This window comes from Sylvia atricapilla, chromosome 1 (genome assembly GCF_009819655.1).
Source record: "Sylvia atricapilla isolate bSylAtr1 chromosome 1, bSylAtr1.pri, whole genome shotgun sequence".
NCBI lineage: Eukaryota > Metazoa > Chordata > Aves > Passeriformes > Sylviidae > Sylvia > Sylvia atricapilla.
This window is the reverse complement of record NC_089140.1, coordinates 45439376-45551766: the sequence shown is the minus strand read 5'-3', so window position 1 is coordinate 45551766 and position 112391 is coordinate 45439376. Positions and strand designations below refer to the sequence as shown.

Below are 112391 nucleotides of genomic sequence, written 5' to 3'. Positions count from 1 at the left end.
AGCACACATCCCTAATCTCACAGGACATCTGCAAGAACATCTGAACCACCAATGTTCTCAGCAGACGGAGCATCACTCATCATTCAGCACCAGACAATGCGCTGGCAACTACATATTTCACTATTGACAAAAACACTGCAGCCCTGATTTATCTTTCCATGTTGCTTTTATTCTGCATTTCCTTCCTCCTCGAGAGTGGAAGACTTTTGTAATTTTTGTTTAGAAGCAGTATGGGATCAAGTAATGTATACACGGAATATCGGTAAAACAACATAACCAGTAATGCACGTAATCTGAACATTTATGATGTATCTTACTGATTTCCACCTAACTGCAGCAAAAGTAATCCACATCAGTTGAAGTCACTGACAGTAGCCTCCTAATCCAGTCTCAACCTGTTTTATACATCATTCTATGCTTGGTTGGAGGCATCTTAAATTGTGTTGACAAAATAGTCCTGCAGCAAAATTACAGACTTTTGCAAACAGGAACAGATTTATGTTGGTAACACTTTGCTTTTGAAAAGAAATTTTCTAGATGTGTGCTGGAGGATGAGCAAGGGAAGCAGGGCATGTAGGCACCAGGAACAGTCATACTTCCACTCCTGTGGAGCTTGCAAAACCTTGATTTCAACAGTGTATGTATGTCCTAACCCTTGCTTTAAACCCCAGAGTTCGAGGAAAGATTGTAAAAATTAACATGGGTGTGGGTTCTGCCCTGCCATGAACCTACTCCATCTTGGAAGGTGGCTGACCTTTTTAGTGGTGGTGGGGGGCGGGTTGGCCACTGGGGCATGGTTTCAGTTCTCCTTTTGCTTTGTGCAGCTGCTGATCTAGCCTGTTCCCAGTATCTTTCTCTACACACTGGTACTATCTCAATTCAACAAAACTAAACTGGTCACGGTACCAACATGGTACCATGCTCCCAACAAAACCCCTTCTGCCCCTGGCTCGTACAAGCTTGCCCTGCCAGGGAAGGCCATTGAACTCTAATGCTCTCCAAGAGTTGCCGGCTAGGTCTGAGACGAGGAATTTCAGCCTGAACTACAACCCAGGACACTACAGGAATGTTTTTAAAAGACATGGTTTCAAATTTTTTCATGTTGTCAGCAGGTGATCTCTGTCCTTTTACAGGCAAACCTCCTTCTGCCTTTGCCAGTCAGAGAGGCTGGCTATGGTTCAGCACCATGGCTTTTTTCTTCTTGGTGAAGCAATGAAAAATACCAGCCCATTTTAATTTCATTTTTTTTACCCCCAAACAGTTATAACAGTTAACCACGACAAATTGTCTCATTAAACTATACTCTTTTAATTAATATTAGCAGGAGATTTTTTTTTTCCACAGGAAATCTTCCTATTCCAAATAATTTCAGCAACTTACTTCCCAGCTTGCAAAATAAGACAACAGAGGTGGTCAGCCTTATCTGCATCTGTCTGTTGCAAGGTCACCTAATTAGCTGGCACAAGAGGGTAATAAAATACAAACAAATAAAATAAAATTCCCCAGTGGCTGCTCCCCTATTTACAAGCTTGCCCTTTGTCTCAGGTTTTGTTTGTTTTGTGTATCAAAAATGACAAAACAAGTCAAACTTCCAGAGCATGACCACAAGTATTGATGCCAAGCAGGAAAGACAAATCCTTAGCTTTACATTTTCATTCATTTGCAACCCCATGAGAAGCTGCCTTTTATAAAAGCAATTTACTGAGCTGCATTTTTTATAAACACCTGAGGCTTCCAGTTGCTTTTGTTTTGTCGGGTTTGTTTTTTCTATGTCTAGTCAGAGTTACACTCAAAATAAATAACAGATGAAAAGCAGCACAGGTTTCCTTTTCAGTGCTCTGGAAAGGTGAACTCATCCTCTCAGCTTTGCCATGGGGTTGCTCTGAGGTGTCAGAGGGTGAGCAGTGCTTCTGGTATAGTGCACATGGGCACAGCCCCTGTCTGGGTCCTGAGGGGCACCGCAGTGAGATGTCCTCCACTGACCACAGCAGGACTGCTCCCACGTGCACCACCTAGTAGGTGTTGAGTCCTGCCTGAATCGCAGCCTAGGGAATGATAAGTAGTAAGAAATCTTGAAGGTGTCAAAGACAAAAAAAGCACAGATGGAGAACAGCTGAGGATCTGGTCCATCTCTTTTGAGCTGGATTTGAGGTGCTGTGTTGGTCCTGCTCTCACAATTTCATCAAGCTATACCTCAGTCTTTAGGAATGTCCTAGTATTGAGACACATCACATCCACACAATGATCCTGACATGCCAGTGCTGCTGTTGCTCTGAAAGGAACATTGATTTGGTCACTTCTCACTCACTCACTTCTACCACGGACCATGACAGTGGTCTGTGCCCACAAGGCATCCCGTGTATCCAGCAGGCAAATTCACTTCTCATCCAACATGAGCCAACTTGTGGTAGGCATTAGGACGTCAGGGGTTGATGCAAGATGGCCAAGCCCAGATCTTAACTGATTCCAAGTCATCTGGCCCCAGATACCTGGTAATGAGTTTCACAGAGGCAAATACCAGAGAAGTGATTGATGCCACTATAATTATAATGGAAATTCCACTGTTTCATAGTATCGTGAAATCACAGAATATCCTGAGTTGTAAGGGACCCTCAAGGGTCATGGAAGCCTAACTCCTTTTCCAACTAAACACTGAAAGAGGATTTTTGGACCTAAGTTAAGGATAGGCCAGTTAGGGACTGGCTTTGGGCATTCACCTGCAGAAAGAAAGAAAACTGTATCACTCTGTGCCCAACGCAGCACAACACAAGGGCTCTGCTCCTGAAGAAGGCAAAGACAGAGATCAAACAGCAAACATATTTCCACATGCATCAAACACAGACTTATGGCTACTCAAGCAAAACACCCTCCCAGCCCTGAAGGAGAAGTTCTGTGCGCCCAAAAACTGAGGTTTTAGGCCATTGACAAAAGAGAGAGCTACTTTAAGAGCAAGCCAAAATGCTATGATGTTAAAATATTTTTTAAGATCTTTTTCCTGGCTAAGGTGCAAAAGGCAAAATTGCAATATCCGTCTAGATATATGGAGCAACAACATGTGAAAGTTGAACCTGGAATTTCAGTACTACGACTTCTTGACCCTCAGTTCTAGTACAACTGTTGCACTGGAAACACTAAAATATGCATGCTCCAGTGCCGAGATATTGTGTAGTAGTCTAAAACAACTCAGCATGAGGTACTTCTGCTTCTCGGCAAAATACTTTAGAATTTTGTGCAATAAATTGCAAAGAAAGATCTCCATCATGTCACCTTTTCCATACAGTAGCTTTTTAAAAAATATTTGCCCACTTTTTGAACTTGATGAGCCAGCTAGCCTCTGCTGCTTCCTGCAGGAAGGGTTCCCCAGCCAAATGACCCACTGTAAAAACAGGAAGCTTTTCTGGTTTTGATGCTTGCTGGCTTCTCTTGTGGGCCCCATCCTCATGGCAGAGACAATTGACAGTTTACTTTCTCCATTATTCCAGCTTACTTTCTCCATGCAACTCAAGGCCTTCTCAGCCCCTGTTACAAAGCACCACAGTCTCTTTTGCAGTCTGAATGGCACTAGCCTGCTCACTCCCTCCCCACACCTTCATCCCATCCAGAGACCTAAAATGGGGAGAAGGACCCCCCGCACCACGCCATCCCATAACCTACAGTGTGTGTTTGGAAAGGGTCCAGCAAGGTGGGTGTAGTTATTCCAGGGCTGTATCCACCCTACTGCCACTGACCCATGAACTTGCTTGCATGTATGACCACACTGACTGATTGCAGTGTGAACACATACCCACAGCCTACACCTAAAGCAAACAATATGAAAAGGTACGAGGAAAAATAAAGCAAAAGAGGGCTGCAAAAATAAATGGTAAGGGCAAGGAAATCAACAGCACAAATATTGAATCAGGGATAAAATAGTTTATCCATGTATTAAAAACAGCTCCAGCGAACAAGGAAAATACTGAAAGAATACCTTCCCACCTACAGGATATGTGTTTGGTTGCAAATGTCTAAGTGAGAAAACAGAAACTTGCATGCCAGTGTCTTCGAGTAACATTTCTTTCTGCAGGGGAGGTGTAACAGCTTCTCCCACCTGTCTGTGTGGGTGTGTGTCTATATACATCGAGATGTACATGGTCTGCAGACTACAGGTCACACTGAGCCACACCACATTCCCGCCAGCCAGCACTGCAACTGGCAGAAATTGTCACGTGGTGAGAAGGGAGAAACTTCCTAGACCAAGGTTTGCAGCACAGTGCTGGGGATCTGGCTCATGTGCTGCACCAGAGCAGACCAAAACCACAGCAGGTGCAAATGTTTTGTCCCACTCCTGAATGCATCTGCCAAGTGGCAGTCTCCAGGTATGGTGGGACTGACTGAGCCCAGGGATCTGTGGATATTTGCCCTAAAAAACAACCAAGCCAGTGTACTCCCACCCAGCCCTCGTCACAGCATCCAGGCTATTGTCCTTCACAGCAGCACATGATGCTCCACTCCATGACCACCAGGGTTTTCTAGGAAGCATTTTCATGCAACACTGGTTCCTGGCAGAATTGTGCCTCTAATTGCCTAACTCTGGAGTCCTGAAGGGGACAAGTCACTTAAATTATCTCCTATCTGGATGAGGAAACAGTCAACTGGCACCGGAAAATGTACTTAAAATGCCTCATCCTTTCCTGGGGCACTGCTCATTTCTCCCTAAATGTTGCCTTAATTTACTGAAAGCAATTAGGGTTGAAGCCCTGGCTGCTGTTCAGACATTGCATGCTGCAGGTCACAGTGCTAAGCAGAGCTGTCCAGCTGTCACCTCTCGTTGCAAAACCAGAGATGCTCTGCTTGTCCCAAGGGAGGACCCGAGCTGCTCACACGGCCAAGCCCCAGCCCCGACTCTCACAGGCTCATAGTGACCTCTGAGCCAAGCCAGACTGAGCAACAAGTCCAAAATGTACAAAAAGTGGTAGCACCGTCTACAGAGCCCCACCTACTACCACTCTGTGCAGCCCTTCCTCTCTCTTACTTCCATTGTCATGGATTCATCCCCTCAGGGCGCAGTGGAGCCTCTGTGTTGTGCAAAACTTGTGCAGGGCTAAGCAGGGTGTGCATCATCTCCCCCCAGCAAAATGGGAGTGGGAGGCCCCACCCAAGAGTTCCCCAGGCTTTAACCCAGCACCACAAATACCTCAGGACTTCAAGGGCATGAAGGGAGCTGCTTAGGAAATCTTGGCAATTAGTACAGCCAGGCACAGACACACTTCCTTAAATCTCAAGGGAAAATTGAAACAAGTAATAATGTTATTAAACAGTCAGGAATCAAAAAACTTCATTGGAGAGTGAATAGCATGGCTGGCTGGTTGGCTGCTCCCAGGGGTAAACAGCCTCAAGTGCTGCTACTGGCCATGGGTCACTGTGGTGCTACATGCAGCCACGGCATGGAGTAACACAAGGTCCAGCTTCCCAGTCATCCCTCTGGACATCCCGTTCTGGGGTGCTGCAGCTGGTCAGCACTGCCCAGCCCTGGAAACCATCACTAACATTGCACTCACCTGACTATCCCCTCAACCAGCAAAGGCTCAGATCCACAAACCACTTTGCTATTGTGTAGTCCTGCTCTGATAAATTTGTTTTCAGGCTATGAATGCACATGCAAGCATCCATTATGGTTTCTGTGGTTAGAGTACAAGCCTCTGGCAGCCTAGGTCTGCATGGTGCCTCAAGGAGGAACCTCCTTTCTGTGGCACAGCAGGATTTAATGGGAACTGCTAAACATGGAGGCAGAAGGTCAAATCAGTTTCCAGTTATAGACGGTGATGATCGTGAAATTGGCCCCTAGTCACAGGAAATCCATCTGTCTCCCCAGACGGGATGGTCACCAAAACTAGATTGAGTCACTTGAGGCTTTGTCTAGCTGAGTCTGGAAACCTCCATGGGCTTCTGCTTCCCGTATAGGCAACTAACCTCCCAGTGACATTTTTTCCCCTGATTGCCAGTTTGAAAGTCTTAAGGCAGAAGCTGTGCCTGTTGCCTTGTTTAGTACTGGCCATTTCTATGCTGCCTCTGTAACTCCTTTCCAAGGCTAATTGGGTCAACCTGAGCATTCCTTGTCTCCAGCATGCCCACATCCCCCAGCCTCTCCTCCTAGGCCCCTGCCATCTTGGAATGCTTGAGCCAGACCAGTTTCCTACACCTCTCTTGAATTTGGGATTCCACCACTGGAAAAAAACACTCCTGGCAGAACCACTGACTATGTCAGAACTCAGAGAGCACCTCTGGGATTGGCTGCCCCTCCCCAACCCACAGGCCCAGGATCCCATTTCAGATTTTACAAGCAAGTTGCTGACCTTTGTTTTTTGGTGGTAAAGTATCTAGAAAGAGACTTGCCTCAGAAAGGGCACTGAAATATCCAGCCCAATAACCATCTGCTTAAAAATACAAGGTGTTGTTTTACAGTCTGAAGTACTTTGTTCTGTCCTCAGGAAGAACAACAACAACAGGATTGTTGTCTTCTTTAATCTGTTCCATTAAAAAGTCACGTGGTACAACACACCACACACTTGATTTTCAGGGGTAAAGTCCTAGTTCTCCTGGGAAGGCTCTTACCACTGACCTTAGCTCATCCTATATTTTTCTCCAAGACCAGGTGAGCTGTAGACACCACACCACTTGCTGTGGATAAGTGCCCATATTCCCTCTGCACCTCTCAGATCCCCAAAATGAAGGTTTGCTGCTGCTCTTCTGCAGAAGAGCACCCCGAACATGTCAGGATTAGTATCCACTTATTCCTAATTTCATGTTTTTTCTGTGCCAGACAAGGTCAGAGCCACTTTTCAGGTATGCTGTGTATGTTGTGTCACAGGACTTCCTTCTTCGAAAACACCCCACTGCCTGCAAGATCATGTAATTATGTGTGCGTGTGGGACACTCTTGCAATGTGATCATTTAAGGCCTCTGAAGGATCAACAGAGGGCACTGAGTCAAATTCCTGGAAATTTTTGAATATATCAAACTCAGCAGAACAATCCACCAAACTTATTTATTGTATCTACTTCAAATAATTATACCCTGGGGAAACATACCATCCTTCAAGTGATTTCAATATATGCTGTATCTGAGATGCTGTACAAACTTTCAGCAACTCCTTGTCAATGGCAACAGGGACATTTAAAAGTTTTTATGCAAATTTCCTTATCTAATCAGTCAAATTATGGTCTAAGGTTCAACTGAAACTATTATTTCATTTGGCTTTGTTCCTTGTAAAGGTATGAGAGACACTGTTTACCTTAGAATACAATACTCCTGGACTTTGTTTATACAACAGATTTTTCTAATGCTTCCCACCATTAATTCAAGTATTCTTATTTGAATCTTCCTGAACATCATTGTGAGCTTTCCTGTTAACTATGCATCTGCTTCTTCTACTTTTTACTGACATGGTATGGCCATGCCTGATGATGAACATGATGCTGATAAACTAAGTGTTGTGTTTGAGAATGAGAGGTAGGTGCAGGAAAGACCAAGTACAGCCAGCACTTGGGAGGTGACAGAATCATGAAATAGTTTGTGTTGAAAGGGACCTTAAAGATCATCTAGTTCCAAACACCCTGCCAGGAGCAGAGATACCTTCCACTAGAGCAGGCTGCTCAGAGCTCCATCCAACCTGGCCTTGAATAGCACCAGGGATGGGGCATCCACAGCTTCTCTGGGCAGCCTATTCCAGAAAGGATTTCTTTCCATTTATCTAACCTAAATTTCCCTTCTTACGGTTTGTACCCATTATTCCTCATCCTATCACTGCAGTTCCTGATGAGGAGTCCCTCTCTGGCTTCCCTGCAGGCCCCTTTCAGATGCTGGAAGGTTGCTATGAGGTCTCCATTCAACTTTCACTTCTCTAGGCTGAACAGCCCCAGTGCTCTCAGTCTGCTTTCCATAGGGCCAGTGCTTCAGTCCTCTTACCAATTTTGTGGCCTGGACTTGCTCCAACAGTTACATGTTCTTCCTGTGTCAGGGGCACCAGAGCTGGATGCACCACAGGTGGGGTCTCATGAGAGCAGAGTGGCCATGCTCCTTTAGGTGCAGCCCAGGATTTGTTTGGCTTTCTGGGCTGGCAGCCCACACTGCTGGCTCATGTTGAGTTTCTGGTCAGCCACCACCCATTAAGTCCTTCTCCGCAAGGTTGCTGTCAGTCATGTCTCTGCCCAACTTGTAGGTGTGCCAGGGATCAAATCCATGTCTCCAATTCAGAGGCAAGGATGTTGTGCAGGACAGTGTCTAATGCTTTGCACAAGCCCAGGCAGACAATGTCCATGGCTTTGCCTCTATCTACCACTGCTGTAGGTACAGCACTGTCTCTGTGAGATGTGCACACAGAAGCGTATTTTGCTGGAATCTGAGCGGAAACATATGCCCAAGACTCTTCTCTAGTAATGCCTTGTCTCAACTGAGCAAAAAATCCATGCAAGCACAGTACTGTAGTTCCCACATAAAAGTAACCCACCTTCTGCCCCACTAAACCAAAGTGTTGGAGTTGGCCATGATCTTTAGCCACCTTACAAGGTCCACCACATCTAAACCACTGACTTGTCAAACACAGTTCATTAGTCTCACATTGTGGTGGTGGTTTGTTTTTTGGGTTTTTTTTTTTTTTTTTTTGGTGTGTGTGGTCTAAAATATCTGTAAATAAAAAAAAAAATCAGCTATTGAGCTTTGGACAGTTTTATTTTGGAAATCCACTCCCATGTTTTTTATTATCTTCAGCCACATTTTGGATGATTCCACATGGATGTTTTATGAGAAGTACCACTGCTTTGCCACACAGCGATTCCAGTTTTTCTTGTAGCCCTGGCCTCACTGGCAGACATGGCCAAACTCTGTGTACACACTACAGGTGGGATTCTGCCATAAAATGAACCTTGCTTGGCAATCTTTTCTTCCCATGGGAACTGAGGAAAACTTACTTCTGTTCCCACCTTCAAGTATTTATGAGAGAATTTACAGCCCTGAATTATATTCATCTGCCCTAAAGCAGGCATCACCAAGCAAAGTGCTGCTCACACCTTCTGCATACCTTCCACTTCCGAACAAATACCTCCTAAACCTTGACCTCCAATAATGACCGTAATAAAGAAATGTCAGTTTTGAGATAGTCCAGGTTAAAAAGTTTTCCAAATGGTTTATTAGGAAATGGGACAACAGCCAAATTCACCAGAGAGCCCAGTCCTTCTACTGCTATTTGCACAAAGGCAGCCATGGCTTACAGCTGACTGAGGGTTAATTACAAGGGCAAATAAATCCGGCTTCATTAATTTTCCATCATGTATGAAGATCTAAAGGGACCTATGCATGGTTCCTGGCTGTCAGGTCTGCAGACCTATGAGAGGTGCTGGGTCCCTGTGTCAGGTCTCAGCTTCCCAGGCAACTGGATGTGTTCCAGCCTCCCACTGCTGCCACCCAGAGCACTCTGTCCTCTCCCCGACCACATATGCAGCTCCCCCCTTTGATGGGAAGACCTGAGAGCACACTGAGGGGAGAGGAAAAGGCTTTGCCCCTCTTGGGACACAGCTGCCAGATGTGGGGAGCTAGAATGGCAGGGAATGGAGCAAAAGGCTCTTGGCCTCTTCTGTGAGACAGTGACTCTTCTGAGTCAAGGAAGAAAAAGGCACAAACCCAACTCCAGTGGCATCTCAATCCACAAGTCTATTTTACTCTTGAGACAGCGCAGATCTACCAGTCATGACAGACCTGACAGGTTCTGATACAGACACTCACAGAAATGTGTCCTTAGGTTTTCTGCACATGCCACAACCGTGACTCACCTTTTGTCGTTACAAGATGACATACACAACCTGGCAAGCCCAGAGCAAACAAGTGGTATCACCAGCATGATGCATACATTTACAGGCATCATTACTATTTCTTACTTAGGATTTCAACCAAAGAATTTGCAAGGAATAAAAAAATGGAGGGGGGCAGGGGAATGAAGGTGATACCTTATAAATGGTGATTCGTGACACATTAATCAAACTGACACCTGAACATGACACATGAACATGATGGAGTAATCACTGATGCAAAATTGAACAGATGTCTGGATACCAGTGATCTGTTTGATCACATCACATGAATGGGAATAAGTCAGGTGAAAATACAGAGAATTGGAACAAGCATCATCCAGAGGTGTAGAAAAAACATGGCTTGAGAAACTCCCTTTTACCAAATATTAAAGCAATTGTCAGCTTGAGTGGGGACAGGGGATGTGTTGAACATGGACATTCCAAGTGAAAGCAGGTTGCCTGCTGAACTGTCCCAAAATGAGTTTGACCCACACAAAGCAGGAATGGTGATCAGAACCTTATTCTAAGTAAGGGTTTAAAGGAAAGAGCAGCAACCTCACTGTGGGCAACATGACAGGAATGGGTAAGTGAAAATTATAAATGTCAGATACAAATGGCAAGTTAAAAGGTGTATGTAACTGATAGAGGAAGTTGAAGGAATTAATGAAAGTCTCCACAACCTTACAGGTAGCAGCAGGAAGGGAACCATTTCAAGAGACAGAAGGTCAGGAATAGCAGAGCAGAAATTCTGCATCAGCATCTAATTGTTATTGCTTTTCTATTTTGGGATAGGTCCTTCCATGGAAAAAATCTGATGCATAAGCACCTTCCACAGCCACCATGTTTACTTTCAGCATTCCCCAAACTGGGAAAGCTCCACAGCCACAGGGTGTGAAAAGGAGGAGTGGCTGATGGCCTCTGGCCCTGATTTTCACAGTACTGACTCAGAGTTGACCAGCTCCCTCTGATGCTGTCACTGCCACCACACCACCACCAGGAAAGATGTGACCAACGTGATTTTGCAAGTCAGCAGATGAGCAGTGGGCAGGGGTCAGCAGCTCAGTGGCTGATGTCTTCAGAGGCCAGTGGGGATTGGGGATGCTGTCCTGAGCCAGGCTGGAGAGGGGTGGCATGGCACTGGGACCCCTCCAGCAGCTGTCATTCCTTCTTCTCCGCTGGGACCTGCACCAGCTGGGGTGCAGCCGTGTGCAGCAGCATGAGCCCGCAGACTGTCACGGTGAGGCCGACCCACCACAGAGGTGTCCACGTCTCTCCGAAGAGCAATTTTCCCAGGAGAGCCTGAAGGAAAAGAGAGACACAAAGCTTTGCTGGGCCAAGCTGCCCCAAGGCTTCTCGTGCTGCCAGAGCTGTGAGGACTTCTGGTAGAGACAGCCCTGGAAAAAACCCAGTTGAAGAAACTCCTACTGGGATGACCAATGGAATGGCTGCTGAAGCTGATGCTGGAGATGACCAATTCCACCATCAGCCTGGAAGCACAGCCATATTGTGGTCCCAAAGCAGGATTTGGCAGATGCATAATGTGCTTTGCTGCTCTCCCAGCACTTCTCAGGTGCCAAATCTCCCACTGACTGGGAATTTATTATTACTGTTGATTATTGGAGACCACCATGAGCTGTCTGCCAGCTAGAGCACAGAAACAAGGTGGACTGCTGCCAAGAGTGAAAAGCAAGTGGAAAAAACCCATGGGTCAAAGACTCTTGCTGTCACTAGAGCTGATGCATCTTCATACCCAGCTAGGGTGACTCTGGCTTGTCACAAGCGAGGTACTGCAAAAGAAAAAGAAAATGAAGCAAAGCTCTCAGCTCCAGCTTCCACTGGCAATTACAAAAGTTCAGTAGCCTGTGTTGCTGCTGCAAGGCATCGTGCTGGGCAGTAGCACCTTTCCTCCTGCATCACCCAGGAAAGTTCCACCACCTGTGCCGTGAACAACTATCAGAGCAGCTGAGGGCTGACACAATCACTTCACATCTGCCTGTAACTCTCCCTTTGTGGCCAGCAATGCTGGTTGCACTGGGAGATAAGCTACAACCAGCGTGGGCATTCCCACCTTGCTGTGCTCCTCCAGCTTCAGCATCTGGGGAAGGGGTCTACTCACCGAAGAGATGAAGTTGGAGGCTGTCGTTGTCACGGAGGCAGCAGCTGAGGAGGAGGAGAGTCGTAAGGCCTTTGTGAAGACTGTCCACATCACTGCATTGCACACAAACACCAGGCCAACACAGCTGAGGCGAAGCAACACTGGCAGCTGAAGGACAAAACGGAAAACTCTGTATTTTCACCCTCCATTTATTCAATCTCAATAATTCATGGGCACTTTGGAGCCATAGCTAATGCTACGGGCTTTTAAAACTGAATTACAGCTGGTATTACATGAAGATGAATATATTAAATCACAGAAGGAAATGGAAATTTGGAAACAGCTCTGGACAGACTGTGAGCCTGCCATGTCCTGCTGCAAGTCCAGCCTCACACTACAAGCTGAGAATTGCTGGGATAATGTGCAGCAGCTACCATGCCAGATACCAATCTGCAGAAAGCTCTCCAGCTCATGTGGTGCCACACAAAATGCCCAAAAATGCCCTTCGCTTATCACATGATGTATGGAAAAGGGTCAAATTCAGTCAGACAAACACCAGAGATGTACCTGCTGGCATTGTGTGTACTCCAGAACTCAACTTTTGTGAATGTGAACCAAGACCTGGGTGGTCCCAAAGAGCTCTTTAAGAGCTCCCAGGACCTGGCCTGCCCTACTGCTTCAGTGACGGTGGAGCAGGATCTCTGGGAGGAAAAGAAGAGCTGAGTGGCTTCATGTCTTGTTTTGCACACTCACTGGAAAGTAGTGAGGTTTACTGAGGGGTCTCTGCTCTAGCACTTAGTAGCTTTTACAACCAATTCTTAATTCAAGGGCCTCATGAAAGATCTCTTTCCCTAGACAACCTGACCACATGTATAACTGCCTCAGTCTGAAAAAAAGGCGCAGTTGCACCTAAAAAGCCAGCACCATTCACAGTGCGCCCCACCCCTCCCTACTTTAAGCAGCTGAGGCCATCTCCCCAGCACAGGGTACCATGCAGCTGACGTGAAGACACCAAGGGAGATCACAGGCAGACAGATCACAACTCTCACAAACAGTGACAAGTGAAAGCAAAGCTTTGTCTAAGCCCATAACAATTGCAGCTTCATAGCCTGTCACCTTCCAGTCCTTGGTGGGATCCATCTTGAGGCAGACAGAAATGCAGGTTTGAAGCCACCACCAAGTACAGCTCAGAGGAGGCGCCTGCCCTGTGGGAGCAGCTGCAGTGTCCTCCCGCCAGCTGCCCAAATCAATGGGGTCCACCAACTCTGTCCTGCTTCCACTCAGAAGAAGAAATTACTAATTGCAAGCAGTGGGACAGCTCACAGTTTTCTGAAGCAAGTGATATGGCAAGTACAAAGTTAAAAGGAAAACAATGCAAAGCAAACCCATGCTTGATGGCTGGCACAAGCTCTCCAAGGCCAACCCCACTCCAGTGAGGGATGGTGCAGGTGCGTGGCCCCACTTTTTTTGCCCCACTTGTGGCAAAGGTCTCCAACTTTTGCAATTGATCAGGGCAACAGTAAAGATCACTTTGAATCACTTTGTCTTCCCACTAACACCCTGGCAAACCCTTAAGAGGGACAACCATGTCCAGCCACTACCACTCCCCTGAGGAAGAAAACTGTGGTGTTAGGGCTCACCACAGGATGGAGTTTGTCTCCCAGTTTCACCCTCTGCCTGTATGAGCTGGCAGTTTTACTCGGGAAGTTAAGTACAACCAGACACTTCTAGTGAGTAAGCAGACTTCGGAGTAGGGATGAGAGGGGAAAACAATTCTGTTTCACCAAACTTGAGTGTATTTCTGGAGCAGGAGACCAGGCTGCTGAGGTAAAAAAAAAAAAAAAAAAAAAAAAAAAAAGCCTTAAGAAATCTTGTTACTGCCTTCAACCATTGACCCGAGGGTGTAGATGGATGGAGCCCAGGCTCCATGGTCCATTTGGATATGACAAGAGGCAACAAGTAAAGTTTGGAACAAATGAAATCTGTTATGAGGAAAAGCAAAGGTGATCAAGCACCGGAACAGAGGTCATGAGCTCTCCGACCTTTGAAGTACTTAAAATTTAACTGGAGAAGGTCATGTATAAGCAGAGATTGGACTAGAGACCTCCAGATCTTGCCAGACTTGAGCTAGTCTGAGACTGCCAGTGGTGAAGTAAAGCTGGCTCCTCCCACCATCACAGCAACCATGTCACCTTCAAAACCGACCCGGAACCCATGGCTTCTTCTGATCCCCTAACACAGAGCCAGGGAAATCAGCTGCAGGTGGCACATGCCCAGAAGGAAGGTCTGTCAGAGAAAGGTCAAGTTCCTCTGTGTCCAGGGCAGCAGAGTGGTCATTGTAATGGTACGCAGACAGAGAGACAGGAACATCCCCACATGTTCCCCACAAGGAAGGAGGGAGATAAATTCCTCCCCTGCTAAGGGCTCAGCTGAGCCACCCCAATGAGTCAAGGATTACTGTTCTGATTGCTTTTCTAAGCAAAGATTAATTTCAGTGTACATTTCAGATAATCCAGAATCACTCCTGAAGTGGCAGAAGTAATTTTAGATGACGACTGGCAGAGGAGCGGAGAAAGCAAAGAACTTTTGTTCAAGTGCAATGACCCTTCCTAGTCAGGTTGCTCTCAGGCTGGGCCACTATAACACATCCTTCTGGCCAGGAAATCCACCCCTGTGGTGCCATGGAATATCCTGCATCATCAGCTCTTAGGAACTTCAATACGCTTTTTGCTGCCATGTGCCATGCTGCACAAGTGATGGCTGCTATTACACATATTGTGGGATTTCTGTAGCTCTTCCTCCAACACAAAACCCCTTGAATTTCTGTCCCCTCACAGGTGCTTTGCAGAAATGCCTTTGCCACATGTGTGCAGGATTCAAAGGGAGCCCTCTGAAACACTTAGGCATCTACAACCCTGTGTAATCTAAGCTACTAGAAACATTATGGCCTTTACACAAAACTTGGCTACTTTTACAGCTAAGCTGATCAATTTGATTAATAACTGTCACCTAGAATGGATTTGAAAACTGAAAGAAACCAATCTGCTCAGAAAAAAACCAGTCACAGAATCACAGAATGGCTGAGGTTGAAAGGGACCTCTGGAGCTCATCTGGGCCAACCTCATCCCTCCAGCAGATTGCCCAGGTCCATGTCCGGACAGTATTTGAGTGTCTCCAAGGATGGAGACTCTACTAAATCCCAAGGCAACCTGGGCAAGTGCCTGGTCACCCTCACAGTGAAAAGGTGCTTCTGGATGTCCAGAGGGAACCACCTGCATTTCAGCATGTGCTTATTGCCTCTGGTCCTGTTACTGAGCACCACTGGAATGAGCCTGGCTTCATCCTTTTGTGAGCCTTCCCTGCAATTATTTGTACATGTTGAAAAGATCCCCCTGAATCTTATCTTCTCCAGGATGAACAGTCCCAGCTCTTTCAGTCTCTCCTCAGGAAAGAGATGCTCTGGTCCCTTCATCATCTTTATGACTCTTTGCTGGACTCTCCAGTAGTTCCATCTCTTTTCTGCAGTGGAGAGCTCAGAACTGGACCCAAAACTCCAGGTGTGGCCTCATCAGGGCTAAGTAGAGGGGAAGGATCATCATCCTTGACCTTCCGGTAACACTCCACATCCAATGACATGACAATTTGTCACAGCACTTCAAAAAAAAAAAAAAAAAAAAAGGTCCCCTTAAACAAATGGGAAATACTATTTAAATAAATTTCAACAAAGCAAAATACTCAGAAAAGATGCTGTCAGCATTTTCAGTGATTCCATGCTCTGCCATTTTATCAGTATAGAGCATAGTTTGGGTATTTTTGGAGTGGGGGGGTATCAGAGTATCAGGATTCAAATTTTTTTTTTTTTATTCTCCTTTCTACCACCCTTTCTGAGATACCAGAAAGGATCAACAGGATTGGCAGGTACTGAGCTTTTGCCTTTTTAACCTTCTCTAATAATCACACAGGTCACTTATTTTTTTTTCCTGGTGCAAGGCTGGATTTGTTTCAGATCTAGTTTCCCTTGTGGGTTCCCTTTTGGATTTCAAATCCAAATGTACATTTGCCACGTGAGTAACAACCTATTCCTAAAAGAATCTCTCCAAAGGCCTTTTAGAATACATGTATGCTGCCTTCCTCCTCTCCCCACTCACACACAACCTGGTGCCCATGTCCACCTCTGCCGTGACTGTGCCAGAGGTCACTCCTGGAGGTAAGGACACTATCTCTGAGGTGAAGGGCCAGCAGCCCCATGTAACCTCAGGCATGGATGTTTGTGAAACACGACCGAGATAAAGATCATTACCAACGAACACGCGAAGAGAAGCACAGTGGGAATGGAGGGCTCCACCTCTCTCTGGTCTGGTCAGGGCCGAACAGAGATGAATAGAACAGAATATCGCTGCTATCAGCAAAACAGTGGGCTGAGAATAAGCATCCGATGCTCAGTCATACTAACATCCTGCTTTAAATTAACACTGACGCAGAGGGACTGCAGAAGGGCTCCCAGAGTTGGGCTTGGTTCGGGGCATTCCCGAGCCACGCTCGCTCCCCGCACACCCGCCCGCCTCGCCGCGCTCCCCCCGCCGTTCACGTCGGCACCGCGCATTACTCAGCCCTTGTAAGGCTGGGCTCCCCCAGGGTGAGTCACGGCTCCGCTCTCCCACACCGCCCCCCTCTCCCTGCAAATCCAGGGCGGCCTCCGGGAGCGCCGCAGGAAAACCAGCGCGCTCCTTCCCCTCCACGCCGCGATGAGCAGCGCAAGCCCTGGTGCCGAGGGCGGCCCGCGGGACGGCCGCACGGCAACGCGGAGCGCCCAGCACCGCCCGCCTCCTTCCTTACCGAGCCGCCGGCCGCCTCCCCGCCCGGGCCCAGCGCCAGCTTCGCCAGGGCCGCGGCCGCCGCCCCCAGGCCCCCCGCGGCCGCCGCCGCCGCCCCGGCCCGCATGGCCCCGGCCCTCACGGCCCCTCAGAGCCCCGCGCAGCGCCAGCGCCGCCCCGCGCACGGGCGGGACCCGCCGCCCAGCCAGGGAACGGCACACGGGCAGCCGCGGCTTAGGGACAAAGGCTTTATTGAAAACAGGGGAGCACGGAGCAGGGCAACGCCTGCTGTGGACACATACAACACAGAAAAAGGGCAGAAGCCTCTGCCGACATGACAACAGTGCAGGAACAGACAGGAAAAGAACAGTTGTAAACCTAGAACATGGCAGTCACAAATGGAAGCGCCCTTGATGAGTCCCTCTTGGCCCCGTGTGCTCCGCCGTCCGGGCTCGTTCTGACCTCGACTCATACCTCTACGCCTCTTTCCTTTAAGGTCAGGTTTTCGTTTTTGTACTTCACAGGCCAAGTGGGAACAAATCTGCAACTTAAGGTTCATCGATAAGGTTCTGGAAATTATTCTTGCCCTCAGCCAAGTAATGTAGAAAGTCATTAGGTATATGCTGCCCTTTACCAGACACATCTGTCCTTTTTATTCGCTTTTGCCCTAGTGCTTGTGGTCAAAACCAGTGTTGTATGAATTAACCAGAAAATACAAGGATAGGATTAGTGGCAGTAAAAAAACCTCCTAGTTTGATGTTGCTGTAGAAATCAACATTTTTTTTCCAGTAAAAAAAATTTCAGTTATTTGCAAGAAATATTTAAGTGTGATTAAATGAACTTAACGCTGTACTCCTAAAATGTTCTGCATATTTTCACATCTTCTTTCCTAACATTTTTCACTTCCTTGATAAGAAAATGGTTGCAAAATACATAGAATTTCCTACAGTGCTAATATAGAACTCTAAGTCTATACTAACAGAAAAAAGGTTTGAAAAGCATTTTATTTGCAAACAAAGAAAGAACAGAAACAAAAAAGTATTTATAGTACTATTTACAATCCTGTCACTAAATTCACATTTACGCTTTATTGAACAAAGTTCAATATGAAAATTATTCTTAAGCAACCCAGGGATATCATCCTATGTTTTACTGAAGAAATAAACACAAAGAAATTGTGCTTTTTGAATTTTGGCTCTGATGGAAAATGTGGCATTTCAGAAGAGGTAGGAACCTGAATAAAAGCACAAAAGGAGACAAAAATCCAGGTGTGTTCCCAGTGAGAAAGCTTTTCCTTGGCAAGATACAGAAGTTTCAAGGAAGTATCTACCCAGCACCTATAAAAAATCAGTTTTTTAAATTGAAAAAAATTACAAAAAGATGTTAAAATGTTATTGAAAGCTGCCCAAAGAGCTGGAATAACAGTCTTCACTTAGAGTTATTACCAGCAAAAATAAAAATCTACAAACTAAAAGAATTTGATTATTCCAGAACCACAGCGAAAGTCAAATTTAACAACTGACTTTTGCTTATTCTGTACACTTTAAAAATATGGCTCTGTAGTTTTACTTGGGTCATTACAGCCGATCATAATGCCTACAGTTGTCACATTTTTTTGATTCTTTCAGAAAAGCATTTTCAACTCGTAGTTTTTCAGTCTCCTGTAAAACAGAGAAAAAAAACCATGGGTATATTATGAAAATGATCCTCAAATTTTTTTTTTTTTTTAAACACAAGCAATATCTAGAGTTATTCAAGTGTTTTATTCACTATATACTTGAGGAAATAAAATGGAGATCCTTGTCTGGGGCCTGTGATGAGACACCAGCCATGATGTACTCAGCTGCATCAAATCAAGGTATCTTGGCTCCTCTCCAACAGAAGAACAGGAATTTTAGTTTTCATTCTCAAAGCTTAGCTCTTTCCTATGTCAGGCCATTGCTTCATCTGTAATCTACTCTGCAACTTACCTCTGTAAGTTTAGCATTATCTTTCTTCAGTTTCACAAGATACTGAATCTTCTGGTTTAGGTTTTGATGACCAAGTAATTTCCCATTTTCCTCAGCAAGCGAGTCAACTTGCTTCCTCAGCAATTCTATTTCCTGTAATAACAAATACATTGTGTACCTCTTAGCAGTAGCCTCTCCTTCTCTTTTCAGAAATAATAGCTCCTTAGAGCTATTAACATACTAACATTTAAGTTTGTTGTAACATATGATGCAAGAGTTGGTTCATTCAGGAAATACATATTTGCTTTATGTCTCCTTAGATGCTATGCCCTTTAGATCCCTCTAAAGGGCAAAAAAAAAGAGCACCATTTGATTTGTACTACTAAGTGATTTCTGTATCCAGATTTTCACTAGTGCAGAGAACATCACAAATACAACTAAACTGCAAAACAAAGCAGCTAAACAAGATTCTCCAGTGAAGATGACCAAAAAAAATTACATATATATAACCTTTTCAATCCTGTCTCTTTCTTCATATGCTTCCTCCAGTTTTGATCTAATTTCTTCTTTCTCATTAAATGCTTTGAGCTCCAAAGTCCTTGTTCGCTCCATCTCCAGAGTCATTTCATGACAGGTATTCTCTTGGATTCTGAGGATATTTTTGGTCTCTTCCAATCTGCCAATATAAAAGGATCATAAAACATTAAAAACCAACATAAAGGTCATACAACTGAATTCCTAAGTCAGTCTTGGACATGGAGGGAGGCTCCTTTAAAAGCATTATTTGGAGATATTTGCCTTAGAATTTAGTGCTAAAGAAAGGAAAAATTTCATTCTTCTTCAGAGTTCTTATGTTTGATACTATCAACTCAGCAGTGGTTTTGAGCTGCTCTTCTCTTTGGGAACTGTGCTGTTTGCAATGCAGGATAGACAGATCCACTCACGACTGAAAACAGAAGCTTCACCTACAAGAACACTTTGATTTAATTCACCTAAGGAGTGTAAAAATTCCAGCTAAACTCAGCTGCTCTTCAGGTTTCCCCCTAAAATGCTTGTTTGTCTGAGGCTTTTCCCCCAATAGCCTTGTTGCTCAAAAACATCTCTAAGCAGTTCAGATGGTCTGAGCCTGTTTGGTTGGCCTGGTAACAGAATGAGTACCACTTTGGATAGAATTAAAACATTTTCAGCAGATGAGGTCACAGGATATTAAACTACGCCTGTCTACTGTTTTTATGAACTTGAGCATTTTTGAAGATCAGTTCAAATACTGCATAATTAAAATTTTGTCATCAGTTTTGTTTTACTGAAGTGTGGTGTTTAAGACCTGCTCTGTGAACAGTATTTATTTGCTGCATTTGTCAGTTTTTTTTTTTTTTATTAAAAAAGACTGTTTTCCCTCTTTGTCCATTAGTTGCTTGTATGACACATTGTAGCATTTCTATAAAGTGTGTTTTGGAGACCAGACAGGAATGCAAAATCAGTGCATCAAATAGCAAAATAATCTCTGATTTCCAGGCTAGGATTTCTGGAATATTTAATATAAGTTTACTTTTGAAATGACTGTGTGCGTAAGAATTATCTTCCTCCTTAAAAAACGTTACTTACATAGAAATACATTCCATCAAATGTAAATAACTCACATGTTAGGAAGTTCAGCCACAATAAATCCTGAAGCAATACAGATTAGGAAAAGAACAGCAGGACAAACATTTTCAAACTAAGTTTTATCTACTAATTCAGTGTTTTCTTTCTTTGCTATTATCCATCCAAGGTACAAAACACTTGAATTTTGAGGACTACTTGCCCTATAGTGCAAACAAAATTTAGAAATCCTCTAATAATTTTTTTTTTATTTTTTTCAAGCTGAACCACAGAAAATTAAACAAATGGCATAAAACCCAAATAATTACATTATGTTAAAGATTATAAAACATTTATAATAGTAATAAAGAAGTGAACAGTATTTCAATTTAATTTGGAAAGGAATGCAATTATAATTCAGTATATAAATAACTTTAAGCAATTTAAAACATCTCTTCCAATTTAAGTTTTTAGGGTTCTACCCATTAAATATTGTCCTGATATAATGCTGTGTAGCAATAGGTGCTACTACCACCTACTGATGAGAAAGAGTAAGAACTCAAGGTATCTTGCAGAAGTGAAAACACTTCCAAATTATGTCTTTTGTCATTTCAGATCTTGGACTTCTATTGCTTAAATACATTTTTTCTGGCATTAATTAGTTTGATACTAGTTACCAGTTCAAGGAACAATAGTTAGACTTACTCCGCTTTGATTTTCAGCATTTCTTCCACTGCTTTGTTCTGTAAAAGTTCAAAAATATTAGATGCAGTCTTAATGTTTAATATATACACATACGTACATATGTTTAAAAATATGTCACTTAATTGATGCTACATATCTCATTCCAGATCATCCTACCACCTGGTAGTTCACATCTCTAATATTCACTTTAAGTTCATCTCTTTGCTGTAGGCAGTCATGTATCATTTCATGCCAGCACAGCTGACCCAAAGCAGTGTCTCTCTGCCCACTCACACATGGCAGAGCTCTAACAGGGGGCTCTTCTGTCTGGAACATCCATGGAAACCTCTGCTGTGACATTAACTTCCCTCTGACAGAGCCCTGACCTTAGAAAGTGACACAATCTTCACTTTCCAACTCTGGGGATGAGTCAGATTTGGCAATCTGAATCTGTTTTTGCTAATTGTGCAATCTGACACCCAGTTCACTGGTGTTAGGCCAAGATAGAAATCCAAAGTGTCAGGCTGTGCCTGTTAGAATTCACTAGAAATTTGTGTTTGTTTTGCTGCCATGAAAACAAATCAAACCAAACCAACAACAACAAAAAAAATCACATTAATACTTCACAGCAGGTCAACAGCAACTGACACGAGAAAGATAATATACCTTGGCAAGTCGCTCTTCAGCAATCTCTTCCTCTTTCTCTTTAAGGTACTGAACATCAGGATGTTTCTGATCACTAGGAAATTCAAGAATGAGAAAAAAGGTTTCTCACAAGCAGAGGAAACTGGTTGTAAAAACACGTTATCCAGATTAAACCAGTAAATGCGTGCAGTTGTCTTCACACATGTTCATATTCAAAATACTGAACATCATGAAACAACTCTGGAAGGGTTTAAACTTCTAAACACATTTTCTTTCATCAGAATATAGAGAAATTAATGTTTTAATGGAAACAATTACAAATGTAATAAATATGCAACCATTTGTTAGACACCTGTGCTGGTTTTGGCTGGGGTAGAATTAATCATCTTCACAGCAGCCATTAGGAGGCTGTGTTTTGAATTTGTGCTGAACACAGGGTTGATAAGGTAGAGATATTTTTGTTGTTGCTGCGCAGGGCTTACACAGAGCCAAGGCCTTTTCTGCTTTCCATGCTGCCACACTGCCTGGGAAGTTTGGGAACGTGGGAGGTTGGGAGGAGACACAGCCAGGACAGGTGACCCAAACTGACTAAAGGGACATTCCAACCATACAGCATCATGCTCAGTGTACGATGAAATAGTGGGAAAGGAGGAAGAAGGGATGTTTGGAGTGATGGTGTTTGTCTGTGATGGGGCCCTGCTCTCCTGGAGATGGCTGAACAGCTGCATGCCCATTTCTCAACCCACAAGTTTTCTGGATTTTGTGTTCCTGATTCTCCCCCACTGGTGGGGGGGTGAGTGAGTGGCTGTGTGGGGCTTGGCTGCTGGCTGGGGTTAAACCACAAGAGCAGCTTTGGGATGGAGGTACATATTTTATTAGTTCACAGTGTTCATATGTATGGGGACTGCAGAAAGACTTCCTACAAGATCACTGCTCAGTGGTCTTGCCAAGTTAACAAGGTAAAAATATTCTTGTATTCAAAGGACTTCACTAATTTGTATTTTGTAAGTTTTTAATTGACATGACATTGGATGGAAAAAAGAAAACACATACAATTAAAGTAACTCGCAAACCGACTTCATCCTTGTAGTGTGCCATATGGGACAGACTTAATTGGTTTAAGAGTTTAATAATTGCATCAAATTACAATAAAACCACTGTTTTGAGTAACTTAAAAATCTTGTGAACAGATCATGTAGGTTACTGAACAATGATGCTGTTCCTAAGGCTTTCTGCTTAGTTTGCAACAGATATTTGAAATGCAAATCACAGGCAAACAACAATGGTTACATTGCCATCGAACAGAGGATTCTTTGTTTTTCACAGTGGCTTTGTTTTTCACAGTTTAGGTAGGTTTTCTAGACCAAATTTTTCCACAAAAAATATTACTTTTATGTTCCTCACTTGTTGGATTCCTGACTTGGGACTTTGGGATATAATTTGAATATGCACTAAGAATTTCCTACTCCTTTTAGTTGATAGGAGTTGTGGTTTGAATAGACCAAAGGTTAATTGTATATTGGAGGCTTTAAAATTTCATTTATGTCTGTACTGAAACTTGCATTGCATTCATTTGGACATTCCTTATCTACTGGATCCATAACTACACAAGTGACATGGCAATATATAATACCCAGGAATTACTATGCAGATAATACCGAGGAATTACTATGCAAATAATACCGAGGAATTACTATGCAAATAATACCCAGGAATTACTATGCAAATAATACCCAGGAATTGCTACTCAGATAATGATCTTACAGTCTGTTTCCATTTCCTTTATAAAACTTTGTTGCATTTAAGAACTTGTGATTCAAGGGCCATAAAGTTTACAACCCAGTAAATAATCTCCATAGAGAAGTTTGAGTCAATCTCTAAATAGGCAAACAATGTAAGACTGCATTTTGAATAAAAATGTGTGAACTCTCTTAATTATTTCAAGGTAAAAGAGTTTTCTCATGTTTTATTTTACTTTACCTGTTCTTGCTTGGTCTCTGAGCTTCTACAAGACTCTGTAAACTCCTGTTGTTCTCCACCAATATCTGCATTTCCAGACGCATGTTCGCCAACTCATTTAATTGTTCCTAAGCAAGTGAAATTTGAAACATTTTATCTGAAGACCAAATTGCACTTCGTGCTTTTATTTTCAGTTGAACATATTTTTGAGTAAAACAGAAGACAAAAATTATTTATCAGAAAACAAGCATGGTTCTCTGGCAAATATCTGCATTACCCTTCCATCTATGGTTGCTTTAGAAACTTTATAGAGAATAGCTTCAGCAGCAAATATTGAGAACTGTTTCGGCAGCAAAAATGATGTTACCATTTGACATTCATGAACTGAAAACAGTACAGTCCTTGGGAAAATGAGATTTACAGACATCGCATGCAAGTTGTCACCACTTGTTCCCAGCCTAGGTAAAACGAAAACCAAAAACTGCCTTCCTGCTTTAATGGACATACCACTAAGCAGAGCTCATTGAAAAACCGAACTCTGCAGTCTGTCTTATTTTGACCTTACAAATTGCCAGCAGAGATTAACTCACAGTACCTTCAGCCTCAGAATTTCATCATTTTTTGCTCTTCGTTCTTCATTCAGTTCATGCACAAGGTGCTCCAGGTTTATTGCTGAGGCCCTTCGATCAGCTATTTCTTGCTCATGAGTTTCCAAAAGCTTGGCCAAATTCACATCAAAGTTGGGAGGAGTTTTTGGACACTGGCAAGTCAAAAAACCCAAACCACACCAACAATTAGTAAAGGACTGTTTTTCCTATGTATTGATTACATGTTCTAATACTTCACTGGAGATGTAAATTAATAAATTCCTGATTAATAAATCATCAATAATTACAAACTATGTGAAAATGTTTCTCTCAAATGCCATACCTGAGGAAATGTTACGGAAGATGAGTCCACAAAGCAATCTATTTGCTTCATTTTCAGTTCATATTCATTCTTCCTGTTCTCCAATTCCTCTGTCATTTTGTCCAACTATTAGAAACACAGTAAGAATTAAAGAAGGTCATAATAACACAACATAGGAAACAAAATAGCACTCAGATCTCTATTTTGAGCAAGTTTAAGTATACCACAAGCTATTTTATTACCACAAGCTATATTAACAAAGACTTCACTATTCTATACTTAGTTCATCATGCTAAACTTTCAATAGTTGTATGCAACAAGCGTTTTTGGAAGCCTCTATGCATCTAATTACTTTGTCATTCATCTGAATTTTGTTCTTGCTAGTATTTGATTTTCTTGCCTTGCTAACACAATCTGCCTTTCAAAGAACATGCTAACACAGGAAAAAAAAAGCTGTTGTGAACTTGATTGAACAAACATTACTGGTCAAAATATGACTTCATACAAAGATTTTAGTGGTATAGATTTGATCAGTTTCCCCAAGAGGATATGCTAACTTGACAAAAGAACTCCTCTTTCAAAAAACTCATTAGAGTCTTTGCCAACACAAATATTTTACTTAGCACTATGATAGTTGTGGCAACTAGAGCTAAAATCTGAACAAACGTTTAACATAGCTATTTAGTCTGCAGCAGCTCCAAGCCACTGCATATTTTACAGAGCTCAACAATTATCTCTATTGCATAATGATACTGTTCATGGATAAGTGTTGAGCAGAGGAAAAAATAATCTCCTGGGTTACACTGCTGATAACCTGAGGCTGCTCTGCTCTTGTAGGTACTGATAATTTTACTCTGCTATCAGAGTAAATATTTTTGTGATCTCTAGACAACTTTTCCCAAACATTAAAAGTTACCTAATCTTTGTTCAGAAATTTTTGAACTACTTTCCTTTTCCAAGAAAGAGAATTTCTCTTCACAAGAGTACTATGTACCAGATACTCTAAAATGACGAGTGAAATCTTTTTCAGAAGCTACAATTGACCACAGCTCCCTCTCAAAGAGCTAACTGTGAAAATTTCTTTGTTTTACCTGTTCCCTGAGTTCCTGGATTACAGCTTCTTTCTTTGCTATGTCTTCCTGTGCACACTGGAGCAGTGCATCATGTTTCTTAGAGGCCTCTGTCAGACTTATCAGCTGATCAGCAGTATGACGCAACTCTTCACACAGAAGGTCCCTCTGTTTCAAGTCATTGGGTAAGTAAAAAAAAAATGTTAAAGTTATTGCTCTAAGTCAGTTTTTTCACGATGTTTTGTCATTGGTGCTGAGATTAATAACAGCTACAAGCATCTCCCTTTTCCTTCTACTTTTTCATCATGAATTGCAGCAAGCATTCATATAAATTTACTTTGGCATGTTTTCATATCCTTGGTCTTGGTTGCAGAACAGAACTGAGAACTTTTCCCCAGTATAGTGACAATTAAATTCTAGTGGAAGATCTTTGGAATTAATCACTATTTTAAAATACAATATGTATTATGAAAGATATACAGTTCTCTAAATAAGAAACCAAAAAAGAATGTATAGATTTTAATCCATGCTGAAGTGATTACAGCTCTTTTATTGCTCTGATATTCTACAGACACCTTTGGATTTATTCTAGGATCTGCACTCCCACCCTGTTTGATGGGGCATCATAACTAAAGAAGATGTGTTAAAACATAAGAAGAAACTTCATTTAGTATTTTAAATGCCACCCGTGATTAGTTCTTGTCCAGTTAAGAAAACACGAAGAGATTAGTAACTGAAGTGTAAAGTAAAGGAGAAACACTGTAATTTTATGAGGAGCCAGATATACCCAAGGATAACATTGAAACAGGAACTGGCACTTAGGTTAAAAAAAGCCAAAATTCCCAAAGTGATTAATTTACCAGACAACTCAGCTTTGAGTTTCAGAATGTCACTTTTAGATATGATTATTAACATAGTCTGTTTATTTTAAAACACATTTTTATTATGTTTAATGTTCTTTAAGAAACACACACTTCCCTGGAAGACTTTATTGGTGCTATATGATTGCTAGCAAATCTAATCACAGATGATCTTGTAGAAATTACATGTAAGGAGGTGCTAGTGTTTTGACTGATGGAAATGTTCAGCAAAATAATGGTGACAGCAGTAAGAGAAAAGGCAGAGTTAAAGAATGATACAGTATTAAAAAGCAAAACACCATTTGAATCAAATGTGTGCCCTAGATCTGTTTCCAGCAGGTGGAGCTTTTAGTTAAAATTATGAGTAAAGAAAAGATAATGCTGAATATAGTGCAGTGGAGGAAGAGACACTGTAGAACATAATATATTCTTCTACCTGTTCTAATTTCTCAGCTGCATCATCTAAAGCTGCCATTAAATTCAGCTGATGATTCTTTTGTGGCCTTAACAAAATTAAACCAGGCTCTTAGCATAGGCTTTTATGAAGTAGCTTATAAAATATTTATGTCAAGTAACATGGTAATTTAACAGAATGTGTCAGGTATCTCATGAAAAATTCTTTTAAGAACAGCTTAACTAGCTATGGTTTGAACTAAAATGAGGTTAAATTTTACATGAATATTATAAGCAAAACCACATCCAATTGGTGTGGTTGAACAAATAATCATAATACACCAACATTAAGGTTTTTTACCTCAATGTTATCCGCTATTTCTCTTCCTTCCAAGGCTTCCTTCAGTTCCTCAATCTTCATTTCCTGATCTTCCATGATTCTCTTGCTTTCTTCTTTTGCAGCCAGAACAATATTATACTTGTACTACAAAAAGCATTCAATTAAATTTAAACTATTTTAGAAAAACATAAACGTAAAGTTGGCAAACAGACGACAAATAAATGTATATCACAAATCTTATTATGACAAGTACTTTTAGAAATTAGTTTCAGTGACTGAAACCAGAATAATATATTTAACTTTCTAAATTATACAAACTGTTTGTAGAAAGTAGTTGTCAGAATGATACAAAAAATTATTAATGTGAATTAGCCACTACAATACATATTTCCCACTAAAACCATTATTAAAGAGATAGCCATAATTAGACTATTATTTTCTGTAGAACCTTTGGAATTCATGGTTGACACATATTATGTAAAGCATTCTGTTGGTTGCTCTATCAGTTTTCAAGCCAGACCTACTCTAATAAAGCAGAAGCATCATATTTATTCATAGCTATTCAAATACACAGTTTTAGTTCTTTATACTTGTTTCCAGATGTAGAATATAGTAATACCAGCAACATAAAAATTCACTCCATCAAAAATGAATTTACAATTCAGCTCCAATTGTTGAGATCTTAAATTGCCAATTTCTGAGAAAATCTAAATGTGACTGTCAGCTGAGTGGAGTTTACAGGATGTGAATAGGTCCCTTCAGAGACAGCTTTTTACCCACCACGTGGAGAGGGTTCAGTTTTTGAGACAGCCTTAGGCATAAAATGTTCAGAAGATTTCAACATGTCAAAACAAAGAAGTTTCCTTCTAAAACACCACAGCAAGTTATACTATTTGAGACCTGTGATAAGACATGTCACAGCCTCCTATTTCTAAAGAGCGATACCATGTCCTTCAAAATGACAGAACATACATTTATATCCTCGAGCTCTCTTGTCAGCCCATCTATGGACTCAGTTTTATGATTAATTGAAGACCTCAGCTCCTGGATCTGTCTCATCAAGTCAGTTACAACTTCCTGCAACATAAAAAAAAAAAAAATTAATCCTGATAAAATCCATATAAAATCCACATAATGTATTACTGGAGGTTTTTTGGTATATAATTTGTCAACCCCAAACTTCAATCAATCAGGTGAAAATAAGTTATCAAATGGCACATGTAAAGAATAAACAGAAAATGTGTTGCTAAATCCCTGGCTCTTGTTCTATGCACATAAACTAAGAACTAAATAACCTGCAGTGTTCATTAGAAGAGTAGACTGGCCTGCTGACTTAGTCTTAGACTGTAATAGGTTACTAATAGGAGAACAGAATTACTATAATTTAAAGGTACATTTGTTTGTAATGGAAAAAGGCACATTGAAGAAACACCACTGCACTGACAGTACCAGGTGATTCTGACCTTATGCATGTGAGATTTTTGGGTTTATGATGGAAAAAACAACACTTACCACTGCATTATGCCAGGTAGTAAATGCACCGTGTGATTTCTTACGCCTGTTTTACAGACAGCACATATGCTTGCACTAGGGAAACTCAGGCTATTTAAGCTTTCACACTGCAAGTCTTTAGAAAAAGAAGTGCTTTCATTTTATTAATAAAGATAATGTGACACACAGTCACATTATTAAAACACCTTTCTTACCTTTTCCATCTGCCCATTACAACACAGCCCTGACTGGAAGGCTCTATTAATCATCTGGGGAATTATGCAGTGTTTAGGCATTGAATGTTTTGTCCAGTAGACAGTTGTTTTTTTTGTTTGTTTAACCTTCAGTCAACTTGTCTTCTCTCTGAATGCATACCAGTTTCTTACCTCTCTGCAAACTCCATGCTAGGAAAAGGTAGGATTTATTTTACCTGGCTATATAGCCAGGATTGCCTAAAAGCACAAAATTACTAAGCAGTACAGGAAGGCTCTGGTCTTTCATCTCTACTACAAGACATAGTTACCCACAAGACAGTGTATCAGTAAAAGAAATAAGCCCACACCTTATCTGTATCATTTGTCTTCTTCAAAGATGCAATAGTCTCTTCAGCAGCAGCCAGCTCCTGTTCCAATGTCCTCAGTTTTGTTTCCTGGGGGAAATAATATTTATGAAGGAGAGTCTTCACGACCTTGGGTGTGGTTTATAAAGCACCAAGTAATGAAAAAAAAAACAAAACCCCAAAAAGGAAATTGTTAACCTGACCTAAAAAATTCACCAGTAGCTTAACATAACAGTATGTAGCCTAGGCACTCTACATTTATTTTGCTGGTAATCAACCTAACAGTCAGTACACCAATAAAATTGTTATTAATGCCCAAGAAAAGCCATGAACACAGAATTCACATATTCAAATCTGCCACTGTACCTGCTGCTCACACCTTGTCACCATTTCTGAAAATGGTTTCTCCACCTGTGCTTTTTCAAGTACTTTCAAGAGTTCCCTGGTGAATAAAAACATGTTTTAATTATATTTCTCACTAGAAATGTAAGAGGACTTTAACAAGAATTAAATGATACGAGTTTATTCTATTTGCACTTAATTTTTTTAAGAGTTCTTCAGTTATCACATTCTCAGTGCTATGCAAAAGACTAATACTTTAGTTACTAGCCTTACACTGCTATCAGTGGCAGAATTTTATCTTGAACATGAAAAACTATAAAATGAAATTACTTTAAATGAATTGCTGTTCTGATTTCAATAAAAAGCCCATCTAGAGAAAAACACCTCTACAAATGGGATCCCCATCTGAATACAACATATAGCTGAAAATCATATTTTCAGATGAAAATAAACTCCACTGCTAATTAAAACTTACTTTGAATTGTTTTCTTTGTCTTCTTGTAATTGTAATGTTAGTTTTTCATTATGTTCTTTTTCTGTTTTCAGAAGCTGCAAAAGGTTCTAGAATATCAAAATATATGTTTGCTATAAGAAGTTAGAATATAAGGTTTCTAGAGAAATCTAAAACAAAATAAAAATTTAAACAAATCCTTAGGATAACTGAAAAAAAACCAACCACCCCACAAAACCTTAACTGGAAACTGGAAGATCTTTAGTTTGTCCTGAAGAAGTTCAGAAGTAAACCCTTTTTATGTCAGATAATTGCAACTTTTCACCTGATATGAATAATAATTTCATATAGCTATTATGTTCTTCAATGTCCAAGGCTGTAAACGGAAAAATCAGAATTTTCAATTATAAATTGATTTGGGGGCATTTAACATTCCATATTTGTTCAAAATACTGAAATATACGGAATTTAAGCCAATAATATTCAATTTGTCAGTATTCTCTTAACCACTAATAAGGAAAATTTATATCAAACTTGCTGAGCAGGCACTGTGTACCCTGCAGAAATGCAGGCAAAATTATTTGCAAAAGCCCTTGAGCAACCTTGCTGCTGTTTTGCAGTCACTGCAGTCTGACAGGCTTTCAAGGACAGCATCAACTAAACTGCAGGACAGTGATCCACCACAAGCCATAGATCATTTTAACAAGATCACATCCACTATGAAAATTTTTAAGAAACTGCTTTGTAAAGATAGAATAATTAGGCTAGTCTTGGCTAGCCCTGAGATAAAAGCATTTCAACGTCAGGATTCTTTTCCAAAGAGGCCTCTTATTCCTTTACTAATTAACCCATTTCCCTCAACATTTCCAGAGCAATTTCTTCAGCCTAAAAACTTACTATTCATGATGCTATTGGATATTTCTGATAGCCTGTGGTTGCAAAAATCTTGCACTAAGTTTTGAAAAAGAATTTGGGTACATCTTCCAAATAAAATCACCAAGAAACCTATTACTACTGTGGAATGTTATCAGTGATATAATAATTGGAATTAAGCAATCCGGGTTCTGTATAATCAAGTCCTTTAAAATCCTTGACTGTCTTACACAAAGCTCAGTTTTCATTGCTTCTGCTTCTTGCTTCCTGTCCTCAAGTTGTTGCTTCAGCTGGTCCGTCTCAAACTTGGCTACCTCCTGCAAATTGTCGTAGTCATCCTGCAGGCTTGCCTTTTCTTCAAGAATCTTTTCATGTTCTAGCCTTCATAAAAAACCCAGACCAAATAATCTAGTAAGGGTTTGTGTCCTTATAAAAATATTCCAATCAACTGTATTTTAAAATATCGAGAAAGAATACTCTCCAAACAGTATTTCTGCTAACACGGAATGCACCAATACAACCACAGCATTTAATTTCAGTTCCAGGTTCCTGGTCTTACAATGTCTCACTCAAAAGGTTAATTTAGCTAAGACATAACCTGCTCTAATGCAAAATGTAGTTGATTTTTCCAGGAACAAAAATCAAAACCAAAACATAATACCAAAGCACAACAAAACAAATGAAACAAAACAACACCAAAACCTATTATAACTAAATTACATTAGTAATTAAAAACTATACTGATTATCATCTGATACTATTGGAAATTATTGCAGACAAGGCAATGAGCTTTTGTGGCTTTGATACTTAAACTTCAATTATTTTTTATGATTTCTTTCTGCTTGTATTTTTAGAACAGCATCATTATGTCACCTGCTTCATGTGACCAGACTGACAAACTGTTCATTTAACTTTTTGAGAGCAACAAGTTTACAGATAAATCCTATTTAATGAGAAAATGATATAGGAAAGCTAAATTAAGGCAGACACATTTTGTTTTCTTTTTAATAATCCAACCATATTTCCTGAAAAAGGCATGAAAGAACAGAGGAAAAAAAAAAAACAATTAAACAACTCAAACAAACACCCTCCCCCAAACAAAGAAGCAAAGGACAAACACAAAACAACACTAAAGGAAACATATAAAGTGTAAGTTCACATACAGGAGAGGACTAAATCACTGGATGCATCCTGAAGGGATGACAAAGCATTGCACCAAACTGCCAACATACCTGACACTGTCCAGCTGGAACTGTACATCCATATGTCTACCAGAGAGCTGACTTACTTCTTTCTCTTGCTTTTCCCTAAAGGCATTATATTCCAATTTTACAGCAGACAGCTCCTTGTCTGCAGACTGCAGGACAATGCGCAAGTCATGGACTTCACTTTTTAATACTGTCAAAAAACCCCAAAATAATTTACATGTTATTTGGAAAACTGTGCTAGATATAGGACATGCAATGCTACAGAACATGCTGGGAAACTGCACATTTTCAGTGGAAATAATCTCAAAAGTCACACACAAAAATACTTTCTGAATGAAAAAGGTCAACAAAACACTGACTTTAAAGAGGCAAAAGTGAATCAAACATTCCAGACAGTATCACTGTAATTTCTGTAGACAACAGAGGCTTTATCCTTTATTTTTATTTAACATTGTCATTTAAATACTGTATCTTGCACCTCCTTCACATTCAGAGCAAAGACAGAACCATTTTGAATATTGTATATAGTACAAGACTAGGCAAAGATGATCTGCAAGTATTAAAGATTGCTTTCTTTATAAAAAAAAAAAAAAATCAAAGCAGTATGTCTAACAACCCAAATAGTTACTCAGCACATGCTACTGTTGATTTAAAATAGTAAGATGCCTCAAAACTTATAATGAAATTTTAGTATTACAAAGACTTACTATCAGCCTTATTTTGACTTTCTTGAAGATGCTTTTCAAGTGATTTTATCTGTTCAAGGAGCTCGTGGCGCTCTTTACTCCAGTCATTCCTTTCAGATGAAAGAAGCTTGAAAAGAAAAGTTAAGTTTTTAAAACAGAAGGAAGTGTAGGAGTGGGTAAGTCACACACTGTAACAATAATGTAATGATATGTTAAAGCATTTAATCAACTGATTATAAACATATTTTTCTTTAAATTCAATATTTGGCGACTCTGAAATCCCTCAAATTCAAAGGAAAAACATAATTTATATAACTGAAGACACTACCTTATCTAAAAAGTTCCTTTAAAAGGAACCCACAGCTTATGAGCTGACATTATAGCGATCAGAAGTGAGACTGATCTGGAAAGAATACAAGCCTTATTTCTTTTTCTATGATAAATAAACCGTAACAGTTAAGGGAGACTTGCAAATATTTGATAGGTAGTTCCAACTGAAGTATTTTTGGCAATCCAAAGTTTAAAATTTCCTTGTTACTATAGTTGTTTTCCAGAAATCATGAAGTTGGCCAAACCCAACCACAACTATGCCACACACAACAGTGTTTATTTGCTTATATTTAATCTCAAGCAGGCTTGGATTCACAAGATTTAAAACAACAAAACCAAACTCAAAACTGCAGTGTTATGTTAAATGAACCTTCTCTGCTCACTCCAACTCTGGGGGGGTTGGATTAGTTGACCTTTAAGCCAAACCAAACTATTCCATGGTTTTAAGTCCTTGTCTTCATGCACAGCCCTGAGCTATGGATGTCATGTATATTTGTCAAACTGCAAGTAACATTGCAAGACCTCACCAGACAACACAGCAGTATGACTGTATGATAGTTACATGAGACCTATATTACATGGTTCTCTCACCTCCTGTATTTGAGCAGAGTGATGCTCCAGTTTATTAATATGCTGCTGGAGTTTTATATTCTTGCTTTCCTCTTCATCCAGCTTTGTCTGCATTATGCTCAGTTGCTCCTGTGACACAACAGACACTCAAAATTAGAGCACCAATCTTACACTTTTTTTTTCCGCATGCTGTATGGCAGTCTGTGCATATTAAAAAGTCAACAAGTTTCTATTTTTATGACCTGAACCAACAGAAAACAGAACACTCAAAAAGAAACCAGCATCTTAAGTAGCTGATTTCTCCTATTTCTAACTCAACCAACAAAACACAATCAAATCCAGTAAATACAAGGCCTGAATTCAATAAACACTTTGTTTTCAGACACGTTTATCTTGGAAAAATAAGGCTTTAAAAAGAAGCTACTCAAAACATATACTCAATTAACTCCTATAGGATCTCTGCACTACAGTAAGCATCAAGGAGGGGTTTTGGCTGTTGTGCCAGGGTTTTACATGCACTGAAGTTAGTTCCAGCTTCCAGAGAGTAGTTCAGATAACTCTGTAGTGCTCTTCTGTGTGACAAAAAGACCTTCCCTGCCCACTAGGAAAGATACAAGACAATGTATAATGATGGACAAGTATTATTTGGCAGCTTTCTTCAAATAATGCAGTATTATACATTAAGCTTGTGTACTGTTCCAAATGTAGCTGTCAACTTAAAAAGAGGACTCATCAGAGACAAATTATCAGGTTTAAATAGAAGAAAGTATGAACATCTTGCAATAAAAATATTCAACCCCCAAATCACTTTCAGTATTTTTTTTGTAAATCCTCTTTCAAGTACAATGTATAGAGAACTGTTAAGTGTGAAGGATTAATGAGGGGCTTCAGTTTCCCATGCAAATTAAAATACACTTGGTGCAGGGGAAGTACTTCATGGCAAAGCCCACTTTATAATAAAGTTTCACATACACTTCACTTTTTATTCAGAACATTCACCTGTGCTACTCTGAGCTCCTCAGCAATGGCTTCACATGCTTGTTCACTCATCTCTGGAGGAACTGGCTCTTTTAAAATGTCATCCATCATCTCTTCACAATGCTGAAAATCTTCAAAATTATAATCTGGGCTTATTCGCGGCACAAGGCGAGACCTTAGCTGGTAAGCTTTTGTTGGAGTGGTTATGTTCTGTTACAAAGATGACAAAACAGTCCTTATTTTAACTGTAAAATGAAATTAAAACTGTCTGGTATTGTATTTAATTCTGTAAGCAGAATAATGAAATAAAATGCTTAAAGTGGCTAATTCTCAACTACTATTACATCTTCAGATTTGTCATCTGATGACAGTAGCAGTCATTCAGTTAATACGCCAGAACAAAAAGTAGCCTTTTTAGTTTATCACACATAGAGAACATTCCAGAAAACTAGTTAGGCTAAGGGATCACACAAATGACAGTCTGTACTCTGGTGCAACTCAGGAGTATGTATGTGTGACCTTAAATAAACTTATTCTCATACCTTAAGACTTTCTCTATGTAGCTTGTGTAGCTGAGACACTTCTCGGCGCTTGTGTGCTTTGGTTGCCTCCAGAATGTTTTCAAGGTGCTGGTTTGCTTTCTGAAGGGATTGAAGCTCTGATTCCAGTTCCATCTGTTTTTTCCTGTTGAGGAAGTATTTTGCTATTGTCAAAACTACTCCATGAGTATGCCTTCCTATCAGTAAGGGTACGCTGTAGTATTGCCAATGAGCAAACTGCAGCTGAACTTTTACTCAAACACCGAAATGCATTATTTTGAGAAGAAAGCTACCACTGCTGTATTAGAAAGTAAAAATAACATATAAAAAATTAAAAAGCTAAGCAGCTTATTTGTGCCTGCATAATGAAGCAAGCAGATGGATAACTAAACATGTCAGAAAAAAAATCCATTACATGGTAAGAAATAAGCTGAGACCTCTGCAGTTCCTTTTATGAGAAAGTGATATCACCCATACCAATATGGTTTTAAGCTTTAAAAATGTTATCCAGTTATATGAGAAGTCTGAACTGGAGCTTGCCAGGATTAAAGAAAATCCTTTAAAGACTTTTTTTTCTTTTTTTTTTTAAAGTGCTGCTATGTTAAGATTATTTTGCCCTCTAAGAACACTTTAACTGAAACCAACAGTTGAGCAGAAATTCAGGAATAATTTTCACTAGGTTTTTTGAAGAGCTACACGCTGTTACTGTGATAGTTGCCATTACTGTTATAATGGTGGGGTCAAAGTCTATAGACAAATGGAAACATACTATTTCATCTCTTGGCAGTTTAATGCAGTCATTTTCCCTCACACTCTTGGCATCTGCAGCAAAACTTAGGGAACAGAGTAGAACTTTAGTTCTGACTGCAACTGGACAGCAGAAAAATTACCATATATTGTTTTTGTGAAATTGCTATTTTACTTTACTTTATTCGGTTACAGCTTATAGTTACACTTGTATGTAAGGTTTCAGTTACTCTGAAAATAGAAACAATTGAAATTTTGTGACTCCAGAGGCTGAAAAACACATTTCCATTTGACTGCACTCCACTACGAAAATGCTGGTAATTGATAATAATATACATACATACTACCAAAAAGCAAGACATTCACAAAACATCAAATACACAAAATAGAAATATATTTAATGGGCAGAAAAAAAAGTAATCAATATAAAAAACTATAAATGGACTACTGCAATCAATGATATGGAACAATTGATGGACTGCTGAATTGATAACCTCACTAGAACATAATACTATTATTTATAAAGTTTATAGGATTTGCTACACAGAAATCTAACAATCTAACAAGATTTGTACAACTGCTTCAATGGGCAAAAGATATTAGAAGCGACTGAAAAAACAGAAGTGGAGAGGCAAAATTGTGCCTGATGCTTTTAGAATTACAGTCTAATTTTGCTGAAATCAACAGAAAGCAACACTGTTAGGTACAATTAAATTAAAAAAAAAAATCAGGTTCCTTTTGCCTTCCAGGTTTGCATTACATTTGCTGGAAATGCTGTTTTTCTTGTATCTGCAGTTACAAGATCTGAATTTTTCAGAAATGGGGTTAATCAAGTGAAGTCATGTATTATTCAGATGCATATGAACACTGAAGGTATTAGTGAGGCCATTCCCATTATCTTGTGCTGCCCTCCAGGAGAACAACGACAGTAAATTCTTCACTACATTAATAAGGGCAAAGTAGACTCTTACCCCATTTTTAGATGCCAAAGCAAATGGATATAAATGTACTACTGACACTATGCTTTTGCTCTGATTTGAATTAAACCTTTGTTCCCATAACAAGTCTCAAGATAACAGTTTTATTGCCTTCTTAAAAATCTTAGAAATTGAGATAAAAAATTAACCAACAGGTCAGACAGAGTTTTTCTGGGGTGCTGCATTTATGGTGATTCAAATTTGTAGACTTTGAGTGATTATATTAAAAACTACTGTTGCACAAAAACAAAACCCCAAATGCCCCCTCTTCTCTTTCTCCACTACCCAATCAACTCCTACTTCCTGTCAGTGCCTCCACCTGTAATATTTTAGTTACTGAAAAACATTTGCTCTACATGGAAACTAAGCCAAACTCTCCCAGTGTGATTAAGCAGGTGACTACCAGAATTAAACGGTATGTCCATCTCCTGCATGGTGTGAAGCATTTTTCTGCATCTTACTACCAAGGCTTTGGAAAAGACAGAGAAGCCCGCAGCAGTGCAGACATACCTTCAGATTTAATGATGGTTGTTCCTTAATTTGGGAATAATCAGGTTCAACAGGAACGTACCCTGTGTGTGCATGCCATTATTCTTAACCTGGCCTTTTCTTACATGCAAAGAACAAGCCTAGTTGGTATAATCAGCATCTGAGTCTCTCAAAAATCAATATGAATAATGACTTAAAACCATTTGATTACAGATATTTCAATACTGTTTTGTCTCACTTGGTTAGCTCTTTAAATTCTTCATATTCTTGCTTTGAAGTTGCCAGTTCAGCCTGGGTCTGCAGCAGACGAGCTTTCAGCCTTTCCACAGATGCCAGCGAGTTGCCTTCTGCTGACACGGTGGTGGAATATAAGCGGTGACCTAAAGAACAAACACAGACCCTCTGAAATCGCACAGCAGCTCAAATATCTGAAGTTTTACTAAAATGAAAGCGTTTTGTGGGCTTTTGAACAGCACAGCAGCAATTGAGATTGACAAAAATAGGTATTGGCAACAGTCCACATAAAAACCAGTAATAATTAATATAACTGCAGTCTTCGTGATAACTAAGGACCACACAGATGAGTTTCACAAGATGCAAATCAAAACTCCCTATTGCTTGTAGGCCAACATGAATACAATTAAGTAAAATGGTTTTATCATTCTTCAGGTACCACTTTGAGGAAGGCAAAAATACATCAAGACAGGCATGATTTCAACACTATGCTTCACAGAGCAGAAACACAGTAAGCGTATTTTGCTGGAAAACATAAGGTTATTTTTACCTCCAGTACTTTTCTCTGTGGCTGAAGCTTCCAAAAAAGCTTTTTCTAGCTCTGCAATGGTCTGAGCATCAATTTCTTGGGCCTTTTTAACTGACTGTAAAGAACGAAGTTTTTTATTCTCCTCTCTCAGATTATGGTTCTCCATGGCATACTTTGCAATTCGTGGGTGTTGTTCCATCTGTGGTAATCAATATTTTATTCAACAGTTTTTATTTTCCAGACAATGCTATAGCTATCTAGCTACTACTCTACTACCTTTAATAAGGATTAAACTGTAATAGAAAAGGAAAAGAGGTGTTCCTCACAGTGGTTAAAACTACTCAATTTTTCTTTGGTTAATTTTCTTACTGCCTTAGAATCTGCTCTCAAGACAGCAAGTTTACATCCTATGTGTTTACTCTTTTGCTGGTAATAAAGCAGTAGGATGCTTTTTTTGCTGCTCCCGATACCCTTTTCCGTTTTATCTTTGACTTTCTTAATGCTATCCTTGCAGGCCATAGTAATGTTTCTGCAGTCAATAAAGGACTGTCCTAAACTTCATTTCTTCTCCTCCCTTTCCTTTGAAGCTCAATTATGAGCTACAGATTTACACTACTGTGCCGAGAGATTTACTCCTTTTCCCTACTTGTTCTTGGAGGAAATTGTTTTTCAAGAATTTGCCTTCTCTCTCGGGCTTCTTTGTTCTTCAAAACTGCCTCACAAATGATACCACACCTATCAGACATCTGAATAAACCAAAGCTGTTCTTCCAACAGCTACAGGACCACATCATCCTTTATATGTCCTGGCATGTGTATTATCCTTCAAAAACCTGCTGCATTATTGGCATCCTGCTGTCTTTCCCTTTCAACTGATGTCATAGAGCTTGAAGTCTGTCATATGAATGAGGATTTGTGATTTGGAGACTTCCCTGTTTTGCTGAAAAGAAACTTGGTCCTCTGACTAACCCAGATCAAGTGGCCTGTGGCAATCTCCCACATGACATCACCATTACTGAACTCTACTCTTATGCAAACTCAAGCTCTAAACCCAGCCACTGTCTCTTCCACAGGAAAATCCCATGCTTTTGAGATGCTTCTATAGGGGAACTCATCACCCATCCTCTGGTTTTCTGCCTGACTTTCCTAAAACGCCTGTACTCACCCACCACAGGACTACAACACGTGAGCTATCTCATTAAAAAAAAAATTGTTCCAGATAAGAAAAACCAAAGACTTTACCTGTTCTCTGAGTATCTGCACTTCCTCCCTCAAGTTATTGAGTAAATCATCTTGCTCTTGTGGCAATAAAATTCCACCAGCTTCTTTATGTAATCTCTCCAAGCGAACAATGTGGTCTTCCCGGAATTTAACTATCATTTTATTGGACTGAACAAATTTTTCCTTCTTGGCACACAGATCTTCTAGCTGTGCCACTTTTTCTAATAAATTCTAAGGAAGTACACATACAGATTAGTGAATTAAGGTGCACATCTTATACATATGCACAGGCAGACAAATCATGCAAAATCTCACTTAACAGTTATTTTGTGAATACACAGAATGTCATTTGCAGCAGACTTGTAGAGAGCAACAGCTCATATCAAGAACCCAAATTACACAACATGTTGCAAAAATTGTACTTAGAAACTCCAATATGATCTAGTAGAGCAAGTATTCTGTTAAGCTCCTCAGATGCACATCACTAGAGAGCCTGTTTCAGTTAATTTTCTTTAGAAAAAATAAAAATCCATTTTGGCTGTTTCAGTACTAGACCACGACCAAAGAACAATAAAATGAGAATGTCTGGGACATTTGCTTCAAAAAATACCCTGCTGATTAAAACCCTCAAAATTAAGTAAAACAGAAGCTTGTTCTGTTCAATTTTTTTTTTTTAATAAGAAAACCTCAATAGCCCCCCCCCCTTAAAATTAAGCATATTATCAAAGTTATCCTATGGCTTGTCAAAATTTGAAAGACAGAATAGAAACACAGAATTATTTTGGATGGAAAAGATTTTTAGGATCATCAAATCCTACCATTAATCCACTACTGCCAAGTGTACCACTAAACCATTGTCCGTAAGCACTATAGATGTTGTCTTAAATGTCGTTTGACTAAGTTCCGTTGTTACCAAACCTTGTTATCTTTGGACAGAGTATTTTTTTCAAAATCAAGGAAAATCATAAAGAGAGTCAGCTTCAATATGCTCACTACTCTCCCACCAGAAAGTATACTGAATACACTTAGAAATATCAGTGCTTTTTTACCTTCTTTTCACCTTCTGATTTCTCCCAGAACAACATTGCTTCAAGAAAGTTGTTCATGTAATTTATGTTGTTCTTCCCTTTTTCAACAGCATCTGTAGAGGAAGTAAAGGAAACATTTATTAAAATGCCACATAGCTATATAACATGATGATTGAATAAAATTCCTTAAAACAGTGTAATTCTTCCACAAAGATCATGTGCCATACCCAGAGCACACTGTTTAGACAGTAATTCCTAGTCACCTGCAAGTGCTGATAAAGAACAGAGCTAATTTACATAATTGTATAATTAACAAAGTTGTTCAAGCATTAAACAGCCTTGCAATGAACTTTAATAAAAGTAAAAGAATCAGTCTGCAGTCTGTTCAGCTAAGCATATCTATAAAATGCTAAATCCCTCTGAAATTAACATGATAACACTAAGCCATTATTAGCATTATTAGTACAGTTTGTACATATTAAAAGTGGACTAACTGGTTTATGAGAAAGAAATTTAGGAAAATAAGCTTGAATTATGTGGACAATTAGTGGCTTAATCTGGAAAGAAAGTGTCCACACAAGGGATTAAGAGGGTTTAATAATCCACTTAGAAATTAATTTAAAATAGCATTTCTGAATATTCTAATACAGACAAGTCTACTTATTTATGGAATACTAATCACCATAGTATCTAGGTGCATGATAGCTACATTATCATGATTTAATATATTTTAAAATATCATGTTTCTGAAGTACCTAGAAAGCAGATTTTATATTTCTGCAATAGAGTATTACAAGCATAATTTAACTGCACAGAACAAACACAGCTGTGATATATTAGGCTCTTCTCAAAACTCCTTCTCAGTGTTTAAGCATCATCACTTGTTTTCCCTCAGAACTCTATCATGGGTCTAAACATTGAGCCCTCTGTCAATATTCATATATTTATGAACCATGATTCAGTGCCCTACCTCACCTCTGACTTGTTTGCACGGATTAAACATGTATGCTAACAGAGAAGTACTTTTTCCTTAGGAAAACTCAACCCAAGATGCTTTATATTAGACAAGGCTTTCTAACTTCTGTCATAACTTCTCCTGCTGTATCTTCTATTTCTTGGCAAGGTCAGGAAAGAGTTGACTCATGAAAACAGTAAGAGTTACAAGACAAAGTTTACAACCTTGCAATCAAACATTATCAAGTAGCACATTTCAGTCAGAAACATACATACTAGGAAACTCTGCTGAGATTTGCATTGCAGCTAAAATGGCCTAGTGAGAAGCTTGTGGAAAGTTACCTAAAATCTCTATTTCCATCTTACATTGACATCAAATGTCTGTTGAAAGTAAGCATCCCTCTTAGGTTTTTCCAGAAGGGGCAAAAAAGGGAAGAGGGGGAAAAATCCAGTCATAAGCTTATAAAGAATGCAACATTGTGCCTTCCCTCTGACTTAAATGTACAAGGAATCACATGCAAACTTTTGGTTACTTAAAGGATTAGGCATAATATCTCTTAAGAAGTGGAAGAATATCTAGGTATCATATAATAAAAACCATAGTCCAGTACCCAAACTTACGAGAAGGAAAATAAAACCACATTAACAATTTCTGCAAGGTAGTAGCTACAAGTACAGGAAATAGGATCCATAACAAAAATGCAACTGCTGTAGGTCAGTCCCTACAGAAATATTAATTGTTCAGAAACTTAATGAAGGCCCCAGCCTTCTGGGCTACAGAAGTAGCAAGTTCTCATTGACCTCCAACTCATACCTTGTGATACAGAAATACTGCACACAGATGGCACTGAAGTAAGTTGTGCAAGCTGCTCCTTCAACTTCTTGACCTCAGCTTGCAGCTGGTTCACATTTCCTTGTGTATCTTCATTTACTATAGCCTTTTATAAATAGGAGAAAATTATGAAAAGGTCTAAATAAAAACCTTATGTGATAAGAGAAAACTCTTATCACATTATCTTTAGAATACAAACCATCAAAATTACTGAGAACTCTTTCCATCTTAGGAATGGAAGAATTTATGGGAACAGAAAAGTTCCATTCACTGAGAAACCAGCAAGTTGCACTTCAGGTGGAATTAAGAGGTTAAAAAATGTAATGCTGTCTGCAGAATTTTTTCTGTATCTTTTTCACCAACAAAGCAGTATACATCAGAGACAGTTTCAGCTAAATGCCAACACGCTTTTAAAAACCCACTCATGAGAAATTACATTTTGGACACTAGGATTAGTATAGAACAAGTAAACAGAAACAACACTGATTCAGAAAATTTTTGAAAGTCTACATTTTTAGTATAGATTTACTTTTTTACTTTTCTAATGAAGTGCTCTGAGAACAATGAATACATGCTATTAGTAGCCACTACTTAGTCTCCAGCTGTTGTCCTTTATTCCTAACCAAGAGCAAACAAGCCTTTTTCAAAAACAATTTGTCTTAAAAAGAACCAACCAAACTAGCAAATTTAGTGTTTCCAAATAAGCTAAATTAAGTTAAATTTAGTGGAAGCAGGAGTACTTCAGTGAAGCTTCCTTGCTTGCAAATGTGTGTTAAATGGAAAGTGTCCTTTCCTACAATAAAGACAGTAAGTCTCTTACCTTATTTTTAATCAACTTTGCTCTCTGAGCAAAATTAAGTGTGGACAGTGTTTCACCAAAACACTTGGATCCTGGGTGAACATTTGCGATTATACACGTTTTTGCATTACCACCAAGAGAATCCTATTTAAAAACATGGAAGTTAGTTTTATTTGCATGTTTTTGGTGACAGTAGGAAGCCATCACCTAAAAGATACTGTGTATCATTTTGAACAAATTGCAGAAATAATTTCGTTTAACAAATATCCACATAGAAGGTAAGTTTCTCAAATTTTATTTCAAATGTGGGTATAAAGGATGTGACTGTAAATAAAGACTTTATTTGGAGCTTCAAAGCCCTGACTATATTGAGATACTTTCTTCACCTGAACAGCAGGGAGAGGAAAAAATCTAAACAACTGCAAAAATAATTTTGGTAATTAGCATTACTGCTACTACTACTACTACCATATCACTTTCAACATCTGTTGATTGTTCCAACCCATCTTCCTTCTAGCTGTAACTGTCAAACAAACAAAATCACAAACCAACAGATTCTTGACCAAGGATTTAAAAGGATCATCTCCCTTTCACATGCATATCTTCAGGTGTTTTTGTGCTGTTAAACAAGTAGCTCTCAAATCTCAGAAGGTAACACCTATAGCTAAAGACTAAAAGTCTAGTACTACAGAACAGTCCACAAGCCTCAGTGGAAGTCTCTCTCTAGTAGTGAAGGTCATGTTTGTGGACTTTGCAATACAGCCACCTCAAAAAAATAACCACTTAAAGTAACAGCTCACAAAGTTGTAATTACCTCCCAATTTTTATGTATTTTAGGTTGCATTGGAAGAACATAATTCCTCAGAATTTCATCAATCTACATAGATCTGGGATGGAACAATGAGAAATTATGCTGTGATCACAATATTGTCTTGTAATACAAATACTGTATATGTACAAATACTATATTATAATATAAAAATATACTTAGAGACATTGATGTACTCTTAACAGAATTTGGTTAGTGCTGACATCCAATAAATCTGACTGCTTCTGTCTTTGTTTTGTGTTCATTCTAAAAAGAGGCTATAAGGTCTCAGGTAGATTAAATTTAACTAATCTTTAAAACCAGACTAACCCAAAGCACACGAGCTAATTCTGGAAATCATATCAGATGTTTCAACACATCTCTAAATATTACACTTTGAGACACCTTATTTCCCAAATTATAAGGATGTAAATGTGCTTTTTTTTCATTAAAGCCTCCAAATATGTATATGTAGTAGGAGCTTATGAGAATAAATACATTCAATTAACAGCACTAGATTGGTTAGAAATCTGTTTAGGTTAAGAAGATAATTTTCAATCTTTTTTCCACTTGCCCAATATTGAAACAACTTTAAGGCACTGAAGTTCAGCTTTTTATAGTAAAAAAGCCCAATGAAATAGTTTTTCTACATCCCAGGTGGCAGATAAAATCCGGAGGATATATATATTACCCGTAGCAGAAAAGTGAGCTTGGAATCCCGGTAACAAACGTGTCTCTGTTTGCCATTGCCCACATCAACAAGTGCTGTGATTACTTGGCCCAGGCAGCTTAGTGATCTGTTGATGTTACCTGCTTCCTAAAAAAGAGGAGGGAACAAGAGTGAATGGATTTGGTGGATGGAACAGGACACTGCATCTGAAAGGAGAAAGATGCCACAGATAGTACAGAACTAACCTTTAACCTCACACCTTCTGTATGGGTGTCTTTTTGTCTCTCAGATCCTGCCAAGTCTACCAGGTTGAGCAGGGAAGACCGAATGTTAACAACCTCATTGTTTTTCTCCATGGATTCCACTGTGATAGTGAAAACTGCATGTGATCTGGAGGATTCTCTGTTCATGGATGTTGATGCTACACGACGGTTTCTCCAGCCCGTAGTTAATACCTAAGATTGAAAAAGACATCACAATTTCAACTGTGTCAGACTGTTCGTTACATACAGGTGACATAAGCAACCATAGGCACAATTCCATGCAACAGCTTTTAAAAATCTCCAGATGAAGATTTATTTTTTTACTGTTTTCCAATAGAAGTATTTTAAAGGTGAAAAAGATATAGATGCAGTCAAGCTTAGTAGCAGAACTTGTTGTAATATTAACTTCTTTTCTCAAAAAATGTCACTGCTATTTGAAAGCAGAGCATAGCCCATACTGCTGTATGCTAGCAGTACACAAAATTAAAAAAAAAAAAAAATTAAAGCCACACAAGTACCATGAGTATCATTCATGGAGAAGTAAACCTGACAGTGCTGGAACACATGGAGCCCACTTAGCAGGAAATGTAGTTTTCTGTTGCTATTTCAGAGATGTGTAGGGTAAGCACTAGGGAAGGATTACTGTAATTGCCAGTCAGGCATTCCAAACTCCAGCACTTGTAGGATTTCTTACATGTATGGGATAATCAGGAAACATTGCCTTAAACCAGCTTTTTGTGTTTTGGAGTATGGAGATAGGGGGAGAAAGCGTCAGACAAAAAATAAGCAAAAAAAATGTGCTTTAATCCAAGAGGAATATTTACCAAATAAGATTCAAGATAAATAGTCCAGCATTAAAAAGTGGCAAAAAATACCTGGTATGCTTCAGCAGCAGATGACAACACCTGTTCAACAGCACCATCAACAAATACTCCCTTCTTGATGTGTTCTCTGAGAAAGAGTCCAGCTGAAGCAGAATCTAGCAAGTCAAATATCTGTTCATTGTAGATTTCAATAAATGAGCATTTGCAGAGAAAACTCTTTCCACTGCCAGCCTGAAAAACACAGTAATTTACACTATAAACAGGTTGGTTTTATAAAGTCTGACATTTTATGGCAGTAAGTCTCTTTCCACACATATCTAAAGCTGTTAGATTGCATATATATTCTGCAGAGTATACATTTCTGATATCAAGGTGACAACCAACATGCAGAAACCTAAATGCATTTTTAGACTCAAAATACAAGCAAACTCATGTCTGAAGAAACTGTACTATAATTTGGTAGAGTACTAGATGCAAGCATTTCTCATTAATACACTTGAGGCAAGATGGCAATAATCCTGGTAACTTAATGGCTGCACACCCAGTTTACCCACCTTAGCTAATCTTTACTGTGAGACATTACTTTACTGGAACAGTAATTATAAACTAAATGTACCTTTTCCTTTTCCCGCTCGATTAGAAAAAACAAGTACTCAAAGCTCCGTGGAATTACACCTCTCAGACTGTGAGTGAAATTGTCAGAATCAGATGGTCCTAAGGAGATTTTTAAATTAAAAAAGTCATTAATTAGTACTACTCAAGAGTAATGGTTGACATGAGGAACACATCTCAAGAGAAAAAAAAAAATTAAGAAACCACTGAAAGATTAATCTGTCATGCACTTACCCATCATAGTAAAGGTTTTCCCTGACCCAGTCTGGCCACTAACAAAAAGTAAAAAAAAAAAAAAAAAAAAAGTGAGATTCAACTTTATTCTGAATTTTTATTTAATCTACATCTTTTAAGGAGAAGTCAAAGCCTAAAGCAAGCAAACAAAAAAAAAAACCATCTAAACTGAAGATAAGCAGATAGAAGCAAGCTGAGAAATCAGTCAGCTAAAAATGTATAAAAATAGAACAGCAAATTTTACCAAGAAATCCCATTAGATAAATCCTGTTTTGTCTCCCCTACCACCCACCATTTTCTCCCTCATTTCTGTTGAAAAGGGAAGTTAGCATCAAAATGAAAGCTTTCAAATAGATACATAAAACTAAGTTTTGGGTCAATCTTTTGAGCTTTATGTCACTCAGTAGTGCACATAAGAAAATATTTGACTTAAAAGTACTTTTTTTTCTTTTAGAGTTTTTTTTCTAATGTAGTTATTAATCATGCTAGAGAAACTTCAGGGCAATTTCATTCGACTTTTCCACATTAAAAAAAGCCAGTAAGGTTTTGATTAGATTAGCCTTTTAAGTCAACATTTTCTGACCAAAGTGCTCCTTCAGTTTTCAAAATGAAAAAAAATTGAATTAATATAATGATATTCATAGTAGTAGTCATGGATATATTTCTACCTTAAAAATATTCTGAAAGTTAAAACTATCAGTCAGGAGTTTTCCCAAAGGCAGCCAAGAGGTGAGCTGACCAAATATCAAGTTAAAACAATTTTCATTCCATTTTACCATGGACATACTGAAAACCACTAGCTTTCTCTTTAATAGTACAATGAAACTTCTACTTTTAAAGTAAATAATAGTAACATTGAAATGAGTTTACACTGGCATTATTAGCCTTAAGTGTTAAAAGCATAACACCTACAGACAGATTCCTCCAAAAGAGGGGCAAGGAGCACCATCCAATATTGGAAGAACATTCCTTATGCTGTGCTGCAGTAAGGAAGCACTTTTAAAGTTTACCGTAAAGTCAGGCAGGCTGTGGTACTTAAAACCCCAACTGCTTATTGGAACAATCTCCTTAAATGTTGCTGTTGCTATGAAATGACTGTAATTGCTACAAAATCACTTACTACGCAAAGATGGTTCCATTGTAGCCATTCATACAAGATTCAACAATGTTTTTAGCCACACTTGAGAACACAGACTCCTGGGGACAAAAGAAAGAGAAGGCACTTGGCACCACCTGTTCAAGTATCTTTTATATCAGTGTTTCCTATGCCATAACTTTAATAGTACATAATGGATGCATTCCTTAAGGTTAGACATGTACCATGACCCCTGGAATTCTCACAGCAAAATGACATATCCTATGTCTTTGTGATGTAAATCATTCTATCTGAAGAAGTTGTATTCCTTGATAAATTCAAAGAGAAATCATAAAATTCAGCATCATAGTAACAGCTCCCAAATACATAATAATAATAATAATTTTGAGTATGTTATGCAGTTTATACCATCAGTAGGCCAGGTGCCTGTGACACTTACAAAATCTAGCTTTCAACATTTGCCACTGCACAATGGCACATTCAACAGACCTACACAACATAGTCTCATCTGTCTTCACATTTTTTCCTTAAATCTGCGGGAAGAACCTAGCTACAAATAATAGCCTACAGCAGGTGAGGTTTTTTGGGAGGTTTTTTTTTGTTTGCTTTTTGAACAGAAATTAAATGGAATTAGAAACAGAAATTAAATGGAGTCTTAGCAGAATTAAAATTATGTTCAGAATGCCAAACACCATATTACAGAAATTAAATGGAAGGACTTTCTTTCCAATATTACTTGCCCCAGGTGAGCAATACATCCATTTAAAAGGCAAAATTATAGAAGGAAATATAGTAAATAGGATAAAAACTCTGAAGTTCCTTAAGTACAAATGTGCAGGGCCAGGAGTTGAACCTGATGATCCTTGTGAATCCCTTGCAACTCAATATATTCTGTGATTCTGTGAAATTACATATTAATATCAGTTACTAGTTATTTTTATACATTTGTCTCATTAGACAGATGTATTTTCTCTCAATGGTGTTACCAAAATGTTTACAAAAAGTCCTTCAATTTTAATTCAAACTTCAATTTTAAAAAAATAACAGCTAAAAAAAAAAATGACATCAAAACTGTTAGAGAGCAGAATTTAGTGCAGCATTCTGTACTATAACAACGTATTTCCAATCTGACCGCTGCAAAAAATTAGACCTAATGCACTACATCTTTAGAAAGGCTTAGCGTAATAGCTGCCAAAACTTGGGTGAAAACAGCAGTAGTTATGAGACTCTGGAAATGATTACCTGTGTTGTTTCCATATTTGCAACGTAATCAAAAGTGAAGATCTTTGGCTCAGGCTTTGAATGCAGGCGGATGGTATTTGATGAAAGGACAGATAAACACAGGCCATGATCTCCGTCGGCCAATGCAGCTCTGTCTGAAGGGGGACGCACCCTTACAAAAACTTTGATAGCGTCACCTTCAACACTGAATAAATGTTTAGGCATTAGATTACTTCCAAGTAGATCAGCTGTCTATTAAAATTAAATCACAACAATCAGATTAAGCACTGTGAAGTCTTTCAAAGGTCTGTCCGAAAATCATACTACTCGTAGATGAAATCATTGAAGGTAAAAGTGTGGCAGATTTAAAAAACAAAGAACATGCAGTTACATGCAATTTTGTTTTGGTATCTAATTTTAGCTCTAAAAGAACACACTGCACAGTGAACATGAGATGCCCTTCTTATTCCTGGAAGTTTTAATGGTCAAATGGATGAAATAATGCTACAGTCCAGCAAAAAAGTTGCTAGCATTTTCCTTTGGTGCTTACAAGAAGGGGGAAAAAAAAATCAATTCTTGATCAATGAATCAAATAAAGCATAGCACGTGCCTTCATCTAAAACATCCTTAACCAATTTCATCACGTTTATGAGCTTTAATAAGTGACTGTGCATGACTTACTCTGGCTCCAAAGAGTTCTGCCATAAATACCAATACACCCATAAAATATTAATGAATTAAATTCTTACATGAAGCGGTAGCAAACTTGGTGTTACTTCATTCTTTTACAAAAGTTTTAGCAGGAGGGTGTTATAAGTGCTATTTTTACTTTTGGTATACAAGAGAGAGAAAGAGAACAGTTTTAAAAGTGGGAAAGGGTCTTCATCAATGAAATGTGCAGGTGGGTAGTGGCAGAGGAAAGGGCTAAGAACATAAGCAGCAGCTGAGAAATGGAAAATGTTATACTGGATTTAAGACACACCAAATCAACTTGCCAAGTGTGCTTTCATTGTATAACATCATTCTGAGTTGTGGCACAGTTTACACTTGGAGGAGGGCTTTCTGGTTTTTGTTTTAGTTTAGGAACTTCCTCACAGGACTGAAGTTCCTAGTGAGCTATTTCTTCATATAAACTTTAGAGTCCAGTTGCAAAATTAGTGGACAAATGCAAAATTTATTGCATGGCAGGATTCCAAGAGGAACCAAATATGTCAGTACAACAGTTTTATTATGAGCACCTTTTTTTGTAAGCCTGTAAGGATCTTAGCACAGAAAGGCAGTGATCTTAGGCAGGTAAAGGTTGAAAGAAAAAACTTTATATTATCTCACAAAGTTATTCTAGGTTTTGTTTGCACTTTCTTTGTAATGTGATAAATAACATATGGGAACTGGCTAGTATTATTTTACCTAGGTGAGTTCAATGAAGATATTGAAGAGTCACGCAGATCTCCTATAAGAGACACACAAAAATTAAAATAAAATTACTGCTCAAAACTCCCCATTTAAATAGAAAATACTGTAAGCAGTACAGAGAGAAATAAATTGAGAGCCTTATAAAGATCTGTTTTGTGCATGAACAGAACTGCATGGAAATATTTGGTAATTATCTTCCTTAGGCAGAAAGATTTGTTAGGGAGAGAAAGCTGCAGTCCCTTAATGTGAACATGCACACACTTGTGAATGTGTTACTTGTTTAGCCTGGCAGAAAGGAGGCTCTGGGAGACCATATCACTCTTCAACTGCCTGGAAGGAGGTTGTAGGCAGATTGGGGTTGGACTCTTCTCCCAGGTGACAGGATAAAAGGATCTGGCCTCATGCTGTGCCAGAGGAGGTTCAGGTTGGACATCAGGAGGAATGTCTTCACTGAAAGGAAGATTAGACTTTGGGATGGGCTGTCCAGGGAGGTCTTGGAGTGACCATGCTTGGAGGTGTTTGGAATGGCACTCAGTGCCAAGGTGTTGTTCAGATCGCTGCTCTGTTTTGCAGAGTTGCATGTCTTGCACTTGGAACATCAGTTAATAAACTGCTCCATGTGAGAGAAATGGCACGAGATTTATTACTTAGCTAATAACTCAGTTGATTCAATTGTTTCAGTGCAGCTCCCGAAGCAGCTTGAGGTAGAAGGAGAGCTGCCGTGAATCTTTTTCTTAAATCTTAAGCTCTAAAGTTATCATTGCAATCAGGTCCATATTGATCAATGAACCCTTTTTCTCTGTGCTTCTATTTTCCTACCATCTTTATGTGAGGTGTCAACAAAGTAAGTCTTCCAATGCTACATGGACTAGCTTCAACATTTGCTGGAATGGCAGGCCAAACTATCTCCACAAATGAGAAAGATCCCTTGCAGTAACTCCAAAGGGATATGGTTGGGTGCTGTGTGCAAGACTGAGGTGAAACTGCACCAAGATGTTGCATTTCTGTACAAGATATAATATGGTGTGACAGCTGTAATTTTATCTTTGCTTCGTTTTGACCCAGGAAAATCAACTACTATGCAAAACTCTATTTTCACTGAGCTAAAGATTTCCAATTCTTGAGGTTCATAGGGTGCTTCAGGGAGAAATTTGGTTTAGACATCTTTCCTTAGTGGAATATAAAATAAATTGTGAAAGATCAGGAGAGACATTTTTTGGTATTGGCCAATCATGTACTGGTAAACTAAGCAGGCTGAGAAAGTCTTCTATGGATTTGAGTAGGTTAAACAAATGGTATCCAGGCCTGATGCACTGGCCAAGGTTACTTAAACATTGGGTTTTGGTTGACTCACGGGTAGGAACTACTCCATGATCTCCGAGGTCTTTTCCGACCTCACTGATTCTGAGAATTAGCCTCATTCTGCACAGCTTCAGATTTCAAGGAGATTGCACATATTACCCCATAGGTAGATAAAGTGACTTATTTTTTAGTTAGAGGTGAATCTGACATGAAAGCACATAACATAGTCAAAATACAAACTAAGTTACAAAAATGCAGTTAGAAAATAAGCAAAACTACAATGAAAGACAATGCCTCAAAATATTCCAACAATAAACTGCTTATAAAATTTTTAAAAGCACACAGGTTTTTTTGCAGGAGGATCACCTTTAACAGCATAATGAACAATGATGGGCAAAGATGAAAACCTTCTCTTTGACATTCATACTGCCTAAATACCCGGCTGCTGCATGAGCTTTTTATGGGCTGTTCTCACTTACTCGACATCTGAGAAATATTTTAGCTTGTAATTTATTCTTCAGCTCTAACTGAAGTGTATTGAAATTTAAGTAATTTATTCTTCAATTGCACAAGTTATCAAGGGAAGGAGTGCATTTAAGAACTGAAATCAGACCGACAGGTACTTGCACAGACTGAAGTCGTGTCAGGCTTGGGTTGGATATTACAAAAACTTTCTTCCCCCAGAGGCTGTTTGGGGCTGGCTGGAACGGGCTCTCCGGAGAAGTGGTCACAACACCACCCTGACAGCGTTCATGAAGCATTTGGGCAATGCTCTCGGGCACGTGTTGTGACTCTCGGGGATGGTGCTGTGCAGGACCAGGACTTAGACTCGATGATCCTCGTGGGTCCCTTCGGACTCAGCTTATCCTGTGATTCTGGGAAACGGCCCAGGTACGGCGACACCGCCGGGACAGCGCTCTGCCCGCGGGCACAGCGGAGCGGAACCCCCCGGGCCATCGTCCCCCTGAGGGGGCACCGAGCCCTCCAGCACGGCCGCACCCGGCCCCGCTGGTTCTCCCACGCGGGTGATGCCCCGCCAGGGCACGGCACAGGGCGGCTCACCCGGGCAGAGCCGTTCCTCAGTTCCCGAGCCGCCCCGGTCCCCGCCTGCTCCCCAAACCGAGGGCACATCCCCCGGCCCCTTCCCGGCCGCCGCCGCTCACCTCTCACGCCGGGAGCCATGGTCACTCCAGCCCCGGCGACTCCCGCTCGCCCGCTCTTCCAAAATGGCGGCGCCTTTGAATTTGGCGCTCAGCGGCGCGGCCCCGCCCCCTGCCCGCGGCCGGCGCAGGCGCCGCCGTTTCCCTCCGCGCGCTCCTGCGCCGCCATTGGCCGGGGCGCCCGGAAGGAGGGCGGGCTGCTCCCCTCCCGCCCGGAAGCGCACGGCGGCCATGAGCAAGAGGAACCAGGTCTCCTACGTGCGGCCGGCCGAGCCCGCCTTCCTCAGCCGCTTCAAGCGGCAGGTCGGGTATCGGGAAGGCCCCACGGTGGACACCAAGGTAACGCCCTGGCCCGCGGGTGGGAAGGGGCAGCTCCCACTTCCTGGTGCTCCCCGAGCCTTGATGCCCGTCCCTCCTCGCCTTCTGCCCTCTGGCGTAGCGGGCGGTGGAGAAGCAGCATTCCAGGGTTTTGTAATGCAAGGGAGAGCCGTAGTTGCTCGCTTAAAACTGACTGAAATCGTCTGTGTAACTTAGTTTTTGCTTCTGTGTTGGCGGATCAAGACAAGTGCGAGGCTGCTGTGGGGGCCCTGTGGGGCAGCCGCTTCAGCGCCTCAGTGCCCGAGAAGGCTCTGGGGAGCCGCGGCCATGTCCGATCGTGAACGGCCCTTCAAAAAGCCCCGGGCGGTGGAGGCCGGGGGCGGTGTGGAAAAAGTGTTCTAAAAGTACGGTAAAAAAATTTTATTGGAAAGGAGTTAACATGGGTTCGAATTGAAAAAAGGAGAAATTTAGGTTGGATATATGAAAAAAAATTCTTGACTATGAGGGTGGTGAGACAGCTTTCCCAGGGACGTTGTCCATGCCCTTCCCTGGAACTGTTTAAGGCCGGGTTGGATGGGACTCTTGAGCAGCCTGGCCTAGTGGGAGGTGTCCTTGTGAGGTCCCTCCCAACCCAGAACATAATGCTGTAGGTCCGTGGTCATGATCTGTGTTGTGATGGCCGGAAAGGCAGGGCAGGGGCAGTAGGGTCTGAGCCAGCTTGTTAAAAGCGGCCTTTCCTGAGGCACGGTTTTTTTCTGCTTCCACTGTGATTTTTGCATGTGTCTCCCTCTAAGTAGTGTTTTACAGGATACCTTAATAAATGAGTTTATTGTTATATATATGTATATTTATGTGTACATATATATATATATACTCAGTAGATTATGGTAATACTATCTATACTTTTCCTTACAAAATAAAGTTTTCAAGTCCTCTAAAAAAAACCAAACCCAATTGATTCTCCTGTCTCAGTGCACAAGTTTGAGAGGGTAGAAACAGGAGTATGATCTTTGATGTCAGTGCTGCTTACAGTGATTTGTATAGCCACATCTATTAATCTAGCCACCATGGACCCACATTTCCCTTTGTTCTGTTTTCAGTACAGCATAGAAGGCTCAAATTTGGACCCATGCATTTAAAGCTTTTCTTAGTGTTGCATAGCAGACAATGCTTGCACAGTCAAGATGCTGAAGAAAAGGAATTAATTTCTTGCTTTCCAAGTTCCTGGTGTTCTGGTCTGTAATTGAAGGAGCCCATACTCCCGTGCTGGTGTTTTCAATGGGAAGCCATATCTCAGTGGGTAGAATTGGAGTGTCCTTTGGACAATGTGTGTTGGGAGGGCCTGGCACTGGCAGCTGTGCCAGGTCTCCTCAATAACCCTTCTGCAAAAGTGAAACCAAAGAGAGCTGGCCCACAACTGGAGAGATGATCAGAATGGCTTTTATTTCTGTCTTGTCCAGAGAGAGCAACTTCCACTTGCGGATGATGACAGTGACAATGGCAGTGACAAGGAAGATGAGCAGCCTCAAGTGGTGACACTGAAAAAAGGGGACTTGACTGCAGAAGAGGCAATGAAAATTAAACAGCAAATCAAAGAGGCCCTAAAGTCAAAAGAATCAGGTGACTTTCAAACTACTAATTTCTTGCTTTGTGTAGTCAAAGAGATAACCCACAAAAGCAGGCCTGATACTTGCTCAGCTTTCTACTGTTTAATACTACTTTTGATTAGTTCTGAATTTTTCACCTAAATAATTTGCACTTGTGATTCCTAATCTCAAGTCATTAAGTACCTATTCAGGCTCTCTGTTTTTTTATAATTGTGTAGTTCTGTGCTTCTTGGTTGTGCACCATCCTCTTTTTAAAAACTCCCTTAAATTAATTTTTTTTGTTGCATTATTCCAGTGCAGTCTTTTGTCATCACCTGTGATCATTTTTTAACTCATTGACTAGTTCAGCCAAATTTGACAGTGGAGTAGATGTTTAAAAGGTAATTGTATGAATTCATGAAAGAGAGCATCAAGGCAGAGGGATTCAAGCCTGTGCTTTGGTGGAAAGAATTGCAGCTTTGTGGCTTGGGAACATGTTCACTTAGCTGGTCCATGTGATTACTTGCTTAAAATCAACCCCAGTATGTGTTGTGACTTGCAAATATATTAAGCAAGTTAAAGAGATGATACAATAGTGCCAAAAGCCAGCAAAGTCCAGAGAAAAATGTTACTCTGCCACGAAGAATTACACAGAATGGAAAGATGGAAGTGGTGTGGGTGAGGTTGCTGCAGTTTGACAATAAGGATGAGGAGCTACAGCTGATGGATACAGTTATGTTAAGAATTTCTCTCAGTATTCATCATTCAGGTACGATTGACAAGTGCTTTGAGCGTCCAGAACCATCAGTCATCACATAGGGTGTGATGAAATGTAGCTTTATCTTTTGCTGACAGAAGACTTGACAGATTGAATGTAGCTACTGTTGTCTCTAGTGGAAATGTCTTGACAATTAAGAATATGGGAACTGGAACCTCACAAGTATAAAATAGAAAGGTGAATCATAGAAACTGGACGTCTTCTGTGCCATTATGGCTATTTACAAAAGCTGCCAACTGAATTTAGAGCACATTGTGAGCCTTAGCACATGACTATCAATATGACATCCTTGGCTGCTCTCTTTATCTGCCATTTGGATTTGAAAATTCAGGTTCATGCTGTCTCTGTGGAGATGTATGTGTTAAAATTCAAATGAAGAAGTCAGTAACAGAAGTGGGAGAAAATATGTTGAGAATCTTAGACTTTTTGAAAAGCAGGTTGATGAGAAATCTTAATTTTTAATAACGTGGGTTTCCTTGAAGCTAAATAAACTATGTCCTATTTTCTGCAGGTAGATATGTATTTGTTAGGTCTAAGCAGGTATATGACTTGAACTCCTCTGAGAATATATACTCAGCTTTGGGTTTACTTCCTGGTGTCTTGTTAGTCAAGTGTAATGCATATAGGTGCTTGGTGTCACAGTTTCTAAAGTCATCACAAAATTTCTTTTTACCCTCCTAGTATTGGGAAAAGTTCCGACTTATTGGAAAGAAATGTCATGATTCTTTCTGAGCGTTGGCTTCCTTTTCATATAAGCAACTTGAACTTTGAGTGATCACAGTAGGAGGAAAAATGATTTTGTAAGGCTGGGCGAAAAGAAGTAGTTGTCCATGAGAATCTATTGAGGTGGAGTCCATGCTGTGAAAAAAGTCCAAAAGAGCTACCAAGCTGAATACACAGTGTGAAATGGAAGTGTATTTGAATAGAGTGACTGAACTTATTTGGTGGGAAAAGACATTCCTAAGACACAATTGTATGTAGCGAGGATGGCAGTATTGAGTCCCTGTAAGACTTTCTCACCTCTGCTTATTACCCCTTCAGCCCTTCAGTAATAACTTGCATTTAGAGGAAAAAATTCACAGAAGTAGGTAGCAGGAGTGTTGCAGACTTCTGCCCTCTGTTCTGCATTATTGTGTTACTAGTCATTCATCTGCCTTTGCAGTTAATATGAGGTCTTCGTGCCCTTTTCATGGCTTATGGGAATAAACTGGGTAAGTGCTACTGTATTCCTCTGCTATGGACAGAACCCAGTGGGAAATTTTCAGTGAAAGGAGGTTTGTGTGACTGTGCTACAACTTGCTGAAGGCTTTTTTGCATTTTGGGCTATTTTTGCTCTGTCAGTCTGACCTCTAGATTTAAATTTTGAATTCTAGTCTGATGCAGGTATTTAGACAACTGTTTACTTCCAGTTTAATAAAGAGAGTTTTGTGTAACGTGTGATTTTTTTTTTTTTTTTTGGCTATCAATTTTGGAAATGGGAAGTATAAAGAAAGTTTGGTGCTGCATGACTTGGTTACATTTTGTGTTGCTTTGATTTTAATTCCAGAATTGAAAATCAATTGAAAATTGAAGGCTTCTAGACCTTACTATGTAGTCTGAAATCAGGTTATTAGTGAAATTACATGAAAAAAAAAAAAAAAAGGTAATTGGAGAGTAAATTTCCCAACTGATAATCTTCCTTTCCAGCACTGCATCCGTGCTGAGGCACTTTGATAGATCCTAAGAAATGTGCTACTGTCTGTTGTGGATACAGTTTTTCAAAACATGGGAAGTATTCAGTAATGAGGTTCTGCCCTCTTCTCTTTTATACTTGTAGTGATTGTCTTCATTTCAGAAGGATCTTGTCTTCAGGTTTAGGTTTGTGATATTACTCTAGAATGTTCTGTCTCTGATCTATATACTTTCTCCTTTGTTTTCTTCTATAACCATTTTGACATGGCTACAGCTTTTGTTCATTTTGGTTTTGTTTCTTTTTATTTTTAAACACCAGATGTTCCCATGACTTGCATTTTCTTTTATGGATGAGTAACATTTTTTCATTAATTTGGTAAAACCAGCTGATTAATGTGCTAGCTGCACTTAGCTGCCTCCTAAGGCACAACAAATCCTAGCTTTTCTGTTGGCTTTTGCAAGTAGAATCACAGGGATCTTTTTTTTATTTAGGACCAAACCTTTCTTATATGAGAAAACACCCTTCTATATTGAAATATTTTTCTCCATGGAGCAGAGACTCAGAGGCTTTTTAAAAAGAAGTAGTTTGTTTATCAGCATTGATTTTGCTTAATGTTTTATGCATCATTTTAAAAATTGTCACTGTTCAGAGACAAAGAAAAATGGTCTTATGAAAAATTAAATTTACACAAAAGAAAATATGTGAATTACTGCAAGATAGTTTATCCCAGCATTCATTATAGTCTATGAAATCGATTTTTTTTTCTACTTCATATGGCCTCCGGGACACTCAGTCTTATTCAGATGACCAAATTTGGCAAAAGCTGTCCTTTCTTGTTCAAAGCCTTATAATATTTTTCTTGTTTTATTCTTTATGCTGGGTTCTGGGGAAGGGCAGTAGAGGGAAAAGATAAGGAGAATACAGTCCTTGCTGTCTTGGCTATTGGAGCCCTGTCTGAATATGCACAGGCTGTTCTGATTTAAGCAGCTGTTCTGTCAGATACATCTCACAGAGGAAATGCTGCTCTTCATCATATGTGAAATAGCAGGAACCCAAATCAAAGCTAATTTTGCTGTATTTAAGTAAGGAATACTTTCCCAAGTGTTCTTATAAACTGTTGAGACTGACTACAGAGCAAGAGTGGTCTTCTCATCTTCCAGCCACCAGTGTGCTGAAATCCTGAAGTAAATGCTTCCAAAGGCATGCATAGAAAATGGATGCCCAGAAAGCACTGGAAGGGGCATCTGAAATGGCTGACCTGAACTTCTAACCTTAGAAACCATTAAGAAATTTGCCAGGTTATTGTAATTTTTTTCCTAACCTTCTGTCTTTGAATAGATGTTTATGGGTTCCACTGTTCCTCCTGTTGTCCCTGGGAGTTTAGTGCCATTTGTGTTTCCTGTTGTTGCCTCATTGACCCATGTGGACAAAACCTGCTGAAAAGTGCTGCTGCTAACTACACAAATCATTACTAAATAAAAAAACTCTCAAAACTGAAGAGCAGTGTTTCTTTTTCAGACCCTCATTTCTACTTTTATTGTGATATATAACTCAAAATTAAAAGAAAAGAGGGAATTTCTGACTTTGTGGCTTAAATTGATGTCACTTGTGAAGTGAGTTTCAACATCTGACTAAGCACAACATCTGACTGTATTCGTGTTGGTCAACCAGTGTAAAAGTTTGTGATCCAGGTAAATAGCAGAATAAGAACAGTGGGAATTTGATCTGCTGGTGTAGTTTTTGACTCATTTGTCAGAAGTGGATTTTAGTTTTTCTCCTGTTGTGCTTTTATGTATTTTACTTTGTGTTTCAGTGCGCTTACCAAAATCCCGCTTTGCATAATTTGTAATACTAACAGGGTCTTTCATTATTAGGACCCTGTTTTAAAAACTACCAACACTGAGATTGTTTCTTTAGCCTTTTTTTTTTTTTTTTTTCTTTTTGCTTTGCTTTGCTTAATATAAGTCAGGTTTTTTTTGTAGGTCTTTGATGCAAACAAAAAGGGACAACTGACACGTAAGAACCTGGTAATATTGCAAACGATAAAGTGAAGTCTTTTTACCAGCTGGAAAAGACAATCTTAACAAATCAACACAAAATTCTTGAACTGCTATATCAAACTCTTTCAAAAAGCTAAGTCTGTCCTCACTCTCTCCACATGTTGGTAAGGTAAGGCCAGGCCTATTGTGTTTCCTCACCTGCTTCATTCTTTGTCAAGCACTGCCAACACACACGACTCTCTGAAGCTGGCCTGAGCTTCCTGCTGAAAGGAATCTCCTTGAGCATATAATGAAATTTTGACAGTGTTTAACCAGGCCAAGAGCTAAAATAATCTCCTTTGATGCAGAATGACCTGTGAATAGTATTGTAGCCCTGGAGGTCAGAGCTGACCTGGCTCTGATGGATAGTTGCCATTTTGGTGGAGTTTTTGAGCTTTGCTGTTTGTGCCCATAGCTTACTGCATGTTTAAATTCAAATTGCAAAGATATTTAGCAGTTCTCCATCTGGTTGGCAAAACGAAATTATTTTGTGCAGTTCAAAATGTAGGTAGCAGGACAGTTGTGAGTAAAATTAAAATTTCTGTTCTCTCTTTTTCCATGGATTACAAATTAATATCTGTTTATCTGTTTTCTTTTATAGATATGCTTTGAACTACGTTTTTGAGGGGTTAGGTTTTTAAATTTACCGCTCTAAGAAAATGCAGTAGTCCGTTTGTTAAAGTGTGTCCAATGGGGTTTGATTTTTTTTGCTCCTCATGCTTATCCAGTAGCTGGTTGTGTCATTTCCCCAGCAGTGTGGGTACTGTATAAATTTGACACTGCGACTGGCTCCAGTACATAGATGGTTGTGTCTGCACATAAGGGAAGTTTTTCTTATAGATTTTTTTCTTGTAGATTTTTTTTTTCAGAATTTGTCTTATATTGTGCCTCAGATCTTGTTTAAGTTAGAAGATCTGTGTTTCAAAATAAATGTTGTAGTTACACAACAATTAGTAAGGGGAATTATTTGCTATTAAACTTCAGAGCCCAAAAACGGAGGTCCAGCTTCTGAGAAAAATGATGCATAGTGTATTCTGATTCATTAGCTGTGATGTGCTTTCAGGAGTTCTATTTCCTTCCTAAAATTTACTGTAGGCATTCCTGAACTTGTGTATCACACATACAGCATCTAAAAACACCTAAGCTCTCAGCAGAATTCACAATGGATCCATTGAGAACTATGCTTATCTACAGTTTATTGTTGCTGCCAATTCTTCATACCTGTAATGCTTTTCTGATGTGCCAAGACTGAAGTAGTTTTCCCCAAACCTGGTTAATTTTATGCATGGTATTTTCTCATAAACTAGTATAGAATCACAGAATGAAGGAATTGTTTGCTTTGGACAAGACTCTTAAGATCCAAGGAGCCCCACTTGTTAACCTTGGACTGCTTTGTTGCCACTAAACCATGTCCTCAAGTGCCACGTGTTCTTTGAATACTGCAAGGGATGGTGTTTCCACTACTTCCCTGGACAACTTGTTCCAATGCCTGACCACTCTTACAGTGAAAAAAATTTTCCTGGTATGCAATCTAAATTTCCCTTCATGGCCATTTCTTGTCCTATTGCTTGTTACTTAGGAGAAGAGACTAATGTCTGTCTCACTACTACCTCCTTTCAGGCAGTTGCAGAGAGAGATGAGGTCTTCCCTGAGCTCCTTTTCTCCAGACTGGACAAGCCCAGGTCCCTCAGCTGGTTCTCAATAAGGCTTGTGCTCCAGCTCATCACCATATGCACCTTTTGGAAGTGTGCATTCCACAGAAGCCATTGACAGAATTGGTGCCTAGTTTTTCAGGCTAGGTTTCTTCCTTAAGAGGGTCTCTGAAACTTACGGCATTGTAAGTGAAATTTCCCACTGAAGTTAATGTCTTTTTTTGTACCATACAACTCTTAAGATACCAGATTTATTAGTTGTATTGTTTTGAGAATGCACTGAAGAAAGTTTCAGCCAGTGCTGTGTAGATAACACTGAAATGTTAAGTCTTCTGCTGTAGTGCTGATATACTGAGGAAGGAATTTCTGCTAAAGAGAAAAGTTATTTATTGGTTATAATTAAATAGCACATAATCTTGTCAAACACATTTCTGTTGAGTAATGAATTTCACAGAAGTAATTTAGGAAAAATATCTTGCACAGAACCTATGGCTCCTTAACATTCTGTCACGTGTACATTATAAAAATTGCAAACTACTGCAGCATGAACCTTTGTGTCTGATTCACGACTTTACAGTTATACTTTATCTTCCAGAAATACTGCCCTGATGCTGTTACTTACGCAGCAGCTTTCCCACTCTGCCTGATAATCATGGAAGGGACTTCTCCTGTTTCCAAGATTGTTATCTGCTCCTCTGCATGTACTAGAGCAGAATTAGTCAGTTGGAATAGCTGGGTGATTCTGCAGATACAAAGAAACCCTGAAAATTTCATCCGTTGGGTTAATAAAAGGGAGGCTTATTACCACGTGATCTTTACAGCTGTCTCAACAGGACAGACTATATTAAGGAAAAGAAAGTTTTTCTTATATATATGCCATTTTGTTATTTAAAAACATGCCATAATTCTAAAATAAATACATTTGTTGTCATGAATTTTAAAAATACTGAAGCAGAATGAGAGCATCCTGTGAAGTTGATCTCTCCATTTTGGTAAGTGGATGTAAATGGAATGTGCGGGAAAAGCTCTACTGCTCACAGTCTCTTCTGAGTTAGAGCTCTGGTTACTGAAATCCCATTTCCAATAGGAACTGCAGGAGGATTGTCTTCAAGGGCTGGCTGCCATGGAGCAGATGTGTGTTCATGAGGTACATTTATTGATACAGACTTTGTTGCAGTCAGCGGGAGCCACTTCCCTACAAGACTTGATGGCCAAAAAGTACATTTTCATGATTATGGTATTCTCTCAGGGGTCTCACTGATTTTAATTCAAGGTCTGTGTATGTTCGTGAACATGTGCAGATGAGTTCTGACTTTACTCTCTATTACAGATGATGAACCAGAACCTGCTGATGGAAAAATTATGTTCCGGAAACCAGCCAAACGTTCATCAGAGAAGTGTTTGGACTTCAATGTAAGTTCAAGTAAGAAGATCAAAGAAGCAAAGAAAACTAAGAGGGAAGCAACTACTTCTCAGAATACAGCTAAACAAGTGAAAAACAGCAGTCTTCTCTCATTTGATGATGAGGAAAATGATGATTAGGGGTTGTATTTCTTTATGCTTTACTTGCCCGTCTAGAGACCTGAATAATATTAAGGGCTTTCATAGAAATCGAAGCATGGTATCTGAGTCTTCTCTTACTTTGTTATAGTCCAACTAGAGAAATATTGTATAAAATTAGCAAGAGCTAAGTCTTTGCAGTTAGTTGGGTCTGTATGTCATGCCTTTATTTTAAAAGAGAATTTAACCATGTATATAAAAGCTATTTGAGGTCACAAATGAGTTGCAAAATATAACTGTATATATTCAGCTTATAAATTTTCAATCAATTTTGAAATGCCCTCCATTACTAAAATGTATTTCCTCTATATTGAATAGCCTTAGTTGACAGTTGTGTAGTTTTTACCTGTTGTTATTATTGACATTCAAACGAGAGACATTGAATTGCTGTGAAACAGAGACTGAAGTTTTCTGTCTCACAGCTTAAGAAAAGTTTGCATAACCTTTGCATTTGTGATTTGCAAGATTAGCTCTTCGCAGAGCCTTGCAGTAAATGAGGCTGCATTTGCTTAAGTTATGTGGTCTTGATCCTGTCTTTGGTGATTGCAGTCTTAAGAAACATCAAATTCATTTTAATTGCTTGTGATAGCAAGTTATAAAGATTCTGATTCTAGTTGATGGCATCAACTAATGCAAGAGAAGCCTAAACCATTGGAAATTGTGCACTTTGGTTTTGACACTGATGGGCTCAGTGATTTCGTAGTGGTTTGGCATTTTTTTAAAAGTATATTTGTTCCAGTTGATTACTTAATGTGTTCAGAATTATTTGGGACCTCAGCTTGTTTTAAAAAATGTATTTAATCTTTAAGCTGTGGAAAAGCATTAATTTAGCTTTCTTCAAGTAGCTGGGAAGATGTAAACAGGGAATTTTACTGAAGAAACACCCATCGCTGTGTGCATCTTCGTTTGACAGTTTCTGGGGCAGACACTCCAAAAATGAGTTACTGCCCCTTTTAGATTTAACTGCTTCCCTTTCACCAATAAGCAGAGATTAAAGCAAGAGCATATAAGTGAAAAAATAACAGTTTACTAAAAATGGAACAGCAAGAGGCAGGATAACAGTAATCATCACTAGATACAAAGAGGCTGAATCCCATAGACTGCTTGGCAACAAAGAAAACAAGATGGCAGAGAAACCCCTCCACAGAAATGCTGGCCTCCATAGAAGACCACATGGTTCAGAGGACAAAGACAAGCTGGTGGAGAAGCCTCTTCTTCTGACCGTGTGGTGGAGAAAGAAAAAATGGAAAAAAACCACCACAGCATCTGAAACTCTGTGATTATAAAAGTCCCTCTTCCCCCAAACAACAACCAATGAGGAACAAGGACAAAACAAAAAGAAACCTGGACTCCAAAACCAGTGAAATGCTGCTGATCCATTTGCTCCACATCACCCGACAGGGTCTCTCTCCCAGCAGTGGCAGCAGCTCCCTCAGCAGTGGCAGCTGGAACTGGTCAGCGGCTGGAACTCCTGGAGGGACTTGGCCTCCTCCTCAGCAGAGGATGGAAGGCAGATGCCGGGGGCAGCCTGGACTCTGTGCCCTCCTGCTGCAGCTGAGTGCTGCTGGGGGGCTGGAGTGACCGTATGGAGCAGGGGCTGTTCCCGTTTTCCCATTGTGGTGCCATGGTTGGCCATCTCTGGTGTCAGCAATGAAATAGGAAGGAAAAAACAAATCTGAAGAGAAAGTCCTCCCTGGCCCAGAGACCAAAACAAAGGGAAGCTTATGCCTTGCACTGCCTCAGCTTCTCAGTAGATAGCTGGAACGAAAGAGAGGCCTGTGTGAGTGCTGTGCTAATTTTAAAGGGATCCTGGCATATCCTGCCTCCATGAATCTGGGGAATGACCCTGGGGTTCTGCTTCTGACCCCCCCCAGGTCTTAAAGAGAGAGTAACAATCTTGGGCAGATGCGTGTAGAAAGAAAGTCACCATTTCTGCATTTTTTCTGTAACAGGATGGGCTCAAATTCAAAATGACACTGAGAGCTGATGAGATTTGTAAGAACAAGGTGGTGGAAATGTGACTTGTGACTTGGAAATTATATGGATGTATGGTGTGTTCTGTAACTGTATAAACCAGTTCTGCTGCGTGACAGGACATTTGAAATTACGTGGCCTGTAAAGCTTCATCGAGGAGCAAATTTCAAGTTGCTGTGTGAAACAGCTGTTTTTAGTTTGTTCATCATGTAGTAAATGATAAATTATGTTTTCTTTTAAGTTGTCCAAAGATATTTTAATAAAAATTTGAGTACATGAAATGAGATTTTTTTTTTGGCCTCTGGTATTGGAGCCCCTGTACCTGCTGCGTGTCTCTACACACGGGTTTCCTGTTGCAGTAGGTGCAAGTCTGCACAGTTTCACACTGTTTATATGAGTATGTTACCTTGATTTTGAAAACGAATAGATCTGTTGTACTTTCACAAAATTGAAACCAGACGTATAAATGGATATTAAAGTCTTGTTGCATTGGTCTCATGTTAGAATTGTGAGAGAGGTGCTGTGTGACAACCTTATTATTCCTGTGAGGACATGTTACATTTGTAAATGCATAATATGTCTGTATTCTCAATATATAAAAGAAGAAGAAATTTAAAGAAGAACCAAAGGTTTCCAGGGATTAGTATTTCCATTTATTTTGTATACTTAGAACTTGTTTGGATCCATTAAAAATATATACAAATACATACATACACACCCATGAGTAATCTTACAGCATTCCAGCATACAAAAGGAGTATTTGGGCATATGTCAACAATGGAGTAAATACTCTGACTTGCTGAGACTCATCAGAAAGAATGAATTAACCACTGGCTGCTTACTTAAACTTTCCTAGTTCTGTTTGTCAGCACAGGAATGTATTTGTGTACATTTTTCTTGCAGAACCTGGAAGCTCATGACTTGAGCTGTGAGGCAGTTCAGGAGACATAGCTACTAAGATAACTGCTTGCCAAGGACCAGAGGGCATTTAGTTTTACCTTAAAATTAGAGAAACCCTCACAAATATGCATTGATCTGCCCTGTTCAAAATAAGATTGAGATCTTGTTTGATTCTGGATAGTAATTGCATTTAAACAAAAGTTACCGTTTTTAGTGAAAGACTTGGGAGACTGAAGTCCAGTAAATGGGGAGTGTAAATGAGTGCGGTGCTTTTGCTTAACCATGCTTCTTGTTCTACAACCTCATGACTTCAAATTTTATTTGCATTCCAGAGATGTCTGGAATGCAAACAAATTGATCGAGTTTACTTGGAAATAATAAATTAAAAGGTGTAGTGTTGTTTAGGCAACACAGCAGGGGAAAGAAAGGTGGATACAAAACCCCGGTTTCTTTCCTTTATTCCAACTGATTTGTGGTGCACTGACCAGGAGGAGACCTTTGCATTCATTGTATTTCATTCCCAGTTCACCTAACAATAACTAATTGAATAGATTAATTAAGAGGTGTGAGTGATGCACAAAAGCATTTTAATCAGGTAGTCATGTGAAAATTCAGTGTTCTTGCCATGACACACCAGGAAAATCACACACACTATCAACTCCCCATGAAACCTGTGATTAAAGAGAACAATTACTTGTTCACTGAGGAAAGAAATGTGAAACTCTTGAGCAATCACCTGTCCTAATGGTCCATGAGAAAATAATAATCACAACTTCCTTATAAAGGGGAAGCCAAAGTTAAGTACCTGGAACATGAGGCTAGTACAGGAAAGGACAATTTTCCTGGGTTTTCCTTCTCTCTTGCTCTTGCTTGCCTCCTTTTCCCCTCATGTAGTAGAGAATGTATATGCATTTATTTTCTCATGGAGTTTGCCCAGTTAAATATGAGAGCAGTGCTGGAGGAGAAGGTGAGAGTAGCTGAGACTTGTTACCCAGTACAGGAATCTTGGTCAGATATGGGAATCTCATATGGGAATCCTGTTTTTATTAATAAAATAATGGAAATTTCCCAGATCATTAAGACTAAACCATTTATTGATGGTGTTAGCTGAGCAGTGAGACGCAACAAATCTGGTGAACTGTAGCAGGATTGCAGCAACAGTAATAATATAAGTGCTTATAATGTTGGCTTTTTACACTGCCAAGGTGCTTGGATGTCAGTAGGAGAGGTGAAATGCTCTGTCACCTTAATTTCGTTGAAGAAACAGGATCTTTCTCTAAATGATAGGAATTAAGGTGAATCATCAAGAATCCTGCATTCTTGATTGAATGAGCAAGAAAATGCACATGTGGGCAGGTGGCCGAGGACTTCATACCTTTGGTTGTATTTCTGAAATAAAAGCAGATTTGTTGTACCGCAGAAGTTAATTTCATTAGCCTAAAGAGGAAGGGGTGAGTCAAACTTTTATTCTGATAGGGTTTTTTTGTCCAGCTTTTCCTAGAAATATTTGGAGGATCAAAGGCTGTGTTTTGCAGACACTGAGCACAAGAAGCCTGTATTTAGTGGTTTTAATTACACATTTTTAAGTTTCGTCACAGGACTTAATGTCCTTTTTTACAGTTCTTCAGTATATAATCCAGTTAGGAAGCTGCAGATTTAAAATGAAGCAGGAAGCAGCAATGTCATCGTTTCAGCTGATTGTTTACTGTAGTGTATTAACTAAGTAATGCTTCACTTGGCTGTGCAGAGCCAACTGTGTTCTCAAGGACATCAGGCTTGCCTGCAGATGAGTCATTACCTTTTGTGCAGCACGAGAGGTATGATGTGCAGCCTCAGCAAGTGTTTGTCCATTGAAGTTGGTTAATGACCTATAGGCCTGTCCTGTGGCAAGATGCCATAAATCAATCCTTTGTGCATTCAGCAAACAGAAGGGCTGGTGTTTCAGTGGTCTCTGCAGTATCATCTCTTTTTTCCCATTCCTAGAGCAAGGCACTAATCTGCAAAGACATTTTTCATGTTGTAGACCTTCCCTTCTACCCTACTTTCTTGAGAGCATTTCACAGGCAGCAGTCACAAAGATAGCCATTAAAACCAGGGGAGACACACCATAGGGTTATATGTGACTGTGACCTGCTGTAGACTTCCTCTAGATACTGAAAACCTATAAAATCTCAGAGCCAGCCTCTGACAATTGACTTCCTTCTGGGGAAAATGAATGGGACCAGTCAGGAAAATTACACAAAATTGGATTTTACTGTTATTTACCTCACTGTTAATGTTGGGTTTTGTTGGTGGTGGTGGTTTTTGTTTTGTTTTGGTTTTTTGTTTTGTTTTGTTTTTGTTTTGGTTTGGTTTTTTGTTGAAGGTAAAGCAACAGCTGGTGAAGCCGTTCCCGCTTATCAGAAGTGGCTTTGGTGCCATTCCAATCCATATGGCAAAGGATTCCTTTTCCTTGACTCTGGTGGCAGTCCTCAGTGCCATGCCTGATTAGTTAAGGCCGTGGGCAAGAGGGAGAAGTAAGAGGCAGAAGAGGCAGAAGTTGTAAGAGGCAGAAGTTATTAGAGGAAGGTGTTTTCAAGCCTCTGTAGGATAACAGTGATCACTGCACACTTTTAGTTTTGATATCATGAAAGAGTTGTTCCCTTAGGGACAGCACAGTAACAACGAACTTTAAAAGGGCAGATTATAAAACTATGAGGAAAATGGTTAACAGCAGGCTGAAGGGCAAAGAGAAGTACTTAAAAACCATAGAGATCTGCCTGGAGGCTATTTAAGAACATTGTATTAGAGGCACAGATGGTTTGTATACCTCTGAGCAAAAACAGCCTATGAGGAAGGATGAAACTCACAGGGTTACGTGGGAGAAAAGCATGAGTATAGAAAGGTTGAAATGCATCCCTTAAAGATGATGACTGACTGGATGACAGACAAGGGAATGTTACCATGAGAGTGGTGAGAGCTGTAAAGTCAGTACTTAGATACTAAGACTACAGCAGCTGCTGACTCTGGATCCCCAGGATGAAACACCGAAAAGAGTGAGTCTAATAAAGTCCAAACTGCTCTGCCTCTGAAGACTGGGCTACTCCAGATGACTTAACCAGAAAAAGCAGCATACTGTTAATCTAACTCAGCTAGCACCAACCAAAATCTTAATAAAGCAATCTGCATTTTTAGTATGTTACCAGGCCAAATTTAAGAGTAAAGGACTCCATTCAATCATAGTTACTGTATACTAGGACTTTATTTTGACCTTGTGTTTTATACAGTCCCAAAAATGCTTTCAATCTGCTGAAGAAGGTAAGTGATTTTAAAAAAAAAATTGAACAGTCCTAAACCCTCTGATTTTAGTAGAAGAAAAAACCCTACATAAAACCCTAGTAAAAGAAAAAACCCTACCTGTTCTGACACAGCTTTGGGCTGAGAGAGACTATCTGATAAGGATGAAGTGAGGTTTGCCCAGCATTTTTACGCCAATATGTGATTGGACAGATGTGGAATGTTATTGTCATATATCAGAACAAGAACACACTGATTATAAATTAGGGAACATCTCAAGTATCACAAACCTGATGATGTGTGCAAAAAGAGTCCCTGTGAAATCAATGAAAGCTATTTTCTGGTTTAAAACCAAGGAAAGGGAAGGTTAGAGCAACTTTTTTTTTTTTTTTTTTTTTTTTTTTTTTTTTTTTTTTTTTTTCTCCAATAAAACCTTAATGCATACAGTCTCACTGGAACTAGAGCCCTAGCATCTAGGCTGTTTCATTTTGCCCTGTTAAATTGAAAGAAACAATTCAGCTGCCTAAGTCCCTTCTTTTCTCCTCTGACATGCCAACTACCTTGAGAGAAAAGATTAAGCATCATTCTGATGAGTGCTGCAGCAGCAGCAGCAGCTTTATAATTTAAGGGCTACATAAAATTTATGGAGCACCGTGAAGATTTTAAATCAATTTTATGATTTTCATAAATTATTTCAGGCAGATGAACTTTGTGCAAAAAGCCAGTGATGTTTGAACTGTTTATCCAATGGACAACAACACTGAAAATAGGGATTTTCAAATACACCCGTGGGAATTATGTATCTGAGTTTGATGGCTGTTAGAAGACTTGTTCCTTTGAGCTACTTAGTATTCCACTATAAATTTTTAATCATTCCAAATTGCTTAAAATACTTGGCAAAAATTAAATTAGAGGAGGGTCAAATTTAGAGCAATTTTGAAATTTCATTTAAATGCTTCATGTGCCTTTAAACAGTGGATGGATAGCCTGTAATTCTACTTCAAGTAACAAACCAGTCTGGCATTTGTAGAGTTAAGCCTTTTCTTAACAACAGTGTAATTTTGGGTTCTTGTTTAGGCCCCATTTACTGTGGAACCTTGTTCTGTCTGCTTCTCACAGTATCTGCAAATTACTCCGGCTGCTAAAGGGAAGGATCTGCCTGTAGAGCAGAAAGAAACTGTAGCTGATTCCTTATAGCACATTTCAAGATTATATAATAGAACAAATATAATTCCTTACATTACAGATATCAATAGAGACTGAAGTTCCCTTCTGGAAAAGTAACTAAAGAGCTGATAGGATGCAATTCCCATTTCATCCTAATTTTGTGTGTTATTGCTGATTGAAAGAGCTTTCCTCTCCCTAGGCATTATGGTCATCGGGATACAGGTAGGTTGGAGACTTTTCATCTAATTGGGACCCCTCTGAGCTATAATTTTCAAGTATAATTTTCTGTATTTTAAGCTGCTCCAACTCTTCTAAACTGACATCATTGTGCTTCAGATTATTTCACACTTAATATACTAAACATGGTACTAATAGGAAGAACCACTGCTGAATTCCTCTAACTGGATGGGCAACTTGGGCTAAATTATTTACTGATGTTACTGCATTGCTTTCAGTGAAATGACACTGACAGATACTGAGCTCCGTGCTAAACCTGAACAAGGTATTCTGAGGCAAGTGGGTTTAAATTCAAAGAAGTCAAGTGTGGGACACTCCAGGATCTCGTGGCTGAATTTGTATGGACAACAATATACATAATTAGGAGCTTCTTACTCAGTGGTCATTATTCTGCAGGAGAGGATTTGTGACTGCTGTGAATTAAACACTGAACACAGTCCACGGTGTGAGCAAAGCTAATGCAATTTCAGGTCTATAAATTAATATATCATGGAGAAGAAATGGGAAATAATCCTACCCAGTTATTCTCTGCTTCAGACCTTAGCTGGAGTGTTGTGTCTACTTTTGTGCACTATACTTCCAAAAAGAAAGAGTCCAACTGGAAATTCCAACAGAAAGTAGTGGTATTGATCAGGAGTCTAGAAAATGTGAACTGTAAGACTGAAAGAAGTGGGTAGCACATCTAGAGAAAGGAGATGCAGGGAAAGGAATAGGAATGTGACACCAGTGTTCAGACATATAAAACTTGCTGCAAAGACAGAAGTTGTAAATTGTTCTCTGTGTCCACTGGGAATACAAAAAGAACTAATGGATTTAAATTGTAGCCAAGGAGATTTAAGGAAGACATTAGGACAGGCTTTCCATCTGTAACAGTAGTGAAATATTGAAACAGATTGCCTGGGGAGGTTGTGGGATCTTCATTGCCAGGCATTTTTAAGAACAGGTTAGACAAACTTCTGTCAGGAATGATTTGGGTATAATTGATCCTGCCTTAGGGCAGAGGGCTGGACTAGATGACCTTGCAAGGTCCCTTCCAGCTCTACTTTCGATGGTTCTCTTGTTAGAAACACTGATGTCATATTCCTAGGATCTCACCATTCCTCTCAAAAGCAAAAACATGCTATAGTGATGGCAAGAGTCAGATTTAAACTGACAGTATCTTGAAAAAGATATCAGCTCAAGATTGATATCCCCCCTTTAATTACTAACACTTGAGTATATGTAACCCAGAGGGACTTGTTCAACAGCTAAATACTTGTGGGTTACACTACTATGAGATTTTTGTGAACAGACTATGATCTTTTTAATGTTATGAGAATTTTATTTCTTGTAAAATGTATTAATCTGATATATTGCATCTTCCTTTTTGTCACTTGAGTAAGTAGCAGGCAGTGTGCTGTTTGGCATCTAACATGTTCCAGGTGGGTCACTCTCATTCCACATGCCATGACACATTTGGCCATTTGCTATGTTTCCACTCACTCGCTCACTCCAAAGCTCATTCCTCTGCTCCAGTTTATCATTGATGTTCAGCTTCATTATGTGGCTGTGTTTAAATAAACTAATGCCACTGCTAATGTTCTTGGTATCCTTCTTTCCATCCTCAGACATTGGATATCCCTCCTGCTGCTTTCTGCTCACATGTTCTTTTATTCCTGTTGATAAATTTCATTTTCATCTCTTTTGCTTCTTTTCCTTCAAGACGTGTTTGCATTACAAACTGCAGTTCAGCAGTTTAGCAGTTGGATTGCATCCAAATATTACCAAATGCCACATCTTTTAATATCAGGCAGAGCAGCTTGAATTTTCTTCCTTGGAGTGCTGTAAATGACACACTGACATGTTTTCTGTGCAAATGCCAAAAATAAAAAAATGCTTAACAAAAGATGGAGGGGTGTGAAGCAAGCTGAAAAGTCTGCATTCCCAGGATTTTCTATTTTCCCTGATTTCTGGATTTAGTTCATGACCCAGCTGCTGATCTATGGAAGCTCTGTGGAACTATGCCAGTTTCTAGCAGCCAAGAATTTGTTGCTGTCACTTTTGTGACTGGTAGTACCTTCATGTTCAGCTAAATAACCATATGTGTTTTTATCCCTAAAGGCCATGCCTGGCCATTGATGATCACAGTATTGCCAAGCCCTTGGAATCTAAAAAAATTATTGTCAAACAATGAAGTAGTATGTATACACCTGTGTGTATATATATAGATATATATGTATGCATATACTATATATTTGAGTTTGAATTTGGCCCTTCAGCAGTCATGACTTTTGAGGTTTTCTCTACAGCTACATGGAAAATTAAAACTGAAGTAAAAATTTAAACAAAACCAGAATAAAGATGGACTTTTTGCACACTCACATAATGCTTCCAGAAGCTGAGATGTGAAAAAAACCCTCATCTTATACCATGAAATCTGGTAGTGCTATAACTGGATATTTGGCCATTAAGTTGTTTTACTGCATCCTTCAGAGAGACAGATGCTATCAGTTGTTTTTCATAATGGTGAAATGCTTGTCAGGATGCTTTAAGACACCCATTACTCTATGTATCTTTTCTGTTTCTGTGTTAAAGTCATCCATATGCACGGTAGCTGTGGGTACTGCATGTGGTTTGCCCTAGAGGACTTCTCTTGATTGCCCTGGGCTTTGGATCAGACTTCAGAGTAATTTTTGCCGTGTTGTGTTTGTTCATCTCTTTTGCTCAAAATTTGTCCTTCACATATTTTGGAGGTAGATGGACAAACACCACAGATACTCTGGTGCATCCAGGTCACATGGCCATGTTCTTTGTCCATGTTGTGCATTCTGTATGTGAATTCCCAGCTTCTACTGTGGCTGTATATGGTGGGGGATAAGGTGCACCTCCTGGTCACTGCTCTGGAATTCATGTGCCCCCAGAGTTTCAACTTTGAAGTGCATTGGCTTGGCAAAGGCTATGGTCTGAGGCAGATTTCCCCCACGTCACTTGCTTCTACTTTGTGCTTTGCATTGCTCAACATGCTCCTTTTCTCTTCCCTGTCAGTACTATCTATGTTAAGGGATCCTTTGACTCTGAAATGAAGTTTCATTCATTTTGCCCACTAGATAATACTGAAATTGAAAGGAAGGTAAATCTTGTTATTCAGACACAGCAAGTGTGATAGTTTCCTGCTCCTCTGTTGTTTCCTGTGCAACAATGCTTCTTAATGTCCTGTTTTTCCATATTGGCACTTTTTGGTGGCAGTGTATTTGAATTGTGAGTGCCCCAATGTATTTTTTTATACACTTATTGGGCTGTTTGCTCTTTAGTTCTTCTTACCTCCTACAGCCCCAGCACAGAGGCTAACACCTCATCCAGCTAATCTGCCTTGCAAGGAGAGAAGGGGCCTGTTCACTGCACCTCCTGAGTAGAACCAGTGTGAGTGAGCATTTGCAATGTCAGACTGCTTCCCAAACTCACCAGTCTAAGGCGTTTACATCCCGCTGTACCTCTGCAAACCTCCTGTGTTGCCCTCTCGGCCCTCAGCTTTGGGTTGGCACAGACAGAGGTCAATCATGCCTGTGAATTGCACTCTATCAACTTTCCCAGGTTCTCTGCTCTGTAGGGAGTTCAGAGAGTCCACGATGGCTGCAACACCAGCAGAATTTGGGGTCTGAGTGAGTCAGAGACTTCTATGTGTGGATACAAGCTTTTTAAAGGCACCTTTCAGTACTTAAGAGCCTGTGTAGGTTCTACTAAATAAATGCTTTTGTCTCAGGTGCTGACTTTAGTGCAGTCATTCAGTACTGCATGCACAAATACATACCCATGAATCTTTTTGAACTGTGAGGTTTAGAAAGCCATTTTCTTAGTGTTGCATCACAAGCTTGCATGGCACCTACCCTAGAGGAGCCCTAATCTGAGCCACAGACTCTGGGGTGCTACTTTAGTACAAAAATATGATAGTCATTTGTAAATGAATCAGGGAGATTTTAAAATCAATTTTCTTCAGCAAACAGTGATTACTGAAATGGTTGCAGTTATTGCTGAGGACTGAATGTATAAAGTGCTTCAAGATAGAGAATTGGATTCTCTAAACATATAATCCTTTTATCAATAATTCTTATGAACAGTCTTCTTTCTACCCTCTCCCTTTTGCCAAAACTCTCCCCTCTATTATCTGCTGAGCTCATTTGCCTCCCGGATAGCTGTGGATTTGTTGGTATACAAATTAATTTTGTTATTGACTAGAATGAACATTTGGAGGATAAGAATGCCATTGCTATTCATACCTAAAGGTAATCAATACCAGTACAGAGGAATAAATATTTTCTAACCAAGTAAGCACCCTCTCCAGCCGTATTTTTTTTTTCTAAACCCCACAGGACTGTATCCGGGCTCAAGTACGTGTGAACAAAGCAGTGAGGGGCAATAGCATTTACATCTTGTTACCAAAGGAGGATCAGGAGAGAAAGAAACTTCTCTCCTGGTCTTGGCTCTCCCCATACTCCAGCTCATCAGTCACTCACTCGTAATAGCCTCTGTCTACTCTTTGACTGCAATGGTGATAATTATTTGTCTGTCATCCATATATTATTTCCAACACAGAAGAAAGAAATCCCTCTTGAAGAGCCTGGATGTCTCCTTGGGAATGGCAGAGAGTAGTCTGCAAGTACAGCATTTAAGAGAGAGCGTGTGATGGGAGAGAACAGTGATGTGGTATTATTTGCTTCAGCCTGGGAGCTGTTCTGCAGAATGAGTATTATTAGCATGAAAAAAGCAAAGGGAAGGGAGAATAATAGCAAAAAGTGGTGGAGTTTGCCCTGTTCCTGGCCTGTCCCACTGATTAGTTCCAGCCACTCGTGACCAGATGTTGGTGCCCTTTGGATGTTCCAGATGTTTCAGGTTTTCCTTGTCCAGGAGATTTGCGCTCGCTTGTAGCCAAATTCTGCCTTCATTTCAGCCTGAAATGAATCGGGGCGAGCATAGCGTCAGAGACGGATTTTGCAAACCCTTCCCGAGGGCTCGCCATGGCTCCCCGCGAGGCGGGAGGCCGCTCCTGCCCGGCGCTGCCTCCGGCCGGCAGCAGGTGGCGGCCGCGCCTCAGGCTCGGCAGCGGGGCTTCAGGCTCGGCAGAGGGGCCTCGGGCTCGGCAGCGGGGCCTCAGGCTGGGCAGCGGTGCCCCGGGCTCGGCGGCGGTGCCCCGGGCTGGGCGGCGGTGCCTCGGGCTCGGCAGCGGTGCCTCGGGCTCGGCAGCGGTGCCCCGGGCTCGGCAGCGGGGCCTCAGGCTGGGCAGCGGTGCCCCGGGCTCGGCGGCGGTGCCCCGGGCTCGGCAGCGGTGCCCCGGGCTCGGCAGCGGGGCCTCAGGCTGGGCAGCGGTGCCCCGGGCTCGGCGGCGGGGCCGGGCCGGGCCCGCGGGGCTGTGGGGCTCCGGGAGCGCTCGGCGGCGCTGCCCGCCCGCGGTACGGGCCCGCTGCACTGCCCGGGCCTGGCCTGGCCCACACTGCCCGGGCCTGCCGGAGCACGGCGCGGGCTGGGTTCGGCAGGGCTATTCTATTTTGAGTTTCTCTGTTTCCCCGTTTTCCATTATTTCGCCTTCCCTCCTCTGTCTCCTGCACATCTAGGGTAACACCTGCTGCTCGGGTTTGTATTTGATTTGGGATGAGTGAGGAGCAAAGTGCTGCGAGGGGCAAGTTAGAACCATGCTCTCCTCTGGTGAGAAAGCTGTGTTCCTGGGTTCACAAAGCACAGCAGCACAGAACATTCTGACTTGGAAGGATCATCGAGCCCAACTCCTGCCCTGCACAGGAATCACGCCACGTGCCCAAGAACGTTTCTTGAACTCTGCCTGGTTTGGTGCCGTGACCACTTCCCTGGGGAGCCTGTTCCAGCCCCCAACCACCCTCTGAGTGAAGAACCTTTTTCTAATATCCAATCTAAACCTCTCCTGACAGCTTCAGGCCATTCACTCCGGTCTTGTCCCAGGTCACCAGCAGTGGCTGCACTCCCAGTTCCCACTGTTCTAACTTTGTTGGCTCTTGCCGTGCACTGTGCCACCGTGGGTTGGTGCCATCAGGAGCTGGAGCCCAGGGTGTCAGGGCCTCAAGGCTGGCCAGCCCCAGGGTGAGGATGGGGACAGGGATGAGGCACACCAGGGCTTGCACACTGCTCTGGCCGCTGACCACCACGACCCAGGATTAGTGACCTGACCGATGGGTAAGGCAAAGTCGGGCTCCTCATGTTGGTTAGGGACGGTTGGGAGATTAACTGCAAAGAGGATGGGGGACTGTCTGTGGAGCACCCCGTGAAAAGACCAAAAATGAAGCTTAGCGAGACAGCCTTAAAATCCAATGAGGAAAAGCCATGGTGCAAACGAGACTCCTTTCTGATGCAGGGTACTGATTACGGGTTGTATCTTGCAATTACTATACTCAGAGCTGGAAATTTAGTCAAGTGCAAAGTCTCCATTGGCGTCAGTGGGAGTGGTCCATAACAGCCTCATGGGTGTGAGGGAGCCATAGCATATATTCTGTGTGCTACTGTTGAAACTTGAGTATCATCAATATCTGAGTCTTTGCAAGTTCTCTTTGATTCGGCTGGCTCTGCAGTGCCTTGACCTGTTATCTGTACACATTATTTATCACTTATCTCCCGGCACAGATGTGCCCAGAATTTTATTAAGCAGAACAAACTGTAGTTGAATATTTAGGCTGAAGTGCAATTGGTAATGCAAAAGCAGTGGCCCTAGCAAGGTATGATTTCTAATATGCTATAAAGTGCAGAAGAGCTCAGGTCAATTAATCAATATTTGTGGAATTGCATAGTAAAATTTCCAACTACTGGATGTTTGATACCTGGATATTTAATCATTAGACCATGTATACTTACTGAGCTGGTATGCATAGGCGCTATCTTAAAAAGGCAGATGTGCTGGAGACATAAAGTCCTGCTGGAGACATAAAATCATTCTGGAGGTGATACGATTTTCTGACATCTCTGAATCTGATATCTTATGGGAATAGGATCCATGCACACACCAGGTGATGAAACTTGCACATGATATGGAACAGCTCATTTAAACGAATCTGCCATTTGGTGGCTGCCTAACTACTCCCAGCTTCTCTTGAGTGCCAGTCCAGTCCTTTTGAAATGAGAACAGTAAGCTGTCCTTAGCAAAACATGAGGAAACCTGCCAGTGAGCATTTTCACATGCTGTTTTCTCTTTGTTTTGTAATTGCATTTTAAAATAGAAATGAGCAGCCAAGAGATTTTGAGCTGAACACTTAGGAATGTAGACATAGGTGGAAAGCCCATCCTATGTCCACAAGGTCTACCTTGTCTCTTTACAATATCAATCCCATAACCTTGAATGCTTTTTGGAAATATTTATAGACTTCACTGAATGAAAGCAAGGGATGAACAAGCCATTTTTCAAGCAAATAAATATATTTGTATTATTAAATGTGGATGTCTGAAGTTAAGCATCGAAAATCTTTTTTTGTTATCTCAGTATCTGTTCTCTGTACTCTCATTAGCTGTTTAGGTGCTAGCTTTTTAGTTTCCCGTGGCAAAGACCGGTCCTTTCTCCATGACAACCTCCAATTGCTTCAGCAGAGCACTTTCTTTAAGTACCATGTCTCTTGAGCATTTTGAGGCATTGAGCACAGCTTCCCCACCCCCACTTGCTTGGCTGCTACAGTCCTGCTGGTGGGGTTTCACCCAGACAACAGTGAGACACATACCAAAGAGCAGGGAGAGAGGAAGAAACATGATCTTGTCTCTAGACACCTTTATTTCTGTTCCACCTTTATTTCCCTACCATTAGGAAGCATAATTTCTGCATAGGCTATCTGTCTTCATCTATGAGTGAGGGAGACAGCAGTTAGCCAGACACTAAGACAGCAGAGCCATCACTGCTCCTCACAGCTCAGAAAGAATCGGACCTGTGAGAACAGCTGTGCTTTGCCACTGACCCACTACAGGGATGATGCCACAGCCACCAAGGTGAGATCTCACTTAAAGCTGGAATTTTACTACTCTGCTTTCCTTGCCAAGGTGACTGCTTCTCCTTGGGTGACTGCTCACCTCTCGTATTCCTCTGATTGCCCCTCTTTATGCTCCCAGTGATGACAAGGTACTCTTAAATGCATATTATTGCAAATAAATGGGTATAAATATCTATTAAGAATTACAGAAAGTAATGCTACTGATAATTAAATTGGCAACCCCATCTGCTGTGCAGCTGGCTAGGGTTAACTTTGCTTTACTTCAGCAGCTGTGTCCACACTGTCTTGACGTGAAACTTAAGTTCCTCTTTGCCTGTCTGGCAGGCAGTGATCCTGTAAATTGTAACTCTTTGAAGGCAGGCCTCTTTACATGGCTAAGCACGTCCAACATGCTCCAGGGCCACCCTGTACAGACAGGGATCTGGGCCCCAAACTATCTGTGGGGGCAGCAGAGATCCCAGTAACTAAAGCCACTCCAGAAGTTGCTCTTTCAGAGAGCTCCAGATGAAACCAGAGAGGCTGTTTACTTCATGTGAAATAGAGGTTTAAAAGCTCAGGCATCCTTTCTAATCTAGAGCAAGGAGGGCTCTGTTGGTTGTATCATGGGTATATTGCTCTATTTTAGGAATTCTGAGTGTGGGGCAGTTGTCCCCCGTCCCAGTGGGGGACCACAAACAGGTGGCAGAGTTTTATGACCATCTGGGCCTTCTCAGGTTGCTGAATGGGTGAGGGAATCCCTTCTGTATCCTGCCCAGCTGAGAAGGGGATTCCAGGGGGTTCCTACTGTGGAAAAGGCTGACAACCCAGCTCTACTCTAATTGCAGCATCAGGAGGGTACTTATTAGGGTGTTTGCATACTAGAGATGCAAATAATGGAGGGTATTTACTACTCCCCCACACCCCACTTTCTCCAAAAAGCCATTTCTGTTCTCTGCACCCAGTTTTAGCAGCTCAGGAGCACTAAAATATCAAGAACTCTTGGTGCTTCAACCAAAAATGAAACAAAGAAAGAATGAGAGAAGAAAGAATGAGAGAAGGATGATTCAGTTTCTTGTATAACAATCTCCATCCTTCAAACTCTGGGATAAATGTTGGCAGAATGAGACCCTTCAGTGAAACACCCGCTTTGAATTTCAAGCCCAAATTTCTCCCACCATATGCAAAGACTTTGTCATCACACAGATCCTTGTCATCACATCTGTTTGATCAAAGCGTTCCTGGACAGAAAGTGGGGGTTGTGACTGCCAAGCAGAAAAAAAAAATAGTAGCTGTGTGCCTTATCCAAGCCTGTCATTGCTCTTATGGCTGCAGTCACAAAAGCTGCTGCCTTTGCCTGCAGAGCCAGTGTTTAACACCTTTGTTTACTAGACTTCCAGATAACCACAGCTCCAGTTCTCTGCAGGAGGTGCTACAGAAAACAAGAGTCCCTCCTAGCTTATTCAAAGTCCCAGGGTTTCTGAAGAATGTACAGGAAGGCTTGTCTAGGAATTAATATTCCCACTATCCCTTGACTATTTTTCGAAACTTAATTTTATTTAATGGGATTTTAAAATCTGGGTAGTCTTTCCCACATCCCTTCTCCTCCACACTATGGTAGTTCATTTCTGGACTATAAGCTCTTGCACCAACCAAACATATCAGCAGGTTTAAAAAAAAATGAAACAGGTACTTTACATGTAATTAATTTAGTGATTTGCTCAGTTGCTGATTCACGTACATAACCTCAATTACCATTAATGAGAGTTATGTAGGCATGTCAAGGGCAGAATAGGCCCTTAATAATCTAACATGGAATGTTATTACATTACTGCTGTAATTATATCCTGCACACACATCATTTCTACTTTGCTTCATGAACTGCTCTTCAAATGTGGTGGTTACTCATCTATTATGCTGCATATGTTAATGCTAAGGTTACACTAAGCATTATCTTTTCCTCTTCATTGTTCTGCTGCCTGTCCATGAGAGATACATGGAGCTAAATAAGTAACCTGACAGTTGGTGTTTTTGCAAAGCTACAAGTTTTGGATTTTTTGAAGGTGATACTGGAAGCCAGAAACGATCATAAAACAACAAACCTCAGCAGAACAGCATGTCATCTCTCCTTCAGCGTTTTAGTTTTATTTATTTTTAATTGGAATCTGAGCAAGCATTGCTGAGACACCTTTAGCCTCATGGTCAAAGAAAGTCACATGTACATGAATCATACCTCTGAAGGAAGTGTTGAAATAATTCTGCTCTTCCAGAGGATTTTTAGTATTTGTTAAATAATTTTTCTTTTGGGAGAGAGAAGGAAGAGGGGTAGTCCTATCCTGGTACACCAATTGGATGTTGCTGGAAACTGGAGAAATTGAGAAAACTGAATGTTATCTAACTGGTGTAAATAGCAATTTTCAGGTGATAAAGCTTAACACAGCTGGCTTAATCTGCTCTGTCTCTTTTTTTGTCCAGTGAAGTTGTTGTATATGGACAACAGCTTTTGGGTTTTGGCTGTGGGACATATTCTGCCTCTGTGTTTGTGCCACTGCTCTCCGAACTGTCACATACATTTCAGCATCTTTGTCTTGAGGCTCCCTCCTGCATTTCTCCAGAAGATAAGGTCTAATACATTTCTGAGTATGTGGGCTACTGTTCAAACCTGCGTATTTGTAGTAGTTTAGTATATCCCTGCAACTAATCATCGGCTCCCTGCGGCCGTCTTGCCGTGACAATTGTGCCCAGCGCCTTGGATATTATACTGCTGTGGAATCAGAGGTACACCCAGTGTGCCTGCACCTTTACAGGATCACACAGCTAAGCCAAGTAGTTCAGATTAGCTCGGCAATTAAGGGATAGTGAGAAGCAGGGAATCCTTAATGCTGACTGACAACATGGCACTAGTCGATGGGAAGGGAGAAGAAGCACTTGCAAAAACTTGAAGATTGTGAAACAGCCAAAGCCCCTGAGTTAATGCTTTCTTTATGCAATCACCATCAGGCAGGTGGCATGTTCTGGGCTGAAGGTAAATACTGATACCAACATCCAGCAATCTCTTACTGAGGAATTTGGTTTTACTACTTCTTTTTGTGTAGGGCCTAATGTTAGTTAAAGTGTTTGCTAAAAGAGATCTCTGTTTCCAAGGTAACAGCTACCTAACTTTATTACTAAAACTGCACTAATTCAAACAGGGATCTGAACAAACAGATTCATGTTAATTTCAAGCTCCATTAGAAACACAAGGAAAAAAAATCAATGTTCACCAAATGGAAAAAGAAAAGAAATCAATAAAGAAATTTTATTTTCAGCCTTTTAAGTGGGTTTTTGTAAACAGTAGAGGTTAAAAAAGTGAAACTACTTGAGAGCAATACACAGCATCCTTGTAAGCTGTTCTGTAAACAGGAGAACAAAAAGATTCAGTGATAATCTACGAATAATTATTAGGGCTGCGAAAGCTTGAAGAATAGAGGCACAGAAGTGGAATGACCTGTCTGAAGCCACGTGCAGCCAGGTCTCCCAACATCTTGTCCAGTGCCCCTGGGCTGTGACTCAAGAGTGATGGCCAGAAGCCTCAGGGAAGAGCACAGGTGTGTTTGTGTCATGGCCTACATTACTCTGAGCAGTGTGGGCAACAGCAGCTGTGCCTGTGTCACTGCTGGGACTCAAACATTTGCTAGCAACTAACATACAAACACTCCAGGGATCCTGGGTATGTGGTTCGACTCCTGCCATGTTTGCTGCCCCCGTTTTCTCTGCTGTGATGTCCCTTGCTGGCAGAGGGGCGGGTACATTGGCACAGTTGCAGGCTAGGCACAGCCAGTGGCATGCTGGCACGGTGACAGCTGGGACTGTCAGGTGGCACATGCTGCCCAGAAGGGTCTTGGAGGTGGGGTTTTGCTTGTGGTTGAGGCACCAACTTAGCACTTGGGAGATCTGCATCCATCTCCTCCCTGTTCTCAGCCTTTGTGCTGCTCCCCCAGCTGTAAAATGAGGGTCATGGCTCTCTGGTGCCATTTTAAGGCTAAACCCAGTGTTAGGAGCAACGACTCAGAAGGCAGCAGGGTTTGGAGGGCACCAAGTGAGCCATTTTGAAATCAGGCCTCTGCATGGTAACTCAGCTCTTCATGCTTTACAGGACATTTATCTGATTCCAGAAGATGCCATTCCTTTCCTTTCAAATTAAGGCTGACTTGGCAGGTCCATGAGTTTTAAAACTGTTTAGAAAACATTTTTGCAAGGAGTAGCAACGACTTTTCCCCTTCACCAGGCCGTATCTTTTCCAATTTGCCACTGTAAATAAATATTCTCATTTCCAAAATCTGGATGGAGGAAGGAGGGAGCTATAAAGAGATTACTTTCTGAATTCTCCACAATACTGTGTTTCCCAGACAAAAATATAGTTTTATTATTTAAAAGAGTGAAAATAGTTGGCTGTAGCCTTGAGGTGCCCTAAACGCTCTTAGTGACAATTCCTGATAGAAGCCAGCTCTTCAGGATCCAAATAATTTCAATATTTTCTGGAACAGAGTATTTCATTCCTTTCTCTAAAACTTTTACTACTGAGCACTCTCTTCAAATAATGAATTTTTAAATAGGTATGTGATAGTAAGTTTTACCTACCTGTCTGGAAAACAGAGAAGGTTGTTTCACATGCCTCCTCCTTGTGAATAACAAATGGTCTTACTAGGGCTCTTCAAGATAAGGAGGAAAGGACACACAGTAAGCAGCCAATGCTTTTACACCAAGTATCCAGTTTTTAGTCTTTACATGCCTTATACCTATAAAGAAAAAAATCTGGGAGGATGAAAGGCAAAATCTCAAGGTCATGCACTGATAAGGCCTAACTGGTAAAGAGACAAAGCAAATGGAAGAACAAAACAATCTACAGCATAATGCAGTAGGGTTTTTTAATAATCCTCCTAAGGAAAACTAATGATTGGAAAGTCTTTCAGAACACTGTAAAAGATGTAACCAAATAAAACCTGAGTGCAGCAGCCCTTTGAAAGGAGAGACTGATGACAACAGAATTCTCTGGCAACATTTGTGATGATTTTTGTCAGGACAGCTGGTTTCTCTCAGCATTAGTCTTTTGTAGAGGCACCCTCTATTAAAATAGCACATTATACCCTTTTCCACCTCTCCTCTCTTCTTTCCCTAGTCACCTCACTAGTATTACACTGTTTGTCCCAAATTCTAAATTGTATTTACTTTAAGTCTTCTTTGATTCAGTTACTTCACCTTGGCATCCCATCAGCTTGCAAATACAAGTAATGAAATCAAGGGAACACAGTGAAGTTGATATCTTAAATGCACACAAATCCCACATGCTGTGGCAACAACAAAATGAATAACAAACACGCTTCATGAAAATCCTCTTAAATTCCTTTTTTTTTTTCCAATTCCAGCCTTGCATACAGGAGGAGGGACATCTTAAAAGATAATCCCATAATATTCCTGAACTAACAGCATTGGCATGAGACACAGGATGGTCTTATGCTTCTCTACATATCTCAGACAATCACAGCTGCTGCTAGTAAATTAATGGCTGCAAGAGGGTTGAAAGAAGAAGAACGAGGAGAAAAAAGGGAATTGAAAGCCTCGTAGGTGGCCTTGTCTCTGCCAAAATGAAATATTTTCATTGGAGCTTTTTCCATTCAACAATTGGCAGCTTTATCCAGAGGCCTTAAACAGAAAAATTCTTACTGTTTTCAGACTGACTGCTAATGGGATGCAGCACTATCTGCTAGTGTACATAAATCAACATCAATTTAATAATAGAATTGTTTTCTCTTTAAGGTGCTTTTCTTCTTTCTTCTTCTTTAAATTCTTGCCTACCAGGTCTGCCTGCTTCCCTTTGCCCTGGAAGTTAAACCTTGGTACTTTATGCAAGATCTATGCTGGAGACATTGTCTGGTATTTCACTGTCAGTCAGGGTATGATTCTGCTGTGATATTTTCAGCTATATTTTTATGGTAGCTGCAGTTAAACCAACATGAAGCATAAAAACAAACACTTTTTTTTTCCTGACAGAGGTCATTTGTATCAGTGAACCAGACTAAAAGGTGCACTACCCAAAGCACTTTTGGCTGGTTTTACTTACATCTGCCCTAGAGGGATTTGCTAGCCTGGACATAGCTGTGCTGCCAGTAGCTCAGATGGAGAGTGGGGGTGTGGCGTTCTGTGCATGTGTGCAGGGAGGGTAGCTGAACTGTTGGGTGAATAGTGATAGAAAAAATAGGTCTAATTACTCTGGTGTTTGGGTGAATACCCCCAAAGTGCTGAAGTTAGGAGAAAAATTAGCAGGGCATCCTGACATATCCAAGACCCAGTGACTTCTGCTGTCTGTTGGATTCGGTAGAGTTGTCTGAGGAGTTTGCTGACTTCTGCTTGCTCACCTCACCTCATCCAGAGCTTACTGCTCTCTGAGGCAGGCTATGATGGAGCAACTGACCTGGTTGTTCCTTCAGCTGCCTCAAGTAATAACCAAGCATATTTGATTCACAGAAATTGTTGTCAACAAATGCTTTATTTGTAACAGTCCTGTAAAAGATCTGATTTTCAATGTCAAAGCTTCCTGCCTGCTCTGGACTTCTTCAGTTGGATTAGAAGGGTGGACAGAGCACACAGGAAGAGTACTATTAAGGCAGAAAGTGATTTGATGGCTACAGCCAGTACTTTAATCAGCAAGGGCTGTTATCCTTGTTGCTGAAGTCCTTGGTGACAATAATCAATGGCCAATGGTTCTTTTTTTCCATTCACCTCAATAAAGCACAACCCACAAAATCAGTGGTGAAGGGACATGGGAGGAAAGGAAAAAAAAAAGCAGAAGGAGATGCCAGGCAGCCCCTGTGGTGGTGGGAGGGTCTGAGGCACAACAGTGGGAATGGAGGCATGCAGAGCCCCAGGATGCAGGAGACTAAGAAGATCCTGAGGTATGAGGGAAGGGGAACCTGTGATCAATGGGCTCACGTGGTTATGAACCCATAATCTCAGAATGTAGAGTAGAGTTGGACTCCCTCATTTACTCACTTAAACCTATGTTTTCCTCTTCAGTTCAGAACCATTTAGCTGCAATGCCTTTTATACTAGAAGCTTTTCCCAATATTTTTGGAGTGTCCTTTGTCTCCCTTTTCACTTTCTGCCACGTAGTCTTTGCACTGTTAAATATCGATGCATTCTCATTCCACAAAGTTGTCTGCCACTTGAGTTTCTTTGGCCTTGTATGTTGCTTACTCTTCAGTGCTTGCTTTCAACCTCTCTGGACCCAGAGAGAAAGAAGAGTGGGAGCAGACTGAGGTGAATTGATCATCTACAGTAAGTCAGTGTAATTCCACTGACTAAATGAACTGATTTATTGTAGCTGAGAACTGGCTTTGTCACGTCTCCCTCTTCTGTGTATTTTGTATCGCCTGTTGTGAAAAAAAACCAAAACAACCAACCAAAAAAACAAAACCAAACCCAAACCAAACCAAAACAAAACAAAAACAAAAAAACACCAAAACAAAACCAACCAACCAAACAAACAAAAACCACCAAAAAACCCCACAAAACAACAGAAAACCCCCATTCCACCAAAACCCTGGTTCTTTCTGGTTTTACGCTCCTAAGAGATGCAGCTGTATGCTAATAGTCTACTTCTCTAGTGGGAAACAGAAAGGGCTATAGCATGCTTTGATAAACCAGGAAGCACACTCTGACACTAGTGTGCAGGGAGAGAAACATATGGAGCTTTCTTTTCCACTTTCTTTCCCTCACATCAATTTCACAGTCTTTTAGTTCTGTTGACCTCCATAGAGTCCCTCCTAATTTACAGTGCCATAAACAAAGTCATAACAATGCCCCCTAAAATGTGCAGAATTGTTTTCTGCTTGCACTGGGGAGCATGGCCTATTCCAGGGATTTGCAAAGGCATCTCTCTGCATGGTGAGTTTCTCGCATTATAGACCTTCTTCCATGCTTCTGCTGCTATTACTGGCATATTTTATTTGGATGGGTAAGAAAGATACAAACAGCAAGGCAATCACACAGCTTTGGAAGAATTGGAGAGACTCAGTTTCTACCATATTTTCTTTTAAACTCCTGGAAGTTGCATGGTTAAGGCTGGAGCAACAGTCAAGCCCTTGACTATGACAATACCTTGAGGATGTGTTTGGGTTTACTATTCTGCTGATTGATTTCATGCCACAAGTGGACTGGAAGCCCTTTATCTTGCCCTGTGCCTTCCTGTGCCCTGGTGCATGTCCTGGGTGTGCCATTAATCAGACTATATGGGCTGTTCCGTCTTATTGCTTAATTAAGACTTGACAGTAATTTACATGAGATTAATACCTATTTATATGAGCTGGAGTTTCATCTGTTTGGGGGATGAGTTATTGAACTGCATTATATGAAGTAAATCAATAAAATATTACTGGGAATGAGAATGATGTTCTCTCCCTTACACTTCAGTCCTCTCACCAATCTCAGAGAAAAAAACTCATTCAAGGGAGACATTCATGTGTGCAGTCAGCTTTCCATCTTTCAGTTCGACGTGATGTCTGTTAATATCTCTGATCACCTTGCTCTCATGACCTGAATCATAAAGTCGAGACTTGAGGGAGTGCTGCTAAGAATGAGAGGCGCTTTTAACCAGTTAGAGTGTACTGACCCTGTTATGATGTGACTCAGAGCCCAGTCTTTCCAGGGGTGACTACAAAACCAACACCCTCAAACTGGTCTGAAGTTGCTATTAAATGAATACTTGGTATGACCATATGAACTCATTATTCATGAGAAACAGCAGAGAAGTCATCACTGGGTGATGTCCAGAACATTTAGCCTAATTGCAGGGTTTTGTTACACTAATACTACTTGTTTACCAAATGCAAATAGCTTCCCCTTACTATCATGTCTTGATTGTGTTCCAGTGCTTAGGAAGATTTTTTCCTGACCACATTTCCTGCCTGTGGCAACTTCCCTTGAATGGGGCTGAGCAGGACACTTCTCTCATAAGAGACACCCTTTCAGAAAAGCTCCAGATATTCTTGAAAACTAGAGCTAGTCTTTCTGCCTTGTCTTCTATCTTTTCCTTCTCTCCCAAGCTTGACCTCTGTGATGGATCTGACACATACTCTCTCTCCACAAAGACATATAGTTTCCCATTGGTGGGTGGCTGGTTGCTTTCCAGTACCAGTTCTCCTCCTCTTCCACCCAGCCCTATCCCAAATAAGAGAGTGCAGAGGCTTTGTTCTTTTGCCCCTTTCTGAAAAAAAACCCAAAAACATTTACTTCTGGTATAATTTGATTTACAGCCTGTCACAGAAGAGGGTTCAAGAAACTGAAAGCTTCTTTTCTTTGTTAAAATTGTTCCTACCTTCATAATAATCTATTCTAACACATTACCAGAGTCAGGCCCAGAGACGTGAAATTATCTAACATTCACTGACTCAAGTGGCTGCTGTAACAAGTGCAAGGAGAGGAGAAAATGATGGTGTGGAATAGAGGGATGGACTTCAGTCCACAGGTGTTTGCTGAGATGGCAGAGTTCATTGCTAGCCTGGAGCTTCTATTGGTTTGAAAAGAACAACTCATCTTCTAAAGTTTTGGCAGAAGAAGAGGGCTTTTCTCCTACTTGTAAATAATTCAGAAGAGTCTTTTGAGTAGATAATAAAACAAGGACAACCTTCACTTCTAACCAGCTTCTCGCTGTCCCTCTTTCTCTTCATTGCTTGTTTTAGCTTTGCTGCCATTATCACTGAAAAGTCTCCTCAAATGCTTATACCATAGGAAAGGGTTCACAGAGCTAAGAAACGAGATACTGTCTTGACAGCATTTTGCACTGCTTAAAGCAGGGGTTAATGTGCTTTTCTGGCCTCAGATGAACCTGGTTTCAGGGCACTCCTGTGTTCCAGCTGTCCTTTTCTTTCTCTGTTAAACATCATCTCTGCTTTGTATCTGCCACCATAACTGCAGGTTGGAGGTGCTCCCTAACCTAGTTCTGTCACAGTAATCTGGGTCAGCCTCAACACTTCCAGTACTATGTTTATTTTTGTAACTCTCATCACTTCAGCAGTTGGGTTAGAGAGCCCTTTCATGTGCAGTTATGCTGACAAAATTGAGAGGGAAGTGAGCTCTGGAGGGGACTGAATGGAGCCGGACAGAGGTGCCAGTGGCCATGACAGCAGGCTGACCATTCCCTAAAGCACACACTAAAAACACTTGGGGAGGAGGGACAGCCCACATCAGATTTTTAGCATCTTGAGGCTTTTGTCCTCCCCTGATAATAAGAAAGTATACAGATTTACAAGTTCACTCCTAAATTCATTATGTGCTTGCATATTAACAAAGGCTAAGTTGTTAGCTAAACTCCTGTCACCTTGCCATGGCCCTTCTCTAGCTTAAGTGACTGATCTGAGACTTGAGCATTGTAATGGGCCTTGTAGGGTGCAGGTACGAAGCTACAAAAGATTTTCTCAAGAGAGGGTCACTACAATTTCTCAGGTGTGCCTTCAAGTTGCTGAAAATGGGCATGGGCATCAAAATACTGCAAAAGCTGGTGAGCTCAACCTCCATGGAAACAGCACGGCAGCAGATGAATTTGCTGAGGAATGTAACTGATGACAAATATTGGGATTTTTTATTTAATATCAAAAAGGAGAAAGCTGCAAAATTTGAGTCTGAACTTCCATGGAGTTTAGTAGAGAAGGAAGGAGGAGCTGTTTATATCAGAACTTTTGGTCTATCTCCTTTTTTGATAGTTAACTGTTGTCAAAAGGCATCAGTGAAAGAAAGAAAATAAATCATCTGGACACTTCACTTTATTATTAGCTATGCTTGGTATTTTCCTATCTGGCCTTCTTCTAACCCTTCTCGCCTCTATTTTCATCCTTCAGTTCACTGAGATTATTCTACATCCAGAGCTGTTTGTCTATAAAAAAACCTCCAGCTACAAAATCTTTAGACATTTGGCCCTGGAAAAGAAGCACACTGTAAATAATATACAGGAGTAAGAGCCTCATGAGGATCTGAGTCCAAGCAGATGACACTAGCTTGGAACTGAGTAAAACAGCCCTATTACCTTGAAAAAACCCCCCAGCCCTGCGGTCCCAGCCCCTGTCACCTCTTCAGTAATACCTGACCACTGGAGTAGGCTTGGCAATTCAAGAAAAGCTGTCCTTTGCCTCTTGTGAAACTGGCACACAGGCATACACTGCCACCTCAGTGTCGAATTGTTATGACACTGGAGTCGCTAAACATTTTACACACAGTTGGAAGCAGCTTTTACATGACTTCCATCTCCTCAGGCTTTTCAACCTCTTTTTTCAGCTTCTCCCTTTAGCCAACAGAATGAAAATGTCAAGAGTGCTCTCAGACCCACTCTCCTGGGCACATTCACCTGAATGAAAACGAGTTTGTGGCTGTGAGTGCGATATACATTCATTGAGCTATCTCCAGAGATACCTGTGGTCACTTTTTCAATCCAGCCCTAACCAACTCCATGTCATGGTGGAAATGAAGCAGCCAGTGTAAATAAATAGATGTTTTTTGCCTGCGGTTTAGATCACTTAAACTGTCTTTTAGAGTTGGGGTAGAGAGTTAAGAAATGACTGTGGCAGAAAAATCTTAGCAGCTACTCACACTGCAGTACACAGCCAACCCCCCCGAGCAAGGATATCCACAGAGGACAGTGGCTGAGTGCTTGGAAGGGTTTAGTTTCACTCTTAGGTTTATAGCAGTGTAATTTTCCTGTGGAGACAAGCTTTTAAATGTTAAATTGAATTGATTCTCAGATTTATATGGGTATTTGATATGCACACATGCACATATTTATACCCTTATATACCCATGTGCCTAATCTAACTTTTCACCTTTGATCACCTCAGTCCTTAGCCCTGGTTGCTTGAGAAGACTTTTCTTCGAGAACAACTTTTTGGTTGTGATTTCCTCTGGGATTACATAGCTGGAAATCTCAACTTAATTAGAACAAATCTATCTACTTGTAAATGTGAATATATAGCTGAGATTTCATACCTCAGACAATTTCCTTTAAGTTTCTGCACATTGGCCAAGAGCAAAAATTTCTTTTTCAGATAAAGAATCCTGCTTTCACTCAAAAATCAACCATTCAATCCATCAACTGGTTTGTTTGCTGGTTTTTCTGTATCTACAATATTAAATCCCCTGAAAAGTGACATTTGTAAGAAACAATTATCAATATATATCATTATGAGTGCTTGAAAAGAAGGCTTTCTGCTAGTGGGTGGCTGAGGATTTCCGGAGGAACACACCAAGGGTTTCCAATTGTAGCAGGTTGGAAAAAACAAGATTTTAAAGTCAAAATGACTGACAGACATGCTGTTTTAGGGAGTTGCTTAGACATTTTAAAATGCACCATTTATATTTATTTTCCCTTCCAGGTCTCTGCTAAGACAAATTATCAGTATAGATCAAGACATTAAAAAAGAAAACTTTAACAAAGTCTCAGATTTAGGGTTTGTGCCTGTAAATTCCTTGGCATAAACAAAAGGCAGTGGTATGGCACAGTAAAAATCCAAGTGTCAGTCATGCCAGGGTGACTAATACAACTCACTTGTGGCCTCATTAATCATGAGTGGAGCAGGCATCCCAAAATCATGTCAATAACAGCTTTACAGCACCCTGACAAATAAGAAATCCTCTACAGATATCCTCAGATAGACTGAGAAACCCTGGTCTTTTCTGGTGTAAACCACCTGAGCTCTGCAAAGGGTTGACAAGCAATGATAATTTTTCTTAGCTGAGCATCTGACCTACATTTGCTATTCATTATTACTGCATTAGTTTTTGCTCTTCTTCAGAGTTCTTCTTCTGGCCCTGAACAAAGTGTTTGTCTTGTAATCTAACCAGACTGGGGATGTCTCCAAATACTCTTTGGGAATTTTACAAAAAATGCAGCCTCTGCCTTAGCTGTAGAAAATAAATTGAAGGTTTGTTTCTCCTCAGGTGAAACTGATACCATCTTAGGACACTTTTGATCCCTAGATAAGGACATCACACAAGCAATCCTAAGAAACATTTACCACTTGAGTTGTTAGATTTGGAAAGGGTGATAACTAAAAAAGGAAATATTTGGATAAGTATGGCTAGATTTCTTTAAAAGGTCTTTGCTTCCTCTGCTTCCAAGCTGTGCATGTGGAAGATTTTTCTTGCCTCTCCCTGTCTCTATGCCTCTACAGCCACATACATTTGGGGTGAGGGAGACATGTTGTCAGGACTGACTCGGTTGAAAAGCCATCACTACTTTTTGGTAGGAGTAGTGTCCAGGTGGATTAGGTCCTTGCTCTATGTGACCTCATTGCCACATGCACAAGCAGGAGGGAGGCAATATAGATACTGGGCTAAGGGCAGGACCCTCCACCACCTCTTTTGGGGGCTCTCTACATGTGAGTCAGCTTAGTCTAAGAGCCAAAAAACTGTGAGGAGAGGGGAAGAAAATACATTTCTCTCCTGCATCCTCTCTAAGTGTATCTCTATATATTTGCTTCAAAATTCAAACTTTCATCAAAAAGCTTATCATAGAGTGGTGCTGATCAGGAGCCCTCCTGACTGCTATCCAAGACCTCCATGTGGCCCTTAAAGGAAGACAGTCTGCCTTTCCAGCTCATCTGTGCCCAGCCCACTCCCTGGCCCCAGAGGGTGAGCTGCAGTTCAGGTCTGCCATCCTGGAGCCTGCAGGATGCCTGTGGGGCTGTGCCAGCCTCCTTGGCCACATCCACCACATCTGCCTCAGCAGCAGCAGTGGAGCATCTGGAGGAAACGTGAGGTGCAGATTTCATGGAGCATTCTCAGCCCAAAGAAAATGGCACAGCTGACTGTTCCTTTCAACAGGAGCTGCCATGCAGGGTGACAAAAGTGCAGCTGATGGGCCACATGCAGCTCCTGAGTGCCTCTGTTGCTGCTGCTCGTGGTGCTTGGTGAAAACCCCCAGCAGGGTTGAAGTGTGGCAGCCAAATGTGTCCTCACCTTCTTGCCTCCTCTCCATGTGCATCATGGCACAAGAGGAAGAGCCAAAAGCAGCAGAGAACATATCACCAAGCACCCTGATTCTCATCTCCACTGGAAAACCAGAGCTTCCTATAGGCAGAAAACTGGTGGTGCAATATTCCTCCCAAATCCCAGCATGTTTAATGTGCTCTCAAGATAATTGAGTATCCAGCTGATGATATGTAAATGTCTGTCATCGAGAAGGTCAGATATTTTCAGCTGAAGTTGATAGGCTTGTAATATGGATGAATAGAGACTGAAAAGGAAAGACCTGGACCAAAACAGTTTTCTAGATGTTTAGTGAGAAGGTAAAAGTCATTCCTTCTCCCTAGGGCAGAGCAGCTCATGGGTGTGATTGCCAGTGGTGAATGCATGGCAGTGTGTGAGCCTAGTCTGGGCAGCCTGGGATGCTGCAATGTGGAAGAGCACCAGGCTGCCAGCAGGACTGCAGTTACATCCCAGGATGCACAAGTAGCCAGTAATGGAGTGGTCACCCATGTGCTTACATGACATGAAGGTGATGTCACTTGGTGCATCCCTGCCTCCATCTGAAAATAGGATCTTCAATAAAAAAGAAAAATAATAAAGAAAAACTGAAAATGTAAGGAGGATTCTAGTTAGTCTAGCCCAGTGATCAATTCAAAACCGTAGTGAAAATTTATTAATTGCTGGCAGTAATATTTATATCATGCATTAACAGAGAAGAAAGGAAAAAGGTACTTTTGGGCATTCAAAAACAGACTAGCAGGGTGTTGTCTGTGTGTTCTGCATCCCCTGGATGCTCTTGGTCCACAGAGGCTGCAGTGCTTCCCATGGAGCTGTCATAAGTCCTTTGGTGCCAGGCTGATTCATATTGTGTTTTTTATACTGCTTATGTAACTTGCAGGTCTAAGGTTTCATTTATGATAAACTGAGCATGTGAAAGGCAGCATGTCCATGGTAGTGGTTGTTCTTCTGGCTCCAATGGAGATGATTGCTTTGCTACAAGGGAAATTTATGGGCAGCTGCTCACACTGTCTTGCACACCCTGAGCTGACTCAGGGCAGACCCACTTCACACCTCTGAAGCTACAGTGGGTGCTTCTTGCCCTGGAGTTCATTTATGCACTGAAAGAAGGCCATGCTCAGTCTCTTGATAATCGACTTTGATGCAACTGTTGCAATCCCAGAGTATAACTCCATCTTGGTGGCTGATGTGGTTCTCCCCATGCCTTGTTTGTGGGGAGAAATGACATATTTAGGGTCATGCCATGGATTAACCAAGCAGGTTCCTAGTGCTGGAGGGGCACTCAGGGGTTGAACTAAGTGACTGCCCCTCTGCTGAACATTCTGGATTAAGGTCAGCGTGTGGTTACAAGCACTGCCAAGGTTGATTGCTGACCTGGTGGTAATTGGATATCACTGGGCTGGTCAAAAGGGAGTTCTGCTTCCCACCAATTATTGCCTGGGGGTGGGGAGGGGAATGGGAGAAACAAACCCCCAAACCTGGAGGCAGGGAATTAGGTAAACGCTGAAGAGCTGGCAGATGCTGCCGGATCAGTGGCAATATCATGGCAGGGAAAACAGTGACAGCCCTCTCAGAGCCATCAGTCACTGTTGTTTTGGGTAAATGCCAGCAAACAGAGCGAGAGGAGAGAGAGGAAAGATGGGGGAGGGAGGCACCAGCCTGCTGGGCCACTTTTAATTACTTTGAGTCACATCAGACAGAGAATTGCCCACCATGACAGATCAGTCCTGCTCAGAGGGCTTGCACGCAATCCAGGGTAGCAACCAGGACTTACGTTTGCGTAGCTCCTTTTATCCAGAAAAAAACCCTGCACAACTCAAAGCACCACCACAGCCAAATGACAGGCAGAAGCATATTGTGCACATCCACGCATCCCCACGCCATGCAGGGCTTCCCTGGGCTGGAACAGCAAGGGGCATCTGTCTGACAGCACGTGCAGCAGCATACACAACTTTCTGGGCGAGAGGGAGGGCAGGGGAGGCCTGGTGGTACCATAGCTTCCCTGGATGGGAGCCAGAACATTAGCACATCTGAGGTAGGGCTCGTGTCTCCACATGGCTCAAGTTGTTGCCACAGCCTCCAGAAGGGGATCTTGCCATTTTCTTTTCTCTTTTTCTCCTTCAACACCTTCAGTGGGGCTTGTGGCAGCACAAGTGCTCCGCAAAGTCTTATTTATGAGTGTTTTTTGCACCAGCAGCAAGGTGTTGTCATAGGAATGGTCACTGACTTTCTGTACTTGATTGCCATCACAAATTCCTCAGAAGCTTTTAAAAAAAGAAAAGAAATATCACCATCCTATAAATATTTTTTAAGGCAGAATCCATCACTGCCACATATGAAGCTCATATACAATCCTTGTTTTCTTCACACACAGTTTCCGGTTGACTTCACTGGGATCTGCATTTGCATTCAGTTTGCATGGTCAGGTTGTTAATTATGCAAACTCACCTGGCCCTCCTGAGCTCAGCACAAATTCAAATGGACATGCCCTCATGAAAATAAGTCATACATTGGCCTGCCACAGATTTTAAAATACCAGTTTACCCAGTGGAAACAGGATTTGGTGCTTCCAGAACACTTTGATGATGCGTGGCTCCTCCTACTTTCTTCTCAGTCCTTGTTTAAGTGATGTTTCGTTTCAGGCCTTCTGCCCCTCTGTCTGTGCTTTTCCTTCAACTTGATAGTTTGTGCTGCTGGGCTTTTGACTATGTTAGTAACCTGATCCAAGTTTAAATAATAAAAAAAGGCAGGTTGGTTTTACAGTGCAAACAGTTTTACCCATAGATAATGCAGGGATGGGAAAAAGCAAAAGAGAGGTAAAAATGACAGGCTGAAATTTGCTGCCCACAGTGTTAAATTGCAGTAGGAGCCGAAATTAAACTGCTCGTCAGTGCAGATAGGAGATTAGGCATTGTTTCTGTTTCAAATCAAGTGGGTGTATAGTCCAGGGGTGCCAGTTTAGCTCATTTAAAGGAGAAACCTTCAGTATAAATCTGAGAGGCCAATTTAATGAGCTGTTTTAATCTGACGTAGTTGAACTGATTGTGGTGGCTTTGGCACAGGCGCTGCTGTGCTGTGTGGGGGATGAGATCTGCTGTGAGCTGTTGCCCCCAGCAGAACCCATGTGCCCCTGGTGCTGATGCCATGTGTGGGTGTTGCAAGCACACCTGGCTGCTGGGTTTGCCCCATTTGGCTTGGTATTTTTCTCTGCTCTTTGCACTCTCCACATTTTCTTCAGCTGGTGAGGTGTGGCTAAGAGCTGTGGCTGGGGGATCTCAGGAGTGGGCAGCTTTTGTTTCCTGAAACATAGCAGCTTTAAATTACTGCCAGCCTGGATTTTTTGTCGTGAGTTTTACCTCCTATGTGTCTTCTTGTGCTACTCTGTCATTTAGGGGGACAGTTTTTCTGCTGTAAACACACTGCTTCCTTCCTTCTTTCCCCAAACACCTTTTAACTCCAACAAGGTTAAAGCCTGGCATTCATATTCTTAAGTCTGTCAGGCTGCTGCAAGCAGAGCAATAGAAAAAGAAATTTTAGTCCCATCCCAGACTTTCTGTGTGACTTCAGAATGGTTATCTTAATGGCAGAGTTGATCAAATACAGTAGAAATGTTGTTTTTAAATATTTATTGTTATTCTAACTGATGACTACTCAACAACAACTCATACTTTATTTACTTATTTGTTTGCTATTTGAACATCTACCCAAAAAGACTTTTCTTGCACAAATACTAGGGGATGGATATTCTTTGTACCAGTGCCCTTGTTCAGCTTCAAGGAAATGTATTTGAGAAAAGGCAAGAAATGCATGTTTCTCATTGCTTTCCAACTGCTCTTCTTCATCAATTATTGCTATTAGTCCTATTGCTACAGAGTCAGAGGTCTTAGATTGGGTACAATTACTGTGTGACCTGGATGAGAGCTGTTCTGGCTTGCTGAGTTAGGTGATCTAGCTGTGTAGGTCAGCAGCAGGATCTACAAGGCATTATTCAACCCTGTGGATCTGTTGTGAAGGTCTCCCAGGTGAGAACTCTTCTGCTTTTACAAGTTCCAGCATCAAACCAATGAAGAGACACTTGGTACAGGAAGAAGAGCATGTGTAAGCAATCACAGATTTAAAGGTTAAAACCAAGTTGGTAAGTCTTGATGGGGAAAACAAATCAGCAATTAATGCAAGCAGTGCTGGGGGTAAAAGAGGCTTGGAAGAGGAGGGGAATTGACATATTGAGACAGAAGGTTTGTGGTTGGAAATACACTCAGAAGGTGATAGGAGACTTTCCAGTGGGATGGAAATATTTTTTACTTGGGGATTGAAGATTCAGATAGCTACTGAAATCTGCAGGGTGTTCATTGATTGTCCCACTTTCTGGTGGTAAATTTATGCCATAAACTCCCCCCTCCCCCCCAAAAAATTGTTGTCTTCCTTCTTTCTCACAGTCTCTGACACATCCAGATGGAGAGGGAGGATGGACTTCTTTCATGTTTTTCTCCTGTCACCTCTCCTTTTCACTACAAATGTCTGTCCAGGTCAAAGCATCCTAACATGCACATTTCTCTTCTTGCTGGATGTGGGACAGGCATTTCAGTCTTTGTGCTCTGGGCTGTCAGATTAGTAATATTTTTTTGGATAGTAATTTTTTTTTTGGAAATAGTAATATTTTTTGGAGTGCTAAATTCTTGCCAGAACTATTTAAAACAAATAAACAAACCATTTATTTCTGCCAACCTCTTACTGTATTACACAGGCCCAGTGGCAACTTTTTAATGAAAAATATTTCTTGAGGTTTCTGTTCATGCTTGGACACAGCAATTGTTTATAGAAGCCACATTATGCACACATTGGACCAAGCGTAACAGCACCTGCTGCTGCTCCTGCTGCTACTAAAGAGAGAGCAACTAATCTCTTTAATTATTGGAAAAAAATTAAGGCTTTGATTTTTCTTATTGCAGAAACATAGATATTTCCCCCCCTGCAGACTGGGAAGAAGATGCTCTTTGCCTTCCTGTTCTGCTGCATGAGTGAGGGGCTTAAACCATTGGGTGGGTGGCCTCCACTGGCAGCACCTGAAGGAAGAGTAGGATTGTACGGACACCCACCACTCCATTATCTATGCGAGGATTGGCACCCATGGGTTTTATCCCACAATGTCAGCACTACCTGCAAGACACAGGGGCCAGTTTGCTCCTTGGAACAGTGGTAGAGGCAAATTCCCATGGGCAGCAAAGGGGCCAGGCTGAGGGCAGGGTTAGGCTCTCTCTAGGAGCAAGGAGAATGCAAATGGCAGCAGGATTGTCTGGGCACTGCTGGAGCCCACTTGTGTGTAGGCGTGCTGTGTGTTCTGGGTGTGCCGAGGAGCCACAGGGCCACCGGCACATCGGCTGTCTCCGGCGGAGAGGTGGGCTTGTCATGCAGACAGCACATCTGCTTCTTTTGCCTGGGAGGAAGAGTTGGGGAATCCAAAGTAGAAAATAATCACAGGGAAGCTGTCTTCTTGATAAGGATTTTGTGGGTTGTTTTTAGGAAGACTTTCCTGGCCACATGCTGCAAAGTCACACTCTGAGGGGCACCGGGAGTTAGAGGAGCTCTTGAATGACTAGGGAGGGTCTGTTACCAGTCATTCCCCACACTCAAAAGCTGGACCAGACTGGGCTGTAGTGGTATTCTCTCAAACACTACCAATATTTCGTTAGTCTCCTTGTCTCAGCTCCCCTCCCAGTCCATTTTTCTCCGCTTCCAGACCCTTACCTCCTTGTCAATGTTAAAGCAAGAGGAGTGGAAAAGAGCATGGAAAAGAGCAAAAAAGATCCTTTCCCTCCTTTCAGCTTCCCACTGCCCTTCCCCCTGACCCCCTTCCCACAAAGGAGCTGCAAGTATTCCTCTGCACCACAAAAAGGACGTGCCGATGGGTCTAGGACAGAAAGAGTTAAACTCAGTGGAGCACTAGCTCCAACACAGTTAATCCATATAAAGCTCATGGATTTCTCTGCAGTGATCTTTGTGGTTGTCATTTGCATTTTTTTCCTTTTGTGAAATCTTTTCTTCTTTCCTTTTACACTCGTATGCATGCAGAAATTAGCATATTGTACCGAGAGTGGGAGATGTAAGAAGCCGACCCCCTGCTGTTCAGCGGATTGTGCAATCTGCAGGCGGCATCAATTTTTCAGCAGTTTTCTCATTTCTCATTACAGTCAGGGCAGCGCACAGCTCCCGATTCAACACAATCCCTAGTGGTCCTACAGACAAGCATATGGGCTGTCGAATAGCCACACTGCTACTTTCATAGCATTAATATCCTTGTTTATGCTTCCACCGTAATTAATCCTGGTATTAATATAGTTTGGGCTTAGCTTTACTAATTATGTATGGGCTAGCAGGATAATTATGTCAGCAGACTCCAGTGCTGATACTTGACAGCAGTTTGCTAACCTTAGGAGCTGCACATAAACACTTTGGCCGATCCTGCCTTGGAAACAAGGAAGGCAAAGAGATGAGGAGGAGGCTGTATATGATGACTCGATGTCTGATACCTATAAATACTGTTTTTAAAATAAGGAAATTTCACAAGCACAATAAAGTTGTCCTCAGGTATCAAACTCCGTGGTTGTCATAGTGATGTGTGCATTATTAAGAGGGTGTTGTTCACTCTGGCATCTAAGCTTATAATGAGGACAGCTCATTATCGGCCCAAGGAGAGTTCCTTTCCCCACTGACCACATTGCAGCTTGACAGTGCTTGGGGCTGAGGGGAACTTTTTTCCCTGTGTTCTTTCCCTGTCCTCCATCCCACTCCACCCCGAATAACCTCAACAAGGGCTTGGTACAGCATAGTGCTGTGCAGGGCTAATTAATGGCTACTGCTAGGAAAGCCTTTCCCAGTTTTCCTCTGGTTTTGAGCATGCCTGTGACTTTAATGGGTACGAAAAACCATGCTTTGGCCACTTTAGACTCTTTAGCTGTCCCTGGCCTGCACGTTCATTAACATTGCAGATTGGGGAGTTTAAAACAAGCCATTAGTTTGCTTTTATTTCTGCACCTGTTTCTGCTGCCTGACTGTTCCCAGCAAATATCCTTTTCGGGGTCAATGATGCCCCTTTGCACCAGGCACATGGCTTAATGGAACTTCCTTTGCTTATCATTAGCCACTTTGCATTTTTATAGAGCACTATTAACTGGGATGCAGACTTGCTTTTAATTCCCTTCTGAGGTTTGTACACAGCGGTCACATCCCTCCCCCGCTCCTCAAACAATCCAATTATCACAGTTTGTCACACAGACGTGGATGACCCACACACCACCTGCTCCACTGGCGAGCCCGATCCTCTGGGATGGCAGCTCAGCACAGCAGTTCAAGTTTTGCCTCAGAGGGGCCCTTTAAATGGCTTTAAATATAATATATCTGCTTTTGTTGACAAAACTAAAACCAGAACCCAAAATCAGCTGTGAAATTACATTATTTGAAGGTATGAAAGGGATGTGAAAACCACTTTAAAGAAGTTTGGTTTTCCCTCTCTCCCTCTCTTTTTTCCCACCCCTCTTTTTTAATTTTTTTTTTTTTAATTCAATGGAATAGATTTATATCTAAACAGGCAACCTGTGTATTGTTCAGCCACATTAGGCAATCCTGGAAATGTAAGGATCTGATCATCTGGAAAGTTTGAAAAATGAAAGGCCCAATGAGAATGCTGCTGTTGTCGTCCTATACAAGTATGTATATCAGAATTAAGGATGTGATTAAATGTCATCATCTTCAATTCGATTTATTATGTGCTGATGTGTTTTCCTGAAATATCTCTCAAATCTTAGCCCAAAGACATAGGTGGAATTATTCCCCATGTCTTCAGTTCATTTTGGAGCAGACCCATTAAATTCCCCAGGTCAGACTTTCCTTTACTCAGCCCTCTCTGTGTGATTTCAGTGCCTTTCTAGCAGCATCTGGCTTTTGGCCTGTGACAGCTCAGGCTCTTGCTCAAAAGTGGCTGTACCACTGTAGAGCACAGTACCTTGGGTTCTGCTGCAGTACCTATTCTTTTAAATTAAAGGGTCACTTGCTAAAACACAGAACCAGTCCTAACATCAGAAATCCCATCGCATGCAGATGTTGTAACTGGAGAGGCCAGAGTTGTGTGCTCTCTTTGGCCCTGAACCCTGAAATTTTCTTTGCCCAGCAGCAGGGTTTCAGGAAGGGTAGAACCTGGTCTGAGTGGCCAGTGTGTGACCTCACAAGCAGAGGTGCTGAATCCATGGCCTGGGTGATCCTCCTATAGCTACCAAGGGTGAGCTGTGAGTTGCCCAAAGAAGAGGCAATCCCACTTAATTCTCCACAAAGCATTTGTGAGAGGTCTCTTCTAACAGAGACTTTTGCATGTTTACAATTGCACCAGGGATTTTCCACAGTTTCCTTCTAGTTTGATTTTATTTTTTATTTTGGCCATTATATTTCAACTGAAAGTAATGAGGTCACTCCAGTAAGGGTTTCATGCTGCATGTTCCCTTTGTCACACAAAAATCAAAGGTAATTTTACATGTGAATAAAATAGGAGGCCCTCAATAGCTAGAAGGTCCTGGATCACTACATCAGTTTACAGGAGAAATTCTCCTGCCCTGAAGCAGTCATCTCCAAGGAAAAATTCTCTGTGTTTTTAGACTCTGGAGGGAATTTGGATACACTGTGGAACTGCATCAAAGTATTTACCTTTCCACCAAATCCCAGATTTCCAGATCTTCAGATGCAGTTCATCTGAAAGTTTTGTGTTGTTTGAATGCTGGACACTCCTCTTAGTTCTGTGCCATTGGAAGGCTGAGAGTCGGTAGCAGGGAGCAAAATAAGCCAAATGTTTCAAGAGTGTGTGACTAGTAAATGGATTGGCATTTTGTCTTGTGTTTCAAAAGGCTTTTTCTACTGGGAAATTAGTCTCTACTCATAGCACTGGGATAATCTGCTTATAGTCCAGTTCATCAATATCTTAAGTACCCACGTGCTTTTCGTGTACAACAAAGTAACTGATATTTATATGCTGGTTGTTAACCAGCTCAAGTAAATTTCCTAGCAGAATATGGGTGAGTTTCAGACTGCTGTGCACACTTTATTAGCGCAGACTAAAGATGCCTATCAGTAGTTAAGATTTTCCAGATATCAGAAGCTTGTTAGACCCTCAGACTACAACTACATTTCTCTCTATACACAAGACCTTGCAGGCTGACACAAGATGCTGTAGGGGAGCAGAAATGCCTGGAGGAACACGGACATCAGCATGAGGCTGCGGGTGCTCATCAAAGGCCCACTGGCAGAATGGAGAGGTAACAAATTGACAGGATGAGTAGCAAGTACCTTTTGTTTGGCTCATTCTTGATCAACTACTTCAGCCTTCAACCTGTAAACTTGGTCCTTTTGGATTCCCTGAAATGGTGGAACATAGTCCTCAGTTTCACATTCTGGTACTCAGTGACAGCAGAAATGGCCCATGGAGCTACAGTCAGTCATTGCTGTGGCAGCCCTGAGTGCATATGGTTTTAGCAAAGTTCGGCACAGAAGTGGAATGAGGGACCTACTGAAGCCTAAAATACAACCTGAGACCCAGAGAGTGCCTAAACTGTTTACAAGCAGAAACTGTGAGGGCATATAAGGGAATGATCTTTGTACACAAAACCTGCTTCTGTTCTTTCTAAACATCTGCTTGACCACTGTCAGAGAGAGGATACTGGGCTAAACAAACCCTTGTTTTGATACAATATGGCCTTTCTTAATCTGTTTTAGGGTGTATTGTTGCATAGCCAGTGCTTCTTGCTCTGTGGCGTTCCCTCTATTGCAGGTAGCACTGCAGACACCTGGGCAGAGATCAAGGCCTTTGCTCTCTATCTCCGTGAGTCAAGACAATGGAAAGCCACTTTCATCCTGCATGAGGGCAGAAATACTAATCCAGAGGGCAGTCAAGAATTGCCCTGCTGCTCTGGGGTCTTGAAAAAGCAGTCTTAGCAGATTGGGGCAGGTATTAGTTTGCCATCTCTGACCTGAGTTTCTACAAGGGAGATACATTGGACCAGAAACATAAATGAAGCACAGGATTTTTTTATTAGTGCATGAACACTGAAACTGTTACTCATGGTGTAGAGTTTCCATTTTTAGGTTATTTGTTGCATGTATATTCACCAGACATAGATATCAGACAGCAATTACACTTAGTGGTACTGTTGGAAACCAGAGTCATATCTCCTTTATGAGTTCATAAAAGAACCCTTTCAACTTTAAGGCAGCAAGCCACTTATACAGATGTGTTATTTTAAGCATGTTCTTTCATCCAGGGCCAGTCCTCTAGACACACGTCAAGCTGAGCAAGCAGGGGAGCCCTTTGTTCAACCAAACCTAGTTGTATTTTCCACTCACTCTTAGAATTTAGAAAACTGGAGTTATTTTAATATTTCTGAGTCTTGTCTTTGTAAGGAAGCCATACTCTGCTAAAGTATTGGTTCACTTAAGCCAGTTGGAGGAGGAAAATTACAGTTTTAGAGCAGCTTCTGTGTTTTGCCATTTGTTTTTATTCTTCCCATCCAGCATGGTGATGGTGGTGGATGAGGACATGCCCAGGTGAAGTGCCAAAGGACAGCTGGGTTATTGGGTTATTGACTTCTGTCCAGAACTGTGTGGGTGACCCTGGCTTTTCCTTCCCAAGGGCATAGCTGAAGGTAAGCAGTGCTGTTCTAAACCTGATTTAGACAATATTGAATGTGCTCTCTTTTGAGAGGCACTGAACAGGTAAGCTCACCTACTTGTTTTTATCCACCACTGTATGCAATCTTTGTTGCACACGAGGACTTAATCTAGTCTATGACAGTGCCCAAGTATTTTCACTCTCATTTAACTTTTCTCATGGAAGGTAATTTGCCTTAAAACATTTGGGCTTTGGCAAAGCATAGAAATCACCAAAAATGTCCCTACAGCAATTTCAGCTCTTAGGATCTCCCCCCTTTCTTGGTGATGTTAGTAAGGGCAGCAAGGCCCAGGTACCACTTTTTCTTTTGGTCCGTGTAGCACTGAAGGCTTGGTGATGGCGTCTTGCTCCTGTGCAAAGCCCAGGCATGCCACTGGTGAGCTGAGAGACCTGGTCTTCACTGTAAATAAAAGAGGTCGGGACAGAAGGAGTGGGTCTCTGATGAATTGCATGCTAAAGCAGATCCACATTCTGCCAGTTGCATGATTATACACTGGGACATGATTTTTTAATGGAGATGGAAAACAGACATTTTGACAGGACTGAATTTTGCTCACGGCTATCTATGTGCTCCTCTCACTAGAGAGTCTTGGCCGAATTTGTTCTTGGATAGAGAAGACACAACTCTGCTGAGGCATGATAGAGCTGAGTTTGATACTGAGGTGCAGCTGAAGACAAGTCTCCTGTCATGCAAAGGGAGGAGCTCTGTGAGCTGGTTATGAAATCCTGCTGCTGCCCTGTGCCTGTTTGTCTAGCAAGCATGAAAATTTAAAGAAAAAATGATCTCTAATTTCAACTCTTTTAAGCCTTTGAACATACTTGTTGAACATACTCCCTGTGAATAAACTGTTGTTGGGGCTTAACCTGTTTGGAGATTCCAGAAAATCTTAAAGAATGTCTAACTGTAATGGGCAAAGAATTGGACTTAAATATAGGGAAAGAAAGAAAGAAAGAAAAAGAAAGAAAGAAAGGAAGAAAGGAAGAAAGAAAAAAAGAAAGAAAGAAAGAAAGAAAGAAAGAAAGAAAAGAAAGAAAGAAAGAGAAAGATAGAAAGAAAAAGAAAGAAAGAAAGAAAGAAAGAGAAAGAAAGAAAGAAAGAAAAGAAAGAAAGAAAGAAAAGAAAGAAAGAAAGAGAAAGAGAAAAGAAAGAAAGGGAAAAGAAAGAAAGAAAGAGAAAAAGAAAGGGAAAAGAAAGAAAGAAAGAAAGAGAAAAGAGAAAGAGAAAGAAAGAAAGAAAGAAAAAGACAGAAAGAAAGAAAGAAAGAGAAAGAAAGAAAGAAAGAAGAAAGAAAGAAAAGAAAACCGAAAGAAAGAAAAGAAAGAAAGAAAGAAAAGAAAGAAAGAAAGAGAAAGAAAGAAAGAAAGAAAGAAAAGAAAGAAAGAAAAGAAAGAAAGAAAGAAAAGAAAGAAAGAGAAAGAAAGAAAGAAAGAAAGAAAGAAAGAAAAGAAAGAAAGAAAGAAAAGAAAGAAAGAAAAAGAAAGAAAGAAAGAAAGAAAGAAAGAAAGAAAGAAAGAAAAGAAAGAAAGAAAGAAAGAAAGAAAGAAAGAAACAAAGAAACAAAGAAAGAAAGAAAGAAAGAAAGAAAGAAAGAAAGAATTGCCAGAAGGAGTAATAGGTAATTGCATTTCAAGTCCTGTAATACAAGAGGAGAAAAACTTTTCAAAGTCCTTGGATGTGCATCTTGCCAGATGGGATCATGTCAGATCAAGGTGACATTTTTTTCTCTTTGGTGATGTGTTAGCAGGGCTTGGGAAAGCACTGGGGCTGTAAGCATGGCAGCATTATCATGATATAGTTATGGATCGAATTTCTTTCCACTTTCAAAATGGTACTTTATTTGAGATGTCTACACTAGTACTGAACCATCTGTCTGGAAGACTTCAGGGCAAGGCCGAGACTCTGTTGAAAGGGAACTGTAGTAAGATACAGGAAAGCTTGGCTGAACTGCAGGAGGGTAAATGTATCAAATGTATTATTCCTTGGCCAATATTAGATGGAAAGTTAGATTAGGTGATTTGAGAATCAAGCCTAAACCAGCCATTGCTGAACTAATAGGACACAGCAAACGTCTAAGTTAATGCCAAGATATCAACAATGATGTGTTCCTTAGAGGACTTCAAGAAATATTGGGAAGAGGTTTTAGTCTGGCATATTTCACATACTCTGTGCATGTTTGGCAATCCCACTGAAGGTGTAGCATTTATTCTTGTCTCCTGGCTGAGCCATGTTTAGCTATCTTGGTGGACTATCACCTTAGCAGTATGAACAAGGAATAAATTCCTTAACAAGGCATAAAATAGGCCTAAGTCCCTTGTGGCCTCAGGGATGAGGAAGGGAATGGTTTGGCAGTATGATTGGGCACTTCCCTGTAAAAGGACCACTGTATAATGGTGCTAGAGATGGATCTCACCACCTTCCGTTGGCAGTCCTGGTATTCCATAGATAGTCCCACCTAACTGACCCAATCTAAAAGATCCTGTTAATAACGGTACTGGGGAATTCTACCCTTCATTTATCCATTGAGCTCACTGAATGCTGCCTACTTCATCTTGCCCAGCATAGATGTGGTACCCTGCAGAGCTGTGTGGGAAGCTTGTATGATAGCTTTCATAGGAAGCTTTCATATGATAGCTCATAGGAGCTCATATCAAGTCCATTTGAGTTACCTCCTAAGAGGTTCAAAAGGCCACTTCTGGGTGGTGACTAATGGTTATCTGCCAGCTGTGATAGTGGGACCTACCTGACTGTCTCTCTTGCACCAAAACTGATTTTACCACCTAATCCCCTCCCCTGCTGAGCAGCCAAACACTGAAAATTAATCTAAGTCTTTTCTGTCTCTGCAGGGCCCAAAATGAAGGTGCAGAAGGCAAAGCTCTCCCTGCTACTATTGTGCGTAGCAGCCTGTTTACTCCTTATTTGTGAAAGAATGTTTCTTTGGAGTCTTTTTAGGAAAAGTCAAATATGACGAAAGAGTGTGAAAAAAAAGGATGAAATCAAGCTTCTTGCAATGAAAGGAGAAATAATTCTGAGAAACACATCAGTTTAGACATTAAAGTCTTCTTTCTCCATGAGAGAAAACCCCTCCATTAAAACAGTCATAAAACCCTTTAAATCAGGCACAGGTACCTTTTAGGAAGATGATTGCCAGTTCAGGATCTGTTCAATGTGGAGAAGTACAAATGTACCAGTTTTAATCATGATAAATAACTTCTCTTTTATCAAATCATCTCTGCTGGAAATAGTTTCGCTCTGTGCAGTAATGATAATTTGCGCACTTATCATTCGGTACCTTCCCAAGACAAGCAGCCAGCCATGGGATGTAATTTAACGACTTATCAGCCACAGTTTCATCCAGCCCTTTCCAGCCAGAAGGGCATTTCACACTATTTAAGTGACATCACCATATATTGCCACCAATTTAAGATTTTACCAGACCCCAGTCATTAAAATTTTCCACTCAGCACTTCACTTTATAACCTGGGGACGTAGCTGCTGAATGGCACCAGCAGGCCCACGGAATTATCTGCGCTGTGCAGGTGATGGGATAATTACCAAAACAATGCAAATCACTGATTGGCTGTCAAAGGATGCAATCATGATTAGCTGCATGTGTCATGTACAGAGGCTGGAAAGGCGTGGGGGAAAAGAAAAAAGGGGTATCTGTGGCATGCTTATACTCTTCCTTATGTGTTTTCCAATGGAGGTATCTCTCTGGGGTTGCGTCTGTTGAGTTCTCAGAGGATGGGATCTGGCACCAAAGTCAGAGGGTTGCACATCCTCTCCAGTGCAGCAGAGAGGCAAAGAATGTTGGAGAGGTCCCACAGTTCACTCCTCTGCAACTCTTTGTTTTATGTCCAGGTCTGGAAGAGCCCTGGCTTCAAGGTCAGAGTGTGTCTTGGTGCAAAGGCACTATTAAAGTCTTGTTAAAGTCAGGCACACAGGAGTTGTGCTCAGGAGCAGTTACTAATTTTGCTCCTACTGCCTGGTGGTGGACACAGGAGAGCACTTCTCTGTGTTTAAGATGCAGTGTTTTGAGTGAGTTTGGGATCCCCTCTCTGCTGAAAACAGCTGTTGGTGGTGTGTATTATTTCTTTTTGGATGACAAGTTCAAATGAAAAGAGGTTAGAGGGACTTACCCACCTGAAGAAGGTTTTCCCCATCCCAAATTTCTACAACAGTGACCCTAGTCTTCGATTATAGTCAGGATACACAAAACTAACATAGTCTTGGGTCTTTCCCTTCTTGTCCTCGATCCTAAACTGTGTTGTTCTTCCCCTTTTTCATAAATAGAGATGGGATGAGCAGCTTAGCAACAGACTTTTGCATTGCAATGTGATTAGTGAGAGAATCCCATTTGCTCCCATTGGGATAGGTTTTATGAGACTGGGGGCCATCCCCGGCCTTTGTAGCAGCCTTCCTCTGACAGTCCTACCAGCACTCACTGGTCCTGCTATTACTGTCTGAAAAAGAAGCGCAAGTACAGTGCTTTCTGGCCTCCTCACAGACAGAATGTGTGCTCTCCAGCTGGCTATTGGAGCTGTAGCAAATTTCCCCAAAGCCTGCTAAAGCCTCACTGCAGCATCCTCAAATTCCTTACTCCTCCTGGGAGCCACACTGCTCATGGCTGCTTCTTTGCTCTCTCTTTCCCCTCACATCTCTGTTTGGATGGGGAGACTGGACAAATAGTGACAGCCTTCATAATTATCAGCATGGTGGATGACTCAACATGAGCCTGTTCTCCTCTTATCACCACCTTGAACCTCACAATAATCTGAAGTGTCTGCCATTTGGCAAACCTGGCTGAGCGTGACCAGCCAACCCAGAAGTTGTTTGGGGAATTGGTCTGCAAATCTCGTTTCTTCAGGAAACCATCCTTTATTTAAAATTTTGCTTCATTTGAAAAGAAAGCTTTCCTTTTCTTTGGCTACTTCTTGCTTTTAAAAGGTCCTTTGGACTGGAAAAAAAAAGCATGTAATACCATCCATTAAGGGTTTAACATCTGTTTAAAAGCCCCCAAAACTTGAAAAAGTCATCTGCTTCTATCCCTTTTGCTGCTCTCACCTGGGCTGTCACAGTAAGACATCCAGCACAGGAACCAGAAGACCTAGATGAGCCTTTTACAATCTGTGTTGGCATAAAAGGAGATAGAAGGGATAGAAAAAGGCAGAGGGGAAAGAATAGGATGGTGAGAAAAAACACTTACATTAAGATGAATTCTAGATGTAGTTTTTCCAGTCATTTTTCATACTGAGGTGGCTTCTGAGCAGATCATTGTGCATGGTAATTCAGCCAGACCTGTTACAGCAAAAGGTCACCGTGCAGCATGATTTAATTACAAAAAAAACATGGTAGGATTCCCAAGCCTCCCATCACCTCTGCAGTGTGGGAAGTTGTGCAAAACTGGGGGCTGAACTGTCTGCTGTCACACAGCACCCACATCCCTGGAGTCCAGAGTGCCTCTTTTAGTCATCACATAATTTTTCTCCACTGTGCACCTCACCTCTCTTAAGGCTTTGTTGCCTCATGCGTAGGCACTGCCTGCTGTTTTTATGGTTGGGTACAAGCTGTAGGAATCAGGGAGGGGATGAGTGAGAGGCCTGGGCACGCTCCAGCAGTTTGCCCCTGGCACCACATTAATGTGCTGATTTGGGGACCATCTGGCACTGTGCTGCTGTTTCCTTCTGCAGTGGCATTTAGTGCTGGAAGATGTGTGGGCCAAAGCACAATCTCACATTGTTCTGAGAGAACCTTTTAGATTTTTTTGCCAGCTAACAAAGTGACCCTGCCATCGAGCTGGTAAAATGCCACTCCACTGTTTGAGAAAGGAGGAAAATTCCCATTACCAACTGTAATGAATTTATTCCTGGGTTTACACCTGTGTAAACATGAGGACAAAGAGGCCAGGCTTAACATGACAGAGAAGATTTATAGCTGAGAGAAAACTTTAAAAAGATGGTGTTGAGAATAGTATTCTGCCTCTGCCTTTGCAGCCACGATCATTATCTCTTATTGCCATAACTTCGGTGTAGGTTGCTTGTATCTGTGTAGCTGTTACCTTCCGGATGGCCTACAGCTGCTGTAGGGGAATCAGCATTAAAGTCTGCTTGCATAAGGTATTAGGGAGGTAACATTGTCTTGAAAAACAAACCCCAGCTTCTCAAAATGCATAAACATTCTGTTATGTCATGTCATTAAAATGCAGATATTGGTCAGTGGATGTTTTTGAGCCAGAATCCAGATTTTCAAATGCTTTTTTACTTAAGAAGAGGGGTAGCCTTTAAGAAGATGTCCCTTCTTGCCTGGTTGGTAACATCAGGGCAGGTCTACACCAATACCAGGGTTTTGGCGTCATGCAGGGAGCTGCTCAGGGCTAGAGTATCTGATTTGCAGAAGCTGTTGGATGGTTTTGAAGTCTGATGTCTTCTGAAAACACGTCTGGGTTGTTCTTCAGTGAGGCACAAAGACCTGAGAATCTCACTGGAATGCCTGGGGGAAGGCTCTCTCCTCAGCCCAGCTCCCCCCTCTCTGGGTTACAACTTTGGAGGCTCTCCCCATGCTTTTTCTCCACCCCAGTAAGTGAGGATATTTTTGCCAGGCTCTCAGTTCTGGGCTGTATTTTTGACTTCTGGAGTGGATTTCTGCTGACTACACTGCAGTGTTTATCTTGGTCAGTATTTAAGACTTTGCTGGGGGTAGGGGTGCATATTTTTTTCCAGAAGTCCTGGCAAAACCATTTTCTTGTGTCTGTCAACCTCTTGGGAGTGTGGTTAGGATGCATGTATGTACCTGCTGTGTTTCTGGGTGAGCACAGCATAGGATGTGTCCTTCCACCTGCTCTGGCTTTATTGTCCACTGAACACATTTGAACACTGGGTGGATGAGAGACCCTGCCCTGGCAGCCAGCAGCACTCATCCACACAGGCTGGGATAACTCAGCAGAACATTTCACTTCCTGACAAAGCCACTTGGCTTCACCTTGTTTCTTCAAAGAGGGCTCTGATCTCTGATGCAGCACCGGAAATCATCATGGCCAGGAAATACCCTTTTGAATCCCACAGCATCATTTTAAAGCTCTGGACTGTATATGGTCTTTTGGCAAATGCCAAATGTATGCCTAGAGATTGGAGGGCATTTTTCCCCCTGAAAGTGGTCTGGAAAGGAGCAGATTGTCCTTGGACTGTTTGCAGAAGCTGGAGTTCAGCAGCTGTCATTTGTTTGGCTTCTCCCCAGCCAGGACTAATATCCTGGAAGGCAGGAGAGGGATATGGTTTGGAGGGGCTGGGGCAAGTGGAACAAGGTTTTGAAATTGCTAGCAGTTTAATGCTTTCACATCCAAAATATCTCTCTTCTCTCACCTCTTGAATGTATTGTGCTCATTTATTTTTTTCTTTGACCAGACAAACAGCAGGCAACACATATATATTTTGCAGAACAAAGTTAAGAAGTGATTTCTGGTAATAAGACTTGAAGAATTATTAAGGTGTCTGTGTTCACTCTGCATGATAGAATGGGGGGAATCAATGTTGCAATTGTACTCATGAACAACCCAAAAAAGCACAAAACTTCTGCCCTTTAAAAAGGAAGGTGAAAAGGATTCTGAGCAATTTTAAATTTGGTAATCATCTTTGAAGATCTGAAAAAAATTACTACTCAGAATGGAGCAAACTGATGCACTACGGAGAGATTTTTGTAAACGACTGAAATTCAATGAGCTTTTGCTCCTGAATGTGTTAAAAGATTAAGAACCCTTATCATATTCTACTTGAAGACAATGGAGCTTTTGACTTGGTCAAACAAGGGTCAGACCTAAATAAAGGACTTAGGTTTTCAACAAAGCAGATGTAATGTCTTGCAAATTGTGGGCAAAACACCTCTGGCTAATCAAGCAGATCCTGTTGTCCTGGCAAGAGGCCAAAGCTCGTTTCTTCAGGGAATGCCTTTTTCTTGCCTTAGGAGAGCAGTCTCCAACTGCAGCACCCAGGAGAATATCCGATTGCAGAAGGCATGAAAGTCAGTATCTACTGCAACCACACCACAGTAAATCCACATTCTATTTTTTCCTAATTCGTCTGCTGCACACCCTTTTAAACCAATGAAGGGGGCTGCAAAAATTGCCCTTGCACAGAGTACAGCACCACGAGAAGCTCAGAGAATCCTAGCTGCCTGCCTTTTCAAAAAAGGAGCAAATTCCTTTTCTCCGATATTCCATTCTGGGCCCTGATGGTAGTGGGATATTAATAGTAGCAGATCACTCTGGGAGATTGTATCAGGAGGGTGATAGGTATAGCATAAGGTTTGCATATTGAGAGATGCAGCAGTTGGTTCCCATCTTCTGGGGGTCTCTTTCTGCTCTCACAAGGTTTGTTCTCATGAATCTCTACACTTGGAACAGTCCATACCAGCTTTTTCAGTCACTAGGGCTTCAACCTCAGGTTGTGCAAAACTGCAGACATGATCAGAGCAAAACTGTCCTTAGGTATTTGTTAGACCAAATAGGAAGAGAAAAAGCAAGATATGTCACCATCCTGACATGTAGCCTAGTACTTGAGTTTGTCCTGAAGGCAGCCATATATATGTTCATCTCTGTATCAGGGAATCTAAGTTAATTTAGTTGTTGGGGTATTTCTTGTGCCAAGGATAATAAGCCAAAGGGCTCCCCACCCAGAAGTGATTTTGTAGAGTTGAGTAATGAATGTGGATCAAGTTTACAAAAACAGATTTTTATTGTGCTTATCCCTTTTCTGGTAATATCTAGATTAAAGTAGAGGTCACAGGCCATACAATCCATAAAAAGCAAATTCTACATCACCATAGTCTCATCAAAATGAAACTCCCCTGTGTAATGGTAGAGTAGCCTAGACATGTATTAAAAGTGAATATATCTTTCTGACAGTTAAAAAACAAAGCTCTCCCTCACCTCTCTTTTAATAGCAGTGGCTGTGAAAAAGGCATTAGTTTTACTGCAGTCCTTAAGGCTAAAAGGAGAGCACATGTGACTCTTTGGTCTTCCAAATAAAATGAACTTTATTGCAAAATGTTTGTTCTTTCATTGTCTTGCTAGTTGGTGGGTGGCTTCAAGAGTTTGCATAATACATGGACAGCATTGTACAGTAATTGTTCCCCATCCTCAAAAATTCACAGGTTATGAATTCATAGATTTTTTATGCAGCTGACTGTGGCTATGAGTTTCTCCACAGCTAGGAAAGATTGAAACCAGTGCAGACTGCCTGTGTGCTGCTTCATTGAATCCAGATTTCATACTTATCGTTAGCCCGAGTTAGCAAAAAATACATCAACCTCAAGGGTACCTCAGGGTGGCAGGGTGTGAAGCCCAGATTTATTCTGGGTACCCTGAAATAAAGGGAAATCTAATTGAGGTGCCTGGTTCAGGAATATGACCAGAGCTACAATACCTACACAGCCAGTGTAAGTAAGTGTAAGTGTAAGTGCCCTCTGCCACTCCAGAGGGTGATGAGATTGGGATGCATCACCCTACAGGACCTCTTTATCTACCCAGGGAGAAGTAAAATAGAGCTCTTAGGTGACCAGTCAGTAAAGCAGAGTACGGGTAATGTGTTGAGTTGACATGTACCAGGGCCTGTGTGTCTGAAAGTGTTTGGGTCCTGTCAGAGAGGACTATGGACATAGTGATGCCTCAGAATAGCTGCTGTTGTATTCCTAGGACTGCTGGGACCTAGGCAGAAGAATGACCTGACAGCTGGAGGTGGGAAGGAAAAAGGGAAAACAGTAAGATAAAGACAGAGAAGCAATTAGGAATAAGAAATGTGAGTAAAGGAAGGAGAAAATGCAAGAAAAGCTAGAACAAAGAAGCTGAAAAGGACTCAACACCATGGTACAAGCACTTTATAGTGGCGTATATATCTACAAACCTGCTCTGAGCAGTGTGTTTGTTCTTCTCTCAGCAGAATGCAAGGGTGCTTCAGTTCCTCACCACTGAGCATCTCTAATGAATGCTCTTTTGTAGCCTCCTGAACACTTCTCATGGCTAATGCAGGG

At 41.0% G+C, this 112391-nt stretch overlaps 3 protein-coding genes across 3 annotated transcripts; 1 reads left to right on the top strand and 2 right to left on the bottom strand.

Moving 5' to 3' along the window:
- Positions 1-9659: 9659 nt before the first annotated feature.
- TMEM42 (transmembrane protein 42) lies at positions 9660-16866 on the bottom strand. Its single transcript, XM_066321420.1, has 3 exons — positions 16753-16866; positions 11938-12084; positions 9660-11120 (listed from the first exon to the last, which is right to left on the bottom strand). Exons 1-3 carry the CDS (start codon positions 16855-16857, stop codon positions 10980-10982), a joined length of 393 nt encoding a protein of 130 aa, XP_066177517.1. The 5' UTR covers positions 16858-16866; the 3' UTR covers positions 9660-10979.
- An 850-nt stretch (positions 16867-17716) lies between these two features.
- KIF15 (kinesin family member 15) lies at positions 17717-52356 on the bottom strand. Its single transcript, XM_066327850.1, has 34 exons — positions 52217-52356; positions 48706-48889; positions 47488-47564; positions 46368-46405; positions 46138-46235; positions 45573-45752; positions 44680-44889; positions 44456-44581; positions 42978-43100; positions 42140-42263; positions 40393-40484; positions 39365-39574; positions 38145-38322; positions 37599-37740; positions 35151-35292; positions 34630-34818; positions 33652-33759; positions 32752-32857; positions 32069-32234; positions 31067-31217; positions 29988-30073; positions 29537-29612; positions 29174-29260; positions 28093-28197; positions 27142-27264; positions 25549-25695; positions 24479-24583; positions 24144-24308; positions 23570-23676; positions 21611-21683; positions 20966-21003; positions 19190-19355; positions 18701-18832; positions 17717-18391 (listed from the first exon to the last, which is right to left on the bottom strand). Exons 1-34 carry the CDS (start codon positions 52354-52356, stop codon positions 18308-18310), a joined length of 4278 nt encoding a protein of 1425 aa, XP_066183947.1. The 3' UTR covers positions 17717-18307.
- A 422-nt stretch (positions 52357-52778) lies between these two features.
- Positions 52779-64419, top strand: KIAA1143 (KIAA1143 ortholog). The gene is made up of 3 exons (XM_066321408.1): positions 52779-52898; positions 54338-54497; positions 61935-64419. Exons 1-3 carry the CDS (start codon positions 52791-52793, stop codon positions 62144-62146), a joined length of 480 nt encoding a protein of 159 aa, XP_066177505.1. The 5' UTR covers positions 52779-52790; the 3' UTR covers positions 62147-64419.
- The last annotated feature ends 47972 nt before the right edge of the window (positions 64420-112391 follow it).

Excerpts from the sequence above, each read along its gene's own strand:
- TMEM42 (XM_066321420.1), bottom strand. The coding sequence starts at position 16,857 with ATGCGGGCCGGGGCGGCGGCGGCGGCCGCGGGGGGCCTGGGGGCGGCG. Across the intron at positions 12,085-16,752 it reads GGGAGGCGGCCGGCGGCTCG|CTGCCAGTGTTGCTTCGCCT; the intron begins GTAAGGAAGGAG and ends TTTGTCCTTCAG. Across the intron at positions 11,121-11,937 it reads CCTCCAACTTCATCTCTTCG|GCTCTCCTGGGAAAATTGCT; the intron begins GTGAGTAGACCC and ends CTTTTCCTTCAG.
- KIF15 (XM_066327850.1), bottom strand. The coding sequence starts at position 52,356 with ATGGCCCGGGGGGTTCCGCTCCGCTGTGCCCGCGGGCAGAGCGCTGTC. Across the intron at positions 47,565-48,705 it reads CAAATATGGAAACAACACAG|GAGTCTGTGTTCTCAAGTGT; the intron begins GTAATCATTTCC and ends TTTTGTCCCCAG. Across the intron at positions 29,613-29,987 it reads GACAAAGAAAACAATTCAAA|GGAACTCTTGAAAGTACTTG; the intron begins GTAAGTTTTAAT and ends TTTATTCACCAG.
- KIAA1143 (XM_066321408.1), top strand. The coding sequence starts at position 52,791 with ATGAGCAAGAGGAACCAGGTCTCCTACGTGCGGCCGGCCGAGCCCGCC. Across the intron at positions 52,899-54,337 it reads GCCCCACGGTGGACACCAAG|AGAGAGCAACTTCCACTTGC; the intron begins GTAACGCCCTGG and ends TGTCTTGTCCAG. Across the intron at positions 54,498-61,934 it reads CCTAAAGTCAAAAGAATCAG|ATGATGAACCAGAACCTGCT; the intron begins GTGACTTTCAAA and ends TCTCTATTACAG.